This window comes from Girardinichthys multiradiatus, chromosome 20 (genome assembly GCF_021462225.1).
Source record: "Girardinichthys multiradiatus isolate DD_20200921_A chromosome 20, DD_fGirMul_XY1, whole genome shotgun sequence".
NCBI lineage: Eukaryota > Metazoa > Chordata > Actinopteri > Cyprinodontiformes > Goodeidae > Girardinichthys > Girardinichthys multiradiatus.
In genome coordinates, this window is record NC_061812.1 from 50,229,705 (window position 1) to 50,370,422 (window position 140,718).

The 140,718-nt window shown below is 41.1% G+C and overlaps 5 protein-coding genes and 2 long non-coding RNA genes across 11 annotated transcripts; 4 read left to right on the forward strand and 3 right to left on the reverse strand.

The window, feature by feature from the left end:
- Nucleotides 1–891: 891 nt before the first annotated feature.
- efcc1 (EF-hand and coiled-coil domain containing 1) lies at nt 892–29,560 on the forward strand. 2 transcript variants are annotated; one of them, XM_047346483.1, is made up of 9 exons: nt 892–1,842; nt 8,780–9,219; nt 19,481–19,629; nt 20,440–20,575; nt 21,686–21,842; nt 23,962–24,120; nt 27,781–27,966; nt 28,731–28,800; nt 28,954–29,560. In XM_047346483.1, exons 1-9 carry the CDS (start codon nt 1,042–1,044, stop codon nt 29,085–29,087), a joined length of 2,232 nt encoding a protein of 743 aa, XP_047202439.1. In that variant the 5' UTR covers nt 892–1,041; the 3' UTR covers nt 29,088–29,560. The 2 variants fall into 2 exon arrangements, with proteins under 2 accessions (XP_047202439.1, XP_047202440.1); XM_047346484.1 differs by lacking the exon at nt 27,781–27,966 and having other exon boundaries at nt 895–1,842.
- A 1,680-nt stretch (nt 29,561–31,240) lies between these two features.
- Nucleotides 31,241–53,863, forward strand: cfap57 (cilia and flagella associated protein 57). 3 transcript variants are annotated; one of them, XM_047348074.1, is made up of 21 exons: nt 31,241–31,559; nt 33,608–33,921; nt 33,994–34,253; nt 36,661–36,835; nt 36,916–37,068; nt 37,425–37,564; nt 39,073–39,238; nt 39,318–39,431; nt 39,514–39,726; nt 39,838–40,011; nt 42,436–42,597; nt 46,322–46,477; nt 46,884–46,977; nt 47,078–47,268; nt 47,360–47,533; nt 47,627–47,785; nt 47,988–48,131; nt 51,916–52,032; nt 52,212–52,346; nt 52,427–52,564; nt 53,680–53,863. In XM_047348074.1, exons 1-21 carry the CDS (start codon nt 31,403–31,405, stop codon nt 53,848–53,850), a joined length of 3,507 nt encoding a protein of 1,168 aa, XP_047204030.1. In that variant the 5' UTR covers nt 31,241–31,402; the 3' UTR covers nt 53,851–53,863. The 3 variants fall into 3 exon arrangements, 2 of the variants coding, with proteins under 2 accessions (XP_047204030.1, XP_047204031.1); XR_007035478.1 differs by lacking the exons at nt 47,078–47,268; nt 47,360–47,533; nt 47,627–47,785; ... (1 more) ...; nt 52,427–52,564; nt 53,680–53,863; XM_047348075.1 differs by lacking the exons at nt 47,360–47,533; nt 47,627–47,785; nt 47,988–48,131; ... (2 more) ...; nt 52,427–52,564; nt 53,680–53,863 and having other exon boundaries at nt 47,098–47,258.
- Nucleotides 53,864–53,871: 8 nt separating this feature from the next.
- nuf2 (UF2 component of NDC80 kinetochore complex) lies at nt 53,872–67,614 on the reverse strand. Its single transcript, XM_047348076.1, has 13 exons — nt 67,399–67,614; nt 63,988–64,062; nt 63,778–63,854; nt 62,476–62,537; nt 58,004–58,101; nt 56,732–56,805; nt 56,330–56,423; nt 56,185–56,247; nt 55,971–56,108; nt 55,741–55,881; nt 54,621–54,796; nt 54,416–54,551; nt 53,872–54,315 (listed from the first exon to the last, which is right to left on the reverse strand). The coding sequence occupies exons 1-13, from the start codon at nt 67,519–67,521 to the stop codon at nt 54,208–54,210; spliced, it is 1,365 nt and encodes a 454-aa protein (XP_047204032.1). The 5' UTR covers nt 67,522–67,614; the 3' UTR covers nt 53,872–54,207.
- Nucleotides 67,615–68,756: 1,142 nt separating this feature from the next.
- On the reverse strand, nt 68,757–84,315 carry c20h1orf50 (chromosome 20 C1orf50 homolog). 2 transcript variants are annotated; one of them, XM_047347802.1, is made up of 5 exons: nt 84,163–84,315; nt 83,382–83,497; nt 83,220–83,306; nt 82,996–83,127; nt 68,757–68,951 (listed from the first exon to the last, which is right to left on the reverse strand). In XM_047347802.1, the coding sequence occupies exons 1-5, from the start codon at nt 84,209–84,211 to the stop codon at nt 68,856–68,858; spliced, it is 480 nt and encodes a 159-aa protein (XP_047203758.1). In that variant the 5' UTR covers nt 84,212–84,315; the 3' UTR covers nt 68,757–68,855. The 2 variants fall into 2 exon arrangements, with proteins under 2 accessions (XP_047203758.1, XP_047203757.1); XM_047347801.1 differs by lacking the exon at nt 68,757–68,951 and adding an exon at nt 79,862–81,026.
- On the forward strand, nt 74,683–79,922 carry ap5b1 (adaptor related protein complex 5 subunit beta 1). Its single transcript, XM_047347799.1, has 3 exons — nt 74,683–75,055; nt 75,633–76,427; nt 77,912–79,922. The coding sequence occupies exons 1-3, from the start codon at nt 74,918–74,920 to the stop codon at nt 79,799–79,801; spliced, it is 2,823 nt and encodes a 940-aa protein (XP_047203755.1). The 5' UTR covers nt 74,683–74,917; the 3' UTR covers nt 79,802–79,922.
- LOC124856875 lies at nt 80,906–81,508 on the forward strand. Its single transcript, XR_007035438.1, has 2 exons — nt 80,906–81,046; nt 81,244–81,508. It is a non-coding gene; the product is annotated as an uncharacterized LOC124856875 (long non-coding RNA).
- A 9,951-nt stretch (nt 84,316–94,266) lies between the features above and the next one.
- On the reverse strand, nt 94,267–97,074 carry LOC124857120. Its single transcript, XR_007035510.1, has 3 exons — nt 96,858–97,074; nt 94,808–95,046; nt 94,267–94,706 (listed from the first exon to the last, which is right to left on the reverse strand). It is a non-coding gene; the product is annotated as an uncharacterized LOC124857120 (long non-coding RNA).
- Nucleotides 97,075–140,718: the final 43,644 nt, after the last annotated feature.

Sequence of the window (140,718 nt, forward strand, 5' to 3'; positions counted from 1 at the left end):
TGCATCTGCTTATCAGCTCCCATACAACAGTGGACCTTAATGCATCCAGCTCTCTACTAGACTCAGGTGATGACATTTCCTATTTCTAACCCTCCAAATGACTGAGTGGGTCATATGTTTATGGGAATTGGTGGTTCTAAAGCTTGAAATATGTTTCACGATTTGATAGAAATTAAAACATAGTGAACATTTCAGAAGTATATGTTGTGTGGCAGAGCCATGTGAATGGTTCATAAAGTGCTGCATGTCATGGTTCAAATCATCATAGTTCAGAGGTCCATTAAAACATTTAAGTGGAATTTTGCTACAACAAATCTGTAACTGCAACAGTAGCATTTAAAAAGGAAATTTGAAGATTGGATTAATTCAGACAATGGATACCAGAGAGAGGTTCCTCTCCTAAGGGCATCTAGCTCAATCTCTGCAATATGCAGAAGGCTCTAAAAATCTCAGAGACATATTATTTTTGGTCTATGATGCAATCTTTAGTTGTAACTCTTTGTAGCTGATTGCAGTTTTAAAACATTACATGAGATTAAACTCAATCATTAACAACTTCCTTGTGGGTGACCCACGTTCCCCAATGTTGGGGCCCCAAATGCTGCTTCAGACTTTCAGATCAAATTTTTTAAAAGCAGTGCTTTGTATTTGTTTTTCTGAATAAAGTGTAGAGCATGAAATGCATTTTCATTCTATGGCTGTAAATAAAATAAATGTATAATTGTTTACTAGAACAAGATTTGCTTAGTTAATTTAATCTAAAAAGTCTAATTCATGTTGTATTTCTAATTAGCAGGATATAAATTCAGGGTTGGCCTTGTCTGTGAAAAACTAAAGTTAAAGTAAATAAGGTTGTGGTGGAAGTGACGTGTATTTGAAATCGCTGTAATTGTTAACAGAAGTGAATTCAACTTGATTATGACTGACCAGAGTGAATCACTTTGTGTCAAGCAGGACGTTTTAAATCTAGAAACTTGGTGCCATTTGTTTCGAGGCGGTTTTTAATTAAAGGTTGATCGCTCTTTTTCAGCGTGTCTGTGGATGTTGGGGGCAGTGCTTCATTCAGATCTGGCTTCGGTTCGGCTCCGGGCTGCTGCGCAGAGCAGAAGGAATCATAGTGAGCTGCTTCGTTTGTGGACATGCTGTTCGGTCCAAACAATGGATTCCTCAGACTCCTCTGACCCGTACAGCCGCCCGGCGCGCAGAACACAGTGGATCGTGAGCACTCTGGCTTACCATTACGGACTGGACCGGGGAGTAGAAAACGAAATCATCGTCCTGGCCACCGGATTGGATCAGTATCTGCAGGAGATCTTCCACCACCTGGACTATCAAGGACTCGGGAAAATCCCCGTGGAGGACTTCAACGTCTTGTGCGAAGTTCTGGGACTAAGCCAGGACTCCGAATCGGAGGAGTCTGCAGGAGTGTTGGACAACCTACCCAGCGAGCTCAGCTTCAGGCACTTCCACGCGAAGCTGTGCGGTTACTTCAGCACCAAGGCGGGGTCCCAGTATGAAAACGGCCGCCTGCTGGTCGGGAAGGACAGCGAACACATCGAGACTCAGATCCGTCTGAGGAGCCCCCTGAAGCGGCGAGAGACGCTGCTTTCAGTTGGGGCGAGCGGCTGCTCCTCTCCCTCCCAGGTGGAGCGCCACGCCTTCGGCTGCAGGCTCGGCTCTCCCGGCTCCTGCAGCAGGGAGTGCTACGAGGAGATCGTGGCTCTGGAGGAGGCGGAGGACCGGATAGGCAAACTGGAGGATGAGAATGCAAGTCTTAGGGAACTGGTTGAGGACATGAGAGCCGCGCTGCAGAGCAGTGATGCGCGCTGTTTAGCTCTGCAGGTGAGAGGCTTGGACGTTACTCTGGGATCATTTTAATGGATGGTTTTAAAAAAAAAACATTAGCTAATGCACCTCGATAGGACCCTACATCTCTAAAACTTTAGGGAAGATTAGTCGTCTTGCAATCGGAAAGCTGCGGGGTCGGTGTACCTCTAGGCAAGGCACTTAACCTCAAGTTGCCAGGGGTGGATACATTACACGCTCCTCCAACCCCCACCCGCAAAGCAGGACGTTTTCTTTTATGTTTATGTGTATAAATCTTACTTATTCTTGAACATAGAATATACAAGGTTACAATTAAAGGCTTTTATTTTATGTTACAAATAACCAGTTACCACGCCCCCTAGTAGGGGGGGACCAACGGGTCAATTGTCCCGAGCCCAGAACAGTGGGGAAGCCCAAAACTGAGATTCTGACCCCTAAATTATAGGCAGAAGTAATTTAAAATATATATATATTTTATGTTTTATAATTTGTGTGAAAACTATTTAATATTAGAGTAAATAAAAAAAACTCTATATCTATATTTAGATATACAGTACAGACCAAACGTTTGGACCCACCTTCTCATTCAAAGAGTTTTCTTTATTTTCATGACTATGAATATTGTAGCTTCACACTGAAGGCATCAAAACTATGAATGAACACGTGGAATTATATACTGAACAAAAAAGTGTGAAACAACTGAAAATATGTCTTATATTCTAGGTTCTTCAAAGTAGCCACCTTTTGCTTTGATTACTGCTCTCTTGGCATTCTGTTGATGACCTTCAAGAGGTAGTCACCTGAAATGGTTTTCACTTCACAGGTGTACCCTGTCAGGTTTAATAAGTGGGATTTCAAGCCTTATAAATGGGGTTGGGACCATCAGTTATGTTGTGCAGGAGGTGGATACAGTACACAGCTGATAGTCCTACTGAAAAGACTGTTAGAATTTATATTATGGCAAGAAAAAAGCAGCTAAGTAAAGAAAAACAAGTGGTCATCATTACTTTAAGAGATGAAGGTCAGTCAGTCCGAACAATTGGGAAGACTTTGAAAGTGTCCCCAAGTGCAGTCGCAAAAACCATCAAGCGCTACAAAAAAACTGGCTCACATGAGGACCGCCCCAGGAAAGGAAGACCAAGAGTCACCTCTGCTGCGGACGATAAGTTCATCCGAGTCACCAGCCTCAGAAATTGCAGGTTAACAGCAGCTCAGATTAGAGAACAGGTCAATGCCACACAGAGTTCTAGCAGCAGACACATCTCTAGAACAACTGTTAAGAGGAGACTGTGTGAATCAGGCCTTCATGGTAAAATAGCTGCTAGGAAACCACTGCTGAGGACAGGCAACGAGCAGAAGAGACTTGTTTGGGCTAAATAACACAATGAATGGACATTAGACCAGTGGAAATCTGTGCTTTGGTCTGATGAGTCCAAGTTTGAGATCTTTGGTTCCAACCACCGTGTCTTTGTGCGGTGCAGAAGAAGTGAACGGATGGACTCTACATGCCTGGTTCCCACCGTGAAACATGGAGGAGGAGGTGTGATGTTGTGGGGGTGCTTTGCTGGTGACACTGTTGGGGATTTATTCAAAATTGAAGGCATACTGAACCAGCATGGCTACCACAGCATCCTGCAGCAGCATGCTATTCCATCCGGTTTGCCTTTAGTTGGATCATCATTTATTTTTCAACAGGACAATGACCCCAAACACACCTCCAGGCTGTGTAATGGCTATTTGACCAAGAAGGAGAGTGATGGGGTGCTGCGCCAGATGATCTGGCCTCCACAGTCACTGGACCTGAACCCAATCGAAATGGTTTGGGGTGAGCTGGACCACAGAGTGAAGGCAAAAGGGCCAACAAGTGCTAAGCATCTCTGAGAACTCCTTCAAGACTGTTGGAAAACCATTTCAGGTGACTACCTCTTGAAGCTCATCAACAGAATGCCAAGAGTGTGTGGAGCAGTAATCAAAGCAAAAGGTGGCTACTTTGAAGAACCTAGAATATAAGACATATTTTCAGTTGTTTCACACTTTTTTGTTCAGTATATAATTCCACATGTGTTAATTCATAGTTTTGATGCCTTCGGTGTGAAGCTACAATATTCATAGTCATGAAAATAAAGACCACTCTTTGAATGAGAAGGTGTGTCCAAACTTTTGGTCTGTACTGTATGTAGTATGTTTTCTTTTGAAGTTCGTTTCGCTGCTCAAGCTAATTTACAGAATGTCGGGTTTTCAGAAGTCCGGCACACAGAAAAGAAAAGAGGGAGAAAAAGAGAAGATGACCAGAGGCTTGAGGGATTTTATGTGTAAATATAAAAAGAAATCTGAGGATGAGGCTGGAACAAGTTCAGGAAGGGAATCGCAGACAAAAGGACAGGGCCCTGGCAAAGCTGTCAGCTGGCCTGCCAGTTACAGTTAATTTGAATAAAAGTGACAGAGCCCTAAAACAGCTCATTCTGACAGGAGCTCAAAAAAAGGGCAACTGAGGAGGTGAAATCTCATTATCTGAGAGTAATTTTGTGTGAAAAATGTAATTAACATGTTTTGTATAGCCCATAGGCCTATCCCAAAATTTGAAAAGAAAGTAGGCTATAAAGGTCACCTTTTAAAGGATCTCTGAGCAGATGCAACCATCAGAGGCATGGTAGGAATGCTTCACCCCTTGCCTGTGTTCTTCTCTGCTAAGTCATGTGGTCAAACAAGCATTATTTAATAGCTTTACATTTTTTTTACACATCTTACTAATGTACTTTTTCAACATAGAAATTATTTTAAAATTAATCACTTGCTTCCTACACTTAGACCAACATCTCGCCTTCCCCTGCCTGGCCTGATTCTTTCTCTCTCTTCGTCTTTTCTTTCTCTCCATCCTGACAGCTGAATTACATGAAAAATACTGCAGTCAAACCACATATAAAAACATGGAATTTTAATTTTAATGATATCACAGATACATCACAACAGCACTGTAGTGTTATATCCCAGTGAAGACGTATAAACTCAAGTGTGTCACTCCTAGGTTCTATAATTTATCTGTTTTATGATTCATAATCTAGTTAAACAAATGATTACTGTCTAACCAACCAAATAACCACAAACACATTCTTTTATTTTTCTTGTCATGATCTGTTTTATTGTACTGATCAGTATAGAGTTGCCAGACAACAGTAACCTGTCATTTTACTAGTAGTAGTTTTAGCTAACCTGAATATTTACCATCCTCCTCTTAATACATTGACATAACTTACCAACTGTCTTTCAACCACATTGAAAAGCTTTGTCTTCATCCGTACATCTTTATCCTTCTTCCTCTTCCGTTTTATGTTTTTTGCCCCCAAGACCTTTCTTTTCTGCCTCTCCATCTTTTCCTCCCTGTCCTTAGATGACAACGCGATTCAAATTAAAACAATCGCGCTCCAGCTGGTTCTCGAGGGGGCGCACATTGGAGAGCCTACATTGTGTGGGGGGCAGGAGGGAATGAAAGGGGGAGAGAGGGGCACAGGAGGGGAGGTGAAGGAGCGGATGGGCGCATCTTCAGTGGTGTGCCTCTGTTATTGATCATATCATTTACACATGCATTAACAGCTGGTAAATACAGAAAATGTCAACTAAAAAATAATTTCTCCACCATCGCTTCGGCAGCTCATCTAGCTCAGCCCCCCTAGGGGCAGCATATAGCGCATACCCACTTTTTGCACCACTGTGCCTACCGATCTGCATAAAGGTGTGAATGTGAGTCCGCCTAGGTGAATGTGGTTCTAATATAAAGCGGTTTGAGTTGAGTTGTCAGTTTGAGTAGAAAATCGCTACAAATTCAGCCCCATTGGGGCCCCATCCCACAGTGGTAAAAAGACTAACTTGTATAGCGGCTTTCTACTCATACTGACCACTCAAAGTGCTTTACATTAGAGCCATATTTCCCAGCCCCACTCATAATCCACACCTATTCATACATCTATACACAGGTAGGTAGGCATGTAACTTTAAAAACCCACAAACACAGAACACAACCTGAACACGTATGCTGAGCAGATAGCCTGCTAGTACTAAGATAGCTGAGTTCAACACAAACAAAACCAAACTTCATAAAATGAAAAACGTTCAGATCATTTCATCCTAAATATCTCTCTATTACTCTCTGCCCAAAACCTAACCTCATGAACCATGCTGAGGAGTTGTCCGGGAGACGACGAAGTTTGAAGAGAGCTCTGTGAACAATGGGTTAGCTTCCAGCTGACCTCTGGAGCAGTGGCTGGCGGCCGCTCTGTCGGGCCGACCAAACTGCACGTTACCATGGTGATGCAGCTCCTGTTGTCCTTCTCTCAGGCAGGGAAAACCGCTTCACTCGGCTTGTAGAGACAGCTTCTCTATTGGGACTCCTCTGGGACAGTTTGCTTCTGCTGGCGTCAGAGAGAAAGTAAGCAATGCTTATACCTTAATTGACCCCTTTTTATGAATGAATACCGGATTCTTTCAACAGTAAGTCATCAGTACTTAACTTAGTGCATATGATCGATGATCGTGTGACACCCTTGGATCCAGTTTGAAGAGTTTAAGTCTGTTTGCCAGCAAAGAGACATTAGCGCGCTGCCTCTCTGGCCAGTCTCTCAGCGGTGTCCGGGAGGTAGAGATCGGACCATTGGAAAGGGGGGTGCTTTTATACAGTGACATCATGGGAAGAACACCCATGAAGTTGCTGGAAGTCGGTTAAATGCAATTTATTTTGAAAATTCCTAAAAAGTTTGTACCGGAGATTTAATGTTGCTTCCATGGCTGTGGGTCTCAACATGGCCATTCTAGAAATGTCAACTGCTTTTAAATGGGTTTATCTACAATATATAACCCTTTAAAAATAAATTGTCTCTCCTCTCCCCTGCTGCTCTCTCTAGTTTATTCTTAGAGACCCAAAGGTGTTCCCTGGCCAGAAGGGGCATATAGTCCTATTAAGTTCTGGGTCTCTCCCAGGAAGTCCTTGCAGTGTGACTGACATCCCCAAAAACCTCTAAAAGGAGGCACATAGGAGGCATCTTGATCAGATACCCTAACTTCCTCAAATGAGTCTTCTGGTGTGGTGGAGCAGCAGTTCCCCTCCAAGTCCGTCCCCAGATGATGGAATTCCTCATCCTGTCTTTAAGACTGAGCCCAGCCACCCCACATAAGAAAAGAACAAAAGAACAAGATCCCAAATACAAGCAGCTGAACTGAGGTCAGTTCAGCTGCTTGTATTTGGGATCTTGTCACTTATGGTCATGATCCATATCTCATGACCATAAGTGAGGGTCTGAACATCATAGACAGATTGGTAAATCAAGATCTGTGCTTCTTGGCTCCACTCTTTGTTCAGCACAACAGACCAGAGCAATGCCCACATTAGGCTATCCATCTCCTGCTCCATTCTAGCCCCACTCATGAACAAAACACCAAGAACCTAAACCCAACTGCTTAAAGCACAGGCTGACCCAGATGGAGAACCTGTGGCTTCAGGCTAGCTGTAGTTCTACACAGGCACATGGAGCATCTACTGAGAGGCCTCAGCTAAGTGAGGAGAAACATCTTACCTGGTTTACTGTATCTTGGAATATAGAAATGTACCACTTATTGTGTTGTGTGTAGCTCGGACCTGTACTGATTGAACTCTAAGATTCAATTCAGTTCAGTTTATGTTGTGCCAATTCACAACACATGTCGTCTCAAGGCACCTTCAGAGCTGTTTCAATCGAATTAAACAGATTCCAAGTTGGGTACATACATTCCAATTAATCCTAACTATCAAATAGTGCAGTCAGATTCAGTTTATTATTCAAACTAGTTAAGGTTTTTCTAAGGAAACCCAGCAGATTGCATCCAGTCAGTGACTTGCAGCATTCACTCCTCCTGGAAGAGCATGTAGAGACAGCAGGGTGTCGTTCAGATTGTTGGTCATATACAGTTTTATTAAGGCTAGAATGACCGTTACCCTGGTGATGAGTATTGAAATGATTGGACCGGTTAGGAGCTGGCATGTCGACAACAGGCAGCAGAGATCCTGAATGGTGACATATGTAAATATTCTGTGGAGGCAGATTTGTTTTAAGGCCATCAGCAAAAGATGCTTAAACCAAATGGTTGTGTTTGTGTCTTTTATTAAGCTATCTTAGGTTACAGATTCCACAGAGGTCTGCCCTCTGTAAGATGTGGAACAATCAGATGGTTATAGAAACACAGGGAGTTACTGCTCATTCTATCACACACAGTCACAACGTCCCCCATTTCTAATCTGCACATGTAGATGTCAAACACAGCTGCAACCAGGAGGTCATAGGCCAGATGGAAGACAAACGTCTGGTAGAACTCTTATAATATGCTTATAAAATATCATACAATCTTGCAAAAGGCCCAAAAATAGTAAGCAGAAACTAGTGTGCTCCAGACAGACTAAGAGGACTAATTTACAAAATAAATTTCAGCTTTCAGCTGGATCTCTGCAGCACTGTGCAGGATGACTGCCCACACGAACCCACTGATCTTATCACTGGGCTGCTGTGACGTCAGTCCACCCCACATGCTGGCTAGTTGCCCGTTACGATAACCTGTTCTTCTGCAAACCCTCGTTGTGAACACTATGGAACTTTTAGCAAGTCTTGAGGTATTCCTGTGTTCCCTGACCTTCTCTCACTGCTTTGACTGACTATTGGATGCTCAAGCAACTACTGTACCTGTAACACTATCACTCCAGTTGTAGCCACCATTTAGGCCCATTGAAGCCCATTCCTGATGTTCTATTTACATACCCACGACTGTCCTGCATGTTTAGAGTTAAGTTTAATTTGAACCATTAAGTGAGCAAACTTTTTATGAGGCTATTTCCATATCAGCAGGCAACCAAAAAAATCACGTTTTAGTTCAGTATTACTCAGTTTAGGGGGATTATCTTAATCCTGTCTCTTCATATCTTCCTTCCCTTTAGGTTGGATTCTGGAAAAGTCACTTCAAACACAAACCAGAAGAAGGGTCTTTTGTTTCCCAGCAGAAACTGGCTGCCCAGAAGAATATGGTCAACACCAAGCTAAATAACAGCTCTAACAGCAATCTTAAGAGCTTGCAGAACATCATGCATGAGATTGAGTATCTGCGTAGCTCCAGAGAACAGCAGATGGAGGAGACCATGTTGTGTAACCACAGACTGGAGCAGGAACTGTGGAGCTGTAAAGAGACCATTGCTGCTTTGGAAGAGAGCAACAGAGCTCTGAACAGGGAGCAGGTGAGCATGAGGAGGAAGGTGGAGGAGGCCAGGCAGGCTCTGCTTAGCGGACTGGGGAAAGTTAAGGAACTGGAATCAAAGGCCAATCATGTTCCAGCGCTGCAGAGGCACGTTCTTCAACTGGAATCTGAGCTCCTATACTACAGGTAAAAACACCCAATGTTGTTTAACTCTAAAAACCATTAATCTGAGAGGTATTGACATGAATGTTGGGTACCAGCACTAGACATGATTTTTCCACGGGACTGGGACCCTTGCCATCTGTAGGCTGGAGTGCAAGAGCCTCCAAAGCGGCTCAACCAGTTGGTCAGCACAGGCCTTCAACAATCTGTGATATGCATCATCAGGGCCAGCAGCCTTACCTGGTCGCAGTCTCTTCAGCTCTGCCCTCACCTCTTCCAATGTGAGGGACAGGGGGTGGCAGGTGAGGGGGGGCAGTTACAGTAATGGATCTGCTGTAAGGAGAAGGTGGTAAAAAAAAGAAAAATGGGGGAAAGGTTGAAAAACATCAGCAGGAAGGGGTGAAGGGGATGGTGTGGCAGTAGCAGTGGGTGCTGAAACATCCCAGTCGACTGCAAGTCGAACCTATTAAAGAACATGTTAAACTCATTGACCTTGTCCAGGCCACCCACAGCCCAGCTGTTATTCTGCTTATAGCCAGTGATGATGTTCATTCCTTCCACACTTCTCCAATGTTGATAAGCTGTAGCTTCCTCTCCACCCTTCTCTTATAGTCCAGGTTGGCCCATATCAGGCTCCTATTTAGCTCTTGCTGCACCTTTTTGCGAAGTCCCCTGTCACCAACCATGAAGGCTGCCTTTTTCTGTTTAGGGAGTTTCTTGATGTCCCAGGTGAACCAAGGTTTGTTGTTGGGAAAGCAGTTCACAGTCCTTGCAGGTACAACATTTATGCAAAAGGTCAGACAGATGGTAAAGCAATCCACTGTCCTATTGATGTCTGTGTCCCCCCAATTTTCCTCTGTGTCCTGCAGCACTTCCAAGTCTGTGCACCCATAGCAAGACTTAAGGGTCTCAGAGCTCTGGTGTCCACCTCCGAAATGTACAGGTGGTCACCGGCTGCCTCAGTACACAAGACGTATAGATGGGTTGAAGAAAAACCAGGTTGTGGTCTAATCTGCCAATTGGTGGAAGGGCTGAAACAAAGTATGCCTCCTTGGCATTTGCATACAGTAAGTCCAGAGGCTTATTTCCTTAGTGGGGCAGTTGACAAACTGCACAAAGCCCAAGAGATGGAAAGTCCCCAGATCTCAGAATAATTTCATCAGGATGCTGGGTCTGTACCCTAGCGACAGCATCGTGGCCAGCTCTCTGGAAAGGTAAAGGGGTGGCCTAGTGGTTAGAGAGCAGGGCATTTATGTCCTGGAGAGGCCACAGGTACCCTGGTTCGAATTCCACAGCCTGCCACTCTGGCTCCCAGGGAGCCGCATAATGGCAGCCCAACCGGGATCGAGTGTTTGTCGCCTTGCTTAATCCATCAGAAGGCAATTAGGGCTTGCCTCGAGTATACAACTCTGTCTAAAGTTGTCATCATTGCTAGTTGCAAAACAAATAATGAAATAAAACACACAACCTTGGGAGCTAGAGAGACGTGCTGCCATTCAAGACGTCTTGGTCTCATGATGATAAAATATGAACATACTGTACACATTTTGTTAGAGAACAGCAAGTTGTGTTAAAAGTACTGAAACATTGAATAGTTCGACATATCCATTCAAGAGTTTAGAGAAGGTCACATTAAGTTCCCCTGTAGCGGTTAGAGTGCATTTCAGTTCCATCCTGAAATGTCACCCAAAAGCCCAATGTTCCTAACTTTTTGGGAGTCATGTACGTTCAGAGTTATTTCTGTGCATTTCGTCATGCTGCACCACTCTTCCATAATGGCCAGTTTCGTGGAGTATAAGATTAAAAGTTATTGCTCTGTCATTCAGTCTACCACCTGAGCTGAGGATCTCTGCAGTTCATCCAGAGTTACCTTGGGCCTATTGGCTGTCTCTGATTAATGCTCTCCTTGCCCAGCCTCTCAGTTTAGGTGGACCTCCATGTCTTTGTAGATCTGCAGTTGGTCCATCCTCTCCATGTTCAGATGACAGATTGAACAGAACTCCATGCGAGGTTCAGAGCTGTAGAACCTAACCCTGCTATAAACTTCTCTACAACTTTCTCCCTGACCTGTCTGCTATGTTCCTTGTTCTTCATGTTGTCTAATGTTCTACTAACAAACCTCTGAACGGCTGGATTTATATTTAAATTACATTACACACAGCTGGACTTTAATTATGGGGTAGGTGACCTGATAAGGAAAATGATTGTACTGGAATTTATTTAGGGGTACCAAGTACCTTTACTTGGTACCCCTAAATAAATTCCAGACTGAATACAAATGCATGACACACTTTTCAGATTGTCTTTGTAAAAATTTTCCCTTCCTAATTCTGCACTTCTTCTGTTGTAAAATCCGAATTAATCACACTGAGGTTTGTGATTTTAACATGAATACTTTTGCACGCTGCTGTATGACCATCTCCTTTACATTTGGGCTGTAAGCTTGTACATGTAAGCACCCAAACCTAATATTTCAGCTATTACATATTGTATAATGCAGTAATGGCCTCAGGAAGCTGTCTTTATAGACAAGCAGACATGTAATGGATGCATTTCCTTAGCGGAACAGCTGCTGATTTCTTTAAGCCAAGAGTTCTTTAGGTGAGGAAAAGTGTTGTGTTGTATACATGCATGCCATTTTCATTTAGGTTGAAACAGAGAATTTAGTTTGAAGGTTCTTCATAAGGATGATGGCTTGTTAAATTTACTAAAGGTATAGACACTGTATATGGTCAGTTTAAGGATTTGCAAACGTTAAATTTAATGAACAAAAATAGAAATTAGTACATTTGTAATTATTGAAATTGTTATTCACCAAAAACACCAATGCAAAAATATCCAAACAAAAAAATAAGGCAATTTCTCAGAAGGAAAGCAGAGTTAGCAGTGTGGGTTGTTCTGGTTCTGGGAGGTATAAGGATACACCTGTGGGGCATAATGCTGTTCATCAGGTCCAGTCACTTTTGGCCGATTACTACATCTTAAATCCTCCCCTGATTAACTGTAAGTCTTCCTAAAGCAGAATAAAATGACTGTGTTTACCTCGGGCTTAATGCCTGAGACGCTCCTGCCTTGCTGTTTAGAAGCTCTGATGTGGTACACTTTTCCTGTTTTCAGCCCTGCTTTGTTGAACTTTATTGAATGAGCTACGTGTGTGGCCAGTCCTGCTCGAACTCTGCTACTGTCTTGGAACTGTTCATTTTGCTGGGAGTCGAGGTGTAATTGAACTTTTAAAGTTCAAAGCTTTTGGTTCAGTGTTTATCTCTCAGTCTGTTGCTCCTGCTTCAACCATATAATCATGTCTGCAGCTCTGGCCTTTTGGCTTGCAGATGTCCCAAAATACTTGTAATGTTTACATTGTGCTGCGGTTATGGAGTCTAATACAGGCATGAGCAGACAGATATGACTAAAGTTCATGCTACAGCCTGCTTTTAGGATATTTCAAATAACAAATGTAGCAACCACAGGTTCAATCCTATGACCCGAACTCTGCTAATCTATGCAGATGTGGTTCCAAAGTTTTTTCACTGCCTTTTCATTGATGCTGTGATGGCAAATAATTCAACTCCACAAAAGCAACACAGAAGCCTATTGAGTGAGACCCTGAACAACTGGCGGTTCTCATCAATCTCAGCTCACTTCTTTCATTCTGCCTCTAAAGGAACAATACCACACAGGCACCCGTATTCCATGGATCTTAGCAACCAGTCCTCCATGTCCATCTGAACTGAAAGCCTAACATTTCCTTGTTCTCAACTCACCCAAATACTCCTTAAGACGATATAATGTTAAGTGTTATTATGAGGTACTTGAAGTAGATTATTGGTGTTTATAGAAAATATGCTTGGTTTTATTATCCATGGATGATTCAATTTCTGTCAACGTTCTACAGATTCACATCTCACAAGCATTCTCTTAAAGTTCAGGTTCACAAAAACAAATACATTCATGTTCAACAACAGTTCATCAGTTTGAACTAAATTCATTGAACAGGGTTCCATTTGTTTTTGTTTCATCATTTTTGTTTGAGATAAACCTCCATAACTGGTGCTACATTCCTGTATAGGCTATCTACAGTCATTTTACACCCAGTCTTGGACATATCTGCCATTTCCACACAAATCAGTTCATCATTTTACATTAGCAAAGACATTTGTTGATGTAAACACTCTTATTTTAAAGAAACAAATTCAGGTGTCATCCACATGGAAATCACAAACACCTGCCCACAATGTAAAGCATAATGTTGGAAGGCTAATGATACGGGATTGTTTTGCATGAACAGGACCAGCACACCTTGCAGTCATTGAGTTAATCATAAATTCTGTATATTACAGCATTTGGATAGTGGAAAAACACTGGATGAGCTCATCCATCCGCAGTGAATACACCTGCCAAAGGTAGCTTTGAAGAAGTTCACCACCCCAGCTTTCTGACAAAGATTTCTGGTTGTCCTGGCGGTTCTGCCTCTTGGGGTCGGTCTAACCCGGCTCTTAATAAAAAAGGACCAGCCTAGAAACCCAATAAGCCAAAACAGGCACACTTCAGAATCACAAAGGAAATTCAATGGTGTCTAACAGTGCGTCACTAGACAATAAAGAGATACAGCACAGCCTACAGACAAATAAATGTTTAGATTGTCTACTAAATAGACTGTCCAGAGTGTCCAGGTCCTGGACTCATTTGGATCATTGCTTGCTTGAAAGGAATCTTGGTTCTTTCTTTCTGCAGTTCCATCCCATACTCAGAAAAATAAACCTTTTCATTAGACAAACTCAGCCAATCAGGAGCAGATTTTTAGACTTGTTATCCAGCCAATGAAAGCCAAAGGAATTATGAGACTAGCCAATCACAGATGGGCGAATTTGTTGAAATTATTTCTGTTTTAGCTAAAATGTTCTCTGCCAAGAGATAATAAGGTGAATGTCCTGTTTTCCTCTTTCCATCAACATCCAAGCTGAAGTAATGTTTAGAGAAATATACTTGAAATGTTTGACCATCATGTCTGTTACTGGTGTGGATAAAATCTGAGAAGAGTTCCCTATTCAGAGTTACTTATTCAGCAAAGGAGTGTCTTTGTCTTGCTGGGATTGACTGAAACTCTTGCGTTTAGCTGTCTTTATGCTGTTCGCATCAGAAGGTAAAGAAGCTTAAATTAGTCACTGGAGTCTGCACAGCTCTGTGGGCCAGATGGATCCAACAATAAGAAGCACAGAAAGAGGAACACAAACCGATGAGGGGGAGGAAAGCCTACCATCTGGAGGCAGAGGCAAACATTCATCTCTTAAAATGTTCTACAAGGAGGAATAGCTTCATTTTATTTCCACCTTCTTCTTATTGCCCCACAGAAATATGTAGTCTGACTGTCCATCTTCAGTTATTAACGTCATGTAGCCCACCTCATGCACAACTTTAAAACTCCCCTGCATGCCCATTACCCCTGGGCCTCTGAAGGCAGGCCCCAAGGGAGGTGTAATCTCCCAAGCTTTGTATGCTCCCTGCATGATGCCTGAGAGCATAAGAAAGTGTCTGGAGACCATCTATCTGCTTTAGCACAAGATATGCTGCATTTTGTGGAGCAGGTGCTACCAGGGCATAGCTGCCCTTTATATAATGCAGAAATGACACATACACTATATTACCAAAAGTATTTGTCTGTCTACTTTTACATGTACATGAACTGTGATGACATCTTATTCTTAATATATTAGGCCCAGTTTGTAATGGAGCCACCATTGCCAGCAATAGCAACTATACCTATTCTGTAAACATGTTCCAAGGGGAGGGAGGGAGGGAGGGAGGGAGGGAGGGCAGGTTTTTGTTCTGGGTTCTTTAGTTAACTCCTGGATGAGCTAATTTTGGGAGGTCTCCTGGGGAGGTCCTGCTCCATGTTTTTTTTCAGTTTGTGGATAATGGTTTTCACTATGGTTCTCTGACCTGCCAAAGCCATAGTAATGCCTTTTTAACCCTTTCCAGACTGATAGATGTCACCGACCTTGCTTCTCATCTTTTCTTGAGTTCTTTTAGATTGTGGCTTGATGGGTTGCTTTTAGTCCTACTTGATGTTGTCAGACAGGTTCTGTGTCTTGATTCTACAGCTCAGGCAATAATTAGGCCAGGGTATTGCTAGTGAAAATGAATTTTACAAAGTTAATTCCAGTGAAATCATAATCTAAAAGGTGGGGAATTGTATTTTCCCAGAAGACCAGATTAGTTTGGATTACATTTTCTGCCTAAATAATAAAATTATTATATAAGAACTACTCAAAGTACAAACTACACTCACCGGCCACTTTATTAGGTACACCTGTCCAACTGCTTGTTAACGCAAATTTCCAATCAGCCAATCACATGGCGCCCTGCGACGGACTGGCGACCTATCCAGGGTGTACCCTGCCTCTCGCCCATAGACTGCTGGAGATAGGCACCAGCTTCCCTGCGACCCACTATGGAATAAGTGGTAGAAGATGACTGACTGACAATCACATGGCAGCAACTCAATGCATGTAGGCATGTAGACAAGACGATCTGCTGCAGTTCAAACCGAGCATCAGAATGGGGAAGGAAGGGGATTTAAGTGACTTTGAACGTGGCATGGCTGTTGGTGCCAGAGGGGCTGGTCTGAGTATTTCAGAAACTGCTGATCTACTGGGATTTTTATGCACTACCATCTCTAGGGTTTACAGAGAATGGTCTGAAAAAGAGAAAATATCCAGTGAGCGGCAGTTCTGTGGGCCTTGTTGATGACAGAGGTCAGAGGAGAATGGCCAGACTGGTTCGAGCTGATAGAAAGGCAACAGTAACTCAAATAACAACCAAGGCATGCAGAAGAGCATCTCTGAACGCACAACACATCAAACCTTGAGGCGGATGGGCTACAGCAGCAGAAGACCACACCGGGTGCCACTCCTGTCAGTTAAGAACAGGAAACTGAGGCTAATATTCACACAGGCTCACCAAAATTGGACAATAGAAGATTGAAAATTTTTGCCTGGTCTGATGAGTCTTGATTTCTGCTGCGACATTCGGATGGTAGGGTCAGAATTTGGCATCAACATCATGAAGCATGGATCCATCCTGCCTTGTATCAACGGTTCAGGCTGGTGGTGGTGGTGTAATGGTGTGGGGGATATTTTCTTGGCACTTAGTACCAACTGAGCATCGTGTCAATGCCACAGCCTACCTGTGTATTGTTGCTGACCATATCCATCCCTTTATGACCACAGTGTACCCATCTTCTGATGGTTACTTCCAGCAGGATAACACGCCATGTCATAAAGCATGAATCATCTCAGACTGGTTTCTTGAACATGACAATGAGTTCACTGGACTCAAATGGCCTCCACAGTCACCAGATCTCAATCCAATAGAGCATCTTTGGGATGTGGTGGAACAGGAAATTCGCATCATGGATGCATCTGTGTGATGCTATCATGTCAATATGGACCAAACTCTCTGAGGAATGTTTCCAGTACCTTGTTGAATCTATGCCATGAAGGATTAAGGCAGTTCTGAAGCCAAAAGGGGGTCCAACCCGGTACTAGCAAGGTGTACCTAATAAAGTGGCCGGTGAGTGTAGAGTTTATGTTTACTCAGATTATCTTTGTCTGACATTAACATTTGTTTGATGATCTGAAGCAAAAACAGAAGCAATCTGTGGAACGGCAAACACTATTTCATGGTACTGTATCATATACAATCACATCAGGAACATTCTAATGTTTTATGAAGTGTGTTTTAGGAGGTGCAGCAGTGGAGAACTGTAGGTGCTGCGGATGCATAAAGCTCACAGCCAAACAAGGAGACGAAAAGTGATTAGTGAGCAGTATTAGAGAACCAGCATTAAAGATGTGATGTTTTCTCTAAGAACCTTGACTGGAAGTATAGAGAAGGTCAGGAAGCTGCACTGTCTTTATGGATCTAAAGAAACAGTATTGCATGGACCAAGAGGAACAATGCTGCTCTACCAGAGATTCAGGAGGGGTTGAGACAAATTGAATGTCAGGGTAGTCCAGAAGGGTTAGGTTCTAAAACAACATCCCAAGCTTTAAACATCTGACAGAGCTCTGTTCAATCCATAATCTGAAGAATAAAAATATATAAAAACAGTCATTTTAGAAAAACAGCCAGAAGAAGTTGTGTTTGCAATTTGCCACTAGTCCTGTAGACGATACAGCAAAGATTTGGATGTAGGTGCTCTGATCAGATAAAACCAAATCTGGTTTTTAGCCTGCCATGAAATCTTATGCAAACTGACATTGCACATCACCCTGAGCAGAACCTTTTCAGAGTGAAACATGGTAGTGGCAGCATTATGCTGTGTGGATGTTTGTGTTCAGCAAGAACAAGGATGCAAGTCAGAGTGGGAAGATGGAAGGAGCTAAATTCAGGACAATCCTGGAAGGGAACCCGTTAAAAGATTTAAAAAGCTTGAGGCTGGGGTGGAGGCTCAGGTATTGCACTGCTTTTTATTGGTCCATCACATAAAATCACAATATAATACATAAAAATATGTGTGTTTGTATTGTAGCCAAATGTGAAGAAATTTAAGCAGTATAAATACTTTTGGATGACTCTGTATATGAAGCAGGCAGGGAGAAGTAGAGGAAGGGTTAGGGTAGGTCAGAAAACTGCCAGCCAGTTTTCTGTGTGTGTCTACCACACACCACCACATTTTGTTCAGCATTCAGGGGATTTGACTACTTTCAAGTGTGTTTGCGCTTCCAGCTGAACTCTGAGTGTCCAAAAAATCCACCAAAACCCTTCAGAAGGCTCCATCTCTCTCTAAAGGTTTTCAAGAGCAAAACACAGTTTTCATGTGACGTTTAAAATATCATTTTATTATCAGCGGTGCTTGAGAAACAAGGTCTTGGAAGTGCAGCTTTGTTCTGACCAACATCAATTAAAGAGCGAATCAGTCACACCAGAGCCTGCATGTGAAGCAGCCTTGTTCTAGAATGTGAGCGTCTCCAGAGCAACCAGGAAGCCTTGTGTTTGTCTGACTATAGCTGCTGGCCCTCCTCCCCCACTGTGACTTAAACACAACTCTGTCTGATTGCCTGCAAGCCCAACACACTTACTGCTGCACAAAGAAAACTAAAGTAAAATGTTGCCTTACAGAATTGTCTGCCTCGCACCAACAGGATGTAAGCATGAGTGCTCCATGATTTTAGAGGCAGGCTGCTGAAGATCTGTTGATTTTCTCCATTTTAGTTTTTCTGCTGCAAGATATCGTCATCTGGAAACACTTATGCACTGATTTATGAAAGCCCCCTATCGGATTTCTCCCTCAACAAAAAGGGCAGCCAAAAAAGAAAGTTTAGAAAATTCAAAGGTTTCTAGAAGCACTGATCCACCCTAACTGCATCCTCAGGCTTTTCTTTTAGAAGGAAAGGTATTACTCTGATCATGAAATCAGGAACATGGTAAATGTACATGAAGACAACTGGATCTGGATCTGGACCTGAGCAGATAGAGGTGTGTTTTCTAAAGTTTGCTGCCACTTAAAATGCTGCACACTAGCAACACTGTTCTACCACTGACCCACTTTACTGTAAAAATGTCTCAAACATCCAGAGTCTGGCTCCAATTACCCCTCCCAGATCTGGCATTCAGCATCACACGGCTCTATAAAATGATCACGGCAGCTGCAGATGTGCAGTATTACACACTTCTTTTGGTTATGTGACATGTTCTCTTTCATGTTTGCGATTGGTTGGAACTGAACTGCTCACAGGTGTGTACATGTGAAGTGCAGTTTCAGTGCAGCATTTGCACAGATGACAGACCTGCTAAGAACGTAGAGATAGGTAGTTATCATATCCACATGATTCAAACTTTACAAACTCTTGGATATTTTGATATTAACTATTTTCTTCAACTTTTTAATGAAACAGTCAGGTAATATCCATATTCATAATAATAGTGTGCTGCTCAGCAGACCATTATACTTTTTAATGATTTAATGTAGCTGCTGTACTTTATTTGATAAGGCTGTGTAAGGTTTAGACTTACGGCAGTGTTTGTTAAATTGGCCTCTAACTACATACTATGGCAGCCTATAGAGTCATATTGAATAAATGAGAATATTAGTCAACAGGTAATTTACTTCAGTACCCCAATTCACTAACTGAAAAACATATATATATATATTATATTATATATAGATTAATTCCACCCATACTGATGTTTCCAAGCCTTTATTTTTGTTAATTTTGATGATTTTCTGCTGACAGCCAATGAAAACATTTGAATATTACATCAAACCAAACCTGATCTCTTTCAGGTCTGAGGTGTCCAAATTCCAACTTCCAAGCAGCACCAGGGCAGAGCAGCAGCCTTGTGTCAGCAGGGGGCAGGGCCAGAGATGCTGCCAGGACCTCCATCATGATCGCTGCTCCCCAACAGGCCGAGCTGTGACCACCCCCGACAAGAGTGAGGCATCTCTGTCTTAAACATGCATCTAATGAAGACTCTGTTTGGGCTATGTGAAACTAAGCATCTGACTTTTACACAAATACGTACAGCACCTTGCAAATGTATTGAGACCCTTTGAACGTTTCCACGTTTTTTTGTGTTTTTAATTAGGATTTCATTTGATAGAACACCACAAAGGTAGTTCACAGTTGTAGTTTGGTCTGGACTTTGACTAGGACATTCAACACATACATCTGCTTTGATCTAAACCATCCCATTGTAGTTCTGGCCGTTTAGGGTGGTTGTCCTGCTGGAAGGTGAACCTCCACCTCTGTCTCAGGTCTTCTGGAGCCCCTAACAGGGTTTTTTTCCAGGATTGTTCTGGATTTAGCTCCATCCATCTTCCCATCAGCTCTCACCAGCTTCTCTGTTACCACATTTTAACCCCACTGAGAAACGGTGCTCAGTGGATCAACTGAAACCAACAAACTGTAATGGGACTGGAATGGGTCACCAACAATCAGGAACTGGTCCAGAAGTCAGAGAGAATTACAGAAGTTAGAAGGAACATGCTTTAATTATTGACTCTTTATATAAACATTGTGTCCTTACAAATGAAAGCTGATAAAATGATAAAATGTTTCTAATGAGTCATTAGATTTCCCACAGAAACATTTCAAGACAGAACTAAAAACGTGTCACTGCAAAAATATGAAATCATGACTATAGAACTTCTAGTCCTTCAGTTAAACCTAAAACACACAGGACTCCACAAGCTCTTAGATAATTGTACTATATCAGTAACATCATGCTTGTGTTGTGTGCCAGTGGAGGAGCAGCTGTTCCGGTCAGTGGAGGGCCAGGCAGCCTCAGATGAAGAAGAGGACAGGAGGACCGAAGAGCAACAGAGGCAGATGGAGGAGGTGAAGAGGATCTTAACCAAACTGTCATGCTGTGGTCAAAGGTAATCTACATCGAAAATCATCTAAAACACTCAGTTACAGCGAGCCAGTGGAATATTGGGCTCGAGAACCCAGGAAAGAACCACTGGCAGTTTGTATAGCAGAGACACAGTCTGCACACAGGTACAATGTCATCATGTCAGACAGAACCTTGCCAGACCTCTCATTTTGTTATATTACAGTCACATGGGACAGACTAACACCAAGTAGAGTATAACTGAGAAGACGAAGGTAAATGACAATGTGGTGCATTTGTCATCCTCCTTTGAGTCAGTACCTTCTAGAAGTTGCAAGTATTTTGGGGCATGTTTCTTCCAGCTTCAGCATCTGTGAACATCAGTTTTCAATTGGATTTAGATCTGGACTTTGATTAGGCCATGCTAACACATGAATATGCTCTGATCTAAACCATCCCATTGTAGCTCCATCTGTATGTTTGGGTTGGTTGTCCTGCTTGAAGGTGAACCTCCACCTCAGTCTCAAGCATTTTAAATTTCTACAGCTCCTCCAGAGTCACCATGGGCCCTCTGGGCTGCTTCTTGAATTAATGATCTCCTCATCCAGCCATCAGTTTAGGTGGACCTCCATGTCTTGGTAGATCTGCAGTTGGTCCATCCTCTCCATGTTCAGATGATGGATCGAACAGAATATGATTTTCCATGCTTGGGATGTTGTTTTAGAACCTAACCTTGTTGTAAACTTCTCCAGAACTCTCTCCATGACCTGTCTGCTGTGTTCCTTTGTCTTCATGATGCTGTTTGTTCTCTAATGTTCTCTAAAGACCCTTTGAGGTCAGAAACAGAGCAGCTGCTTTAATACTCAGATTACATTACACATAGCTAGACTTTGGTTATTGATCAAATTCTTTCTGAAGGCAGGTGGGTTCCTGGATTTTATTTTGGAGTATCAGAGTAAGGGGGGATGCACCCCACACATTAATCATTTACTGTATTCCTTTCACTTCACAGTTCTGCTCTACTCTATGGTATTCTGTCACATAAATTTCAGTGAGGTTTGTGTTTGGAATGGGTGAGGGGGTATGAATACTTTTGCACTGTGGCTGCTACTAGAGCCTGACAGACATATCTGTGTTTGATTATGTTCTTAACCAGATGTGGTGACAAGGCAATGAAGAAGCTGACGTTTAATCTTGGCAGCTTGAGGAATGAAGAAAGTCACAGTGCTGTGGTGGAGCTCGTGGAGAGGGTCACCAGGCTGCACAAAGAGCTGGAGCTGAAGGAAAGCCAAGCAGAGATGAACATGGACCAGGTACAAACCACCAATATCCTCTGACCAAACCAGGATGGGCTTCTGCACATTGCTCATCTCTGCAGCTGAACCCAATAAGTGCAAACCTCCACTCGGACCACGTTCTGCCTTTCTTCACCGTTCTCCAGTCTTAAACTGGATTAGAGAGGACTGGTGAATGTTATGAAAATGTATTGTAAGCTTCAAAGGCCGAACCACAGCTAATGGTACGAGTCGGCAGCTGCCACCTCACCAAACCACTGTGTGTGTGTGTGTGTGTGTGTGTGTGTGTGTGTGTGCGTGCGTGTGTGGGTGGGTGTGTGTGTGCGTGCGTGCGTGTGTGTGGGTGCGTGCGTGCGTGCGTGCGTGTGTGGGTGTGTGTGTGCGTGTGGGTGTGTGTGTGTGTGTGTCCCAACCACAGAAACAAACACTCCCTCGTTTTGCCACACACATAGAGCTGGTGTGAATTAAAGTTGCCTTGGCTTAGGTACAACACAACAAGACAGGCAGGCAGAAGGTGAAAGGTGACGCGATGGGTTCCCTGAACATCTCAGTGATGAGAGGAAAAGTCTAACTTAAACAAAGGTCTGCCTGTGAGGCTCTGTTTAGCTGCAGGATGTGTGGGGTCAGACCTTTGTCCTTCAATAGGCCATGACGTGGAGGTGCACAGCAGGGATTTCTAACAGTTCTGGCAGGGACACCTCCAAACTGTGGACTGGAACTAACGGATGGCCAACAGTCAAACCTAAGCAGAAACCCATCAAGCAACCAAACTGTTTACCATCAACACACTCAGCAGTTCATCTGGACTCGCTCCCTGACCAGATGTTCTGCTGCTGGAGATCCCAGACACCAAAGGTGTAATAATGTAGGATTGACCGTAGGTCCCAACAGATGGAACCAGAGGACAGAAAATTACTCTTCTGTAATAAAGTGCTCAACAATCTCATCATTCAAGAAGCAATAGCATTTCTTTTTACAGAACCCTTTCAGAACCTTCAATGTTTGTATTGGTGATATGATTAACCAGCACAAGATATGAAGCAGAAACAATACAGCACATGGTTTTTAAAATTCTTTAAAAAGAAAACTCTGAAAGGTGTGGTGTACATTTGGATTCATCATCTGTTACGCTGATACCCCCAAATAAAATCCAGTGGAACCATCTCCCTTCAGAAATCACCTGATCAACAGAATCTAGTTATGACTGTAAACTGTTCTGTTTCTGGCCTTAGATGTTTGTTGGAGAACATTAGAGAACAAACAGCATCATGAGGACTGAGGAACACAGCAGACAGGTTAGGGAGGAAGTTGTGGAGCAGAGTAGCTTTGAAGCTGTGTGTAAATATGTCCTTTAAGCCTGGGGCTATTCATCTGAATGAATTTTGAATCCTTGATCTGTGTCAGGAGTAAACCTCTGTCGTAACCTTTGTGGGGGTATGTTAAATGTGTCACTGCTCTAAGACACCTAATTAAAATGGATGAATGTTCCCCTGAGCCTGTCACAAAGGCCTGCAAGAGCCTTCTAAAACCCCTACAATGATTGCCAGGTTTTTGAACAAAAGAAACGTCTAAAACATACAGGATGCCAGTCCTGCTGGACCGAAACAACACTCCTCTGACCTAAACTATTCTCGTGTCTTGTTGAGAGCAGTGATGGAAGAGTAGAACTAGAGATGGTAAGACAGATCCGGGCTATTGCAGTAGTTAGGGCGTTGACATGGTTTGCCATGAAGGACATGGAGCTGCATGTCAGGTAAAGGCACTGTGAAGATGAAAGCTTGTTTGGGGATGATGAAATCATTTTTCAAGATGATAATGCATCTTGCCATAGAGTAAAAACTATGAAAACATTCCATGAAGAAAGACACATAAGGTCAATCTCATGGCCTGCAAAAAGTCCATATCTCAATCCAATTGAAAATCTGTGGTGGAAGTTGAAGAAAATGGTCCATGACAAGGCTCCAACCTGCAAAGCTGATCTGGCAAAAGCAATCAGAGAATGTTGGAGCCAGTTTGATGAAGACTACTGTTCCCTAACCTGACAAGCAGAAGATAATAGATGGATGGATCTTAAAAAATAAGAACCTTTATGTTCAAATACATAGCACTGATGGTGTAAGCTTTGATCTTCTTCCAGATGAAGGACTCTCTGACGCAGGAGCTGCAGCAGAAGGCTGAGGAGACAGTGCTGCTTGATGTGGAGCTGCAGTCACTGGAAAGAGAGAGAGTCCATCTTTCACTGGTGGAGGAGAAGCTGGTGGATATCTTGCAGCTCCTGCAGCAGCTCGAAGACCTGGTTAGTGACAGTTTCTGGGTAATTGTTCTGCAATGCTGCATGTAAAATTTGCCTAAGCCCTTAGGCAAAGCTGCTGCTTGCCAGGGTTTTTTGTAGTCATATCCACCCATTTTAGGACAGTATCAATAGGAAAACACCTATTCATCTTGATAATATAATTCCAATCCTGGTTTCAGGCTGGCAAAATAGACTAAAAATTGTAGGGTTAGGGCAGTTTAGAGCAGTTCATGTCCTAAATAAATATATAAATAAATTATATCAAACATGTGGACCCTCATGTACAAAGATTTGGATTTTCCAACTTAAACTTTAAATCAAGAAAATGCATTAAAAAACTGCATAAAACAAAATCCAGATATATGAAAAAGTGCATATACATGGATCTAAGCACCTTCCTTGGTGCATCCCACACTCACAAGTTCCAGACTCCTCCCTTGACACGCCTTCTTTTTACATAGTACATGTATGTAAATTAGCCCTGCACATGCTATTCTCTGCTTTGTCGATCAGAAATAAAGAAGCATAAATAAAAACTAAAGTGTAAAACAGTGTTGCATATACATATGTATAAATTTCACCCAGTAACGTTGTGCACCACTAACAAGTACTGGTCCTTCTCAAAATATTAGCATATTGTGATAAAGTTAATTATTTTCCATAATGTCATGATGAAAATTTAACATTCATATATTTTAGATTCATTGCACACTAACTGAAATATTTCAGGTCTTTTATTGTCTTAATACGGATGATTTTGGCATACAGCTCATGAAAACCCAAAATTCCTATCTCACAAAATTAGCATATCATTAAAAGGGTCTCTAAATGAGCTATGAACCTAATCATCTGAATCAACGAGTTAACTCTAAACACCTGCAAAAGATTCCTGAGGCCTTTAAAACTCCCAGCCTGGTTCATCACTCAAAACCCCAATCATGGGTAAGACTGCCGACCTGACTGCTGTCCAGAAGGCCACTATTGACACCCTCAAGCAAGAGGGTAAGACACAGAAATAAATTTCTGAACGAATAGGCTGTTCCCAGAGTGCTGTATCAAGGCACCTCAGTGGGAAGTCTGTGGGAAGGAAAAAGTGTGGCAGAAAACGCTGCACAACGAGAAGAGGTGACCGGACCCTGAGGAAGATTGTGGAGAAGGGCCGATTCCAGACCTTGGGGGACCTGCGGAAGCAGTGGACTGAGTCTGGAGTAGAAACATCCAGAGCCACCGTGCACAGGCGTGTGCAGGAAATGGACTACAGGTGCCGCATTCCCCAGGTCAAGCCACTTTTGAACCAGAAACAGCGGCAGAAGCGCCTGACCTGGGCTACAGAGAAGCAGCACTGGACTGTTGCTCAGTGGTCCAAAGTACTTTTTTCGGATGAAAGCAAATTCTGCATGTCATTCGGAAATCAAGGTGCCAGAGTCTGGAGGAAGACTGGGGAGAAGGAAATGCCAAAATGCCAGAAGTCCAGTGTCAAGTACCCACAGTCAGTGATGGTCTGGGGTGCCGTGTCAGCTGCTGGTGTTGGTCCACTGTGTTTTATCAAGGGCAGGGTCAATGCAGCTAGCTATCAGGAGATTTTGGAGCACTTCATGCTTCCATCTGCTGAAAAGCTTTATGGAGATGAAGATTTCATTTTTCAGCACGACCTGGCACCTGCTCACAGTGCCAAAACCACAGGTAAATGGTTTACTGACCATGGTATCACTGTGCTCAATTGGCCTGCCAACTCTCCTGACCTGAACCCCATAGAGAATCTGTGGGATATTGTGAAGAGAACGTTGAGAGACTCAAGACCCAACACTCTGGATGAGCTAAAGGCTGCTATCGAAGCATCCTGGGCCTCCATAAGACCTCAGCAGTGCCACAGGCTGATTGCCTCCATGCCACGCCGCATTGAAGCAGTCATTTCTGCCAAATGATTCCCAACCAAGTATTGAGTGCATAACTGTACATGATTATTTGAAGGTTGACGTTTTTTGTATTAAAAACACTTTTCTTTTATTGGTTGGATGAAATATGCTAATTTTGTGAGATAGGAATTTTGGGTTTTCATGAGCTGTATGCCAAAATCATCTGTATTAAGACAATAAAAGACCTGAAATATTTCAGTTAGTGTGCAATGAATCTAAAATATATGAATGTTAAATTTTCATCATGACATTATGGAAAATAATGAACTTTATCACAATATGCTAATATTTTGAGAAGGACCTGTACAGCTTTAAAAAATGAGAATATCATTAAAAACCTTCAGACTCCTTTCAGAAAGTGAACTTCTTATATTATATAGATTCATTACACATAGAGGAAAATATTTCAAGCCTTTATTTCTCATAATTTAGATGATTATCTGAAAAGAGGACTGTGGATCACTGAGCAACTTTTTCCCCTCAGTTCAGGTAAGATGCTTCTGACTTTGTCTCTGGCTCAGGAGTGGCTTAACCTGAGGAATGTGACATTTGTAGCCCATGTGTAGGATTTGTCTGTGTCTAGTAGCTTTTGATGTGCTGACTCCAGCCTCAGTCCCCTCCTTGTGAAGCTCGCCCAAAGGGTGAATGGATTTTGCTTGACAATCCTCTCAAGGCTGCGGTTCTTCCTTTTCCTTGTGCACCTTTTCCTACCATACTTTTTCCTTCCACTCAACTTTCCATGAATAAGCTTGGATACAGCACACTGTAAAAATGAGTTTCCTTAGCAATGCCCTATAATCTGAGGTGATCCACAGTTGAGACTGTTTTGTTGAAGATGTTGAGGAGGAGTGTGGGGTTGTGTCTTTTGGAAGTCTACCCTAAACTTGACAGTCTTGAGCCGTGGATTCTTGGACCAGTGGACCAGCCGAACTACCTCCTGTCTGTACATAGTGTAATCCCATATGGACTGCATCATCTGCTGACCTGTTGTCCACTGTTGTTTAATCAGATGGTTCAGCATTAGTCGCTCGAAGGATTTCTTGGCCAAAGAAGAGGCCCTTAGTCATTTAAACCCAGGATGGTGCATTTTTTGGGACCGGGAAGAATGAGGAAACCTCAGACAGCTCCAGAGACTTGTTAAAGATCTTTGTGAAGATGGGAGCCAGTTGTTCAGCATAGCCTCTCAACCAGGAGGGGGACACACCCTCCTGCCTGCCTCCACAGTAGGCTCCTGATCTCTGAAGTTCCTCCTCACAGATCTTTAGTTCAGGCAGGGTGTCAGAGGGGAGGGGGGAGGTATAGATGAACGTTTTCACCATCCAGCTTAAACAATATGCTTTTGAAACATATATATCCTTGTGAAAACCTAAAGTTTTAGATATGTGTAAATTGTATTTGTTCCTGTAAATTTATATTTATGGCCTGGTGAAAGAAAGTAGCTGGGAATGAACCAATAACCTCCCCCACCTGTCCAAACTGAACCCCCTTGTCTTCATTTATCTTGAGCCAATAAAGCTGGATTAAGAACATGAGGTTGCACAAAATTATTCATGCCACTAAAATAGTATATTCAATCTGATTTATACCCTTCTCAATATTCAATGTAAAAATCTTTAACGGCATTACAATAATCAAACCCTTCTTCTAATTACTGGGTAACTTGCTGCATGTTTCCACTGGGCTTTAAAATATTTATCTTTTTTTTAGTTTTATTGGGCACTGGTGGCCTTTTTTTCTTTCAACGTAGGCAGACGGGAAGTGGGGTGGAGAGAGGGGGAAGGACGTGCAGCACAGGTCTGGAGGGTTGAGACTTGAACCCGGGACATCTACGTCGAGGACTGAGACCTCTGTATGTGAGTTGCGTGTTCTACCGCTACGCCACGCACTGCGCCCTAGATGGTTTATCTTCAGTGATCAACTCCAAGTCTCTGAGGTTTGGAAGGCCTCCTTACCATTGTCCTAAACTTTAGCTCCTTCTCTTTCAATTCCAAGTCAGGACTCTGACTGGCTGCTCCAAAATACCCATATGACTTCTAGTTAGATGACAGGTGGTCAAATTAAAATGACTTTAATCCTAAATCTGCCGGGGGTATGAATACATTTAGGCCTAACTGTAGCCCAGATAACATAAGCCACTGAAACTACACATTTTATTAAAAAGGAGGGTTTTATTAGACTTACAGGATCATACAGGATTATTGATTACTCAATAGTAATAGTAGACAGCTTTATAAATAGTAATGCGTTGCAGCTCTGAAAGAAAGCAATGGATATACAGTGGAGAAAATAATTATTTCAACTTTTGACAAATATATACGTTTTCTCACAAAGGAATGAACAGTCCCTAATAGTGCAAGGGCTAGCAGGTACTCAAATAATTTCTCTCCAACAATCCAATCACAAAGTGAGGCTGATGAGGCTAAAAGTGAATAATGTTGGGCTTGTTCAGTGACAAAAGTAACCTAAATGTCAAAACTGCTGCTTTTTCTCTTTAGGTTGTCATTATTTTTTCTGCTCTTTCCCAACATTTCTGATTAGGCTTGTATCTTGTAATCCTAATTGTGTGGGAATGAGAAACTCCATACTACTTGTTGCACATGTGCGAGAGTTTGTGTGGTTTGAAGACTCTGATGTTCTTTCAGTGCAGCCTTTTAATGACATAACATCCAGCTGAGAATAGTTGTTTTCTCCTTTCAGAACGTCTCCCGAAGGTCTCTAGGGAAAATGTTGCTCAGCAGTTTGGAGTCAGGCAGCAACCCACAACATGGTTAGTGGAGCATGCACAGCCAATAAAATATTGTATTAATTCTGTCAAATGAGACAGTAAACTTTAACTGTTACCCAGTACACAGGATTAAATTAAGTTCTATTGGTTGGTTTGTAACTTGACTCTGTCTCTGTTCACATTTACTCTCTACAGGCAAAGCACACATCCTGGAGGTGCTTAACGCCCTTTACCATGAACTGGCTGCATGTGAGATTCTATCTTCTGATGGACCTCTGCAGAAAACACAGAGTCAGCAGTCGCTCCACGACATCATCTTCTACTGCTGAAAAAGACTGCCACCCTCTGGGCCCAATGTGCTAAAGCAAGGAGACCAGAAAGTAGTCAAATGTTAAGCTGATTGATGTGTGTATCGCAAGCCTTTATACCTAGATATCCTAGAGATGGAAAACACAATTTCATAAAGATCTTGGATGGCACTACAAAATATTCATACCTATGTAATTGTGGCAGTACTGGAATGTCTCTACTAGCTTTGAACATCTACAGACTAACATTTTTGCCCATGTAGCTTGAGCTCAGTGAGATTAGACGGAGAGCGTCTGGGAGGATCAATTTTAAATCGCCACTGATTCTCAGTTGGATTTATGTTTTTGTAGCCTCTAGCAGGTTTTCTTCCAGGATTGTCAAATATTCTGTATCTAAATTTGTTCATGTGTTCATTTATCTTTGGCAAAAAATGTCAACTTACTTGGAACACAAATCTAAAGCAAAACTGTTAATAAAGTTCATTTGAATTTTCTGATTGAAAACAATTTGCTTTGCTAAATGTGCAACTTAATTTGTTTCTGATTATTTTCCCATTTATTTTAGATTTTGCAGAGTGATCAGATGCATATTTAGAAAGACAGTTAACTTAAATAACTTATATTGTTACAAAAATTTTATTTTAAATGTGCTGTTTCACAAAACGATCAGCTAACTCCATAACGAGCACAGAAGTTTTAAAACAGTCCTGCTAAAATTACTATGTATATAAGCAGATTGATTGCTGGGCTGATGTGCTTGAAGTTGTCTTCTGTAGCAGCTGAGGTTACTTCCAATGAAAAGCTTGCAGCCATCATCTCTTTTATATATTAGCAAACTGCTGCTGAGAATATGGCAGCTCAAATAATGTTTTCTATATCATCAAGAACTTCAGTGTCAGAGTTTCAGCTACAGAGATGAACATACAGAAGAAACAGAATCATGTTCCCACCAGTGCAGAGCTTGCTCCACGTATACAGTACTTGTGTTTGAGTGCTTCTCCACCATAAAAACCTTTAGACAACACACTTAAGAAGACGGATGGCAAAAAGCCATTTGTGCTCAAGAAGAACATTAGGAACAGACTGAACATCTTTGGAGAAGTAAAGATGAATGCTGCCATTCTGATACAATCCATATGGGAATGTTGCTCATTTATGTCTATTTTTATTCAGTAGTTTTATGGTGACTGTATGTCTTTAGTTTTCTTAATGTTGGCAGAGTTGCTTTTAGTTGTTGCTCGTAATGTAGTATGAGCAATTTGGTGAGGATCTGTGTATTTTCCACCACAGGGCATCACCTTGTCAAAAAGCAAAACTGATAATGAAATGGTTCAAAGATCATGAACCTGTAGTCAGTAAAACACAAACTGACTCCAATTACTAATAATAAGAGGGCAATAAGCTCATCAGAGTTGAATTAAAGCAACTATCAAAAAGAAACATTACTATAAATATTGAATCTTTGCATGAACTGAAGGTATTGACAATTGAAAACCCCCAAACTTTGAAAAATTGTATTTCTATAGCGCCAATTCACAACACATGTCTCAAGGCACTTTACAAAGTCAATTCAGTTGAATCATACAGATTTCCAGCCAGGTACATACATTCCAATTCATTCTAACTATCGGACAGTGCAGTCAGATTCAGTTAGTTATTCAAAAAGGTTTTTCTATCAAAGGAAACCCAGCAGATTGCATCGAGTCATTTCGAAAACATTTGAACTGTTCTTCACTATACCAAAGGAACATTATAGCTAAATAAACGGATTTACACTTTTATGTCACTGCTAAAAAAAAACCTTTGACCCTGAATGGATGCTCCCATCTTCAAACCACCTTTGACAATCAGCTTTGTTTAATTTGACATAAGCAGGGTTACTTGCTCATTTCATGAAATCCCTGAATAATGTAAGGCACTACTCCACACTGTTTGAAAAGAACACGTATTTATTGTTTTGTAATCGTGAAAAATCTCGCGAGATATAATTATATAGTTAAAAAAAAATAAACATACTTTTACATTTCTGGGTTTTGAAATAGATGAACACGAGACGATATTTAAAGATTCCAACTAAAAAAGAAAGATGGTGGTAATTAGAACAAGCAGGGGATATATTTTATAGTTGTTTTTAAGTTATCGCGGGATCTAACGCGTCGCCTAGCAACATAACTCCAACCACAGAAGGAAACCTGCCTCTCCAGCTCGTGCGCTTCTTATAATAGTTTTTGTTCAAACATTATTAGCCAGGGCAGAAGGTAGCTTTCATTTAACTATTTCCTTCTCCGTTTGTTGGTTTTAATATTTTTTAAAGCTTGTCCGCAGTTTCAACCAGAATGACCGCCGTTTTATCGCAGTCTCATTTTATTTTCGGACTCCGGAAAGGCGTGACTAACAATTTGTGTTTTGTTGATGAGCAAACGGTGGTGTTCCCCAGCGGAAACAGCTGTGTGATCCATAACACCACCCAAAGATGGCAGCGCTTCATTCCAGGTACACCATGACTGGCTGGAGCCTGGCTCTTTTAACTAGTTCTGCCTTTGTTGTTTTATGTGCAGAAAATCATTTCATCTGTAAGTTACTGATAGAAGAGGCGACTTTATGGCAACCAGGTGATGGTCGGCAAAAATGATAGAAAAGCAAAAAACAGTCTATTTTGTTTTTATGACAAGCTCTCAATTTACCGGTCGGTCTACGTTCCTCCCCTCACCTATGACCATGAACTTTGGGTCATGACTGAAAGAACGAGATCCCGGATACAAGCGGCTGAAATGAGCTTCCTCCGTAGGGTGGCCGGGCACTCCCTTAGAGATAGGGGGAGGAGCTCGGCCATCCGGGAGGGGCTCGGAGTAGAGCCGCTACTCCTCCACATCGAGAGGAGCCAGTTGAGGTGGCTCGGGCATCTATACCGGATGCCTCCTGGACGCCTTCCTCTGGAGGTGTTCCAGGAACGTCCCACCGGGAGGAGGCCCAGGGGACGGCCCAGGACACGCTGGAGGGACTATGTCTCTCAGCTGGCCTGGGAACGCCTTGGGATCCACCCGGAGGAACTGGAGGAGGTGTCTGGAGAGAGGGACGTCTGGGTGTCTCTGCTGAGTCTGCTGCCCCCGCGACCCAGTCCCGGATAAGCGGAAGACGACGAGTACGACATGCTATTAATGTATATGTCAGAATCTGTATGGTTTGGAGTTTAGTTTGCTAACTGTGGTCTCTTCAGAGCATCTTATTCTTCAGTGTATTCCTCTGTGTTGTCTTTTTATCTACTACTTTTGTTTCTTTCCATTGCTGCCTCAGCTTCCTGCTCTATCACAGCCTGTCTGCCTCTGCAGATTCTCAGTCATCCGAGTCATCCTGCCATAATGAAGAATAAATAGAAAAATAAATAAATGACTCAACAAAATAATTACTGGGCCAAAACATAGCTAGACATGCAAATTAATGCACCATTAAATGCAACAAATAATAAATGAAGAGATCTATTCAATGCTTGATAAAATTATAATATATTTATATACCTAGAACAGGGGTCTTCAACATTTTTCAGGCCAGGATCCCCAAACTGATGGAGGGACAGCAAGAGCCCCCTATTATAATATCGATATAGATACATATCTATATCTATATCTGGTAGATCACCATGCAGAGCAGCGACCCTTTGGGATTCACATGGCCATACACCACCAGGGTTAAGATGTTAGTGAGAGGCTTGTGGGATAAGAATCAAGGCTGGAACACCTGCCCTCCAGGGTAGTCAGCTGCTCTGCTGGAAACAAATGAGCATTTTGCACTAGCACAACCGTCCCTTTCTGTATCGTTTTGTTCAGAGTCAGCCATGTCTGATGGACCTTTAAATGTCATTGTGTGTGTTTAAGTTGCTGTAAAACTAAAAGTAGTTGTGCAAAACTCATTTGGGGAATTGTTGATGAACAATAAAGCCGTCTCTTGTAAGGCATTTAAGGAAAACAAATCTGGCAGCATTGATCTAGTTTTAGATATGTGGAAAATGTCCGTTGCTCTTTTCATACCTGTACCTCAACAGGTTAAAAGAGGGATCTTTTTATACATCTAATGAGCCACTGTTCATGACTGCTTGTCTGAAACCCACTGAATCTTTGTGTTCTTCTGTTTAGGTCTTCATGATGGTTCTTGTTTGGATTTTCTGGATATAAAAATCATTTCTTTCATCTGATTTCTTTCAGTTCAGTCCCAAACATTGACTCCTGTTTCTGCCAGTTTGTTTTTCAGTTTAGCTGTTGTCCATTTTCTCTTTTCAGGAAATGTCCTGATGCCTTCATATCTTTCTTGGGTTACCTGGATCCCATTTTATTTGAGCTTGCTCCAAACTTTAGTCAGAGCTGACTAAACTTTCCTCTACATGAAAACAAATATATCATTTACTAAAACGTATGTGATCATTTTTTTGGAGCTACGTTTCATACTGTTAGAATGATCAGTCACGGAAATAAAACAGTTTTGTGTCGTATCTATTATTTATTGATTTCTTTTTATTGCTATAAGGTTTCTGTGTGCTCTTCACTCAGGTTCAGAGAATAGTCTAGGTCTTCGTGCTCTGGCCCTAGGTCCAAACCGACGTTACCTGGCAGTGTCAGAGAAGGCTGAGAAGGCCTCCATCACCGTGTTTGACCTGCATCATGAGCAGGGCAGGAAGAGAAGAGTTTTAACTGCAGGAGACTTATTAGTTCAAGAGTTTTTATGCATGGCTTTCTCACCTGATTCCAAGTACCTTATTGGTCAAACTGGAGCTCCAGAGTGGATGTTGATCTTCTGGTTTTGGGAAAAAAACAAAGTCTTGGCAACATTGAAGACAACCACCTCTAATAATCCCATTTCACAGGTGAGTCATTTACACCTTCATCCATTCAGCTAAAGCTGGGATACTATGTGTAGGTACTTTTTGTCTCACCAGATCAGCTTCAGTCCTCACAACAACATGCAGGTCTGTGTAAGTGGCAACGGTGTGTTCAAGATGTTTCGCTACTCAGAAGGGGTCCTAAAACAGAGCAGCACTGCAAAGGTGGAGATGATTAACTTCCTGTGTCACACCTGGTTGTCAGAGGACAGGGTCGTTGCAGGAACTGACACGGGGAGGCTGCTGGTGTCTGAGTCTGGGGACCTCAGGAAAGAGATCAAGATGTCCTCTAAAGCTGTGCAGGGCCAAGATGACAGGTCAGATTTTAGATTTGAAAATAATATTTATTTTTTATTACTTTCTGCATTGTAGATTCATAGTGAAGGCATTAAAACTATGAAGCAAATGTAAATAGATGTATGGAGCAAACCAAAAAATTGCAAAATAACTCAAATGAGCTTTTATATATATATATATATATATATATAGAGAGAGAGAGAGCTCCAAAATGTGAAAACTCCTTTCCCTTATTGTGTTGTTCAACAAGGAACAAAACAATGTATGGTACTGATGTCTCCGCAACACACAAGATGTACAGGAGTTGGACAATGAAACTGAAACACCTGTCATTTTAGTGTGGGAGGTTTCATGGCTAAATTGGACCAGTCTGGTAGCCAGTCTTCATTGATTGCACATTGCACCAGTAAGAGCAGAGTGTGAAGGTTCAATTAGCAGGGTAAGAGCACAGTTTTGCTCAAAATATTGAAATGCACACAACATTATGGGTGACATACCAGAGTTCAAAAGAGGACAAATTGTTGGTGGACGTCTTGCTGGCGCATCTGTGACCAAGACACCAAGTCTTTGTGATGTATCAAGAGCCACGGTATCCAGGGTAATGTCAGCATACCACCAAGAAGGATGAACCACATCCAACAGGATTAACTGTGGACGCAAGAGGAAGCTGTCTGAAAGGGATGTTCGGGTGCTAACCCGGATTGTATCCAAAAAACATAAAACCACGACTGCCCAAATCACGGCAGAATTAAATGTGCACCTCAACTCTCCTGTTTCCACCAGAACTGTCCGTCAGGAACTCCACAGGGTCAATATACACGGCCGGGCTGCTATAGTCAAACCTTTGGTCATTCATACCAATGCCAAACGTCGGTTTCAATGGTGCAAGGATCGCAAATCTTGGGTTGTGGACAATGTGAAACATGTATTGTTCTCTGATGAGTCCATCTTTACTGTTTTCCCCACATCCAGGAGAGTTACGGTGTGGAGAAGCCCCAAAGAAGCGTACCACCCAGACTGTTGCATGCCCAGAGTGAAGCATGGGGGTGGATCAGTGATGGTTTGGGCTGCCATATCATGGCATTCCCTTGGCCCAATACTTGTGCTAGATGGGCGCGTCACTGCCAAGGACCACCGAACCATTCTTGAGGACCATGTGCATCCAATGGTTCAAACATTGTATCCTGAAGGTGGTGCCGTGTATCAGGATGACAATGCACCAATACACACAGCAAGACTGGTGAAAGATTGGTTTGATGAACATGGAAGTGAAGTTGAACATCTCCCATGGCCTGCACAGTCACCAGATCTAAATATTATTGAGCCACTTTGGGGTGTTTTGGAGGAGCGAGTCAGAAAACGTTTTCCTCCACCAGTATCACATAGTGACCTGGCCACTATCCTGCAAGAAGAATGGCTTAAAATCCCTCTGACCACTGTGCAGGACTTGTATATATCATTCCTAAGATGAATTGATGCTGTATTGGTGGCAAAAGGAGGCCCTACACCATACTAATAAATTATTGTGGTCTAAAACCAGGTGTTTCAGTTTCATTCTCCAACCCCTGTATTTGGGAGCCTATGGGCCAACAATTATTTTAATATATATTTAATACATTTAATATTTTCCCAACTGACTGCTACCTCCTAATCAAATGTGGTTGTGGTCTTCTAAATAATGCAGTTTCAGTGGAAAGATGCTCCCTGAACAAACATCATGTTAAATGATGTAATTTAAAAGGAATAGTATTCAAGTCTGGAGTTCTATGTTAATACATTTCTGTTTCATTCTACTGGAAGAATAATTTTGAGTCTGTATTAGTGCCTTGCGAAAATAATCCTGACTGTGGAAGTTTTTCACATTTTGTTCTGTTCCAGTCATGAGCTGTGATTTATTTTATTGGGATTTTATGTGACAGACCAACACAAGGATTAAGGTTAGGGCAGAATTATGAAGTGGAGGGACAATGATACTAATCTAATAAATCTAAATAAATCAAATCTAGTGCAACCAATTTCCTTGAGAATTCACTTAATTTGTGACGTAACGTTCTTTGGGTGTAAATACTTAGACACTATTTACTGTATTTCTTTTGCCATTGAATCTGTTATTTCTCAAAATACAAAACAGAGCAGTCACTTTTTAGAGATCACCAGCATGTCTACGTAGTAGACTGTTCTGAGCCAGGCTTTAAGCAGAACTGACAGACAAAACAATCCAGTTACTTTGTTCAAGTCCAGCTCTACTGGATCAAGCAACGTATTCTGTCAGAGAACTAAAAAAAAAAAAAAGAAACTGCATTTTTAATTGAAATTCCTTCTATTACCACCCAGCAGGATAAGTGACTGGGAAACAGTCAGGTTTCTGCTGCTATTAAAGCCAACCATACCAGAACCTGCTCCTAACATGTATGCTTCACTGTGCAGGCACCTGGAAGTGAGGCGAATTAAAGACACTGATGCTAACGAAGGTGTGTCCTTCAGTCGCATCACCGCCATCCTTTCCTACTCCAAGGGCTTTGTGTGCTCCACTGGTCTGGGCACAGTCTGCCTGTTTGAAAAGCTAGAGGAGGACGTCTATAGGAAAAGCAGAGAGATACAGGTAAAAGTTCCAGTTCTGAATTGAAACACAACAGGGACTGGGACTGTGAACACAGCATTTTATGAGTCTTTTTGTTCCAGATCCTCCCAGATCCAGCCAGCAGTGACTTCCCTCCTGCCCAGTGTCAGGAGATAGACACCATATGCATCAGTCCTGCAGAGGAGACGCTGGCTATCAGCACAGACCGAGGGCAGCTGTACAGCATGAATCTGTCATCTGCTGACACAAAGAGGGTGCTGTAGCATCATATTTACCATTACTAGCAGTGATCAAACTGTTAATAGCATCCTGAAAAACAGTTCAGACTGTGGTTCCTTTGTTGGCTTTTAGAGATGACAGTTTATTATTTCTGTCTGGTTGTGTTTGGAACAATCCCTTCTGTTTAAAGGAGATAGTGCAGTTTTGTAAAAACCCAGATGTTTTAGTACCAGCATCCATGACATCATCTCTGATCTCATCAGATCCATCCTTGTAGTGCTGCATTGTGCATCTGGCTGCTGCCTTTTCTTTCTACCTCTTTAAGGTATAACAGCAGTTTGATCTTGATTTAAAATTGTTAGGTTGATATAATCTCTGCTCCGTTCATCAGGACGGACCGCTCCATTTTGAGTTTTTGTCCCAGCCCTTCCACTCCAACTCCATTACTGGTTTATCCATCTGCATCCGTAAGCCCTTCATGGCCACCAGCTCTTTAGACCGCTCTGTACGCATCTGGAATTACGAAACGAAGTAGGACTTCCCACATATGCATCGATCCCTTGTGTCTTTTCTTCTTGTGACCTGTTTACCTCCTTTTCTTGGAAAAGTTCAGGGTATCAACCAATTTCTAAAGCTCATGGTAAAAGAAAGTCTAACCTTTGTCAAATTTAGGCTTTCATCATATACAGAGGCTTGCAAACTGTTGACATCCCTCAAACTTCCACATTTTGTCACGTTCACAAACTTCCATGTATTTTATTGTGATTTAATGTGACAGAAAAACACAACGTAGTGCACAGTGAAGTATGAGGAAAATGAGTTTTCACATTTTGGAGCTGAGCATAGTGGGCCATGCATTCAACCCCCATTACTCTGATATCCCTAAATAAAAATCAGGGCAACCAAATGAAAATCTTAAAAGTGTGGTGTGCATTTCTTTTCCACCCCTCTGATTTAAAACTTTGTAGAACCACATTTTTCTGCAGTTACATCTGCAAGTCTTTTGGGTAATGTTTCTGCCAGCTTTGCTCATCTAGAGAACCTTAGCCCGTTCATCTTTGCCAAACGGCTCAAGCTCAGTCAGGCTGGATGGAGAACGTCTATAAACATCAGTTTTCAAGGCCTGACCTACATTCTTGGTTGGATTTAGGTTTTTGCTGGGCCAATGTAACATATCCATATATCTTCTCATTGTTCATGTCCTTGTGAAGAAAACATCCATACAGCATGATGCTGCCACCACCGTGTTTTACTTTAGATAGTGTGTTCAGGGTGAGATGCAATGTCAGTTTTCTGCCACATGGAGATTTGCATGTAGGGCAAAAACAGTGTAATTTTAGTCACATCTGACCAGGGGTGTTTTTCAACATGTTTGCCAGGTCTCCTAAATCACTTATGGCAAACAAAAATAATTTTATACAACACTGGATTTCTTCTTGCCACTCTTCCATAAAGTCCAGATTTGTGGATGGCATGACTAATGCCCTGGCAACGGACTTTCTCAACAGAGCTGTGGATCTCTGCCACGTTCTCAGTGTTCCTTGGTCTTCAAGATGCTGTTTGTTCACCGATGATTAAATTACAGACATCTCGACTCTGTTTACCAACCGGATGACTTCAGGAGGCAGAACAAATGCAAGACAAACTTATCAGATGTTTGTTTTTAAAAGAAAATCTTGAAAACCCATAAATTATTTTCCTTCCTTTTCACAATTCTGCACTAATTTGTGCTGGTCTCTCCCAGAAAGTCCCAATGAAACACACAGAAGTTTGCGGTTGTAACAAAATGTGGAAAAAGTTCACATAAAGACTTCATTCCAAGGCACTGTAAATGGTCTTTCCTTTAATATCAGGTGTAACACTACATGTACAAATACAGACCACAGATTCTACCATTTGACTCTTCATTAAATAAAGATGAAGCAGACAGGGAAAAATCACATGCACCCCAACGTTTCTTCTAGATGACTGATTTAGGTCCATACATGATGTGCTACCAGAGCAGCTAATCCCTGCTGTTTTCTCTAAATGGTCACCAGAGAGTTGGAGCTGAACAAAGAGTTCCAGGAGGAGGCATTCAGCGTGGCTCTGCACCCCACAGGTCTCTTCATCTTAGTGGGCTTTTCAGACAAACTCAGGCTGATGAACCTGTTTATTGACGACATCCGTACCTTCAAGGAGTTCACACTGCGTGGCTGCAGAGAGGTGATGGTATTCATTGTATGAACAGTAACCATTGGATTCTGCGGACATCTGTTTCAACCCACTTCCTCCTCATCTCCAGTGTGCTTTTAGCCATGGTGGCCACATGTTTGCAGCTGTTAATGGAAACGTCATTCACATCTACTCTTTCACCTCTTTTGAGAATATTCTCAATCTAAAGGGCCACAATGGAAAGGTGAGTAGGTCAGAAGAACACAACTATCAGAGCTAAAGTCAAAGGTGTGATGAATCCACTTGTCCGTTTTTCTGTTGATCAGGTACGGACTATTGAATGGAGCCTTGATGACAACCGGTTGGCGTCTTGTGGGACGGATGGTGCTGTATATGAGTGGAACACACAGACTGGGAAGCGGGAGTCTGAGAGTGTCCTCAAGACCTGCAGCTACACAGGTGTAGCTTTCTCCTCAGACTTCAAGACCATCCTGGCTGTAGGAACAGACCTCACCCTGAGGGAGATACAGGACTTTCAGGCCAGTAGAAGAACTATTAGAACGAGATTTCTTTTTTCTTAAGTAAAAACTTTGGAATCCAACAGAAAACACTGAAATAAAAGTGATTGAAATTGGAAACTGGTTCCACAGGTACTGAGGGAGGTCCCTGCTGACGAGATAGCTCACACTGTACTTGCGGTGTCTCATTCTGGTAGGGTTGTCTTTACTGGTACCTCCGCTGGGACCATTAGAGCCATTAAATACCCCTTACCTATTCAGAAGGAGTGGATCACACAACAGGCTCACTGTGGCCTTGTCACCAGGGTGAGTGCCTATAAATACTATTCACCCTCTATGGATGTGTCATCCTTTTAATGGTTTTATAAACAGAATGAAAAATGCATAAAAACAGTGACTGACCTCATTCAGTAGAGGTCCAGCTAACTGATGTGTCACAGCTAGTTGATTTGTGTCAGGTAACTATTGAAACCAGCGGAGTCTGGTGGGTCCAGTCTCTGGTACTTCAGGATTCCTGCTGCAGTTAAAACATAAGGATAAAAGAACACTCCGATGTCAGTCAGAAGACGGCTATACAGGTCCTTCTCAAAATATTAGCATATTGTGATGAAGTTCATTATTTTCCATAATGTAATGATGAAAATTTAGCATTCATATATTTTAGATTCATTGCACACTAACTGAAATATTTCAGGTCTTTTATTGTTTTAATACGGATGATTTTGGCATACAGCTCATGAAAACCCAAAATTCCTATCTCACAAAATTAGCATATTTCATTCGACCAATAAAAGAAAAGTGTTTTTAATACAAAAACGTCAACCTTCAAATAATCATGTACAGTTATGCACTCAATACTTGGTCGGGAATCCTTTGGCAGAAATGACTGCTTCAATGCGGCGTGGCATGGAGGCAATCAGCCTGTGGCACTGCTGAGGTCTTATGGAGGCCCAGGATGCTTCAATAGCGGCCTTTAGCTCATCCAGAGTGTTGGGTCTTGAGTCTCTCAACGTTCTCTTCACAATATCCCACAGATTCTCTATGGGGTTCAGGTCAGGAGAGTTGGCAGGCCAATTGAGCACAGTGATACCATGGTCAGTAAACCATTTACCAGTGGTTTTGGCACTGTGAGCAGGTGCCAGGTCATGATGAAAAATGAAATCTTCATCTCCATAAAGCTTTTCAGCAGATGGAAGCATGAAGTGCTCCAAAATCTCCTGATAGCTAGCTGCATTGACCCTGCCCTTGATAAAACACAGAGGACCAACACCAGCAGCTGACACGGCACCCCAGACCATCACTGACTGTGGGTACTTGACACTGGACGTCCGGCATTTTGACATTTCCTTCTCCCCAGTCTTCCTCCAGACTCTGGCACCTTGATTTCTGAATGACATGCAGAATTTACTTTCATTCGAAAAAAGTACTTTGGACCATTGAGCAACAGTCCAGTGCTGCTTTTCTGTAGCCCAGGTCTGGGGAATGCGGCACCTGTAGCCCATTTCCTGCACACGCCTGTGCACGGTGGCTCTGGATGTTTCTACTCCAGACTCAGTCCACTGCTTCCGCAGGTCCCCCAAGGTCTGGAATCGGCCCTTCTCCACAATCTTCCTCAGGGTCCGGTCACCTCTTCTCGTTGTGCAGCGTTTTCTGCCACACTTTTTCCTTCCCACAGACTTCCCACTGAGGTGCCTTGATACAGCACTCTGGGAACAGCCTATTCATTCAGAAATTTCTTTCTGTGTCTTACCCTCTTGCTTGAGGGTGTCAATAGTGGCCTTCTGGACAGCAGTCAGGTCGGCAGTCTTACCCATGATTGGGGTTTTGAGTGATGAACCAGGCTGGGAGTTTTAAAGGCCTCAGGAATCTTTTGCAGGTGTTTAGAGTTAACTCGTTGATTCAGATGATTAGGTTCATAGCTCGTTTAGAGACCCTTTTAATGATATGCTAATTTTGTGAGATAGGAATTTTGGGTTTTCATGATCTGTATGCCAAAATCATCCGTATTAAGACAATAAAAGACCTGAAATATTTCAGTTAGTGTGCAATGAATCTAAAATATATGAATGTTAAATTTTCATCATGACATTATGGAAAATAATGAACTTTATCACAATATGCTAATATTTTGAGAAGGACCTGTAAAAGATCTTATTGTAAACATTTTACAATGTTAGTTATAGGTTCACCTCTAGTCATCATAGGCATGAATGTCATATTAAATCTGGGCTTTTAATGATGCATTTGAACCAATGATGATTCTAAATACAACTTGAGTATTTTTTTAAACAAGAGTCCGGTGTACAAGTCTGAAGTTCTTATGGATTTTCTCTAAAACAGCAAAAAAAAATCTAAATTCTACATGCATCTTAGAATATATTCCAATATCACTAATATTACCTGATTGCACATCAACCACACACTTGTTGCTGCCACCAACAAGCTACCAGCACAATTCCAGTTGCATTTTTGATCAATCTTCTTGGCAGAATTGGTGAAGTTCAATAAAATCTATTGTTTTAGGCATAGCCCATTAATCTTCTATAGTCTAAGAAAATCTGCATATAATTTAGACTTGTTCATCATATTCTTGTTCTTAAGATTCATTAAATTTGTTTTGTTGTTATTCCTCCTTGGAAAAGAATCCATCTTTAAACTGAAATAATTGAAGATTTTAACCACCATGTGATGTGCAGCAAATGCCGCCGACTAAACGGTGTGTGTCCTTAGATGGTGATAACATACGATGATCAGTTCCTGCTGACGGTGTCTGAAGATGGCTGTCTGCTGATATCAAAGATCATTGATAAAGAGGGTCGAGGACTGAAGAGTAACAGACAGATTGTCCACACCGAAGAGATTCTTGTTACCAAGACAGATCTGGATGAGAAGGTCTGTTGTCCTTGAAGTTTAATGTGAAACACTCATATAAACATTATCCCACAAAACCTCCTACTGCACTTTCTATTCTACATTTGTTCCTTATTTATGATATGCCAGCATCCATTTATTCATGGTAACATTTTCCCACTGCACACTTTCAAAAAAGCTGCTACAATCAGCTGAACTGGTTGTAGTCTCCCAGCATACAGGCCCAACGAATGTAACGTACCACAGCTCAGTCCAAAGCAAATACAGGAACCAGACAGGCTAGATTTATAATGGGGAGCAAAACTGCAGCATTGCTGTGAAAAGGAGAAATTCATTATACAGGTCCTTCTCAAAATATTAGCATATTGTGATAAAGTTCATTATTTTCCATAATGTCATGATGAAAATTTAACATTCATATACAGGTCCTTCTCAAAATATTAGCATATTGTGATAAAGTTCATTATTTTCCTTAATGTCATGATGAAAATTTAACATTCATATATTTTAGATTCATTGCACACTAACTGAAATATTTCAGGTCTTTTATTGTCTTAATACGGATGATTTTGGCATACAGCTCATGAAAACCCAAAATTCCTATCTCACAAGATTAGCATATCATTAAAAGGGTCTCTAAACGAGCTATGAACCTAATCATCTGAATCAACGAGTTAACTCTAAACACCTGCAAAAGATTCCTGAGGCCTTTAAAACTCCCAACCTGGTTCATCACTCAAAACCCCAATCATGGGTAAGACTGCCGACCTGACTGCTGTCCAGAAGGCCACTATTGACACCCTCAAGCAAGAGGGTAAGACACAGAAAGAAATTTCTGAACGAATAGGCTGTTCCCAGAGTGCTGTATCAAGGCACCTCAGTGGGAAGTCTGTGGGAAGGAAAAAGTGTGGCAGAAAACGCTGCACAGCGAGAAGAGGTGACCGGACCCTGAGGAAGATTGTGGAGAAGGGCCGATTCCAGACCTTGGGGGACCTGCGGAAGCAGTGGACTGAGTCTGGAGTAGAAACATCCAGAGCCACCGTGCACAGGCGTGTGCAGGAAATGGGCTACAGGTGCCGCATTCCCCAGGTCAAGCCCCTTTTGAGCCAGAAACAGCGGCAGAAGCGCCTGACCTGGGCTACAGAGAAGCAGCACTGGACTGTTGCTCAGTGGTCCAAAGTACTTTTTTCGGATGAAAGCAAATTCTGCATGTCATTCGGAAATCAAGGTGCCAGAGTCTGGAGGAAGACTGGGGAGAAGGAAATGCCAAAATGCCAGAAGTCCAGTGTCAAGTACCCACAGTCAGTGATGGTCTGGGGTGCCGTGTCAGCTGCTGGTGTTGGTCCACTGTGTTTTATCAAGGGCAGGGTCAATGCAGCTAGCTATCAGGGGATTTTGGAGCACTTCATGCTTCCATCTGCTGAAAAGCTTTATGAAGATGAAGATTTCATTTTTCAGCACGACCCGGCACCTGCTCACAGTGCCAAAACCACTGGTAAATGGTTTACTGACCATGGTATCACTGTGCTCAATTGGCCTGCCAACTCTCCTGACCTGAACCCCATAGAGAATCTGTGGGATATTGTGAAGAGAACGTTGAGAGACTCAAGACCCAACACTCTGGATGAGCTAAAGGCCGCTATCGAAGCATCCTGGGCCTCCATAAGACCTCAGCAGTGCCACAGGCTGATTGCCTCCATGCCACGCCGCATTGAAGCAGTCATTTCTGCCAAAGGATTCCCGACCAAGTATTGAGTGCATAACTGTACATGATTATTTGAAGGTTGACGTTTTTTGTATTAAAAACACTTTTCTTTTATTGGTCGGATGAAATATGCTAATTTTGTGAGATATGAATTTTGGGTTTTCATGAGCTGTATGCCAAAATCATCCGTATTAAGACAATAAAAGACTTGAAATATTTCAGTTAATGTGCAATGAATCTAAAATATATGAATGTTAAATTTTCATCATGACATTATGGAAAATAATGAACTTCATCACAATATGCTAATATTTTGAGAAGGACCTGTAATCTTGTTTTTGTTTTTTTTTTGCTGGAGGAAAATAATTCAAAACAGTATTAGGTATATTAATCATGATTATTTCAAAGAATGATTGAGAGCAAAATGTATTTGATGTACACAGACATGCCTACAACCATTTATCATACACATCAGGTACAGAACCAAAACAACAACCCGAGGAGATCTGTTCAGAATATATAGGATGTGTTCAACACAATCAAATGAGAAAATACATTTTCAGACAGAAATGAATTCGCTCATAATGGGATGAATATCACGTTCACATTCCTTTGGGGCCTTTAAACATGCACTGAACTGTTCTTTAGTCAGGGTGAAATAATTACACAACAAACAACTTCAGTCAATTTTCATATGCAACAACTGGTTGCGAAAGTTTCAATTTCTTGTGGAGTTTTCTATGATCCCGCAGTGATTATCCTGGAGTGGGGAAGTTCAGGTGTGGCAGCAGCAATGTAAAAGGCAGCATGTCCAGATTAAATGAAATGTGTAGGTAGGGTGAATTAAAATTGTACATATGCATGTATAGTTGTGCATAAAAACAATAACAGACTATTGTAATAACTTATTTAGTTTATAGGGAGCAGTGATACTTATAAGGTCTAACAGCTGCTGTGAGGAAGGACCTGTGATAAGGCTCCTCCTGCATCTAGGATGCAGCAGTCTGTCACTAAAGGAGCTCTCCGGTTCTGTAACAGCTTCATGCATCCAGTGGGTGTCATTGTCCAACAGTGATGTTATTTTTTGCTAAAATCCTTCTGTCACCCACCACCTGAACTGGATCGAGGGGACAACCTAGGACAGAGCTGGCCTTCCTGATGAGCTTATCTAACCACTTCCTCTCAGCTGTAAATAAGCTGCTGCTCCAAAATACTACACCACAGAAGATAGCTGATGCCACCACAGAGTGAAAAGAGGTTATCTGGAGCCCCCCTGCGGATATCCAAAGATCCGTCTCCCCAGCAGGTGGCTTCCTGAAAACAGCATAAGTGTTCAGGTGAACACCCAGGTACGAGTCATTATCTCTACATCAGTTCCCTGGATGCTCCTTGGTGTCAGTGTGGTGCGCCTGCCCAAACCCACAACCATCTCCTTGATTGTCTCCCGTTGATCAGGAGGTGTTTTTCCACAGTGACAGCAGAACACATCTTTTGAACATAATGTTTCCCCTCGACTCAACGTATTAACATAAACACATAAAATATATTAAAAAGCAGTGGTGACTTTATGATTAGATTTTTCTGTGGGTAACCAAAGGAAAATAATCAACTGATCACAGGTATAATCCAGTTTCCCTTTGTGTGCATGTCAAACACGCCACAGCTGAAGCCACAGGTTAAGCTTCATCTGATTGAAGATGTGACAACAAATAGCAGAACAAGTAACCATGTCCTGACATGTCCACGCTTCCAAAGGAGGTAGATGTCTGTAGTTGTGCGATTACCTTTACAGACAGAAAAAACTGACATTTTGCAAACCTGCAAAGCAATCCTCTAGCAGCACCACCAGGAATAAGGTGGATAGAAGGAAGTCAGAATGGTGACAGATTTATAGGTAACCATGTACCTTTAACAACCAGGGGTCGTAGATCCAAAACCCTAATATCTGTATCTGTATATACTAAGTCAAAGAAAAGCAGAAGAGAATTCAATCTGTATGAGATGCAGTAAAAATATTTCAAAAAAACTTGTTTGTTTCAGGCTCACAATATGTTGGAGCTGAAGATGCATCTGGAGGAGCAGCACATGGAGAATGAGTACCAGCTCCGTCTGAAAGAGATGAACTACAGCGAGAAGCTCAAAGAACAATCAGACAAGTTCATCCAGGAAATCACGTCTCTGAAAACAACACAGAAGGTCAGCTGCTGTCAGTCAAACACATCAGCATCTGCAAGGCTCACAATGAAAGACTACATGTTGCTTTGCTTTCAGCAGCACACAATATCAATCAATCAAACATCATTTATAGAGCACTTTTCATACAGTTAGGTGTAGCACAAAGTGCTTTACTGAGGTTAAGAACAGAAGACAGACATAAAACCACTAGAAACACACAGATTAAAAATAATAAAACTAAGTAAACAGACAAAACAAATAGTTGTATTGATGATAAAACAATTAAGGATTAAAAGAGAGGGAACTCAGTCACCTATGAAGGATGGAAACACAATCATGTAATTAGTAAAGCTACATTAGTCTGGACAGATGGATGGATTCAAAATATCATTTAATTTTTCTCATTCTTATATAACTACATTTGTAGATGCTGGAAACAGAAATAGAGAGGCGTGAACGTGAGACTCAGCAGAACTCTACAGAAGCTGCAGTGAAACACTCCAAAAACCTGAAGGATTTAGGTAAGATGAGGGCAACATCAGTGCCCATCCAAGCAAAAGCCCTACATCTTTCATTCCTTTTGAGATCACAGAGGAGTGTGTCATTTTTAATCTGACACAGAGCAATTCTACTCCTCCAAGCTGATTCTGGAGCACAACAAATATGAAGACCTTCTGCAGAAGCATGCACAAATGCAGGAGAACTATGAAAGGCAGCTGAAGTGTGCAGAGGAGAACAGAACCCAGGCTCTGGTTGACCTCACACAGACGTATGAAGCCAAGCTGCAAGATAAGACTCAACTCCTGGCTCAGGTCAGAAAGAATGCGGAAGAAAAGGGACAGAAATCTGGGACCGCTCGGTTTAATGGGACATCTTTGAATTTTACTGCTTTTATTTCCAAAGTGTCAGGAGGAGGCTGAGCAGACGTTTCATAAGTTTGAAGAAATCATAAAGCAGGCAGAGGAGGAGAAGGGAAAGATGATCCTAACCATCCAAAGCAAGTATGAGAAGCAGCTTCTCTCAGAGAAAGAGGCCAACATAAAGCTGAAGGGAAATAGTGGTATTATGACTCAAAAGGTGACTAAAGATTTTAAAGCCAGATTTTACTGGACTTAGTGTCATTTACCCCTAAAATATAAAAGCTTCCTCTTTTTATTTGTGGTCCCAAAGATCTACAGTCTTCAGAAGCAGATTGATGACCGCTTTGAGGACATAAACAAGATGAAGAAGGAGCGCCAGAGTCTGTTGGGGTTCATCCGCTCCCTGGAGAGCGACATTTATGTCCTGAAGACACAGATCTCTGGACATGAAAAGACCAACCAGGACAAGGTGGCTGAGGAGCTTTTTATTTTACAGATAGGCCATGATTGTATCCAGATCCACAGAAGACATCAGAAAATGAGTTCAATACACCCATAAGACAGAATTCCTCTTTAAATTAGCATGAAACTCTGAATGTGTGTAAACGGTGAGCTTAAAGCCGTCTGAACGTGAGCATACACACTAATCACCTTCATCCATTCTCACACAGGACAAAATCATATTTGGCCTGAAGACTATGAACCAGGAGCTGGAGAAGTTCAAGTTCATCCTGGAATTCCAGTTGAGTGAAATGAAGAAGCAGACTGAGCCCCAGCAGGATGAGATAACAGAGAAAGCAGAGAGGATCCATAAGGTGTGTGAGGGCTCTTTAAATACAGTGGGAAGGAAAACTTCTCAGGGTTGTGAAGATGTTAGGGTCGCAGTGGCCTTTACATGTAGAGCTGAACATCCTTCCTGAAGTATTTAAAACCTTCTTCTCATGGTTCTTAGGACCATTCTGATTTTGTTTCGAGTCCAATTATTTAAGTGAGAAATTTGCACCAAACTAAACTTTAGATATGTTTAATTGGCACTTGTTATCTTTTATTTAACATGAAATTATATTTGGTAAAGCTGTCTTGGCAAATGTTCACAGTCCAGTCTTTCAACAAAAACTTAAATCTGTGTTGAGTTTCTCTAGACCTTTGAAAATGTTTGCTATATTGTCAAAATGATTGCCTTCACACACATATAAACTTGAGTAAGAACTTGTTCTTAATTCATTGGATTTAATCTAGTGTCAGTCCACCTTTTGCTGCTACAGGAACTTCAGTGCTTTCCTTTAAGGTTTTCCATAAGCTTTAGGAGTGGTTATGGGAATTTCTGACCTTTCTTCTAGAAGTGCCTTTGTGAGGTCACACTGATATTGAATGAGAGGTCCTGGTTTAAAGTCTCTGCTCTAATTCATCCCAAAGATGTTCTAAAAGGTTGAGGTCAGGACTCTATTCAGGCCAGTCAGGTTCTTCCGCTCCAAACCCTCTCATCCATGTCTTTTTGGACCTTGCCTTGTGGACTGCTGTTTAGCGATGGAACCAGAAGAGACCATCTGGAAACACATTGAGACTTCCTCACTGGAATGACTGAGCAGAACTCTTGTAAAACAGCCCCAGACCATAATACTCCCTCCACCAAACATTATACTGGACATAATGCAGTCAGGGAAGTGCTGTTCCCCTAGCAGCTTCCAGACTCAGACTGGTCTGTTGGATTGCCAGACAGAGAGACGCATGATTTACCTCTCCAGGGAACATGTGTCCACTGCTCTAGAGTCCAGTGGTGGGATGCTTTACTCCACTGCATCTGAACCTTTGGATTGTTCTTAGTGATGGAAGTCCTGGATGCTGTTGCTGGGCCTTGGAAACCTATTTCATGAAGCCCTCTAGGCACTATTCTTGAGCTAATGTTAGTAGCAGCAGACTGCATGCCTGGGTGTCTCTATTTATATAACATGAACAGAACTACGGTGATTAAACATACAGATTCATGCAGAACACTTACTTAATTTTCTGTGTTTTTAAACACCACAGTATGAGGAACATCCCCATATCATAATACCTGAGCTGCCGTGCTTCACACTCAGACTTGAATTCAGAGTTTATCTGATAGACCCAAAAACATAATCAGTCCATAAATGTTGCTCCATTCTCTGGCAAACTGTAACCTCTTCAGCTCACCTCGGCATCTTCTAACTGTTCCACTACTCACAGATAACTGTAGACCAGTGGCCACCCTGAAGCTGATCAGATGCGTCTGTTCTTGGATCCAGTGGAATGGTGGTTCCTGTTTTCATCTCAATGTTTCTAGTTTTGGTTTCTGTTTTAAAGCATCCAAGATCATTTTAACTGAGCCTCATTTTCTGTACTTCTTTATACAATGCGGTGAAGAAGTGTTTACCCCCTCACGTTTTCCCACTTAAATATTTCAGCTCAAACAAATGTTAGTATTGCATAAAGTAAATACAAAAAGCCCTTTTCAAATGATTTCATTTATTACAAGAACAGCTGTCCAACCCAACCAGGACCTATTTGAAAACCTAATTGCCCCCAAAACCCATATAACCTGTTGTGCCACCCTTAGCAGCAACAACTGACACCATGATGACTGGTAATCAGGGCTGCAGCTACCACTGAGGACACTGAGGCCCGGACCTCATTATTTTTTAAAGTCTGGCTACGGCCCTGCTGGTAATGAATCTTTCACATCACCACTGAGGGATTTTGGCCCACTCTCCATTTAGAAATATTTTCCAGTATGAATGCCATGTTTAAGGTCATACTACAATATCTGAATTGGTATAAGGTCACAACTTTGGCTAGACTCCAGAACTTATTTTTTTAAGTCATTCAGAGGTGGCCGTGCTACTTTTCTTTGATCGTTGTCCTGCTGCAGAACCAAAGTGTGACTGGGTTTAAGGTTGTGTACTGATGGCAGGACATTCTCCTGCAGGATTTTCTGCTAGAGTAGAATCCATGACTCCATCTATTGCAGCAAGGATCCAGGTCCTGAAGCAGTAAAGCAGCCCCAGACCATCACACTGTCTCCACCTTGTTTGACTGTAGGTATGGTGTTTCTAAAATACTGCGTTGGTTTTTGTACCAAATGTGACAGGACACACACTTTCCAAAATCACTAATTCAGATACACACTGCTGGTATGTTGAACATCTGTCTTTCAATTATTGATTTAATCAAACAAAATCAGCAGCATGCAGGTTGTGGCTGGTTTTTTTTTTTTTTTTTATCTGTCCTGTCCAGCAAAGTAGAACATTGGACGCTGTACACTCAATCACACCCCCTAAACACACTATAGTCCCAGGTCCATGTACCGTTACCTCAGGGGTAACGAACCCCTGGACCCAGGATGTGTCCCCCCTTCATTCTGGGGTGGACAGTCAAACTAGCTTTGTGGGTATTCTATTACTCTACTAAACCTACTAGATGTTGGACTGCTAGTATTGTGAGCACAACTGTAATATACATATAAATGCTGCCTCGGTTAGTTGACCCCAGCTACCCAAAGTAACTTAAGGGACATACACTATATTGCCAAAAATATTGGGTCATGGCAACAAATCATTAAATTCTGGTGATCCAATCACTTCCATGGCTTTGGGGTGGAGAAACTTTCTGGCCTGCACAGAGTCCTGACCTCAACCTTCTTGAACACCTGGGAAATGAATTGGAGCAGAGGCTGCAGTTCTGGTTTTCTCATCTAACAATGAACACATTCCTAAACCTTGTGGAAGATGTTTACAGAGAAGTTAAATGTGCTGTTGCTGGCAACGGTGGATCCATCAACAAACTGGACCCTATAGACTATAGGATGTCATCAAAGGTCATGTACATGTAGAAGTAGACAGACAAATACTCATGGCAATATAGTGTATATCTATTCTCGATAAATATAATTCAGTTTTTTTTATATAGCGCCATTTCACAACACATGTCGTCTCAAGGCTCTTCACAAAGGGTTAGGAATGGTGCGGGTTGTTGGGGAGGTAAGAATAAACTACTGAGTGTTAGAGTTTAGACATTTTAGAATGGGCTTTGTGTAGGGGTACTAAGTAAAATAATAAACTGATAAAGTTTATCCATCTAGAGCCCACTGATGGTCATTGTTATACTAAAAACCACAAGGATTGGGATACCTCCCTCTGTCAGACTGATTATAACCATTGGAAAAGAGAAGGGGTCATACAGGTAGCAGAAATGGAGGGTGTGTTTGCACCTCAACCATAACTGAGTCGGTTTAGGCTAAACCTGACTCCTCCTTACTCCAACCAACAGGGAGGGAAGAAGACGGAAGTAAAAAATAATTGGGGTGATGAATTGAACTGACTTTGTGAAGTGTCTTGAGACATGTTGTGAATTGGTACTATATAAATAAAACTGAATGGAATTGAAATAACGTTGAGTGTTGGATCTTCTCAAGTTGTCCATGTGGAGTGTCCACAATAGCTGTCAATTGCTATCCAAACGTTTGACCTAATGAAGATCCAAGCAAGATGGAGAGCCTGTGATCAAGAGTACAGGCTTCTAACTATCCTCGTATGAACAGAATATATCAAAAAGTGATGATTAATAATTCCTGTTCAACAGTTGGAGGAGGAGTTGTTGGAGATTACCAAGAGTAACACTCAGCTGAAGCTCAGCATCTCTGACCTGAGGCTCAAACTGAGGACCAAAGACAAAGAAATGCGCAGGGAGATTCAAAAGGTCAGCACATGGACACAAAGAGCACATTTATCAGTGTTAAAAGGAATTCCTCCAATCCAGTCTGACTTCAAGACATTAACATAAAACAGAAAGATTTATTTCTACCTAATGCTGCTGAAGCTGAAAGAGTCAGGCTCACACTGATGTGAAGTTTGTTTTTCACAACTTTCTGTGTACAGGTGAAGGATTTGGAGACCCTTCTTGAACGGCTCAGGTCAGACCTTCATGTTTGTGTCGGCCTCATCCAGGAGCCCAGGAAGCTGAAAGACAGCGTTCTGATGATATACGGCCGATACGCCCCAAACGCTGACACCGTGAGTTCTGGCTGGACGCTTATGCTTTAGAACGTTAGTGAGGTTGGACTGATCAGTGGGACAATCTGATGGTTTTCAAGGTGGAGAGGAGCAGTGCAGATGGATCTCAGCCTTTGTGCCACCAACATGATCATCTGGAGAAGACCATTAACAGTCTTCAGATGAAGCTGGTCAAATCTGCTAAGGAACATGAAAGAATCTACGTCAAGATCATGAAGGTGAAGATTTTTAGCAGAGTTCAGTGTTTCCTCTACCTTTACAGCGACACCATGGTCTGCTTTCCTCTCACATCTACTTCTGCTGTCTACATAAGATGTTTTTGTCCCTTATTTCACAAACTGAAACACATAGATTCATCAGTGAAATATTTCAAGCCTTTATTTCTTCTCATTTAGATGATTATGACTTACAGAATGAAAACATTTTGTCTCCTAAAACTAGAATATTGTGAAAGACTGAAAACTCCTGGTTTTCCACCCTAACCAGCTGATTAATTCCAAACACCTGCAAAGGTTTCCTTTTATTTTTAAAGAGCTTTTCAAGTTATTCTGGTCCTTCATAATAATCAGTATTTTATTAATATTACTGTAATAAACCCTTCTTCTAACTGAGCAGCTTTTTCCACGTCTCTTCTGGTATTATGATTTATCTTTGGTGATGAGCTCAAAGTCTTTGAAGTTGGAAGGCCTCCCTGCCATCACCCTAATCTTTACCTTCCTCCATTGTATTCAGGTTGAGATTGTGGGCCGCTCAAAAACATTACTGCCAATCAGGAGAAACATGTTGGTGAAATTGAAAGATTTGTTAAACGTTAATCTGCCAGGGGTATGAATACTTTGGGCTCGACTATAGCTGATAATGGAAATCAGGCTTCCTGTTCAGAGTTAGATTGTGGATGGTGTAATACTACAGTCCCAGTCTAAAATGTTTTTCTAGGATTAGACTTTTATTCATCCACTGAGGAGGACATTGAATTGTTACAAGACAGAACAAAAATGTTCACATCCAGGAAGATCACTGATAGAAAACGATTCATAAAAACAAATAGTGCAAGCAAAGCAACAAAGAAATAACCACCATATCTATAATAAAGTTACAACAAACATCCAGGTACTTACATTGTGTTCAGAGGGAAGCAGCATTCCCTGCAGCAAGCCATGCTTGTTCCATCTGTTTCTAATTGTGTGGTGATGAACTTTAACATTTCGTTTTCCAAACAGAGGCGTTTTGATTCTGCTGTACACCCATGATGTTTAGACAAAGTGAATGAGACTGAACAGAAACCATCTTCACCATATAAAGCAGATGCTAACGGCAGCTGTGTTCTCTGCAGGAAAATGTGACTCTCATTACTGAAATCAACGAACTACGCAAAGAGCTGCATTCTGTGAGGACCAAGGCTAAAGAGGACAAAGTTCAGCTGGAACTCCTGAAGAAGTCCAGGTCACGTCCCAGGTCAGAGGAAGGGCCTAAAGAGGAGCCTTCACATGAAGGAACCAATTGATCTCCTCGTCTCCGCACATCCATATGCAAAGACAAATGGACATCATAGATACAAACACACATTGTTCCAGAAAACGTCTGCTTTGACGAGTTCATTGAAACACATCCAGAGTTTCTGTATGAAGTACAGCCAGGTAGGTAGTTATTTAGCAGTGAGGGTTCAGTGAAGTGATTTTACTGCGGGGGTCGGCTCAGACTGAAGAATAAAATGTGTCTTACAGGACGCTATGGTTCTGTATAGCCGTCATTCAGGTCAGAAATATTTACGGCTCCTCCCTGAACATTAGATGGAAGAATTCACTTTGTTTATTCATTCTAAAAGTAACTATTGAACAGAAAAAAAGAGAGGGTTAAAACATTAGAAATTTGCAGCATTCTCGGTTATGTTTAATTTCAGGTCTGCAATGTGCATCTCGATCCTCCTGTGCAGCTCATCCATTGAGGTTGACAGAGTGTCATACAGCGCCTGGACACACACACACACACACACACACAGATATGAAACATTTTCCACCATGAAGGAGTCACCATTAAGCCATCTCAGATGCTCCTGATCATCAGTGTACCTGGGCCTTCTCTGTCTCTTTGCTGCAGACATCTCGCAGGCTCTTGATCTTGGCCTTCAGCTGCTGAGTCTCTCCAGTAATCTGCTGGATTTTATCTGCCATCTCCTCGCGTTTCTGATGGATCTGCTCACACTGCCTGGAGAAAAGCTCATGTTCAAATGTTTGCTCATGTAAATTCTATTTGTGATTCTTTTTACGCTGATACCTCAACTCTTCTTGGACATGCTGCTCCTTCATCTCTCTTTTCTTCTGTCTGCGGATGTTCTGTTTGCACTCCTTGCCCAGCTTCATGTCCAGACCTCGCTTCAGCTGACCCTCCTCGTTGAGGAGACTTTTCAGCTCCTTTTGCATCTTCTCGTTTTGAACCACCAGCTCCTGGTACTGTGGTCAACATTAATCAACGCGTAAACAAGAAATCCATCCAGCAGCTATCCTATACAACAAAGCAACTAACTAGAATACAGCAGGCCCAGATACACAGCCTTGCAGAACTATTCATTCCCCTTGAACTTTTCCACACTTCTTAAAGCCACAACCACAAACTAATCTGTTTTATTGGGATTTCATTTAACAGAGCAACACAATATAATGAAGAATCGTGAATATATACCTGTATAATATGAGCCACAACAATATTTAATTTCCCTTTGGGATGAATAAAATATTTTTGAATTTGAAGTGAATGGAAAATCCTCCACAGCTTTGTCATTTCTTCATAAATAATAGACTTATTTAGTGGTATCAGAAAGCTGTGGAGGATGTAATATGTATCATCTTCTTCCTCCTTCACAGTGACACACCACTTTGTGTTGGTACATGTGGAAAAGTTCTTGGGGTGTGAATACTTTTTCAAGGCACTGCATCTGTGCAAAGGCAGCAGATGAGGAGTTTAAAGCCTGACTGACTTAAAACAACCGAATGTGAAAAATACCAAATCAACTTTATTTAAAGCAGCTGGAACAAAGTGCTGCATTTAGGATTTTAGCTTATAGTTTTTAAATGTCTAAATGGTCTGGCACCTCCTTATCTCAACAGGCTTCTGCATCCAAACATCTTCAGTAGAACTTTAAGATCTAAAGACCAGGAGCTCCTGGTTGTTTCCAGAACCAGGAGAGCCTCTGGAACATTCTTGCTCTTTTTGTGAAGTCTGTTGGAACTTTAAATGGTTTAAATATCTTTTTAAAAACTCCATTAGTCCCCTCCTTGCTTATGCCATGCCTTTTATTGCATATTGCTTTTTTATTATATTATATAGCCCTTTCCTTTCCTTTTGTAAAGCGCTTTATAAATAGATAAAATGATAACTGCAAACAAAATGAGTAAACCTCTTCCTGGCGCTGCTTGGCATTGTTCATGCTGCTCTCCAGGTCCTGCAGGAGGACGTACATCTGATGGATCTCAGCCTCACTGTGGGTCGCGTTCTGCACCCTGTTCTGCATCTCCACCGTACACTCATCTGTTTCTGTCTGAAAACAGAAGTCACACAGGTGTGTGAGAAATCCCTGCATTCCACCACATCTGGCTCTGCTTGCAGACCAATCTCTTCCCTACTCACTATGGACTTCTTGATGTTCTTGACAGTCTCCCTCATCTTCTCCATCTGGCTCTTCAGCTCCTCTGGAGACTCCACGATCTGAGACTTGAGTTTGCTGATGTCCTCCTTCAGGTTGCTGACATCCACCTTCATTTGAGCCTGAGCCACACATGTATGTGTTTAATAACACGCCAGAAACATGAGAAGCTTTCAGATATGAGTCTGAGTCACGTACCAACTTCTGTGTCTTCTCTGCCATTTTGGTCTTCAACTCTGCAATGCTCTGCTTTGTAGTGTTCTGGAAGGAGAACAGGATCAGTCTTTAATTGGGCACACACCAGAACCTTCTAGAACTCCAACCATGCTCCATCAGCACCTACCACTTCCTGGTATTCATGCACGGTGGTGGCCTGCAGCTCAGAGAGAGCAGCTGCCAGCTCATCTGCCTCGGCCTGCTGCTCTGGTGGGATGGTCCTGGATCAGGATCAGACGGATCAGGACATAGCACACCGATTCTGTTCTTTTTTTTTATTAAAATCTTTGATACGGTTTTAAATGTAATAATTAGCAGCTTGTTTATGTCAGAACTTTTCTTATGTCATTTTTACTATATTTACTGATTTTCTGTATTAATGATGAATTATTCAAAAGTCCTGAAATGTTCACTTAATGATAGGAAGCACATAAAGTAGTCCATATCTGCCTGGTTACTCATGGCTGGAACCCACAGCCTTCCGGGTCCGAGCAGAAAACCATCGGACCATGTTCAGGAGAAGACTTACGTTAGCAGCTCAATCTTCTTCTCTGCTTCTCGGATGCCTTTGGTGTATGCCCGCAGCTTGTCCGTGTCTGCCCTCTGAGAACAGGTGAAGGAGCATTTACTTTTAACTTCTAGCACTATTGGTGACTAAGGCTGTCTGTGCTGCACCCAATAGGTTAGATCACTATTTTATTCACTCTGCAGAGGTTTGCACATGTATTAATAAGCCTGAACCTTTTTCACATTTTCTCATGGTACAAACTCCAGTGTGTGGTTCTGACATTTGGATTGGAACGTGATAGACCAACATAATGTAGAGTAGAACTGTAAAGTGAATAGAAAATGATTTGGAGTTTTCTGCATTTTTCATAAAGAAAAACCAGACAAGTGTGGCAAATATAATTTTCTGCCCCCATGAAAAATTATATTTGTGGAAGAAAATTACTACATCACCCTATGTTGAAGCATGGCGGGGGCAGTATCATGCTGTGAGGATGCTTTTCTTCAGCAGGTACAGGGAAGATGGTTAGAGTTGGTGGGAAGATGGATGGAGCTAAATCCAGGACCATCCTGGAAGAAAACCTGACAACATTTGGCTGCTTTGCAGGAATGATGGGGAACTATTTGTTTCTGGATGGGTGAAGCTGCTAGAGCTATCCCACAGCACCCAGAAGCTGCATTTGCACTAAAGAGTGTTTTTTCTAAAGTACGGACTGGGGATGGGAAATTATTTGGACTTATTGTGGCAACTATAACCTCTAAATCAGGAAAATTAAACACCACAAAAACTACAAGTATTGTTGATTGGCCAATTTTAAAAATATGATTAAAGGCAGTAATTGTGAGCTGTTTAGCTATATAACTGCGGTGCGTAATGTAACCAAAGAAGTCGACTATTAGTGTTTGTTGGAGTTTGACAGCATCGACCTGTAGTACCAGTCACACAGCCTACTGGTAAAAAACAGTGGAAGAAATGTTTTAATACTTTCTTATCACTGCTATCATCATCGCTAGAAATACCACTAAATTTCAGGATCTCACGTCACCCATCCCTAATACTGACCCAACAGAACTGAATCGAAAATGAAAGCCACAGTTTTTAGATTAGCATTTGTAAAATAGCAAAAACAAACTAAAAAGCATATTTCTCCTTCCTAACACCTCCCAGCTCTGTACTACTTCCTGTTGTTCTATCACAATAAATATCAAGACGTTGCACTGAAGATTGTTTCCAGACAGATCCTGGCTCTGTTCAGAAGAAATCGTTTGTCTGTGTGGATCAGCTGGAACATACAAATTTGGCCTGCTTCTCCAGCATCTTCTCCATCCTCTCCTTCCTGAAGTGAAGAAAGTTCATGATGGCACTCAGAATGACCAGAGTCCTCTGTTTTTCTGGAGAAATAAAAACAGATCTTTGATCACTTAAGGTTAAGACCAATGTCAAACATCAGCACCAGTTTAATCATGAAAACAAAACCTTACAAAATTATTTATTCCCTTTGAAACTTTTTTTTCCCATTCTGGAGAGTTCCAGCTACAATCTGCAGTGGATCTTATTGAAATTTGATGTGAAGATTTTCCTGCTGAGGAAAAACATTCCCACAGCATGAGGCTGCCTCCACCATGTTTCACTTCCTTCTGATGGGCAGATGTATCTTTCTGACGCATTTTAAGCCTGCCTTAAACTTCTTTCTCCCTGACCTGTGTCCGTCTGTCTCCATGGTGCTGTTTGTTCTCTGAAGAACCTCTGAGGTCAGCTGTAGTTAGACCCAGGTTACATTACATTACTTACAGATGGACTCTGGTTATTGATTTCTGAAGGCAGGTGGTTGCCCTGGATTTTATTTATGCATATTTATCTTCCCTTCTTCTACTGTTGACTTATCTCTCAGCTAAACTACAGAAAAGTTGGACTAAACTACTTTAAATCAAAGACTCCAGGAATTTCTTTGAAGCAATTTTTATTTTAATCGTTTCTGACAGAAGGACCAGGCGACGCTAAGAGCAACGGCACCTATCATGGCAGCACAAGCTAATCAGCACAAGATGCCTCCTTTCTCCACAGGTGACTGGGACAAACGTCTCCAGAAAATAACAGTGATGGGAATGAAAATACTTCAGCTTGAAGTGAATGTGGAGGTAGATGCTGGGTATGGAAAATAAACAACCTGACCAATGATGCTAACCAGTGATAAGACTGACAGACAACTAGCTAGCTAGCGCTACCAAGAAACAGAATGGTGACATAAATCAGAGTAAACCAACCAGCAGTCCTCCCTGAAACAGGAAGAAGCCTGCACCTGGATGAAACAGCATGGCCACCAATACAGAGAAACATCTCCTCCACCCCAACACCAAGCAGTGGACTGTGCTCACAACACATGATAGGAGCAAACCAGCTGAAAACACAGAATTCCACTAGAAAACAGGATTGTTACATTTCTGCAAGACTCTCCGAAAGAAAGCCCATCTTTCACCAGCGAGAGGCATGAGAGCGAATTGAGCTCCAAACGGTTTCCTCCAAAACAGCTTCAGAAAGAGCAGAAAGGAAGAAATCTCATTGAAGAAATGCTTCACTGGTGTCGAAAAGACAAACAAGGAGTCGAAAGACTGGACTCCAGGTTAACTCTGACATCTTCTGACATCTGACAGAAAAACTTTGCAGATATAAATTACAACTGAAGAATATAAGAAAAATCTTCCTTTTCTGAAATCATCAAGAAAAGCATTATTAATGCTCGTGCCTTGCTTGCTACGGTCGACAGGCCAACAAACCCTCCTGTGTCTGGAGCATCTGATCTACCAGGGCCTGCAATGAATTTGCTAACTCTCTTACTCTGTTCAGAAGATTAGAGGAGTAGTCTCTACATCAATATCAGGTCCAGAACCAATGCTGTGTGCAATAAAAACTCATTTGGACAAAATGACACAATTCTACCCAATCAACTACAAAAGCTTAGAAGAAGAAGTTGCTATTGCAGAATTACAGGTCCATCTAAAATCTCCCATTCATCAGTAAAGTTAATGTAAAAGCTGTGTTTCAACAGGTAAACACCTTCTTAACAATGACCGGCCGCTTTGACGTCTTCCAGTCATGTTTCCGTGTTCACCACATTACCCAGAATGCTCTTGTCAAGGTGTTCAGTGACATCCTCATAAATGCAGACTGTGGAAGAACCACAGTGCTGGTACTGGACCTCAGTGCAGCATTCAACACTGTTGATCATGGTATATTACTGGAGAGACTATAGAACTGGGTCAGTCTTTCTGGTTCAGCACTGGGCTGGTTTGAGTCTTACCTGAAGAACAGGGTCTTCTTTGTGTCAATAGTTTACATCAGAGTTGACTAAGATCATATGCGAGGTTCCAAGGAGGAGCGATCAAGAGTCAGCGCATTGCTTCAGTTATTACAGCTAGAAACCACAGATCATACATGAAATCTGGGCGTAGGGATGGACTGAACGTGAGCCTTCAGAGGCACATAAAGTCAGTCAATAAGTTGGCCTTCTATCACCTGAAGAACATTTCCAGGATAAAAGGACTAATGTCCCAGCAGGTTCTTGAAAAACTCATCTGTTTATCTTTAGTCTAATGGATTACTGCAACAGTGTCTTCACAGGTCGGCCTAAAAGGTCAATCAGACAGCTGCAGCTGATCTGGAACGTTGCTGTCCGTGTTCTCACTAGAACTAACAAAGTGGAGCTTCTAAAGTCCTTACACTGGCTCCCTCTATCTCAGAGAACAGACTTTAAAATACTTCTGTTAGTTTTTAAGTCACTGAATGGCTTAGAACCAAAATACATTAAAGAACTGTTGTCATATGAACCTTCAAGGCCCGTCAGGATCTTTCCTGTTCTATTTAAACTGTTAACTGAAACATCATTACTAGCAGTCTGTAGTCCAACTTTTCTTTACTTTCCGTTTTTTATGCCACTGCAGTACCACTTATTTTTTCATTTCTTAAGTAATGTTGAGCACTATGAATTGTCTTGTTGCTGAAACGTGTTAAACAATAAACTTGCCATGTCTCTTTAGATGTACAGGAGTTGGACAATGAAACTGAAACACCTGTCATTTTAGTGTGGGAGGTTTCATGGTTAAATTGGACCAGCCTGGTAACCAGTCTTCATTGATTGCACATTGCACCAGTAAGAGCAGAGTGTGAAGGTTCAATTAGCAGGGTAAGAGCACAGTTTTGCTCAAAAATATTGAAATGCACACAACATTATGGGTGACATACCAGAGTTCAAAAGAGGACAAATTGTTGGTGCACGTCTTGCTGGCACATCTGTGACCAAGACAGCAAGTCTTTGTGATGTATCAAGAGCCACGGTATCCATGGTAATGTCAGCATACCACCAAGAAGGACGAACCACATCCAACAGGATTAACTGTGGACGCAAGAGGAAGCTGTCTGAAAGGGATGTTCAGGTGCTAACCTGGATTGTATCTAAAAAACATAAAACCACGGCTGCCCAAATCACGGCAGAATTAAATGTGCACCTCAACTCTCCTGTTTCCACCAGAACTGTCCGTCAGGAGCTCCACAGGATCAATATACACGGCCGGGCTGCTATAGCCAAACCTTTGGTCACTCATGCCAATGCCAAACGTCGGTTTCAATGGTGCAAGGAGCACAAATCTTGGGCTGTGGACAATGTGAAACATGTATTGTTCTTTGATGAGTCCACCTTTACTGTTTTCCCCACATCTGGGAGAGTTACGGTGTGGAGAAGCCCCAAAGAAGCGTACCACCCAGACTGTTGCATGCCCAGAGTGAAGCATGGGGGTGGATCAGTGATGGTTTGGGCTGCCATATCATGGCATTCCCTTGGCCCAATACTTGTGCTAGATGGGCGCATCACTGCCAAGGACTACCGAACCATTTTTGAGGACCATGTGCATCCAATGGTTCAAACATTGTATCCTGAAGGCGGTGCCGTGTATCAGGATGACAATGCACCAATACACACAGCAAGACTGGTGAAAGATTGGTTTGATGAACATGAAAGTGAAGTTGAACATCTCCCATGGCCTACACAGTCACCAGATCTAAATATTATTGAGCCACTTTGGGGTGTTTTGGAGGAGCGAGTCAGGAAACGTTTTCCTCCACCAGTATCACGTAGTGACCTGGCCACTATCCTGCAAGAAGAATGGCTTAAAATCCCTCTGACCACTGTGCAGGACTTGTATATGTCATTCCCAAGATGAATTGATGCTGTATTGGCCGCAAAAGGAGGCCCTACACCATACTAATAAATTATTGTGGTCTAAAACCAGGTGTTTCAGTTTCATTGTCCAACCCCTGTACATGTAGTGTATGAACCAGGGCTGCACAATATATAATGATGTCATCATCACTCTAAGCAGCATATTCCAAAGATCTGCCTGGACTAGAACTAATGTTAACTCATTCATTAAGCACCGAGCATCCAGGCTCCGTCTTTAATATATCTGGTGACACTTGTTGTTTAATGCAGCATAAAAACATTTTAGAAGGTTAAGAAGTGGAAAGGTCATTAATTAACTATGTTGTTTCAAAGCCTAAACATCAGACCTCAGCTGGAAGAAACTTCTCCAATCAAACCCTGTTGTTGACATGAAAATAATGAATGTTTATTATCTGAGGTTGGTGTTTGCTATGAACACAAAAAAAAACTTAAAATGATCACATATGTCATGTTTTCCTAAGATTAAGCAGCGCTAGTATGAATACTTCAAGTCAATAGGAATGTGTTGGCTGCAGCCTGCAGAGAGACTTACTTGGGGTCAGCAAGTCATTTAATGAAAAGTCGTTGACCAGGCACATCGGCAGGAACTGCTTCCTAAAAACAATCACCCATTTTAAAAATCACGTATGTGTTCTGCTCAGCTGCCTCAAACTACATTCAGACATGTTAGCAGCACATCCAGTATCTTTGTACTGACCCACAGCTGTTTAAAGGGGACATATCACGCAAAATCCACTTTTTTTTAGCATTTAAATACATTTTGTTGTGTACTTGGAGTCTGCAGGAGTGCAGAAAAGTTGAATTTAGTCTCTCCGGATGCTGCGTATATATCTTTATATTCCGTTTGGTTTATATTTTTTCAGTCCGTTCAGTTTTCTCCATCATCTGTTACGTATTTTTAACTATTACGTCACAGTATTTGCTGCGAGCTAAACAAGGTCATGGACTTCCGGCTGATCATTTTCCCGTATCCACCATTTTTATTTCTCGCTGTGATTTTGTAGTCCAAGCTCAAGTTTGCTGAAGCTGCAAGTGGATAAATCTAAATGTTCGGTTGTTGGGTGCATTAACCCACACCATTTATTACACCGTCCCCCAGCATCAGAACCTCTTGGAAGTGCCTGGTTATCGTTTATTTTTCATGGAAATGTTTCACATCAGTGAGGAAATTCCCAGTTCCCCAAGTCAAGGACGAGTTCTTCATCAACCTAAGTATCGAGAAGGATTTTCATCTGATTAAGGGTTTATTTCCTTCTGTCTGTGGAAACGATGGACACAGCAAAGCTGTAAGCTGCAAATAACACTAAAATGACTAGAAACTTTATTTTAGACATGAATTTATTGTGTGTTAACATGATGTCCTGGCCATTGTTCTGATAGCAGCAGCATCGTCCCTTCTGCTTTTATTAGTCCTGTGTGCTGCTTTCAGCTCCTTGAAGACAGAACCGTACTGTGTGTTTTCAATATTAATATTATATAAACATTGTTTTTGCTCTTTTTGTCTTGTCTTTGCGCTGCTAGGTAATTGTATCGCTGTTATCAAACTACAAATATGACCAAACAGGTTCAAGTGGAACGCTCTTTGACCTGAAGGGGGTGAGATGTGAAATGCCTCAACAACATTTAAAGAGACGGCACCAAAACGAGTTGCTCCCAGACGCAACTCGGGGTAATAGAGGAGCCTGTGAAGCTACAATAACAAGGAGTTCAGACCAAAGCGTTGCAGTTCCACTTTATTTACACCACAACTGAATGATTTAAGAGGGAAAAGGAAGGATTTAAAAGCATGATATGTCCCCTTTAAATGTTATCAGATAAAGAAAACTATTCTCACATGCGTGTGTAGACACTCAGTATAGTAGTAGCACCCTCATGATAGGCTGGATACTGGATGCCATCCAAAAGGGGAACCTGTTGGAAAACAAAGCAAACAAGTAGCCATAATTTAATGCAAAGCTGTAAGGGGTGAAATATTAAAGACTAACATATATAAAAGTAGAAGCAGCAGATAATAAAATGTTTCTGAGTGCAATGCAGAACTCACCATGGAGTGGCACTCAGGCTTGAAGCGGAACAGGAGATGCAGGACTCTCATGTACAGAGTCTGAACTGATTCTGGCTGTAGAGAAGAAGAAACACTGAGGGAGGAGCTGAGACCTGAAATGGTAACATATTGAACCAAGCCCACCCATATCTATGCTGATGACACCATGGTCCCTCTTCTTCCTGCAGCTCATCCTGGCTTTACGGAGCAAATCAAACAGACTACTGGGAGGCTGGCTCTGTTGTCCAGAGGGTGACAGCAGGCCGACACCATCCAGACGTGTACTTCAGAGAACAGACTTTAAAATACTTCTGTTAGTCTATAAATCACTGAATGGCTTAGCACCAAAATACATTACAGACTTGTTGTCAGTGTATCAACCACCCAGACCTCTCAGGTCATCTCGCTCAAATCTACTCTGCACAACCAGAACCAGAACCAAACATGGAGAAGCAGCTTTTAGTTCTTAAACTCCACTAATCTGGAATAAACTGCCAGAAAACTATAAAAGCGCAGAAACCCTAAGTTGCTTTAAATCAAGATTAAAAACTTATTTGTTTAGAGTGGCCTTTGACTGGGCCATCTAGGCATGATTAGTTGCGTTTTCAGTCCAATTTTCCTTTCATTTTCTTGTCCATTATTCTATTCTCTTTATTTTATTTAACTTTTTTAAATGACCTCTGTTTGATTTTATCATTTGATTTGTTTTTCTGTTTCTGTGTTTATTTGCTTTGTGATTGTATGTACAGCGCTTTGAGTGTCTCGTTGCTGAGGGGCGCTATATAACTAAACTTACCTTCAGTAAACTGACAGGCACTAATCTGGTTTCCTTCTTTTAACATTATGTCTGCATAGATTATGATAGACGGGGTACAGATCACACACAATGAAGCACACATCGCTGTCAATAACACAATGTAAGTGACTGTCCACTGTCTCTACATGCTCATCCAGGAGGAGTGAATGCTGCAAGTCACTGACTGGATGCAATCTGCTGGGTTTCCTTAGATAGAAAACTATTTAACCAATCGACTGATTGTTTGATAACTAGGATCAATCTTGAAAGCATGTATGCCTGTTTGACCAGACTGAACTGACTTTTTTTGTCAAGCACGTTGAGTCTGGCACTATATAAATGAACTGAATGGTTTGTAGTCAGACATTACAAAATCTACTGTGGAAAACAACCTGAGAGCAACACTCCACCAATGATGTGACCAGCCTCATCATTAAAAGCAAGGTCCAATAAGTTCATCTGTCTGATATTTACTGGAGAATATTTGAAAAGGCAAGAAAAAAACTGAATTTTTACAGTTTGACCTTTGGAGCGTCCCCTAATTAGAAAAACATGACATCACAATATTTTTACTATTCAATATTCTAATGATCATGAATGGGGATTCACCCACATTTGTCTCATTCTTCTGTTTGCCATTATCTCAATGTCTCTACCATCTCCCTGAGCTTTAGCATCACCAAGATCTACAACATGTTGCTTCATTGCTCCTGGCCCCTCTCTAGCTGTTAGTTTCAGCCTGCTGGACCAATAGATCTGGATTTCTGCGAAGACTCTTAAGAGAGTCATCTACCTCAGGTAAGAGAATGACTGCTTTTAGCAGAACCTCAATTCAATCATCCTCAACGGTCCCTTTAGCAAGCATGGGTCTAGATAGGTTCTCTGTTAGTAACCCAAAAGCCAAACCAATCAGTATGTTTGAAAGGAAAAAGACAAAACATTGTGGTTTTGCAATACTACGATTTACGACATAATTTAAATATTAAATTTTCCTTCGGGATTATTAAAGTGTTTTTAATTTTGAAATATGAAGATCAAGTCTGAAAACTTTTCAGTTCACCCAGACCTGGAAAATGATCAAAGCTAATTTAAAACTTTTCAAGGTTGAGCAGAAACTCTGTGAAATGACCCTTCAACATCTGCACCATGCTCCAAATCACATACCAACTTAGCTGTTTGCTAATGGGACCCCAACTTTAGGTGAAAGTTACAGAACCTTCACACCAAACCCTTGGAGCGCTTTGTACCACACTAGAGTCCAGTTTCTAGAGCAGATCACGCTGGTGTGAACCCAATAAGGACCCTGAAACGGGCCAGACAACCGTACTCTGGCACATTTACAACTGATCGCCCCAATCCTTTCTCATCCTCTTCACACACTTACACATCTACACTAAGGATACAGAAAAACAAACACACATACACACTACCATGGTCAATCTCCAGTCAGTTTTGTGCAGTATATAGATTATATATATATATATATATTTTTGGCTTTTAATAATTTTTCTTGCAAGAATATGACAATGAAACACATTATTATAACTGTGTTTCTGTTCCAGGAATTAATGATGTTGAATAATGGATGCAGGTTAGAGATGAATGTTGGACTGGTAGGCTACAAATGAATTATCCATTGGGATTAATAAAGTATTCTGAACCTTAGTCCCCTGTCTACCTGTATTCATGCTGAGCATATCTGTTGACCATAGTGTTCTGCTAATAAACCTCCTACATCTGGGCCTACCATAACGAACTGAGTGACATCTTGTAAACTGGCGGTTTTGATGGGAAATGAAGTTTTACAAGAGTAGGTCTAAAGCTGATGGTGAAGCCAGTTAACACATTAGTTAACACATTAGTTAACACATTAGTTAACACATTAGTTAACACATTAGTTAACACATTGGTGAATGCAGCTGTATGAACAAATATATTGATATCTTTAACTTTTACAGATCCAGTGTGATGCTTTTAAAGGATAGTTCTGTGCGCAGTGTCCGGAAATCAAACATGGCGTAAAACTGCAAAAAAAGGCATCTGAAAATACCCATTGTTGTAAAAATAAAAACCGTACAATGTCATGAACTGTGTTAAAGTAGTGTGGGAAATGAAATAGTTTGAGTACACAATTAAAATGCAAATGTAGCACAAATCTTTATGTTATATATGAAGTTGTAACTGAATTCAGCAAATTATTTGTCCTGGGGTCACAGGATCTGGAAGCTACTGAAGAAAAAATCCAGAATTGTCCTTAAAAGATTTCAATAAAATAGGACTTACATTAAAATTTAACACAAACTGATAGGCCCCATTAGGCCAGCATAGTAACACAACTAAGCAATCATTTGAAGTCTTAAAGTCACATGACCCGAATGCCATTTATTTTTTTTTTGTCTACATGTTTCTAGCTACTGGTCATTTGTTGATTGTCCCTAAGTGAACCACTGTTCAGGAAAGAGTCGAGCTAAGCGCCGTTTCTGTGACAGCTGTCCGTAGTGAACCACAGAGTCACTATCTGTCGAATGTCTAACCCAAAACTACCTTGACCGCGGTCCATTACCCTCAGCCCGACCCACAACTCGATCTCTGCTCTGAAGCAGCTTCCAGCTTACCTTGGGAACGGGGGTCAGGTCTCCTTTGGTGAAGTGTTTGGCCTCCTGGCCGGTGAGAACCTCACTGCGGTAGAAGTTAACTATGGTGTCCGCATTATGGACGGGGAAGGTGTTTTCAGCCATCGCTGTAAAACTTAGACACAGCCCAGATTAGCAAAATCGACGTTGACTCCACAGGCAATACAAGATTGGCGCCTTAACCGTTTCCTCTGATCTGATTGGTCCTTTTTTTCTTGTTTTCTTCGCACTAGTTAATAAACTTGTTGGCGCTTTAGCGCCGCCAACTGGGCAGGAGGACAAAATATGAACAATCCCGTCCTCTTCCTTTGTAAATGAATCCTAAAATAAAGGCAAACATGCATTTAATAATCAGAGGTATAGGTTTGGTCTCCGCATTATAATTTTTATGAAACAGTAAATAATCCTTTATGTTCCCTCTTGATCACACAATTCATAAGTGTTTCGAACAATGTCAATTAGTACTGTTACTAAACCAGATCCTAGATCATTTTGTTCATCTCTCCCTTTGAAATTAAATTAAACCACTTCTTCCTATTGTCTGTTTTATTTGGCTGTATTATAATGAATGAATAAACCAATGCAATCTTTATTTAAAAATTCTAAGTAATAAATGTCAACTGAAAAACCAATCATAAAATAAAACTCCAAAGTTACTGTGACAAAGGGCCATGTCATTCAAGCTTCATAACAGAATTCCAATATAATCAAAGTTATACAATTTTTTTACATAAATTTATTAAAAGTAATCAAATTTACAAATTTGCAGTAAAAAAAAAATTAGGAGACGTATTTTGTGTGGAGCATTGACTTTTTATTGTTTAAAACATGCTGTGAAAGTTAAATACATGTGAAAGCTCGGTAAATTAATACTTGTTAGTTAAGCTCCTAATCTATGTCTCTTCCAAGTGCCTCCTGTAGAGCTTGAAGGAATACACCGTTCCAATCAGAATCAGTTTTATTGCCAAGTTTGTGCACACAAACAAGGAATTTGACTGTGGTACACTTTGCTCTCAGTGAAGATTTTTTTTTCAATAAAAATAGAAATAAAAAATACAAAATATCTTTAAAATGTACATATATACACAATTGACTTAACAAGACAAGATAATGTGAGATCACTCCAAGTTTTCAACTGTATTCAATTCAGTTCAATGAAGTTTTATTTATCAAGCGTCAATTCACAACCCATGTCGTCTCAAGGCTTTTTACAAAGTGAGTTCAATCAAATCATACAGATTTCAAGTCAAGTATATCCATTCCAATAAATCCTAACTATCAAAAAGTGCAGTCAGATTCAGTTTATTATTTAAATTGGTTAATAGTTTTTCTATCTAAGGAAACCCAGCAGATTGCATCGAGTCAGTGATTTAGCAGTCACTTGGATGAGCATGTAGAGACATGTGGACAGCCGCTTCCATTGACTTTGCAGCAATCCCTCATCCTGAGCATGCAGTGGACATGGGCCACACACATTCAGAAGGCAATGGACAAATGCAAGTGTAGAACATCATGGGATGTTTAACTGGAAGTGACTGGGGAGCAGATAGGATAACGGTTAGGGTTTTATATACAAGGTTAATCAAGTCAGTACTAGACTATGGATGTCTAGTTCATAATTCAGCATCAAACACAACTTTACAAACGTTAGACAATATTCAGTACCAAATGTTGAGGCTTTGTACAGGTGCAATTTGAACAAACCAGACAGCATGTTACAGCTTGAAATGGGACTTAACATTAAAAGAGAACAACTAACACTAAATTACTGGGCAAATTTATGAGGTCATGGAGCGGATCATCCAACTAAAGAAATGGTTAAACCTTGCTGGGAAAGGTTTTGGGTGGACTGCATGTGAGAAAATAAACATCTCAGGTCAATATAAGTCAAACAGTACCATTATCAGTAATACAAGAATGGATTCTTCCAGAAGCTGTTGTAGATTTACTTTGTTTGAAAGATCAAATGAGGACAAGGAATTCATTTTAAACTCACTTACTGTACAGAAATATATGAGTCAATATTAAAATTACATAAACATTTATACAGATGCATCCAAGAATATTTTCAGGTTGGAGTGGTTTTCATTACACCAGAATGTGAAAGTAGGGAAAAAAAGTAAAATGATGGACTTTCAGTATACGCAGGAGAAATGCTTGCGATATTATTAGCCGTCCAGTGGGTCGAAAACACAAGACCATTAAGATCAGTAATTTGTTCCCATTTCAGTTCATCATTAGTAATTTTACAACGCAACCATTTGGAAAGCAGACCAGACATTAGAAATACAACAAACACTATGCTCAGTAAACATGATGGGGCTAATGATGGACATTTTATGGGTACCAGCACATTTTGGGGTTAGGAAATTTAAATGGAAGATAAGGCTGCAAAGGAGGCTGGAAACGGATTAGTGGAATTAATTTTCAGCTTTTGTAAAACAAATAAAAAATCTATTTTGGGAGAAAATAAGGTGAGATTGGATGTGCAATGGTAGAAAGAAAGGAAAGAATAGTGGTTTTATAAAATCCAAAGGAAAACCGAAGAAATTAGATGTACTGGAGAATGTGAGTACTGTGAAGATGAAGAAACAATAGAACATTCTATATTACAGTGTCAAACATATGAGAAAGGTATTCAATTCAATTCAATACAATTCAGGTTTACAATTCACAACATGTTGTCTCAAGGCTCTTCACAAAGGGTTAGGAATGGTGCGGGGTTGTTGCGGAGGTTAAATTAAACTACCGAGGGTTAGAGTTTGGCCATTTTAGAATGGACTATGTGTAGAGGTACTAAGTAAAATAATAAACTGATAAAGTGTGTCCATATAGAGCCCACTGGTGGCCATTGTTATACTAAAAACCACAAGGGTTGAGGGTACCTCTCTATGTTAGACTGATTATAACCATTGGAAAAGAGAAGGGGTCGAACAGGTAGCAGAAATGGAGGGCGTGTTTGCACCTAAACCATAACTGAGCCGGTTTAGGCTAAACCTGACTCCCCCTTACTCCATCCAACCGAGAGGGAAGAAGGCAGAGGTAAAAATAATTAGACAGTATTGTATCCTGTTGCATTGTGTGAAAGGTGGGTAACTTTAAAATGGGCTAAGTTAATTCAATTGAATCATACAGATTTCAAGTCAGGTACATACATTCCAATTAATCCTAATCATTGAACAGTGCAGTCAGATTCAGTTATTTATTCAAATTGGCTAAAATGTTTTTCTATCTAATGAAACCCAGCAGATTGCATCGAGTCATTGACTTGTAGAAGTCACTCCTCCTGGATGAGCATGTAGAGACAGTGGACAGTCACTGGCATTGACTTTGCAGCAATCCCTCATACTGAGCATGCATGTAGCGACAGTAGAGAGGGAAAACTCCCTTTTAACAGGAAGAAACCTCCAGCAGAACCAGGCTCAGTGTGAGCGGCCATCTGCCACGACTGACTTTGAGTTCGAGAGAACAGATCAGAGACAGAAAAAGAGCACAGAAGCACTGATCCAGGAGTACTTTGTATGAAAGGAAAAGTAAATGTTAATGGATGTAGCTCCTTTAGTGGTTTCATCTAGGAAGAAAAAACATAAACTCTCAGCCAGTTTTCAAGTTTAGAAAAAGCACATACAGTTAGTTACAGTTAAAGCTCAGTCAGTAGCCATGTCTAGGAGAGAGAAAGGGTTAAACACTAAAAGACAGGGCTATGTGGATCATCTGTAGAAGGTGAGCATTAAGTTGTTGCCAGCAGAAGCTTGGACGATTCCCCTCTCCAGAAAGTTGTCACAGGTAGACACAGAGTCAGGCCAGGTGTAGCTTCTAGGAAGAGAAAAGAGAGAACATGAAGTTAAAAGCTGAAATAACAGCAAATAATGCAAAATAGGAGAGTAGTATGAGAATGTAGAGAAGAGGGTGAAAGTGGTCATTATGTCCTCCAGCAGCCTAAGCCTATAGCAGCATAACTACAGAGATAGTTCAGGATAAACTAAGCCACTCTAACTATAAGCTTTATCAAAAAGGAAAGTTTTAAGCCTAGCCTTAAAAGTAGACAGGGTGTCTGCCTCACGGACTAAAACTGGGAGCTGGTTCCACAGGAGAGGAGCCTGATAACTAAATGATCTGCCTCCCATTCTACTTCTAGAGACTCTAGGAACCAACAGTAAACCTGCAGTCTGAGAACGAAGTGCTCTGTTAGTAACATATGGACCAATCAGATCTCTGATGTATGATGGAGCTAGATCATTAAGGGCTTTATATGTGAGGAGGAGAATTTTAAATTCTATTCTGGATTTCACAGGGAGCCAATGAAGGGAAGCTAAAATAGGAGAAATATGATCTCTCTTTTTAATTTTCATCAGAACTCTTGCTGCAGCATTTTGAATCAGCTGAAGGCTTTTAACTGCATTTTGTGGACATCCTGATAGTAAAGAATTACAATAGTCCAGCCTTGAAGTAACAAATGCATGGACTAGTTTTTCCAGCATCACTCCTGGACAGGATATTTCTACTTCTGGCAATGTTTCGGAGGTGAAAGAAGGAAATACTAGAAACTTGTTTAATATAGGATTTAAATGACATGTCCTGGTCAAAAATAACCAAATTTTTTTACTTTATTACCGGAGGTCAATTTAATGCCATCCAGGTTAAGTGATTGACTAAGCAGTTTCTTTTTTAAAGACTCCGGTCCAAAGATGACAACTTCTGTCTTGTCTGAATTTAGAAGAAGAAAATTTGAAGTCATCCAAGTGTTTATGTCTTCAAGACATGCTTGTAATCTATCTAACTGGTTGGGCTCATCAGTTATGGATAAGTAAAGCTGAGTATCATCAGCGTAACAGTGAAAATGTATCTCATGCTGCCTAATAATTTTACCTATTGAAAGCATATATATAGTAAAGAGAATTGGCCCAAGTACTGAACCCTGTGGTACTCCACAATTAACCCTGGAGTTTAAAGATGATTTATCATTTACATGAACAAACTGGAATCTGTAAGACAAGTAAGATTTAAACCAGCCTAGCACTGTTCCCCTGATCCCTACAGCATATTCCAGCCTTTCTAAGAGAATATTATGGTCGACTGGATCAAATGCAGCACTGAGATCTAACAGAACCAGAACAGACACAAGTCCATTATCTGAGGCCATAAGAATATCATTAGTGACTTTCAGCAGAGCTGTTTCAATGCTATGATGAGCTCTGAAACCTGACTGAAACTCTTCAAACAGGTCATTGCTGTGTAAATGTTCACACATTTGATTAGCAACTATTTTCTCAAGAATTTTAGATAAGAATGGAAGATTGGATATAGGTCTGTAATTTTTCAAGTCATCTCAATCAAGCGAAGGTTTCTTAAGCAAAGGTTTAATTACAGCCACCTTAAAAGCCTGTGGTACATATCCATTTAGATTAATCATATCTAAAATGGGGCTGGTAATCAGAGGGAACACTTCCTCAAATAATTTGGTTGGGATTGGGTCTAACATACAAGTTGAAGGTTTAGATGAAGCTAATATTTCTGATAACTCAGGAAGCTCCACAGGATCAAAACAGTCCAAACACAGATCAGGTTCTACAGTTATTTCCAATGTTGTCTCACCTGCTAAGGATGAAGTAATCATCTTTGGGAGTATGTCAAAGATTTTATTTTAAATAGAATCAATTTTCTTTAAAAATAATTCCATAAAGTCATGGCTGCTGAGAGCTAAGGGAATGGATGACTCAACAGAGCTATGACTTTGTGTAAGTTTACTGTACTAAAGAGAAACCTAGGATTATTCTTGTTCTCTTCTATTAATGATGAGAAATAAGCTGTTCTGGCTTGGTGAAGTGTCTTTTTATACAACAATAGACTATTTTTCCAGATTAAGTAGGAATCCTCTAGGTGTGTAGAGCGCCATTTTCTCTCCAATTTTCTAACATTGTGCTTTAAAGTACACAGCTCTGAATTAAACCAGGGAGCTAGCCTCCTATGAATTAGATAGAAGACAACTGATTCAAAACCTACATATAATTAAAGAGAAACTAGAGTTTGAGTCAGGTTGAGGTGAAAACACACCCTCCATTTCTGCTACCTGTATGACCCCTTCTCTTTTCCAATGGTTATAATCAGTCTGACAGAGAGAGGTATCCCAATCATTGTGGTTTTTAGAATAACAATGACCATCAGTGGGACCCTTTGTGGGGTTCCTTGAGACGACATTGTTGTAAATAAGCGCCGTTTAACTAAATAATCTGAACTGAAACTTTCTGTGTAGTTATGCTGCTATAGGCTTAGGCTGCTGGAGGACATAATGACCACTTTCACCCTCTTCTCTACATTCTCATACTACTCTCCTATTTTGCATTATTTGCTGTTATTTCAGCTTTTAACTTCATGTTCTCTCTTTTCTCTTCCTAGAAGCTACACCTAGCCTGACTCTGTCTACCTGTGACACCTTTCTGGAGAGGGGCATTGTCCGAGCTTCTGCTGGCAACAACGTAATGCTCACCTTCTACCGATGATCCACATGGCCCTGTCTTTTAGTGTTTAATCCTTTCTCTCTCCTAGACATGGCAACTGACTGAGCTTCTACTGTGACTAACTCTATGTGCTCTCTTTCAGACTCTAACCTTGAAAACTGGCTCAGAGTTTATCTGTTCTTTCTTTCTAGATGAAACGACTAAAGGAGCTACATCCATTAACATTTACTTTTCCTTCCCATAGAAAGTACTCCTGGATCAGTGCTTCTTTGTTCTCTTTGTGTCTCTGCACTGTTCTCTCAAACCCCCAGTCGGTCGTGGCAGATGGCCACTCACACTGAGCCTGGTTCTGCTGGAGGTTTCTTCCTGTTAAAAGGGAGTTTTTCCTCTCCGCTGTCGCTACATGCATGCTCAGTATGAGGGATTGCTGCAAAGTCAACACCATTTACTGTCCACTGTCTCTACATGCTCATCCAGGAGGAGTGAATGCTGCAAGTCACTGACTGGATGCAATCTGCTGGGTTTCCTTAGATAGAAAAACTTTTTATCCAATTTGAATAAATAACTGAATCTGACTGCACTGTTCAATGATTAGGACTAATTGGAATGTGAAGTGCCTTGAGACATGTGTTGTGAATTGGCGCTATATAAATAAAACTGAATTGAATAGATTTATTAATTTACTGAGAAATAACCCAAGATATAAAAGTTCTCAGGCAATATTTAATTGTGTTAGACAAACGCATGTATGAAAGGATTTAATCCTAAAGTGACATTCTGGTCCGCACTCCCTACCAGTTGGTGGCGGTTGTTCACCAAGCAATAGAAGAAGATGATTTGTTATTATTATTTAGCTGAACTGCAGTTCCTCCTCCATAACAGCAGGGGGAGATCTGGACAGGCACGTGACCCAACACGGGCGGTGTGGTTAAAAGTGGTGGACTGTATTCGGGGTTGTGTTTAAAGTAAAGAAATTCCTGGCTGCAAAAACGTTGAAGGGTTTTCTGACATGAACACCGTTAGAGTTTGGGTCTTATAACAATATGGCGTCTAAGTGGACGGAGAGGATTAGTGCTTTCTGCTGCAGTCCAAGCAGCTTCCTGTCAGGGACAAACCCGGACGCCTTCCTGGCAGAGCTGCTCCGGGAGCTGCGGGATGACAGGGCCAGCTATGGAGTCAAGGTTGGGACGGAACAAACATTCACCTTACAGTCTGTCTCCTACTTGGTTGAAGCACGCTCTGAGTTCCAGTATTCAGTCTGGGTTGGTAGGTCTTGTCTGCCAGGGTCCCTCATCTTGACTTGGCCACTGTGTCTTGCAAAAGATCTCTAAATGGGTCAGATTATGAGGACATCTCAGTCCTCTTCAGAGGAGTCTACAGCTGATTTCAAAGCTGAAGGATTTAGTTTTCTCTCTCAAACATGAAACCTAAGGACACCGAATGCTGAAACTGATCTAAGAGGAGCTTCAACACAGTATTTCTTTAGGGAACACTAGGATTATGCAACCAGGATATTGAGCTGTTCATTTTTCTATATAACAACTTTAACTGGATAAATTGGAACATTATAGAAAAAGCCAGGAATCACTTCTCCTGGTCTTGCTAGTGATTGAATCCGGCATTATGCTTTTAAGGTTTACTGGATGTTTCCCAAAGCTTCAAAATGAGCCCAGGAGACATCTGGGAACACAAATGTGCCTTGCACTGTCTGCACTTCCCCTGTAGTTGCTCATGTGTCTCTGTGTTTATCCCACCCAGGTCCTCCTGTTGTCTCCTCTCTGTGAGTATCCGACCCTGCTGTGTTCCTCAGAATCTGTTGGCGAGGAAACAGCCTTGGATCTTATGTCGGTGTTCACCCAGTGTCCTCCCAGGTCCAGTCAGTTTCGCTGCCACCTTATTGTGGCCCTCACCAGCGTCCTTGTCTGCTCCTCTTGTGTGAGTAACCGCTCCCGTGCTTCCCTGGACTTTATTGACTTGCTCCTTCAGATATGCCAGGACACCAGCGACCTTGATGGCGATGGCACACAGCGCTGCAACCGGGCCACGGCCTGTGACTGCCTGTTTGAGATAGAGGCCAGCTGCCCCGGACTTCTCTCTCAACACCTCGAGCTCTTGGCTGGGCTACGGCAGCAGGAGACCTCCTGGCTCCATCAGGCCTATGCAGGCCTGCAGATTCTGGTGTTGAGAAATGCTGTTTATCAGCTCACTAAGCAAACAGGAGCAGGTGCTGCACATCTTAAAGCTCTGTTAGATGGAAATACCTCTGTTGCATGGGAGGCAGACCAGGAAGCCTTCCACATGGTCACCAAGGACTCAGCCATACAGTCGTCCCTCATCCTGGGACCAATGGGCCGAGTGCCGACCCTTCACACCGGACCTGACTGTAAGGAGTTGCGATCCGTCCTCTCCTCCCTGCTAGAGGAGTCCTACCTCCTCACCCCTCTGTGTCAGGCTGCACTTTTCCGCAGACTGACCGAAGTGGTTGCCATGGTGCCCGGGATCCCTCCAACTATATTCAGAGCTCAGCTGCTGCGACTGCTGGGAACCAATGAGGTTTGTGTTCAACAGGATTAGAGCTTCAAAAACTTCAGAAAACATTGAAATTCAGATCTGTTTCCACATTCCTTCAGGCAGTCACAGTAGGTTCTAGCATCAGTACCTGCAGAGGTTACAGATTGCTGCAGTTGGTTCTGTGGACGGCGTTAGGATGATCCTGATTACCTGAGACATTCTGCTAAGGTTCTGTTGAGATGCAGTGGTCTTGAAAAACAATCAACTTTTTAACATTTTGTCACGACCCTCAGTAATTTTATGTGACAGAGCAACACGAAGTTGTAGTTTAGTCTGGTTTTCACAAATAAATATCTGAAAAGTGCGGTGTGCATCTGTATTTATTCTTTTCAGTGAATACTTTGTACACACAGCAGGTCTGTTGGTGTGTGTATGTATGATCTAGAGGCTGAAAGTTTTGTCAATTCTTCTGTGCAAAACAGCTGAAGCTCAGTCCGATTTAATGGAGAACATCTGTGAACATTAGTTTTCAAATGTTGTCAAAGATTCTCAGTTGGACTTAGGTCTTTGGACTTTGACTAGGCCGTTCTAACCCATGAATGGTAGACAGCAAACCTTTTTGTCTTAGTATAGTAGAATCGTCTTCCAGGATTACCCTGTTTTTTTTTTTTGCTCCATACATTTTAATATCAGCTCTGACCAGCTGAAGAAAATAATCCACCGAGCATGATGCTGCCTCCACCATGTTTCACCATTATCCTGAAGGGAAATTAGTACAGTTGTGCTTGGCTAGTGGTAAACTTTAAATGGCATTAATTGTGACTTTTTTTTTTCAATAGTGTCTTACTTCCTGCTACTCTTCCATAAAGCCCAGATTTGTGGAGTTTACAAATAATAGTTGTCTTGTGAACAGATACCTGAGCTGAGGATTTCTGCAGCTCCTCCTGGAGGCCCAGCTACCATGGGCCGGTTTGCTGCTCTTCTGATTAATGCTCTCCTTGCCAAGCCTGTCAGTTTAGGTAGATGTTCATGTGTTGGTAGGTCTGCGGTTGGTGATTGAACAGAGCTCTGGGAGATGTTTAGGGCTTGGGATATTGGTTGTTCTCTAAAGAACCTCCGTGGCCAGAAACAGAACAGCTGCAGTTGGACTCAGATTAAATTACACACACCTGGACTCTAGTTATTGATCAGGTGACTTCTGAAGGCAGGTGGCTGTCCTGGATATGTTTAGGGGTATGAAAGTAAAGGGGGCTGAATGTCGAACATTTCACATTTTTCTTTGTAATGTTAAAGCATGTATTATTTGCTTCCACCTTATAATTCTGCACTACTTTGTGTTGGCATGTGACTTAAAATCCCTCTAAAATATGCTGAAGGTTGTGGCGTTAATGGAACAGAAGGTGATTGGGTTGTATGTTCACAGGAACTGTAAATGAGTTTAGATTTCAGCCATCACCATTTTATTTGACAGTCCAGTGGCAGCTCCTGAGCTTTTGACCAGGTTTCCGTCTTGTTCACTCCTTTAGATTTGCCTTCTCCATGTCACCCTGCTGATGAAGTGTGCCTTCACCGACAGCCTCTTTAGTGCAGAAGACGAAGCTTTCCTCCTGAAGCGGCTGGTAGTTCTCTCCCAGCACCCACTCCTCAGCACACCTGAGAAGCTCTTCTACATGGACTGCATCCTGCACTTTCCAGAGAACCGTCCAATCAACTGCGGTGACAGTGATGAGGCCCTTCCTGTGCTGCTGACCCCCCAGCTGGCCTCGGCCTTGCTGCCTACAGTGTTTAACGACAGCGCCACCCTGCTGGCTCGACTCCACCTGCAGGCTCTGGGCTTCCTGGAGGAGGGGGAGGAGGAGGGCCGGGGGCTTGCCTACATCTATGACCACCTCACTGCACTGCTGCATATTGTGGAAAGGGGAGGCAGCAGAGATATTGTGGTGACCTTTTTCAGAGCTGCCTTCCTCTTCCTGTTTTATTTTCAACAGGTGGAGGGGTACTCTGCTCGCCTGAGTGAGCAGCTCTGTCAGCTTTACCTCCAACACACCAAGCTGGCTCCGCACATCCTCAACCTGGTCGACAAGACTCTGGAGAGGTTACCAGAGTGTAACTGGGCCTTGGGGCTCCTGCAGGGCCTCCAGAGAGTGATAAGCACGGCCCCATTGGGCCAGCTCACCCTACGAGACCTTAGCTGCCACCTTAAGGTGCTGGCTCGGGTGGCGGAGGAAGGAAAAATCTCTCAGTGCAGCACCCTCGGCTTTCTGTCCGCCATCATCACCCAATCCTCCTCCTTGCTGTGCACCAGCGGCGACTGGCGGTTGGGAAACGGTGTGCTGGGAGTTTGCCGCCGTGTGCTCCTGCATCCCAGTCTGGACTCTCTGCTTATTCCTTTGGCGGACATTCTGCAGCACCTTACTTGTTACTATGGTGACACGGATATCCAGGACCACGCCCGCCTCTACTACACCCTCCTCACGACGTTGTCCCGGGAGAAGCTGTCTGTGATGCTGGCGCATAGTGCAGCAGAGGGCGGGGGTCAGGTCAAGAAGCGAACACTGTCCTGCGTCATGGCGGAGAGCGAAGGGCTGACAAACATACTGACCGTCCACCAGACAGAGCAACCCGTATTCCAGCTGACCGAGGCTCTGTCAGGGCTACAGCAAGAGATGGAAAACCTGCAGCTGAGTCAGGATGAGGGAGACAAAGCTCTGGAAAGTTACAGAGCTCAGTTCAGTGAGTCCGGCTTTGCTTCACAGATCATGTTGAAGTACCACCTGACTCACACGGAGCCCCATGACTCTCGCTTTGAGCAGATCTTCAGCATCTGCCTCCACTTCAGCCTCACCGACGATCACTACGAACAGCTGCAGGACATCAGTGTCCCCTGCCTCTTCAGACAGAGACCACCGCCTGTGGTGCAGCTGACACTGAAGCCCAGACGGCCTTACCCAACCACCATCCATGTCAGCGCCATCTTCACCTCCAAAGATGGGCTTACCTGGCACACTACTATGCCGGATGTCCATGTGGAATTCCAGCAGGCCTTCCTGCCTCTGCCTGTACCCCTAAGCTGGAGCAGATCCAGTAGACAGGATGTGTTTGAGGGACTGTGGGATGAGTTCTGCTCTGAGATGAGTGACTGTATAATCAGTCTGTTCTGCTGCCAGCTGAGGGAAGCTGCCCTGAAAGCTCTGGTGGAAAAACACTTCCTTCCCTTCCTCGTGTCCGACCTGTCCCAGGAGGACGAGCTCAGGGTGCTCCTCTTTCTCCCGCCACGGTCTCACGTACTGCTGAAGATCAGCTCTGTGGAGGACGCCACGCAGTTCAACATGGCCACTGATACCCGTCAGCTGCTGCCTCACATGAACTCTTACCTGCTGACAGTCACTTCTTCACAGGACGAGTCTGTCAGATGATCCCGCCTTGAGTTTTATACTGAAAATAATCCTTTTAGCAATAAAAAAGCAGATGACTGATTTAAAATGAAATAATTATTGCAGTTTAATGATTTTGACATTAAAAGAGGAAGAAGTTAAATACTTTGTCATCTTTGACTTTCAGCAAAAAGATCCAAATAGTGAGAGATTTACAGTGTTTATTTCTGTTCTTTTTGGTGATTCTGGCCTACATCTGGTGAAAACCCAAAATTCAGTTTCTGAAAAACTTCCATTAATCAAGGTGTTTATGTTCTGTTCTGCTGACAAGCTTTGTGGAGATGCTGATTTCATTTTCCAGCAGGACTTGGTACCAGCCAACACTGCCAAAGGTACCAGTACCTGCTTTAATCACCATGGTAACACCAGCTTTATGACCTGACCTGAACCCCACAGAGAACCTATGGGCTGTTGTCTGGAGGAAGATGAGACACCAGAACCAACAATGCAGATGAGCTGTTTGGTAGGTTCATGTATCTGTATTTAAATCCTGTTTTATTGGTCTGATGTCATTTTTTTGATCTCTTGAGAAACTGAATTTTTGGATTTGTTCAACTTAAAGCCAGAATCATCTAAATGGCCAGAAATAAACGCTTGAAATACATCACTCTGTGTAATGAATGTCTACAAGTTTTACTTTTTGGACTTCATTCCTGACAGCATTCCAGAAAGAAGTGGTGAGCTGCAGCTGTAGATGTGGACGTGTAGCAGCCTGTCAGAAATCTAAACATTACGCTTTAAAGTAGTTATTCTGGTCCAGTTCAGCATGTAGTCTGATAGCTGCAGAGGGATGATGTTCTGATATGAATTATCAGTTTGTGTTAATATTTTTACCTTACATGCATCTTTAACAGAGGCTTTCATGGGTCCCCGTTTGATATTTCCAACAAAACGACTTTAACTAAGCCATTATGCACTTGTTGCAGGTTAAGACACACTGTGACTCAGATATCAGTTTCTAAGCCCAGTATGGACTCTCTGATCCTTTTTTGGCCCGGTTTGGTCCAGATTCAGCGGGCCTTCATTCGGTGAGACCTTTGAAGTTGGGTTCTGTGTACGGAGGTAAGGCCGTTTGCTGGCTGAGCACTTTGGCCATGATGGCGATCTCTGCGTCTCTCTTCTCCACCTCGTCTGCAGGGGTCCAGGACATGTCATGCTGAAGCTTGAATGCACCAAGAAATGGATGAGGGCGGCTCGGTCCCCACTCCTTTAGAGAGCAGAAAAGAGGTCAGCCATCATGATGCTTGTAGCAAAGACTTTACTTCTTAGACAAAGGTTATAGTTAGTGAGAAGATAAAAAAAAAAAAAGGAAGTCTGTCCTGCTTGTACACAGATACACTCTACACCACTGTAGATCTGGTTCACAAGTATCCTCCATCCTAGTGTGAACTGCTGCACACACCATTTGGTTTTCTTTCTTTCAGGTTACTGTGGAGCTAACCACAGCCAGTGGGATGTGGGGTTAGATGCTGATCAAGCTTACAGATGTCCTGGCTCTCTTATTCCTGCACAGCGCCTCTTATGCATTTACCTTTCTTCTCGGACCTCTGGATGTTGATGCATAGCACTGCAGAAACCCGAGTTCCTGTTGCAATCAGCAAAGAGGATTCTGCAGATACACGTCTTGCAAATGTAGTTCTACATCTTGAAGTTCTCATCCTATTGTCATTAAACAGCCATAAACTTGAATGTGTTTTACTGGGATTTTATGTGAAAGACCAACACAAAGTGAGGAGTGGAAGTAAAAAAACTCATGTTGTTGAACAGTAGTTACAAATACAAATCTGAAAAGTGTGGCAGGGGTTTTTCTTCTACCAGCTTTGAACATCTACAGACTGAAATTTTCACCAATTCTTCTTCGTGAAACTGCTCAAATTCATTAAGATGGGATGGAGAACATCTGTTTTCAAGTCTTGCCACAGGTCTGGTCTTTGACTAGGCCTTTCTAACACATGAAAATGCTTTGATCTAAACCATCCTATTGTATCTCTGCATGTTTAGGGTGGTTGTCCCGCTGAAAGGTGAACTTCGACCCCTGCCTTAGGGGCACCCTCCAGCAGGTTTTCTTCCAGGATTGTCCTAAATTTAGCTCCATCCAATTTCCCACTAACTCTGAGTAGCTTCCCTGTTCCTACTGAAAACAGCATTCCCCCTGCATGATACTGCCACCACCATGTTTCATCATGTTGATGGTAAGTTCATGGTAGTGTGCAGTGTCCTCACACTGGGTTGCATGCATCGGGCTGAGCTAAACCTGGTATTAAAGAAGCCGTTTAAATGGTTATCAGCTGACTCTGGATCTGCTTTAAAATCCTCTTTCCACGAAAGGAATATTGTTAAAACTGCTGGGGACCTTAAACCGTCTTTGAAAACATATCCTAGTGATGTGACTTTAAAAAGAAATATGCAGACAACGTGGAGCACAAGATGGTTCACTAAATGAAGGCAACATCTTTTCTAAAGGAGGCATTTCAACTGAGAAACAATCATTGTCAAAACATCTTAAATAATGAGTCTCAGAGGTTGAATCATTTCTGCTCAGGTATCTTTAACAAAGATGCTTTCTTGGACTTAATCTCTCTGCTCTGGAGCAGGTCACCACGGTGACAGAAATAATTGGACCAGCTTCAGGATCCTGAACATTTTAGACTGAACCTGAAGTTAGCTCGATAGTCCAGTCTGATCCTGCTGAGAGGAATAGGACCCAGAGCAGGTTCTGTCCTGACCTGTCCGAACAGTCCCATGTACAGCTGAGCTCTGCTGTTTTCCTACGGTTATCATAGTTCAATAAAACACACTGGAGTTTGTGGCTGAAACGTGAATAAGCTCAGGGGTATGAACATTTTAGCCAGGAACATCGTCAGCCTCACAACATAACCGCCTACTGTGGGTCAGATTTGATGTAAACCTGGATTAACAAACTGTCTACAGAACCCAGTCAGCTCCGACCCAAACTGCCTGTGTCAGCCACCTGCTAATCTGTAACTTCCTGTTTCTGTTACATAAACTTTGACCTTCAACGCTTACATTTCATACACAGGCCTGCTGAGTCACGTTAGGCATTCACTTGAGCGCTCCACAGAATCTCCCCCTGCGAGCGCATTGGGTAAAACGTTTGATGATGGGAGGGGACATAACTCAGAGCAGCCGCTCAGGCTGGTTTTTACAGGACCAACCTTAGGGGAGATGATGGAGAAGTATTTCTGTCCAGAAGGTCGCTCGTACAGGTAATACATGCTGCCTGGCCTTTTCACAATGTTGCAGGCAGCATGGTGGAGGTCGGCGTCTCTTTTTGCTTCTTCTAAAACCTGCAACAGTGGAGCAGCAATCAAAGCCATCAGATAATAGATGTGACCCATCTGATCATGAATACAGCTGTTTTATTAATTGATGGTGATACCTTTCTGGCCTGCTCTTGCAAGTACCTGATCTGGTCAGCAATCACGGTCAGTTTGTTGCAAGCATTGGCTTTGATGAAATCATCCGCCTGAGAAATATGCCCATTATTTCAGGAGTAAAACCATTAATGTGAGCTAGACAATAACTAAAGAAAAACCCTCACCTTCTGTACTTGCTCGGCCAGGGTCACCAGGGTCATGGGGTCGCCAACTCTGTTGGTCTGGTAGAGGTTGACCAGTTCCACTCCGCTGGGGGCCGTGCTGCTCTCAACCAGCTTCACTACAACACACACAGTGAGGTGACATCATGGTTATTTCACAGAGTCCTGCTAACTACTGATGTTAGTAGTTATTCTTACATAACCTCACAGTTCATGTAGAACAAAAGCAACACGTGAAAAAACATCAGGGCTCATATTCACAAAGAAGCAGCTCCTAGTGAGGTTGTTCTCCAATTCTAAGATTTTTCTTGTACAAGATGATCTCCATTTATGCATGGAAGCAGATCCTCTAACCTTATATCTGATTTTTAGTTCATTAACAGAAAACATTGATCAGTGATTATATAATTGTTAATATAAACTGTTTGTCTTGTTAAGTGCCTCCAGAAAACATGTGCTGTGAATGAGCACTAGATAAACCAACTGAATCCAACAAATAAAAACAATCTTATACTGTGGTATTTAATGAATAATAAATCATAGTAATTATTGTGAATGTATTGTCATATTTGCACAGAATCAGAGTGAAACAGTCAGAGCTCCTAGCAGATGGCAGTCAGTGGTGATCGGGCTTGTATAACCAACCACTACGACAGTCATATAATGCCTCCAAATAACTACTGACTACAATAAGAGTAACTCTGCTCACCGCCAGCCTCACAACCAATACGTAGCTTCGAAAGAAATGGAATAAAAACGATAACATGAATATTTTTGAGCTTACCTGTAGTGACCTTTTCTGGTTGGTTGGGGAGACTGACCGTTCTGTCCATTTTCTCGTGTTTCGCTTTAAACTCCACTCTTCTGTCAGCTAACCTGCTGCCACAGACGGACTCTTCTTCTTCTTTGGTGTTTTAGAGCAGATTGTCTCCACTCCGTTGCATCACCGCCTCCTAGAGACTGAAACCCGAGACTACATGTTAAATTCTGTTAAATAAGCCAGTCATCTTTTTCTACTTTTGACCTTTATTTACATATGTAGAAATATAAAAATATCTGTTGTCACTGGGCAGAAGTAAGTCTTACATACAGAAATATCTTATCACTGGGCAGAAGTTATCTAAGTCAAACACACACAGGAGCCTGTTAGCAGACCTCCTCTAAATTACACAATACGTTTTATTTCACACATTATTAAACATACTTAAGCATAGCCATACCAATCCTATAAGCATAGCATGAATATTTTCCAACACCCACACACTGGGTGCATTATCTCCCCTCCTTAAAAGATAATGTCTGTATAACAGCTAATATTGTCTACTGTTTCTGACCATCCAATTTCATGAGAACAGAGTCCCTAGGACACAATGGTGGCAAGCTTCGTACTCCATTACGCTTGTTATAACATTATGCCTGCTTTTGTTTGACCAAAACATTGGTTTGCTGAATTTATTCATGTCAGGTCATCCTGGTTTCAGGTTGGTCTGCAGAGTGGGAAAGATTGTCCTGATTTTCCAGCCCATTAACAGTTCAGCTGGACTGACTCCTGTAGAAGAGTTAGGTGTGGCTCGTAATGGTAGGTAAATGTAAAACCTCCTGAAACCTTGAAAGTAATCAGATATTACCAGGTAGTTCTGCTTCTTAACCTCACATAGGTCTACTGCTACTCTCTGCCGAGGCATGGATGGCAGCTCAGTTAGAAATAAAGGGTCTTTCCTGTGTGTCTATGCAAAATGAACACTGTTGCACTTTAGTAATGATGTCATGTCTCATTTTGGGCCACCAAATTGACTGAAGTGCTCTCTCTCTACACTCTCTAGAATTGCTTTTCTCATATTGCAGGGATAACTATATGGCTCCCTCTTATAACCAGGTCGTCTTGCTCAGAGTTTTTCTCTGACCTGATAAAAATCCCTTACTGACCCTGGGACTTTGCCCATTTACTCCAGCCACCGTGTCCTAATAAAGCTGAGCACAGTCTTGAGCTGCAGGTCGTTAGCTGTGCTCAGCTTTAGCTCACTGATCCTTTTCAGTGTGGCTGTCGTTTGACTTATGACAGTGTGTGTGTGTGTGTGTGTGTGAGTGCAGCCACATTGTCCTGAAAAGCTCTGTCACCACAACATTGCTCTGGGCCCCTGGACAAAGCGTCTCCTACAGTTAAGGTTTCGCCTGGTGCATAACTCAACTATACCACTAAACCACACAAGCCTCCTCAGCAGTCTCTGAAACCTAATAGGAACATTGTCTAAGTCCTTAGTGTTAATAAGGGGCACTAAAGGCTTGTGGTCAGTAATCAGTCTGACGTTGTTAAGTCCAAACAGACTTTGTTTGGCCCGGCCACTGTGGACAGCTATGGAACATATTTAACCAAATAGTTAACCATCCCTAGGAATCTTTTGAGTTCCACGATGTTATGTGGCTGGGGAAAGATCTCGATCCCTGCTACTTTCCATAGGTCGGGTTGGACCCTGCCTTGTCAATAACATGACCCAGAAATCTAACCTGCTCTTGCCAAAACTTGCATTTGTGTTTGTTCAATTTGAGACCTGCTGCCTCAGTGACTTTCAGGGCCTTTGCTAAGTGCTGGTCGTGGATCTTCTCGTTTTCCCCATGAATGAGAATATCGTACATGTACACCTCAGTCCCTTCCAGCCCTGCTAGAGTCTCTGCCATTTTTCTTTGGAAAATCTCCTGTGCGCTCATGATCCCGAATGGGAGGCATTAGAAGGCATATTTTCTAAACAGGGTGATGAAGATGGTGATCTTTTTTACTGTCGTTATGCAAAGGAATCTGGTAAAAGCCACTAGCTGCGACCAGTGAATACCTGTGATCCTACCAGTCCAGGTAGTATTTCCTCAACATCAGGCAGCCTTTATGTTTCCTATTTCACTGCCCAGTTAAACCTCCGGAGAACTGCTCAGCAGCAAACCTCCTGTTGTTGGGTTTGAGAACCAGCAACATGGCTGTGCACCATCAAGTTGGCTGAGTCACCGTTTCTATAATGCCTTCTTTTTCCATTTGGTAGAGCTGTTTCTTTACTAAAAGGACAAGTGGCAGCATTATCCACATCGCTGTGTGTACTGCATATGGTTGTGCATCATTCTGTAGGACTATTTTAACTGGCTCTGTATTTAGTGTTCCCACTGACCTAATTACACCGCTGACCTCTTCCACCCTTTCACAAGACCCATGCTCACAGCTTCATGAAGGCCTAGAAGACAGCTGACTCTTCATCTAATGACATAGACTTTAAAGGAATACTCCTTTTGTTTATACTTTGTTTTTAGCCTGAAATAGCCCCACAGAGCTGAGGTCTCCGCCCGGGCTAACAAAGCTGGTGTTGGGTGTATCAAGGTTAATTTTGAGCTTCATCATTTTAAACGTCTTTAGGTTTATGACGAGACACAATAAAAAGGCAACTTTGTGTGGTAACTTGAACACCTCTTGATTTAATTCACACAACTGCTAGCTCTTTTCCATGTACAGTACCCAGCTTGCTTTGGGCGCACGTCTCTCTTAAAGTGACAGTACGCCATACACCCTGTGCCCTACATTACACTCACTAGTGCCATTATTCAATATACTCAGATACTATAATCATGGTGACTGATTCATGGCGGAACACAAGCATGCAGCGTTTAGGCACTCTGTGTTTGTTAGGTATTATTTAGTCAACTCAGAGGTAAGAACGATACAGTCATAGTTACTTGTGACAAGGGTAGCCCACTTTGCAGTGAAACTACAAAGTTTTGACACCCTATCTCTTTATTTATATACACAGTTCAACAGACAGTTCAGACAGGGTGTGTGTGAGACGGAAAGGAGGCTGGTTCACACAGAGATAACAATGATCTCACACACACAGGGAGGAAGGCATAGTGCAGGTGCCTTGCAACCCAAGGTTTTTACATGAGTGATAACAAGTCCTCACACCCATCCAACAGTCCCTCCTTTTATCACAAGTAAAAACATTTAATATAAAAACGAGTAAGAAAAATACTTTGTATGAGCGAAAACCCACGGACGGTAAACAGATTATATTTTGTGGGAAATACTCATACGGCCCCGCCGCCCTCGGCGACCATTAAAAGTTAAATGTTGATTAATACTTGAAATCATAAAAATAAAATAATGATACTTGAAATCATAAAAATAAAATAATGATACTTGAAATCATAAAAATAAAAGAATGATACTTGAAATCATAAAAATAAAAGAATAATACTTGAAATCATAAAAATAAAAGAATAATACTTGAAATCATAAAAATAAAAGAATAATACTTAATTAATGAAAACAGTGAAACATAATAAAGGAATTTCAAAATCTGCCCTGTTTATGTCATCATTGTACTTTTTCTCATTTCACTTAAGCAACAACTTCTTTCGATTTTCTGCTGTAAGGTCATTTTATGAAATACAATGTATGAGTACACTCAGGCTTTTGATGTGATTTATTTACAACATGTCATCATAATCGTCCCCTTCATTTTCGTGCATTTCTACCTAGTTCAGTGTTGCATTTGCCACCATGAACAATACCAGAAATTCTGTAGGAATGGATGTGCGTCATGTTCTTCCGTCAGTGTTCTGAGATGGGTCCCGTCTGATGTCCATCTCTTCTGGTTCGGTATCACCTCCTGTGGATCCTGCTTTAGATAGAGAAAGAGTCCTGCTACCAGAATTAAGCTCAGGCTTATCAGTCCTGTCCACAAGTTACAGAGAGCCATTTTATAATTGGGCGCAGATCAGCTGTTTTCTTCACCGGTTTGAGACGCTGGGCCATCTTTGAACCCGGACTTCCTCTGCTACCCCGTCGGTTGGTTTGGCTCCTGTAACGGCAAAACTGGCTTACAGTGGCTTTTATGGATCCAGGAAGGCCTCTCTGCTATTTTCAGAGATGTGGGCGTTGTCAGGAGTATTTGAAACGGCCCTTTCCACCAAGGAGTGCTCCAATCCTTCCGGTGGAGTGTCTTAATCAGGACCAGGTCTCCAGGCCTCATTCTGTGGGATAGGAGCAGAGATTATCGGCAGACCACTGGACATTTGTTCTTCTTTTGTCTGCAACATTTTATTCATCCACTCAGCTAATGAAGGTTCCTGTTGTGCTTTCTCTATTTCATTCATGTCAGAGGGCAGAGAAAACGGTCTGCCATGTACCATTTCTTTGAGAATACAAATTCACATCAGCAACTTGGTGTCATGTGATCTCAGGCTCAGAACACAGTGGGTGGAGTTATACAATGATGTACAGTAGGTGGCAAATGGAGTAAGACCAGTTTGATTTGGAGTTATTCTCATCCATAATTAACCAGGGATAGGCATCCGGGCCATGGCCTCCCTGTTTCTTCCATTGTTTTCCTTAATCTTTAACTGAAACCCTAATGCTTTAGAACTTAGTTCTATTAATTTATTTACAAAATGAGTTCCATTATCTGACCTTATAATCTGTGGGATACCATATGTGGGGAAGAAATGTGTCGCTAGGTTCATCTATTACAACTAGGCAATATTTCTTCCCCCGTGTTTGCAACAACTTATGCATGATCTGCAAAAATGATTTGCATAGTCAGAAATATTTATAGTGTAGCATTAATGCTTTACCAGATGTGACATATTCCCCCCTTGACACGTGGGTCTTCCCAATGTGTCACTGTAGCCGCTGTGTTGTTAAATGTTTTTGGGAGGATTGGTTTATCTTCTATCTGATAGATGTCATCTTTTTTCTGTGCTCCTCTCTTTAGCCAGGCCTTTATTTCTGTCTTGGTTGCTGACTGTTGGGCGTCTTTCAGCACGTCTGTGTCTATAAATAGCAGATCTGACATTTTCTCTTTAATAGGTTGAAATGAGTTAGTTCTGTCCCTGATGATGTTTTAAAACCTCTATTTTGCCAAATCTTAGCATGGTGATGTACTGATCCGAAAACGTATTGGCTGTCTGTGTATATAGTAAGTATTTGTCCCTCATGTAATTCACATGCTCTTACTACAGCATATAATTCTGCTGTTTGGGCTGAGCATGTATTGGGTAGAGATTTAGCTTCTATTATCCTATCGATGGTTGTTACTGCATAACCAACTCTATTCTTTCCATATTCATCTTTAGATGCTGAGCCCTCTACAAACACAACACATGAATCTGGTATAAGGGTTTGAGAAATGTCTTGTCTGGGTTTTGTGTCTTCTTCAACTTTTGCTTTATAAGAATGTGGTTTTCCATCTTCTGCAGTAGGTATTAGAGTACTTGGATTTAAAGGGCACATCTTTTTAGAGTTATGTTTGGCTGTGATAATAATAGCGATGTCAGTGTGATATGTCTTGCATGTAGCGTCAGGTGCTTCTCTTAATATTCCTGACTTCAACATATCTTGTATTACTGGCTTAGTACCTTCTTCAGCTTCTGGCTTTAAGGGGTATTGGCGGACTAATGGCCTTTTTTCAGATATTAGTTTAACCTTGTATGGTGGGAACCCCTTTATTAATCCTACATCAGTTGATGATTGGGACCACAGTTCAGGTGGGACAGCAGCTAGGACAGGATGCATGTTGCTCTCAGCTAAGCCCTGTATTTGTCCCTCTGCCTCATCTAAATGTATCCTTGGATGGACTTTGACTGTCCACGCCAGAATGAGCTTCCAGATTCCTGTATTAGGATCCACTTTTGACAGTGTCAGTGCTGTTCCTGCAGAGGTTTAAAGCCTCTGTTTTTCCAAATTCTTATTATTCTTTTTTATCATATATTATAAAGTAAGTCCTTATTACATTTAAAAATGAGATCACTATTTTTGGTAATTGCTATTATTATAAATAATGCTTGGTTTAGTTCTTATTAAAAATAAAAATAAAAACTCACTCACTGATGAACACAAAAAATGAAGGGCATATTATATCTTATAATCTTAGTTTGTTTTACCCTGTTTTATAGATACAACATACAGTTTCAGTCAGCTTTGTATTTAGTTCAAGTAACTAAAGTTTGTTTCAATTAACTCAAGTTTTCTCTATTTCAGTCCAGTCCAGTAATTCTGTTAAGGTTCATTTCATCTTATGTTAAGTTTGAGTCTAATTCAATCATTTTGAACCTGACTGGAAAAAGTCTAAACGTCTGTTAAAATCTTTTTGTTTTACCATAGAGAACTGACCTAATATTATTATGGTAATGTTGAGGACTCTAATTTTTACATAACATGAAACAGACATTTATTTCACAAAAACAGAAAGTCAAACACAGACATTTGGCCACATGAAAGTTTAAATAACCTGTTTGTAAAAGAATTAGGAAAAATTGAAGACAGATCTATGAACTTTCCTATGGTTATCAGTATTTTTAATACAGATAGAACCTTTGCCATCTTTAAATGATTTTTTGAAAAAGATTCTGGAAACCTTATTAAGATATAAATTTGGCAAAGATCATCAGAACATCAGACCTTTATTAGCGCTTTTAATGTCCCTCAAAGATGCATTACAATGAAATCAGTCATTCCCATTCACACACATTCACACACTACTTACTTACTTCTCTGTCAGAGTAATTTTATTTGCAAAAAGTTGAACATAATTTGACTTCTATTATTCTTAAAATGCACATTGTTTCCTCATAACCCCTTTTGTTTCCACAAGGTCTGTTTTGAACGCTTCAATTCTTTTTTTTATTCACCAAGAATCAATAAGGTGGTCTTAGTGGGTCCACCTTAAAGGTGTTATCTGTTGGGTGTCATGTTATCATTGTCAGGTCAGTGAGGTTCATAAGTCAATCAGAACCTTGGTCATTTGGTCTGTGCACATAATGTTTCATAGATCCAGCCTATGATTAATCAGCAAAACGTCCACCTATAGGAGAAAAAATGATTGTTAATGAATGAGCTGCATTTCCTAGGAACACTGTCTTCCTCCTGGATGAGCATCACCTGTTGAAAAACTTTCATCATTGTTTGTTTCACATATTCAATCACATCTTTATATTATACCAGTAGGTGAAGTTGTTAGTATCTCATGTAGACTGACATATACTGTTGCATTTGGAGAAGATCTCAGATTAAATAAACATAGTTAGAGCTTCAATCCAGGTTCATTTTGTGTCTGCAGACTTTAGCCAATTTTTCTTTTCTTTCTTTTTTTTTTTTATACATAAAGAGCAAGATTCAAAACATTTTCAAAAGGCAGATTCAAGCACACAATCACCATATTAAAAGGCTCTACTTCTAGAGAATCACTAAACTTCTGGGGTCCGGTTTTGGCCCGCGGACCTTGAGTTTGACACATGCAGGGTAGAGTTACAATTTTTTTTTTTTTTCAGACCTTTCAGCAGAGACAGGCTTCTGCTGTTTGCAGAAGTTTTATCTTTGTTTTCAGGCAGCTGCATCTCTTTGTCAAGGTCGTTTCACAGAGCTGAAATTTAACTTCTCTCAAAGAGGAAAAATGAAGAATGCACACAATCTGAGCCAAATATGGAATTATTTCCCTGTAAAATGAATCTTTTGCATTTTATCATGATATTGTTAGTAGTATAACACCATAGAATGATTTTTAAAGCACCTGTTTCTCACTAATGCTTGCCTACAAAATCTTTTACTCTCAGATTACTTCTTTAACAACATTCTGTTCTCTCTTCTCTAGTCATTGTTCACTGGGTTGTCCAGTTGGACAGTTTCCATGTTGTCCACATTGTCACCTCCTCTTTTAACTTCTTTTACCACGTCCTCTAAAACCATCTCTTAGTCTTTATAATCTAACCTGGGATGGGTGGCGGTCCGCCCCCCTTTATTTGTTTTCAGTTAAGCTGAAAGTTTTTTCCTGTGCTTTTCTTAAGGCCTCAGTATTATGGCTATGTCAGTTAAAAGCTGCTCTTATTGTTGTTTTTTTAATTTTAATTCATCTTTTTGTTTTAATCTGTTTATCAACTGTGAGCACTCAGGGACTGAAAAGTCCCCTTTGAAATTATAATCTGGCAAGGTTTTTTATTGTCTCTTGAATCTTTTGAATGCATAATCTCCAGTTTAAGATCCCCGTGTAGTTTTAGGATTTCAGTGATAATTAAGTTACCTGAAAATCCGTATTTTTATGCCATCGTGCACATATTTCTGTTAAATCAGAGCTTTTTCTCTGTTCTTCCCCCATTGTTCTTTGTTATTTTTCTCTTTTTAGTTTTCATTATTGCTAATTTTAGATCCCCTTGTAATTTTAAGACATCCTTTGTATCTAATTTGCCCAAAAACCCATGTTTTTTATTTTTTATTCCATCTATGACAGATCATACCTGCTCCTTTTACATAGTTCTCCATAAACTTTACCTCCCCTTCTAAGTCAATTAGTTTACTTTGTTTCTTCCCCATTATGTTTTATGTTAGTTTAATTATAGTATAAATGTCCCAGATAAAAGGTCACTGGCATGAGACTTTAAGGAGAGGACATTAACACGCCCTTCTACTGCGACTAATTCGCAGCGGTGTTAATTTTCTGGAATGAAATCCGACCTGAATCTCCAAAGTCACCAGTACGTAGTTTTAATCTGGGCAAAAGAAAACACAGGACTAGCAGAATCCTGCTATGATTCTATTAAAATGCTTAGTCCTCCATACACACACAACACAGTCACACAGTTAGTTTCAGGTACCTTGTAATTGTTCTAAGTTAACTTGGTGTTATTTTATGAGCTCAATTTACTCCGTTCTTTTTACTTGTATAGCGCTTATTCTATTCCCTCGCAGGGGAATAACCCTTAGTCGTTTTATTTGGCCCCCTTCTTGGCGGGGCCCTACCTTAATTTGTCACTATTCCTTTCACGGTGGAATAAAACCATCCCAATGCAGCGTCCTTACCGGCGACGCACTACCAACGACTTTTAAGTACTTTTCTTCTTTTATTTATATAGCGCTTACTCTATTCCCTCCCAGGAGAATAATCCTCAGTCGTTTTCTTTAATCCCCTTCACGGCGGGATTGTACCAAATTTGTCACTATCCCTTTCACGGTGGAATAAAACCATTCGAATGCAGCGTCCTTACCGGCGACGCACTACCAACGACTGTTAAGTACTTTTCCTATGAACTGTATTTTAAAACTGTCTCACCTCGGAGTTGACTTCTTGGTGACTCTTTGGACCCTGTGACAGTCACCCCGCGCAGAGGAAGGCAATAACCCACTGGCCAGGTGTGAATTCACACACACCGGGACTTTCAGCCACTCCGGCTAAAGGAGGCTGTGCAGCGGTGCTTCGCTCGACGTCAGGCTTCCCCCACGGATCCCAGAGTCACTGTTAAAGCAAAGAGAAATAAGGTTATTGAATGAATCCGGCTTCGAAGGACCAATAAATGTTAGGTATTATTTAGTCAACTCAGAGGTAAGAACGATACAGTCATAGTTACTTGTGACAAGGGTAGCCCACTTTGCAGTGAAACTACAAAGTTTTGACACCCTATCTCTTTATTTATATACACAGTTCAACAGACAGTTCAGACAGGGTGTATGTGTGTGAGACGGAAAGGAGGCTGGTTCACACAGAGATAACAATGATCTCACACACACAGGGAGGAAGGCATAGTGCAGGTGCCTTGCAACCCAAGGTTTTTACATGAGTGATAACAAGTCCTCACACCCATCCAACAGTGTTTTTGTTTCGTTTAGCTCGTTTTATGTGCCCTATGTCGTGGAACCTAGGCTCACATTCAGTATAAGCAAACCATGTCGTTGTATCAGGGTAAAGATTTGAAACTGAAAAAAAAAAAAAATCAACCTTGAACGTGTAAAAACAAATCTGAAACGGAAAAAAAAAGATTTGATTCTGAAAAAAACAAAATCGGAAACTGTAACAAACCAATGAAATGTTTAAAACATTAAAACATGTAATAAAAAGGTACTGAATTAAATCTTTAGCCCAAAAAAACATTTGTTTAACTTCTTTTTATTTTAGATCTCAAAATCAAAATTTGACATAAGTTTCAACATTTATTTTTTCAATTTCAACAAGTTTTTTTTTCAAATACTGCATACAATAATTTTGACCATTTTCTGGCTCCATACGCTCCAGAGTTTTTGGAGCAGCAGAACTCCACTGACATGCCACAGTGGCTGCAAGTTCAGCAGGCGGTTGGAGACGTTTTTTTCCAATCACTATAGGATTTTCTGCTACATGTTATCTGTTTGTGGCCACTGAAACTTTCTGCCTCTTCAACAGTCTGTTGACTTCCTTCTCTGACATGGAGAGGGTAGTGGGTGGAGTGAACTGCAGCTGAGGACGAGCATGTGAGCAGAAACAGGATGTGATTGGTCTTTGTACACTCTGTGACATCCAGCCTCTTCTGCTGCTGTACAGTTCTGGCCAAATTCTGTAAAAAATAAATAAATAATAGGAAGAAGACAACAGTAAAGTTAGCGTTGAATAGGGGTGGGTAAGGGGGTAGAAGATGTTACACAATATAAGTCTCACATCAGCTGCTCAGAAGATGCTGCTGCTCGTAGACTGAGAGGTTGCCAGTTCTGTTAGGATCCTCTTATGGTTGCTTATTGGACTGAAGACAATGCGTGGTGTTGGCAACAAACATCGTCAATGACTTTACTTTCCTTATCTGTACCTGGTTCAGGAGTCAACGTGGCTTCAGCCAGAGGTACGGATGCTTCAGCAGCTACGCAACAGAGCTCCTGTCTCTGGGGTTTCCTACCAAGCACCTGGGATAAAAACAGAGAATAAAAATGACCATTAAGATGCATCCCACGAGTGTCCCAGTTTTATCTCAAGAGGCATGTCAACTACAGACCTGGCATGTTACCTATTATTCTCTTCATGAAAAACACACAATCTGAACGAGATGACAGAGAAAGTGCACCGACGATTTTTGCATTTTTACTTCTCAGGAAACAAAATGACACAGTGTGGAAGCTAAAGGAGTCTCAGCTATGACTCTTATAAAGGCAAACGTGTTTTAAAGCCACGTGGAACTGCTACACATCTATATGTAGCTGCAATTTATGGGAATTCAAGTATTACAAGTGTAAAGTTCCACACATGACATTATTTTAGCAGCAGTAACTATGGTTACGGCATTTGTGTCCTGAAAAATCTCCACTTCCAGTTCTTGTTTAAACCCTCTGATAATGTGCTATTTTTCCTCAAGGTTATGAGAGCTTGAGAATGAGATAGCGACTTATGCATAGAAATGATTGTAAGTGGGGGGGATAGAACAGGCTTTGATGTGGCTGTTTCCACAGCACAATATAGCAGGTGTTTGCTTGTGGACAAAAACAACGGATCCCACAACAGCCGTCCAATGAGCATTTTTGGAGTAATATTGGTGTATATTTTGTAGATAAGTAAGGGTTTTGCAGGCATGTTTGAGAATTGCGAGTGTAAATATGCTTAAGATGACAGGGGAAAACAAAGAAATGAAAGAAAGCAAAATGGCGGCAAAGTAAAAACAAAAACTGGAAGATGCTGAAATTAAACCAGGGAGCACACGCTTGCCGGCCAGCGACTCCACCCAGTACGCCACCAATTCCAGCGGACATCTGAAGGGCCAAAACATGAACCCACTCAAGACTGTGGAAATGGTGGTGGACTTTCGGAGAACACCTCCCCCATACACCCCCCTCAACAACATTGTTTCGGCCATGGACCACTTCAGGTTCTTAGGAACCACCATCTCTGAGGACCTGAGATGATCTTCACACATAGACACTGTTCAGAAGAAGGTCCAGCAGAGACTGTACTTCCTGAGGCAACTCAGGAAGTCCAACCTTCCACAGGAGCTGCTGGTCATCTTCTACACTGCCATCATTCAGTCTGTCCTGTCTTCATCCATCTCAGTGTGGTTTGGTTCATCCACAAAACAGGACAGGTCCAGACTGCAACGAATAATCAGGACTACAGAGAGAATAATCAGAGCTGACCTTCCCTCCATCCAGGACTTATACAGGTCAAGGGTCAGGAAAAGAGCTGCTAAAATCTCTGCAGACCCCACACACCCTGCAATGTAACTGTTCAGAGTTTTACCTTCAGGTGGCGCTACAGAGCACTGTTCACTAAAACCAGCCGCCACAGAGACAGTTTCTTCCCCCAGGCTGTTTCTCTGATGAACATTTAATAGAGTAGAGAACAACAGCATACAGATGTTGCAAATGCACCTTTTTATTATTATATGTGTATATTGTAAATTGTAAATTTGTATATTCTGTAATGCAAAAACAAAACCAAAGAGCAAAGTGTACCGGAGTCAAATTCCTTGTTTGTATGTACGAACTTGGCAATAAAGCTGATTCTGATATATTTCACATGTACAACGGTCACGGAATATTCCGCGCATGCGCAATGTCCTTCTCCTTGCTGCAGCAACAGCAGCTCCACTTTTGTAGTCTTTAATACTACTTGTGTGTTTTAGGCTTTTTAAAAAACAAAATACCTATTTTCATTTCATTTACTTTTTTTCTTTTATTGCAAACCAACACTTTTCTCAGCCCTTACAACCACTCAACCCGCAACTCACCATGTTATGTCGGACCGGAAGCCAAAGCTGCTGCATGTCTTCGTCTCGTTATTAAACGGGAGCTGCAGCCCACAGACAGCTGCAGTAAAGCGGCTCTAACACCGGAGATGGGGAGCTTCTTCTTCTTCTTGTAGTTTTTTGGCGGTTGGCAAATAACTTTGAGATGTGCATTACCGCCACCGACTGGTATGGAGTGTGGTTCTTCATGGTTTTAAATCTTATTTACTATTACAACAATCAAATTCTATTTATTAATTTAGTTTTCTTGAAAAATCTAATTATAATTTGAATGTGTTTGCTACCTAAACTTCTTTGCAAAGTATCTCTCAAAATAAAATTTTCTTTAATACCTACAAATTCTCTCCTTAAAATTGTTCTTTCTTGTTCATATTTCTGACACTTCAATATGACATGTTCTATTGTTTCCTCCTCTCCACAATAATCACATTTTCCTGTATTATGTTTCTTTATCTTGAACAATGTAGAATTAAGTCCTGTATGTCCTATTCTTAATCTTGTAATTAATCTTTCCTCTTTTCTACTCCTTCTTCCAGTTCTTACTTCTCCTACTATCTTGTTGATTCTGTAAAACCATCTTCCTTTCTTTTCTTCATCCCACCTTTTTTGCCACTCTTTCCTGATTCTCTGTTTAATTATATTTCTTGCCTCTGACCTACTAATATTTATTATAAAACTAATGTTCTTTTGTGTTGCCTTCTTTGCTATCCTGTCCACCATCTCATTCCCTCCAACTCCTACATGTGCTGGTACCCATAAAAACACTAATATTAATCCCATTCTTTGTATTCTAAATAAAGTAAGTTTTATTTCCAACAAAATGTCTGGTCTACCCTCTGAATGATTATGTTTTAAACTTAATAATGCTGAACTTGAGTCTAAACAAATGATTGTTTTTAATGGTTTTATATCCTCCACCCACTGCACTGCTAATAATATTGCTAATAATTCTCCTGAATATACTGATAATCCATCTGTAATTATTTTTCCTACTTTTATTTTAAATTCTGGTATTACAAATGCTACTCCTATTTTCTCATCTGTTTTTGATGCGTCTGTGTAAATCTGGACATAATGATAGTAATTGTTTATATATTCCTGTATTATACTTGAATCTAATCTACATTTTGGATCCTTTTTCTTTTCCATCAACACCATATCCACCACTGCTTCTGGTAACAGCCACGGTGGCACTACTGGCAAAGGCAACATTAAACTTATTTCTTTTTCATATATTTGAAATTCTTCTGCTATATTATTGATAATCCAACCAAAACTCTTAACTTGTTTTTTTTCTTTTTCCCAGCATGGTTTTAAAATATCACGTGTGGGATGATCCGGATTATTGCTTTGTAAGTTTATCCAGTAATTTATTGCTAACTGTTTCCTTCATAGATCTAATGGCATCTCTCCCATCTCTACCTGAAGTGCTGCTATTGGACTGGTTCTGATTGCTCCTGTACTAATTCTTAAAGCTTGATGTTGTATATTGTCTAATTTTATAAGATGAGTGTTTGCTGCTGATCCATAAATTATACTTCCATAATCAATATCTGATCTAATTAATCCTGTATAAATTCTTTTTAATGATGTTCGATCTGCTCCCCAATCAGCACCAGCCATACATCTCATAATGTTTAATATTTCTTTGCATTTATCTATGATTCTTTCTATATGTACTTTCCATATAATTTTTTCATCAAACCATATACCTAAAAATGTTATATTTTTTACTTGTTCTAAAACTTGATTGTATAATTTTAGTTTGATATTTTCTCTTTTCCTTTTCTGTGTAAACACCATTACTTTTGTTTTTTCCACTGAGAATTTAAATCCCCATTGTTCTATTCTAATAATCTCATCCTGTATTTTCTTTTCAATAAGTTTAATATTACGACCCCTTTTCCATATATCTCCGTCATCTGCAAATAGTGAGCAACCGACTTCCATACCAATATTTTTAAATACATCATTTATCATTATAGAAAACAATAACGGACTTATACTTCCTTGAGGAGTACCATTATCTATTATATATTTACCTGACAATTCTTGACCAATTCTTACTTGTATTTTTCTATTTGATAAAAAATCTTTAATCCAGTTAAACATTTTTCCAGTAATACCCATTTAATTTAATTTAATTAATAATCCTAATAAGCTTATTATAATAATAATAAGCTTTTTCTATATCATAAAATACAGCTGCTACATTTTCTTTGTTTATTTGTGCTCTCCTAATTTCATATTCTAAACATAATGCAGTCATTTGTGCTTCTCCCTTTTCTAAACCCATTTTGATTTCTAGATATATATCCATTAATATTTAAATAATATGTTAATCTATTATTAATCATTTTTTCCATTATTTTACAAATATTTGATGTTAATGCGATCGGTCTATAATTTTCTGGTTTTGTGTTATCTTTTCCTAGTTTAACTATTGGAATAATTATTGCTTCCTTCCAGCTCTGTGGCAGCTCTCCCTCCTCCCAGACTTTATTGTATAATTCTAATATTTTTTATTTTTCTTTGTCATTAAGATGTTCTATCATTGTATTTTTTTTTCCCTGGTTACAAAGTTCATTTCTCCTTGTGTAAATGGTTCATTTATTAATTTATTTGTATCTACATTATTTTGCATTAATTCTTTATATTTCATCTTTGTGATTTCCCTACCTTTCTTTCCCTCTTCACTAATATTATTTGAACTATGAATTTTACTAAATGTTTTAGCTAATATTTCTGCTTTTTCTTTATCTTCCGTTATAGTTATATTATCTATTTTTAATAAAGGATATCCATATTCTTTTCTAATACCATTCATTCTTTTAATCGTTTTCCAAATTTGATCAATTTTTGTTTCTCTCCCTACGGTATTACAAAAGTTTCTCCAATATTCTCTTTTTGCATGTTTAATAATCTTTCTTACCTTTGCCTGCTTTCTTTTGTACTCAATTAGATTCTGATAAATTGAGTTACTTTTTAACGTTTTAAATGCTTTATTTCTTAATTTTATTACTTCACTACAATCTTTTTTCCACCATGGCACAATTTTTTTATCGTTCTTTCTTCCTCCTTTTTTTATTGATTCTTCTGCAGCCTGTAAGATTTTTTTTACAGATATTTATATTTAAACTATTTATATCAATTGACTCATCTATTTCTTCCAATTTCTTTTGACTTAAATATTTAAATTTTTCCCAATCAGCCTTATTAAAGTTCCATCTTTTATATAATCCTGTATTTCTGTTATTTATTAATATTCCTGTTATGATTTTAATGGGGTAATGATCACTGCCTACTGTTGTATCTTTGTCAATGTCCCACTCACAGTTATTGGCTAAACAATTTGATACTATTGTTAAATCAATCACAGATTCTGTACCTGTTTTTACATTAATTCTTGTTCCTCTTCCATTATTTATACATACCAAATTTTTTATTTCCATTATTTCTTCAATAACTTGTCCATTTTTATCATTACATTTTCCCCATAATGTGCTGTTAGCATTAAAATCTCCACACCAGATTACTTTTCCTTCTAAGTATCCCATTAATTCATCCATCAACTCAAATGATAATATTTTACATGGATTATAAAAATTTATTATCTTACATTTTTCTTTTTTATTGTAAATTTCAACTACTATGTATTCTAAATTTTTACCTTTTCCTAATATCTGATATTGTATCCCTTCTTTTATAAATATTCCACATCCTCCTCCACTTCCTTCTTGTCTATCCCTTCTGATACTATTATACCCTTTAAACAGAAAATCTAGGTTTGGTTTTATCCATGTCTCCTGTATACATATAATTTCTGGTTTTTCTTCAATTCCATCTATATACCCTTTAAATTCCTGTCCATTAGCTATAAAGCTTCTTGCATTCCACTGTAATATTATCATATATTTCTATCAGCTGGGTTCCTCCTTGCCTTCCATCTGTTTCCAACTTTTTATTAATGTTTTCCCAAGATCCTTCTTTAAACCCTAAGAACTTTTCTGCTCCTCTGACTATTATTTTTAATCTTTTCTGTTTTGTGTTTAGCCTGTTCAGTGCAGTTAATGACATATGCTATGAATAATATCAGTTTTTCCACAGACATTGTAACATTTTCCTCTGATTCTCCTTTTTTTTGTTGATAATCTTGAATCCTAATTTGACCTTCATCCCTTGATCTTTCATTCTGGACATTTTTGACTGCTTCAGCATAGCTTATGTTTTTAGTCATTTTAATTTGTTGGATTTCTTTTGCTTTCTTCCTTACCTCACATCCTCTGAATGTAACTCTATGTTGCCCTCCACAATTGCAACATTTTTCCTGCACTTCTTCCCCACAATCTTCAATTCTGTGATCTTCTCCACACTTTGGACATCTTTGTTTTCCTTTGCAGACAGCTGCTATATGACCATATCTCTGACATTTAAAACATCTTAGTGGTGGAGGAATGAAAGGCCTCACAGAAAAACTCAGATATCCTATTTTAACATTTTGTGGCAACACCTTTTCTTCAAAATCTATTAAAATTGACTGGCTTCCTACTCTTTCTCCATTTACATTTTTTGTCAGTCTTTTGAGATTTTTTATCTTTGCACCAACAATGCTTTTTTTTTAACTTGTCTATATCTTCCTCCAGAGGAATGCCATAAATTACCCCCCGAATGATTTTATCTTCTCCTATAATCTTCCTCTCTGTCACCGTTTTCTTGCAAATGTTTTCAACTTGTAAAGCCTTTCTTCTTTGTTCTTCGGTTTTACACACCACCAGTATATTTCCATCTCTCAAGACCTTCACCATTTCAACATCTATCTTTTTTTTTATTTCTCTAGATAGTGAAATAGGACTCAGGTTCTCTTTTTCTTCTTCATTTTTAATCTTTAATAATATTTTACATTCTTCCCTTCCGATTTTCCTCCTAACTTCTCTTTCTTCTTCAGAACTGTTTTCTTCCAGCTCTCTTTTACTCCTTTGGCTGTCTAACATCTTTCCTTCTTCCTCGTCCTCTCCCTCTACTTACTGGCGTCCATTCATCAAAGTCCATATTATCCTCCTGTGTATCCATTCTGAACCAGTCACATACCAGTTTATGCCTTTTACCGCCACTTCCAAAAGTAAATAATTTCTACCACTGTGGGGTTCTAAGTAAACCAGCGTTTTCAGATCGAAGTTTCGCGCTCCGCCGACCGGTTCGAGCAGCCTCAGCCTCCTCCCTTCTTCTTCCGGAGATGGGGAGCTTCCAGTGGGCACCTGGGATAAACAGGCGTCCAACCAGCCACCATCTTTGCTTTTGTTGTTCTTCTTCTTCTGTCCATCGGCGGCAGGCAGACTAGTTTAAGGGTGCAATACTGCCATCAAGTGAGCTTGGACTGCAGGACAGAAGTTTAGGCAGCCAAATAAAGTCTTTTAAAAAACATTTCATTCTCAGCAAAAAGGGAAAACATGCTTTACTGTTTCAAATCGATTGATTACATTTTCTTGTTACATACCTATTTATCATATTTAAGGAGTCGCTGAGAGCAGTAGGTTCAGTTCTTAAACAAGGGATTACTGAACCTTCGTGTCCTGTTCACTGCCGCCCCGCCTATAAGCAGCTCTTCTTTGAATGTTATCTAGATGTCTTTCACTATCACTGACATCCCAGGGTTCTTGTCATCCTGTGTGTTCATAAACACTAACGAGTGACTTGATTTCTGAATGGCCTACTCATCCCCTTCTCTTCTATCAGCTGTAAAGCAAATGAATTGCTAGCAGTTCAACAGAGTGAATGGATAAACAATCAGTGTATTTTAAATTATATACTCTTCTTGTGTAGATGGAATATGCAGCCACGCTATGTGGATCCTTAGAACTGTCCAGTCAACACCAACACTGAATATGGGTAGTATTTATCAAAGTAATTGTGAACAAGGCAACACCATGCTCCACGTGTCTACTTGCCCTTTAGTTCTTTCTGGATATTAAATTCTACACGTAAGTAGTGGAAAAACTCAGGGAACGATGGAGGAGCGTGGAGCTCGAGGGCTATATTGTGAATGATCTACTCCTAGGCTGCCAGCAGTCATTTAAGATGGTGGCTACAAGATGTATTGCAACATGCCACTGGAGACTGGCTGAATCTGTCAGCACTATTTCAGATCTTCTTGGTGGCACATCACCCATTTCCACCTGCCTTGCCGATACTGACCATGTTCTGAATGTTCCACCACATGTTTTTTGGGCCTAAGATTGCAAGGCATCTAGACTTTTGCAAAATTAAGAATCAGCAGCTGACATATGAGCAACACATCCATAATCCAGCATGGACCTCAGGAGTACCAAACCTATTATGGAGAGAGAACCTGCTGGCACACCACTTCTGTCCTGCCAACCAGCCAAATACATGAATAATTTTTTTTACATTGATTAGAAAGTGCTTCAACGTGTATGGTCAAGTGATCATTGCTGTTGTTATCAAAGAGCAGAGAAGAGAAGTGTCAGTGGGGCACCGGGGCCTTGTTAATGAGGCGAGCTGCAGAAGGAAAGAAGGTGTTTTTGTTGCGAGAGGTTTTGGTCCTGATGGACCGCAGCCTCTTGCCAGAGGGGAGAGTCTTTAAACAGTTTGTGTCCAGCGTGCCGAAGATGTGCATGTTCAACTGGGAGAGGCTGTCCTGCGTTAGGGCCGGATCGATGGTGTTGAAAGCAGAGCTGAAGTCCACAAAAATAACCCCTAGTAGCTTCCTGGGGAGAACAGGTGCTGCAGGGTGTAGTGAAGGGCCATGTTTATTACATCATCCACAGACCTGTTGGCTCTGTAGGCAAACTGCAAGGGATCCAGACATTTTTTGGGGACAGGGATGATGGTGGATGCTTTGAGGGAGGTTGGCACATGGCATGTCTCCAGTGAGGTGTTAAAAATGTCTGTGAACACTGGAGATAGCTGATCAGCACAGTGCTTCAGGGTAGAAGTGGAGTCAGTCCGGCCCAGCTGCTTTACAGGTTTTCTGGCTCCCAAACAGTCTATTGACTTCCTTCACCGACACAGACCCCGGGTGCGCCAGCTCAAGATTTTCCCCCTCTCTTTCGTGGTCTTCCCACATGGCGGGCTGCAACGAGCCCTCCGCATCACATTTCTGACATTACCCTAAATTATTTGAAGGGGACGGGTGGACATACCACTCTCACACACAGCTCTTTCCCCCGAAGGTGGGCGTTTGTCTCACCACCTTCCACAAAGGGAGAGTGGAGTGGAGTGGGGGGTTCACAGGGACCCCTGGGGCCTCCATCTCACACCCTGTGCCTTCCCAAATAGGGGAGGGTGGGGTCGCAAGGACCTCACGTACATCGGTTTCACTTGCCCGCGTCTTCCCAAAGAGGGTCACAAGGACCCCTTGTGTGTTCTTATTACACCTGATGCCGTCCGTGGGAGTGGTGTGTGTGCTGTGTTCACGTACAACCCCTTCAGCACCCTCATCACACTCGGGGTGATGTGGACCCCGCTAAGGTTGGAGGGGGAGATCGGTTGTCTATATCTTGTGTTTATTTAGGGATCTCCTGCCCTCCTTTTCTCTCTTATTATCGTTTTATTCTCATATTCCCTCACCGCTGCGCGTTCATGCGTCCTACAGCCTGTAAGGCCTCGAATCTCTCGGAACTCGTACGCTCATAACCCATCTCCTTTGGTGAAAGAGAAGGAGAACGTGGCAAACGAGATCTAAGGGGTTAAACAGAACCAAGGTGTTAGGGTTTGAAAAATCAAGACACATGAACCCTAACCTTTCTGACCCCACGCACACACACACACACACACACCCCCTGAATGATTGTTGACCTGTGTGTGAACCAGCATGTATAAATAAAGAGAGAGGGGTGCCAACACTTTGTAGTCTGCACTGCAAAGTGAGCTACCCTTGCCGCAAGTAAAACTGACTCTGTATCGTTCTTGCCTCTGAGTTGACTAATTAATACCTAACATTAACTTGGTCCTTTGAGCGGAGAGATTTCAATAACCTTATTTTCTTTTCTTTAACAGTAACTCAGTGAGGATCCAGGGAGTCACCAAGAGGTCAACTCAGAGGTGAGACAGTTTTAAAATAGAAAAAGTCGTTGGTAGTGTCGCGCCGTAAGGAGACAGCAATTGGCTAGGTATTATTTCGCCGGAAGGAAATAACGATAAATTAGGTAGGATCTCGCCGCAAGGAGATCAGAAACGACTAGGTAATTCCGCCGTAAGAGAACTGGATAATTTGGTTGGTAGCAATTCACCAGAAGGAAATGAAATGAAATGTTGCATAATAAGGGAGCTCATAAACTAAGCTAGGTCGACCATACATATTGCTGAAGGGACATAAATATGTTAAAATACTAACTGTGTGAGTGTTGTTGTGTGTGTGTTTGGAGAACTAAGCATTTTGGAAGAATCATAGCAAGATTCTGCTGGTCCTGTGTTTTCTTTTGCCCAGATTAAAACTACGTACTGGTGACTTTGGGGATTCAGGTTGGATTTCATTCCAGAAAATTAACACCGCTGCGAACTAGTTGCAGTAGAAGGGCGTGTTAATGTCCTCCCCATAAGTCTCATGCCAGTGACCTTTTATCTGGGACATTCATACTATAATTGATCTATCGTGCCAGAGGAAACCGCAGGAGGGGACACGGACGCCTGGTCAGCCTGGAGACTTAGTTGTCCTCAGTCCACCTCCATTTTACGGAGGGGTGCCCGCCTGCGGCTTCTGGCCGATTGGATCCGAACTATTTGTCTACAAATATATCTGGGTGAGAAGTTGCTCTGTATGATATAATGTATATTATTATTATTATTTGTTTTATTACACATTAACCATCATCTCCTAAAAAATGAAAGGAAAAAGTGGGGATGATTGTGTTAAATGTGCTTTAATTTGGGAAGATAAGTTTGGTTTTTCACAGAGTGGAAGTTTGAGTGTAAATAAGTTAAAATAGTTTCAATAATTTCAAGTAAAAGTGTTGACGGATGGAGATGAGAAAAATAAAAAACATAAGAAAAAGATAAAAAGCACAGAGTGCATCAATTAAGGTGTTATTAATTAATTAAGGTGTTAAAGAGTTAAAACATTCCTGCAGGAAGTTCCGTTTGTCTTAAATATTGCAATCAGTCGGAAAAGAAAGGAGTATAGTGCATGTTATGGTGGACAACTGACTGACTGACTGATAATATTTCTGTGTGCAAAATCTGAACTATACTAAACGTTTTCTTCTGCCTCTCTCACACACACACACATATATGGGATTTGAGTGCAACATCTGCATTTTTGAGTCTGGACTTTAGAAACCTGCCCTTTCCATGGCTACTCGACCAGAGACGCTTCTTCAGCACGGCCTGAAAGAGAGAGGACCTGCCTGCCTGTCTGCCTGCTTGCTGTAAATCACAGTGTGAGTTTCCACCAGAACGAAACTCAGAAGAAGTCTGGCCCAAACTGTCAGGTTTAAACAACCTAACAATACGTATAACAACACAGAAAAGAAGAGAGAGACAAAGTATTAGTTATTTTACTCGTACAAGGAGAACGGTGAAAGATGTGTTCAGTTACAAGTCTCCCAACTGCTCTGAAACCCATCCAACCGCTTCCTCTTTTATTGTCTTTTGGGGGTCCCTAGTTTACAAAAACATTAATCTCTAAAGGATGGGAAAACAACAGCTGCATCGTAAACAGGTCATAAACAGCTTTATCCATTAACAACACATTTCCACAGTCCCCTCCATCTTCCAGGGTAAGTTCTGCCCTTTTGTTCAGTGCAATCAGCCCCTCTTTATGACCTCCTCAACTGGACTGCTTCCTTTCCCGCAAGCTCAGCTCCATTTATGATCTTTGCCTGCAGACAACTCATCAGATCATTACTCACACACATCTTGAATGATTATAAGATAAAATAGTTAAAATAACACAAAAGGAACACAATATAAGATATTAGAAAAAACTATATACAATTTTTCCAACACAAACTCACTGAGATGGACAACGATCCATGCTGCTGCAGAGCCAGAAGAGCGATCCACTGGATTTATATTGAAAACACATCTTATGCGGACAGAAAAGAAACAGGCTGGAGCAAAGTTCTTTCTCCCTCCTGAAAGAAGTTAAAGTGGACAAAGAATGATTCAATTTCTCACCAACAGACCTGGGAAGGGCCTGGGTTGTTTTTTGGACTGATAGAGGACTGTGTGCCATGACAGTCTGATTCTGGAGGGATTTAGAAACTGATGGGGGTAACGTACAAACACACACACATTTGCATAAATCTTTTCCTATTTTCTGCAATGAAGAACGCTAATTAACCGCTGCTCATGTGACACGCTTGCTTGACGTTGACAGATATAGTGGGTTAAAATATTATTTTAGGGTTAGAAAAGTATCTTCAAAAGGGTGATAACTTAACTCATTTGATACTTTCCAGTTAATTCTTTTAGAGAAACAAGTTCTCTTTCGTCGTGGAATATTCAGGGTCAATAATTCTAGTTATTAAAAGTTATTAAAAGCAGAGGAAGTTACAACATCTCTAAAGCTCAGCAGTAACCAAGTGTTTCTATGTTATTTTCAGGACAGATCTCATGAAGGAGCACTTTTAAAACCCATCACATGTGTAACACCTGATGGTTCTGAAATAACGTTGCACTGCCCAAGACAAAGGAGACATAGTAGCCACCAAATGTTAAGAAATTAAGGAGAATAAACATCATGGCGCATGTTTGACTGTCTCTCTGTTGCAGACGTTGCCAGTCCATCATCCAGATAAAGGTTATGTGCAAATGTGTAGAGGTCTTCCCTGTATGTTTCCTATGTGTCCCACTGTGGTGTGTGTGCAGTGAGGCAAATGACCTTATGATTTCCAACTTTCAGGCAATGCGATGGCCTTAAGTAGATTCTGAAATAACGTGGCACTGCCCAAGAGATTATTATGCCCTTGTAAGAACAGTGTTCTTCAACCACCTCTTCAATCACTCGCCAGTGATCAGCATACAGGTCTTTGTCTTGTGGTGGTCCGCTGTCCTCACACCTTTCAGGCTGTGGATGATCCAGTTGGAAGATGACTTGTGTCCTGGAAGCCAGATGAAGCTGGAGGAGCTGGAGCTTTCCTGCAGCTTTCCTGGGTGTCTAGTAGGATCTGATATGAGCCATTCTAGCGCCTGGACTTCCAGTGTTTTCTCCTAGATTCTCTGACCAGACTCCAGTCGCCAGGAATAAAGGACTGGAGGGTGGAAGCGGCTGTTTCTGGTAATGCAGCCTTCACCATCTGTGAAACTTGAGAAAACACAGTGGACAGGTTTTGACAGTAAAACAACATCCTATCTTCACACAAAGATGTGGAAAACAATTGATCTTGGCAATAACTCCATGTTACTTTATTCTGACACTCCCCCTCCTTTTGGCACAGGGTCCAACCCATGCGACAATCCAGCAAAAGGTTTAAACAAGAATGTTCTAGTAACCAAGATCACATTACATAGAACCAAAGAAATGAATTCAGACATAACTATGTGTCTCTTTGAATTTAATGAAAGCAACATAAATAAAATCCAGATGTTTTTAACTGCAATTCAGTTCCATTAACAACTAAACACAAACTTTAGTTATTCAGTTCATCAATATTTCACTTAGAAATAAGTCACATATCATCCTGATTTGTCTTGTATGAAGATGAGTATTAGATTAATTAAAATCTAATGTAATTTTGATCCATAAACTCTACAAATTTAATCTAATAAATAATTCTCACCATGTATGAAGTCATAATTCTGATTCTTTATCAAAAATATATTCCTTACTTTTGACATATCTTGAACTGTCAGCTAGCCTACTGGCACCAGGGAAAACTTTCAATCTAATAAATCACCATTGATTCTGCATGCAAAACTAATTCTTCAAATTAGTTTAAACTATTTCATTAACCTTTTAGTAATAAAACACATAAATCTAAAAGTCATGCTACATCCTTAATTATTATACAAAAAAACATGTCTTTAAGGCAACAATCACTACAAGCATTTTGATTCTATTGTCTCTTAAACAGTGTTAAAACTCAGGAAGGGAGGTGCTGAGCGTTACCATGACAGCAAAGGCGTGAACCAACCTGGTAGGTGGGCGGAGTCAGGCAGAACTAACCTATGATTGGCAGCCTATGGGCGGACCCACAGTTTCTTCATTCCAACCCATCTTAGTGAACCTTAAACTACAAAACTGTTAACATGCACCTACCTCAGAAACAAGCTGCTTCTTAACTCTCCTGAAAACTCAAAGTTTAATCAATCTGGGATTTAGAAACATTATTCTAAACATGGATTATTGTTTCATGCAACATATAAACAAACATTCATTCCAACAAACACAAAGACAAAACATCAAAGACAAACAAATTACCAAATTTGAAACTTCAAGAATTCAAAGAAATTTTTAACAATCTCTTTTCAGAATATGTTTTCTCAGTCATATCTTTTAATGCTGTAATTGATCAATTTTGTTATGACAATCTTCAGGATCCTTTTTAAGATGAGTGCACATAGTCCAAAGATATCTTAAACTATTTAGAAGCACAGCAACAGTTTTCTTTAACATGAATCCAAATTCTCTGATGCTGAAACCTTTTGCCAATTCTTTGTAATGTAACTCTGTAATAATAATAACTACAATCCTGAGAGTTATTGTTATAATTCTCTTTTTGTTTGGCTCAATTTGATTGCAGCTGTATTCAAGAATTTCTCTGCTCAGGTTAAATGCAAAGAAGTATTTTAAGTCGGCGTTGACATTTTTATGGTATACCCAAACAAAACAAAAACTGCAGTGTTTGACTTAATCAGAAATTAAGATAAGAAACTTGACTCCAAACTGGACCTTTTTCCACATAGTGTGTCAAAGGGAAGACATAATTTTCCTTAATTTGGCTATTCAAATTTTGAGAGTTGGGGAGAAAATTATTACTAGAACCCCTCTTTAATAATCCAAATGCTGATAAATGTTCCAATATTTTATGATTTAGTAATCTGAAATTACCTTGTGTACTTTCTACTCCTATGTATTCTTTTAATCTTTAAACCCTAAGAAATCAAACAAGGAGACTGGAGTTTAAGCTGACCATCCTTTTTAGCATTGAGAGGACCTTTATTTCTTTTCTTTTCCTAAAATGAAGGATTTTACTTGTCTTTATTCCGTTATAAAGAATCCTAGCCTTGGTTCCAAAACAAAACTCTTCAACCCCAATCTGTGTTCCCCAAAGTAGAAATTTTGAGTATTATTGCATTTCAAAGCCACCAAATGACTGGAACTCATCATTGGCTTAGATCTGTTTTAATTTTTTGTGTGGTACCACTGTCCAATCAGATTTTTTCTTACCTTCAAAAATAACCCAATGTTTCATTTTAATGGTTTGTTTTACCAAGGAAAATGTGTTTAACAAAACCAGTTACTCTCAAAAGTTTAAAACGTTTTAGCTGGTGATATCTTAGAAAACAACAAGTGTTTTAATATTCCTATGCAACACAGAACTGATTAGGTTTCCTTTCCTAAAAAGAAAAAAGAACCCGCAGAACCAAGCCTTTCATAGTTTTTGTCAGGACCTGATATAAGGTACAGTGTAAATAAAGACGCTGCATGAATCAGAAGAGGGAAGCAAAAAAAAACCTAATATAACCTCTTCCCAGCAGCTGCTGTGAAAAACAATGAATTTGTACTTTCCATAAGCGTCAGTTAGCACTTGTGGACAAAAACTGCACCAAACTGTAAGTACTGTGTCAGAGACTGTATGAAGACCATCTGCAGTAAAACTAAGCCTGTTTTAATGTGGTCTCTAACCATTAGATTTATGGGATACAAACTCTGACAACAGAAAACAATGCCTGAAGGAGAAACCCATCAGGTGTTACACATGTGATGGGTTTTAAAAATGCTCCTTCATGAGATCTGTCCTGAGAATAACATAGAAACACATGGTTACTGCTGAGTTTTGGAAATGTTGTAACTTCCTCTGCTTTTTAATAACTTTTAATAACTAGAATAATTGACCCTGAATATTCCACGACGAGAGAGAGAACTTGTTTCTCTAAAAGAATTAACTGGAAAGTATCAAATGAGCTAAATTATCACCCTTTTCAAGATACTTTTTTAACCCTGAAATATTATTTTAACCCACTATATCTGTCCACATCAAGCAAGCGTGTCACATGAGCAGCGGTTAATAAGCGTTCTTCATTGCAGAAAATAGGAAAAGATTTATGCAAATGTGTGTGTGTTTGTACGTTACCCCCATCAGTTTCTTGATCGATCTGTCAATCGCTGACTGTCATGGCACACAGTCCTCTATCAGTCCAAAAAAACAAAAACAGGCCCTTCCCAGGTGTGTAGGTGAGGCATTCTCTCCTTCCTTGTCCACTTTAACTTCTCCAGAGAAAGAACTTTGCTCTGGTCTGTTTCTCTTCTGCCCACATAAGATGTGCTTTCAATATAAATCCAGTGTATCGCTCTTCTGGCTCTGCAGCAGCATGGATCGTTGTCCATCTCAGTGAGTTTGGGGCCAGACTTCTTCTGAGTTTCGTTCTGGTGGAAACTCACACTGTCTTTATAATTTTGGTGGATATATATTTTAAAATACTAGTGTTATGTTTAAACTGCAAAGACAAACCAAATATTTCCAATCAGTGTTGGTGTTTTTTCAATATCAACCTTTTTGTTTCAAAAGCATTCCTCACAATTTCTGTCTTTTTTTGCCAGTCCTCTCATTTTAGGATATTTGCTGTTTTTGGATTTGCTTCACTGTTATCTTTATTGTTTGAGAGGTGGTCTCTGTAGGGTTCATTCATTTGTATATTCTATAGATTTTTATTTGGCAAACTGAGATGGAGATGCTGTTGACACATGAAAATGAAAGGTGACAGTTAAGTGATTCCAAAAAAAGCAAACATTGTTTGAAAATGAAAGACTGGTATCGATAAATAGATCAACCGAAAATGAGAGGATTGTTACCAAATCAGAAGTCACTGATCAAAAACTGGATCATCATTGCAATAAAAACACCACTAGCATCCAACCAAAATCATGAAGGCTGTAGTGTCTACTATCTACTAGTGTGTTTTGTCTATATAGAAATTTTCCTAAATGTTTCAATGCCAATATTGTTTTTTGTAATTACCAAGTTTTTCCAATGGAAAACATCTGCATCTGCATCTACGGTGCCAGAATGTAAGTCATAGGAAAATGGAGACTTGCATGTAGCTCTAGGGGGCGTGCTCTGTGCCTATAATATACAGATAGCCAGCTCCTACAACAAACTATTTTTATGTTGCTTATATTACGTTCAGGCTTAAATATTGCGGCTGTTTATGATAAACTCCGAACTCATCAAATAAATACTCTTCAAAAAAAAAAAGAACAGGTGAATCACCAAAAAGAATTAAAAGTTCAAACATGCAAACCTAATTAAGAGACGTATATATTTTTTTATTGTTAGTATTTATTGGCCAATTTGTTGCAAGTTACGTCGAGCAACACAGTTAAGCTGTACACACATGTGGTGTTGTCAGCTGAGACGCAGCACTGAACTGCCCCGTGTGCGCACCAGTGGCGTCCAGCTCTGCCCTCTTGCGCAGTAGGCTGTAATCCAATATTTTAATAAAAGGCGAAGCAGGGTGTAGTCTTTGCTTCACTGGGTTTGTCCTGACCACAAACATAAAGTATCTGCTCACAGAACAACTTCAAACTCAGCCTTCTGCTTGAGCAATAACACACTCAGAACCGCCCAGCGCACATGAACAGAGAGGGCAGATAATCTCGTCAGGACAGAGGCTGAGATGACAAACCTGCTGCTGTGAATAGCAAGAAAAAGGTTGACAAACTAACAATTCAGAAAAGCAAAAGCAGAATGTAACAGAAGGAAAAAATCAGCGCAATCTTTGAAAATCACATGCAACACTGCCACTTATAGATGTGCAATTTTATTTTGCTCAAGCAATTTCACGCTCCTTATTTGGGATCTTTGAAGATCTGGGCCTATATGTACAAAATATCATGTCTGATTCACCACTAAATGATATTTGCACTTTTCAAGTGTACCCTGCCTCTCGCCCGTAGACTGGATGAGACAGGTGCCAGCTCCCCCAAGACCCGGTACGGAAGAAGCAGGTAAAGAAAATGGATGGATGGATGAACATACCTACCCCGTCATGTTGTAATGTATTAAGCAAAAACGTATTAGTCTAAAAGTCATGACACAGCAATCTACGAAATTCTCTGGCTATGCCTTAATACTACTTTAAAGCAACACCGCAAAAGTTTTGACCCAACTATACAATGAAGACGAGTTATTCTAGCTGCTCTTTGTGGTAATATACATGGCTAGACACACTCCTATGTTCTGGGCTCCATTCTTTAGATACTGCTTGTAGGATTTGGTTGCATGCCTGCAAAAAGTGATCAAAAAGAGCTAGAAAATCTGTTGAAATAACTGTATTTGCCCCTAATTTGAGCAGGTAGGTAAAATGATTGCTGGTTACGTATTGTAACCCCGGGTTTTATGAGTATAGGCACAGTTTAAATGGCTATCGCAGATGGCTTTGCACTTCCGCCTCTCTGCCTGCTCAGACGCTTTTCTCCTAAGCTCTCTGCTTGCTTGCATTCTTTTACTCTTAACTTTTTATCTCTTAGCCAAAATTACGGAAATATTGGACTAAAACAACTTCTTACCAGCGACTCCCAAGGAGTATTATTATTATTTTATTTTTACATTTTTTTTAAAGGACTTTGATGTTTTTATAATCGAACTCGAAAGCAGGACAAGTAATCAGCACAAAATGCCTCCCTTCACCACAGAGGACTTCGACAAACTTTTATAGAAATTGGCTGTTTTGGAGATGAAAATCCATGGACTAGAAGTGAATGTGGAGGTGAATATGGGGTACAGCGATGATTCAACTCTTCCTGTGATCCTAAGCAGTGACAGCCAGCTCAACAACTCAGCCGGCAATCAGAACGCTGAGAATAAACCTACCGGCAGACCCCCCTGGCATGTTTTAGGGGCATGCCCAAAGAATCAAGGTGGACGACTCACTGGAAGATCTCAGCAATTAAATAAATTAGATTGGCCAGAATTACAGAGAAATGCCCCCATTTCCCCTGGGAAAAGGAGACTTCGACAGCGAGCTGCTGTCACAACAACTGATAGGAGCGAGACTGCTGGAAATAATGGAGTTCTCCTCCAAAACAGATTTGCTTCACTACAGAATGAAAACCAGGAAAATGATCCATCTTCTAAGAACAATAAAAGGTTTGAGAACAACCTTCATTCTAAATAGTCTTCTCCTAAATTGCCAGAGAAAAAGCGCCTCACCAGACCAAGAACCCTAATAGAGGGCAACACAGCTGTGGATGGGATTAAAAACTTCCGCAACAAAAAAAACACAGAAGTTATGATTGGTACCAGTAACATGGTCTCTGATATCTCAGAGAGTATTCTTGCAATCACAGAAAAGCGCCCGTCTCTAGAAAACCTTATTATACACTGTGGAGCCATGGATGACGTAGCTAAGAAAAAATTTGAAGGACTGAAGGAGGATTTCACTCGTCTTCTGAATATTGTTGGAGGTCTCAATATCAACGTGTTTCTCAGCGGACCCTTTGCACCGATCTTCTGTGGAGATGAAGTTTTTTCCAGACTTGATTAATAAATGGTTGAAAAAAACATGTGCCACCACACCTGTGAACTTCATCGATAACTCCCATCTCCCCACTGAGCCCGCTTTTTGCTTTACTGGATTCTGATAACATGAAAGGAGCTCTTAAAATCGGGGCCCAAATGGTTCTGACATCTTCTCCATTCAACACCCCCCGTGGCCGAGGCCCTGCTACTAAACCAACATCTTCCAAATGCCGCAGACCTCCACCACCTCCTAATCTATCTCCTCCTAGTCAGGACCTTCAAATCACTTCTCTGTGATACAGTCTGGGCCCCAGTGGTAACTCTATCAGAAATGAGCATGTCCAGGAAAAACTTGGGCCCCTAATAGGAGATAGTTGCAAAATCTCTGTGCTTATACGTGACACAAAGAACGAAGCCAAAAGGATAAGAGACAGTAATAAACAATCAACGAAAGCCATAAACTGTCAGGTGTAACCAGACACAGAGTTAATATCAGCAACTAAATCATATAAACTGGGTTTACTGAACATTAGATCTCTGTCAGGAAAATCATTTTTAATCAATGACTTCATTACTGACCACAATCTTGATGTTATGTTTTGAACAGAAACATGGTTACATGAATTTAATGAAGCTCCCATCCTGATAGAGGCGACGCCTCCGAACTACAATTTTCTTTGTGAGAGCAGACAGCAAAGAAAAGGTGGAGGGGCGGCCACTTTGTTTAAAGATTTATTAGAGGGTAAAAAAAGTATTTCTGGGCAAATTTGACTCTTTTGAATATTTGGCTCTCCAGGTAAAGAGCCTGATCCGAACCATGTTCTTGAATATTTACAGGCCTCCTAATTCCAAAACAAATTTTATCAGTGATTTTAATGAGCTTTTATCTGTGATATGTGTTTATTATGACTGTTTAATTATTGTGGGAGACTTCAACATTCACATGGACAATCCTGAAGACAGACGTCCAATAGATCTATGTGACACTCTTAGAAATGTTGGTTTGACTCAACATCTTAAACAGCAAACGCACAAACAGGGACATATTTTGGACTTGATCATCACTAAGGGTCTAAACATTTCCAAGGTGTCTGTAACTGATGTTGCTCTATCTGATCACTTTTCTGTTATTTTTGAAAGCATCATCTGCAATGACTCAGTTTGCCAAAGAGACATGATAAGAAAACGCATCTTTAAGGACGGTGCTGCTGAAACCTTTAACCAGATTTACTCTTCTACCTCCACTTTGCCCTGTAACACTGTAGATGAGCTGGTAGAAAACTTTCATTATAAAATCTCAGACATCATTGATTCAATTGCTCCAATTAAAGTGAAAGTCGTTTCTGGGAAGAAAATGTCTCCATGGAGAAGTGCTCCACCAGTCAGAAGTGAAAAAAAGGAGTGTCGAAAAGCTGAACACAGGTGGCAAAAGACTGGACTCCAGGTTCACTATATTATCTATAAAGAGAGACTATACAGATATAACCTACAACTGAAAAATGCAAGGGAATCCTTCTTCTCTGAGATCATCAGTAAAAACATTAACAATGCTCGTGCATTATTGGCCACGGTCGACAGGTTAACAAATCCTTCTGTAACTGTAGCATCTGAACTCCACTCTACCAGGGCCTGCAATGAATTTGTTAACTTCTTTACTGAAAAAACCCAAAAGATCAGAGGGGCAGTCAGCACATCCACATAAACTCCAGTACCAATGTTGTCTCCAACTAGAACTGATTTTGACAAACTTTCCCAATTTCACCAAATAAACTGCAAAATCTTAGAAGAAATCGTACAGCAACTAAGCTCTTCTTCCTGCTGTCTCGATCTTTTACCCACAGCTTTCCTTCAGAAAGCTTCGCCTGTAATAACATCTCATTTAACTAAAATAATAAACACGTCCCTTTTGTCAAGGGTTTTGCCCCAGGCCCTGAAAACAGCAATTATCAAACCTCTATTGAAAAAGAGCAACTTGGACAAGCTGCTACTACAGAACTACAGGCCTATATCAAACCTCCCCTTCATCAGTAAGATTATTGAAAAAGCTGTGTTTCAGCAGTTAAACAACTTTCTAACAACGACCAACCGGTTTGATGTCTTCCAGTCAGGCTTCCTGCTCACCACAGTACAGAGACTGCTCTTGTCAAGGTGTTAAATGACATCCGTATAAATGCAGACTGTGGAAGAACCACAGTGCTGGTATTATTGGACCTTAGTGCAGCATTCGACACTGTTGATCACTCCATTTTATTAGAGCACCTGGAAAACTGGGTCGGCCTTTCTGGTACAGCACTCAACTGGTTTAAATCCTACTTGAAGGACAGGGACTTTTTTGTGTCAGTTGGTAACTTTACATTAGAGAGCACAAAAATCACATGTGGCGTTCCCCAAGGGTCCATCTTAGGGCCCCTCCTATTCAATATCTACATGCTCCCCCTAACTCAGATTTTAATAAACAACAACGTAAGTTATCATAACTATGCAGACGACACACAGCTATACGTTACGATGTCACCAGGTGACCATGAACCCATTCAAGCGCTGGGTAAATGCTTAGAAGAAATCAATGCATGGATGGGCCTAAATTTTCTTCAGCTGAATCAAAACAAAACTGAAGTAATAATCTTTGGACCACAGGAAGAGCGTTTAAAAGTTAGCACACAGCTTCAGTTAATACAGCTAGAAACCACCAGTCAGGCTGGAAACCTGGGTGTAGTGATGGACTCTTCAGATGAACATAAAGACAGTAACAAGGTCGGCCTTCTATCACCTAAAGAACATCTCCAGGATTAAAGGACTAATGTCTCAGCAGGACCTTGAAAAACTAATTCATGCGTTCATCTTTAGTAGAATTGATTACTGCAACGGTGTCTTCACAGGTCTGCCTAAAAAGTGGATCAGACAGCTGCAGTTGATCCAGAACGCTGCTGCCCGCGTCCTCACTAGAACTAAGAAAGTGGAGCACATCGGCCCGGTTCTAAAGTCCCTACACTGGCTCCCTGTAGCTCAGACTTTAAAATACTTCTGTTAGTCTATAAATCACTGAATGGCTTAGCACCAAAATACATTACAGACTTGTTGTCAGTGTATCAACCAGCCAGACCTCTCAGGTCTTCTGGCTCAAATCTACTCTGCACAACCAGAACCAGAACCAGAACCAAACATGGAGAAGCAGCTTTTAGTTCTTAAGCTCCACTAATCTGGAATAAACTGCCAGAAAACTGTAAAAGCGCCGAAACCCTAAGTTGCTTTAAATCAAGATTAAAAACTTATTTGTTTAGAGTGGCCTTTGACTGGGCCATTTAAGCATGATTAGTTGCGTTTTCAGTCCAATTTTCCTTTCATTTTCTTGTCCATCATTCAATTCTCTTTATTTTATTTTATTTTACTTTTTTAAATTACCTCTGTTGTTTGATTTTTATCATTTGATTTGTTTTTCTGTGTCTGTATCTGTGTTTATTTGCTTTGTGATTGTATGTACAGCGCTTTGAGTGTCTTGTTGCTGAAAAGCGCTATATAAAAAAACTTACCTTACCTTACCATACCTTTGCGTGGGTGAGCAAAGAAAACTTTAGTCCTTGCCCACCTGCTGGGTGGGCCTCACCCAGTTTGCATAAATTGCCCTATAAATTATCAGCTCTCAAATAGCATTTTTTTCCTCAGCAATTCACGGACAGGTAAGGCCCAAAGCTTAAAGAGCTGCGCCTATACTCATAGAATCTGAGGTTACAGAACATAACCAACGTTCTATTTCGTATAGGTTTTGCCTTTTAAGGCTATCTCTAGTGGGTTAAAGACAAATCAAGATATGGTCTTTGCCCCACTGGGTCCATCTGAACCACAAGCACAAACATCTACTTGGCCAGAATAGCTCCAAAAACCCAGCTTTTCGCATGCATGGGCACAGAAGTGACATAGAGGAAAATAATCTCCGTATAATACGGAGGCTGTGATGACACACCTGCAAATGTCCTCTACTGTCTTTCCTCCATGCAGAGCTGCGGAGGATGGAATCCCCCTGGTGGAATGAGCTCTGAGGATCTCTGGAGGATTCAATCCAGAAAAGTATAAGTACAGGTCCTTCTCAAAATATTAGCATATTGTGATAAAGTTCATTATTTTCCATAATGTAATGATGAAAATTTAACATTCATATATTTTAGATTCATTGCACACTAACTGAAATATTTCAGGTCTTTTATTGTCTTAATACGGATGATTTTGGCATACAGCTCATGAAAACCCAAAATTCCTATCTCACAAAATTAGCATATCATTAAAAGGGTCTCTAAACGAGCTATGAACCTAATCATCTGAATCAACGAGTTAACTCTAAACACTTGTAAAAGATTCCTGGGGCCTTTAAAACTCCCAGCCCGGTTCATCACTCAAAACCCCAATCATGGGTAAGACTGCCGACCTGACTGCTGTCCAGAAGGCCACTATTGACACCCTCAAGCAAGAGGGTAAGACACAGAAAGAAATTTCTGAACGAATAGGCTGTTCCCAGAGTGCTGTATCAAGGCACCTCAGTGGGAAGTCTGTGGGAAGGAAAAAGTGTGGCAGAAAACGCTGCACAACGAGAAGAGGTCACCGGACCCTGAGGAAGATTGTGGAGAAGGGCTGATTCCAGACCTTGGGGGACCTGCGGAAGCAGTGGACTGAGTCTGGAGTAGAAACATCCAGAGCCACCGTGCACAGGCGTGTGCAGGAAATGGGCTACAGGTGCCACATTCCCCAGTCCTGGGCTACAGAGAAGCAGCACTGGACTGTTGCTCAGTGGTCCAAAGTACTTTTTTCGGATGAAAACAAATTCTGCATGTCATTCGGAAATCAAGGTGCCAGAGTCTGGAGGAAGACTGGGGAGAAGGAAATGCCAAAATGCCAGAAGTCCAGTGTCAAGTACCCACAGTCAGTGATGGTCTGGGGTGCCGTGTCAGCTGCTGGTGTTGGTCCACTGTGTTTTATCAAGGGCAGGGTCAATGCAGCTAGCTATCAGGAGATTTTGGAGCACTTCATGCTTCCATCTGCTGAAAAGCTTTATGGAGATGAAGATTTCATTTTTCAGCACGACCTGGCACCTGCTCACAGTGCCAAAACCACTGGTAAATGGTTTACTGACCATGGTATCACTGTGCTCAATTGGCCTGCCAACTCTCCTGACCTGAACCCCATAGAGAATCTGTGGGATATTGTGAAGAGAACGTTGAGAGACTCAAGACCCAACACTCTGGATGAGCTAAAGGCCGCTATCGAAGCATCCTGGGCCTCCATAAGACCTCAGCAGTGCCACAGGCTGATTGCCTCCATGCCACGCCGCATTGAAGCAGTCATTTCTGCCAAAGGATTCCCGACCAAGTATTGAGTGCATAACTGTACATGATTATTTGAAGGTTGACGTTTTTTGTATTAAAAACACTTTTCTTTTATTGGTCGGATGAAATATGCTAATTCTCTGAGATAGGAATTTTGGGTTTTCATGAGCTGTATGCCAAAATCATCCGTATTAAGACAATAAAAGACCTGAAATATTTCAGTTAGTGTGCAATGAATCTAAAATATATGAATGTTAAACTTTCCTCATTACATTATAGAAAATAATGAACTTTATCACAATATGCTAATTTTTTGAGAAGGACCTGTATGTGAAGTAGCCTCATATAAACAGTGTGAAAGGTGCTGAGCAGACAGCGGCCACCCTGCAGAGTTCTCTCTGTAATTGTCATGTTTTTTCCAAGAGATCTGACCCACATGCAGATAACACTCAGAAGGCAAGGCAAAGGTTTTGAGATTTATTTACGTCGATGAATGAAAATGTTTTTCCGGAACTGGAACACGTCAAGGATAGGACAGCGGCAGATCTATAGAAAGTCACACAGTTAGATCTGAATCCAGGAACTTGCAATGTAGTAACCTTGAGCTGACTTACAGGTTTGATGAGTGGATTCCGCCGGGGAGGAATGAGTGGGGCCTTCACAGGAGGACATGTTCAGACCAGTAAGTCTGGAACAGGTACATGTTTGATCACACAGGTCAGTTTTACCAGAATCTCTAGAAGCAGGAGCGGTGGAGGGTGAACAAGGTTTGACTGAGGAGGATTACTGGAAGTGGAGTTGAGTTCTGCCAGCTGGGTCTGAGAACCAGGTAGTGATGTTACCCCTAACACCGGGGTTTCAAAGCATGCTTCAAACTCGACAGGGTAGTTATGGTGGAGCAGTGGGTATAATAATAATACGTCATCAATGCTGAGGCATTATAGAGCCAAACACGAGAACACCAATCAAGGTCAGCATAACATAGATATACATGCAGAATTAGAAAGAATGATAGTTAAATGTTTGAAAGTTAAATTGAAGTTACTTTTCTTAATTTTTTTTTGTTATTTATTTAAAATGGGACAGTGGAATTTCATAAAACATATGACAATTGAAGTTTAAGAAGCCAGAATTAGCCCAATGGCTATTTGTCATCTGTAATCTCCTACAGTTCACATTGTTTTTAAATTATTATTTTTTCATGAGTTAATTACTCAGAATCTTTAATGAGTTACTAAAAACACATTTGTACAACACGCATATATACATACATACGTGCTATTTACACAAGAGGTGCATCACATTCGCGGGACTTCATTTGGTGCAACAATCACTACTGCCAGTAGATGTCACCCAAGGGAATTGAATGAAGCTTCTGGTAGTGAACCACTTTATGACACAATGGTTCAAAATGATTCTATGCTTCAAAAAGCCTCATTTTGACATCACTAGAACCAGGTAATATTCTTGAACACTTGAACTCCAGATAAAGAATCCAGGCGGTGGACGAGAACAGGATCCAAGGAGCAGATCTTCTGAAAAAGACACAGATATTGTAAGCTAGGTTCTTTCACTAAACAGAGAACTTAAACTATGAGGCTAGATGGTATCACAGATCGACATTACTCTGGCGCTGAAGTGCTGGCAGCAGACTCCTCTTGAGCCTCCAGTAACAAGGTCTGATTGGCACCACCCGGGCATCACATCCAGCCAGCTCACCCCTGCTCCCATCTAGAGGTTGAGTATGGACATGACGGGAACACAAAAGAAGAACAAGATCGCTGGTTTTGTAGCTCATGCTGCACAACATGAGAGCACACACACAGGACATAGAAGATGCCTCCACAGAATTATAAGGAGGGGGGTAGAAGCCATTAAGAGTTGTCATTCTGGACCTGAATGAACTTGTGCTTTAATTATAAAATCAGGATTACGATGCAGTTCAGTTGAGCTGCCGTCGCCCCGTATGCTGAGACAGAAGGAGCAACAGAGACAATCACTTTCTCTCTTTGCAGATGTCAGAGTTAACAGCAGAGTTTTTTTTTAAATAACAGAAATGTAAATGAAGCTGTAGTAGAAGCAGCCCGTGCGCCCTGAATTGGATGCACGACATCCCGCTGGAGGCCAAGCTTCTCTAAGCGCTCCCGTTTAGCGGCCCAGAGATGCTGGCCTATCTCTGGGTAGCTTCCGATCGCCTTACCGCTTGGAGGAGAGCATCTTTGGTATCTGCCACGGGCGACCTAACAGCAGCAACTGCAGATTCGGGAACCACGGAGCGACTGTGTTTGGGGGCTATAAGATATTATTGAAAAACTGTTCCTCTCACAGCTGTTCCAGGATCAGCTGATCCAGGAAGAATGCGTAAAGGAGCATCTGTGGCCACAGACTGTGAACAAAGGTGCCCACTCCTAATGGTGAATCCTCCGGTGGGCTCAGTAAGATCAACCGTTGAAACTGTGTGTTCTCCAGTGTCACGAGCAGATCCACTGCTGGTCTGTCAATCTGCTCCAATGTGGGAGATCCTGTCTCCATGTCAGGGACCCCCCTGGACATGATGTCAGATTTTCTGTTCAGGACCCCGAGGATGTAAACTGCTCTGATGGAGAGCAGGTTCATGCATCCCAGCATAGAAGCTGTCTGTCTTATGCCTCCTTGCTGGTTTATGTTAACTGCTGCAAAGTCCAAGTGCCAGGGAGCTTCCTCGCTCCCTGGCCGCCAATCCACCACCAGTGTCGGATCAGGGGGAAGACATATTTAAGCCTTACAAATGATCATCTTAGCTCATGTCATTCTCGGCATTCATGTCTTCCTCCCAGGTCCGAGCGCCAAAGAAACAACCATGTAATTTCTCATCATTAAAACTTTTCTAATTGCCATCCCTCTCTTTGTGAGTCTTTTCAGATTGAATTTCTGTTTCACTTGAAGACCTTGTTCTTTGTCTCAGCCGTCAAACTGAAGCTTTTTTTTTTCTGTTAAGTAATTCAGCAGTGAAACTATGAGGAAATTGAATGTCCTTACCTTTCATCAGAAGTGATCTGGACTGGATCCAACAGAACCAGTTAAACAGCATCGGAAGCTGCCAAAGAGCAGCGAGTTTCACTCAGTTTCCACTCCATAGCAGCTGATCCCAGTTAAATGCTCTGTTCACACAAATAGGCCAGAAGGTTCTGGACCTCATGTTCGAAGAAGTTCTGCTACCAGATCCAGTGTACAGAGGCTGTTACAAGTGATCTGAGAGTTGTGTTGTGTTCAGAGCCACACAGCTCCCCCTCCAAATCACTACACCTCCAGGGTGGGTGTGTCTTTGAGATCTGGTGGCTAGTGTAGAGGAAGAGACAGTGAAGTGTTGTCAGAGAGTCAGGAGATGATCAGCTGCTGATGTCCTCCAGGGCTTTGAAGGTGTCAGAGTTTGTTCTTGTTGCTCTCTGACAGAAGGATGAAGATGTTGGTGGTGTTTGGGATCCTCCTGCAAAGTAAGATCAGCTTCCTCGCTCTAATCATCTTCACTTCAGTCTCTGCATTTTCTCTCTGGAGGCTGCTCAACTCAACCCAACGATGTTCTGGGGATATATGCTGCAGATTGTAGCATCGCTGGGTTCCTTCATATGAACTGCAGCTTGATTCTGTTGCTGTGTGCTGTTGTTTAGCTGAAGTTCTGACACAGGTTGATCTAGGACCAAACTAAAGGAACTGAGGTTCTGCATTGTGTTCTAGTCTCACTTTAGATTCTCAAACTGGGGAGATTCCAGTTTAGTTGGTAACATCTTTTAGTGGGTTTATTCAGATTGTGGTTCCTTGTCATTATGCTCAGGCTCTAGGTCTTGGTTCTGGTCTGTTCCTACTTTAATGTTCTACATAATTGGCTCCTGGTGACTGGAGTTGCCTTTATGTTGTTTCTGGATCAGCACATTGTGTTCTGGTTCAAATTACTCATCCTTAACCAGTCCTTCCAACAGATCCACTCTGTGGGTTTTACTGTTCATGGTTTGATTATTGTCTCTGTGATCCAACTAGTTCATCCAGTTTTTCTAATCTGTTTGGATTTAGATTTCCTGCTTCAGTTGATTCATTAGTGTCGCTACCTTTAAATAAAGTTTATAGTTATGTAGAGTTTATGTATGGGGCCTGCTGAGACCCATTTGGACCATCTTCTTTCAGAAACACTTGAGTCCAGACTCTCAGCCTGCAGTGAACTCTATTCTGACTAATCCAATCTTAGTTAGCCTCAGTTTTCTATAAGCAGCAAACATCAGCAGGTCTCCTCATGTTTCTATAGAACCACTGATGCATTCAGAGAACACCTGATAAATCCTGATTCAAGTAAAAATCACTGAACTGCATCAGTTATAGTTGGAACTTAATAACGTGACCTAGGGAACATGATGTGAGAAAAGTAAAACAGAACAAATAATGTGACCTAATTGGGCTTCAAAGATTCCAGTGTTGTGGAAGACCTCCTGTCTTGTTGCGGTACCAAAGAAAACTCACCCATCAGTCCTCAATGACTAAAGACCTGTTGCCCTGACATCCCACATCATGAAGGTCCTCGAGAGGCTCCTGTTGGCCCACCTGAGTAAGCAAACAGTAAACCATCAGGACCCCCTTCAGTTTGCTTATCGCTGTGGAGTTGGAGCAGAAGATGCCATCATACACCTGCTTCAACAAACCCACTGTCATTTGGACAAAGCCAGCAGCACTGTGAGGATCATGTTCTTTGATTTCTCCAGTGCATTTAATACAATCCAACCTGATTTGCTTTGTCAGAAACTCCAGAAGACTCAGGTGGAGGCCTCAACAATCTCCTGGATCAAAGACTACCTGACAAACAGACCACAGCAGGCGCATAGTTAGACCTGGGCTTCCGGGGAGGAAGCCCCGCATGTTTTCTGAATAGCCCCTGACTTCTTGATAGAAGAAATTTAGAAATATTAAAAAGCCACAAAATGGTATTGGACTTCACATTTTTATTTAAAAACAATCAGATTTTTTCAATTGTGTTCCATATAATCACGTCCTGCTCCACCTAACTTGACAATGAGTTAAAAGGAGAAGACAAAAAAATACTTATTTGCGCACTCGCGGCACCGCGAATGTGCAACGACGCGCACAGCCAGGGATGGACCAGAACAATAGTTCACTCCAGGTCGACCTGCCTCCTTCATTACCTGAAAAGTTACACTGAGCGGCTCAAACAGGGCTCATTTCAGAGCAACCATGGAGCCAACCAGAGAGTGGGAGCCTGGTGGGCGTGTGTTCAGGAACAGGTGGAAGCCGAGTGGTATAACCCAGATGAAGATAGCGGTAACACCTGAATGCTGACTTGGAATGGGCTAATTGTAAGTTACAGCTAATCACTGATTCACCCAGCAAGACATGAGGTGGAGGTTCACTCTAATGAGCATCTTACGGTCATGATGAGGGACTTTCACCTGAGCTACAGGTGAAGTTAAATAATCTGACTGTGATAGAGAACAGCAGCAACCTTCTCTGTGAGCTTCTAGCTGGATTGGCATCATAATGTGAAAATATCTGGTCCTTTGCTTCATTCAAAATAAAAGCATTTAATCCTAACGTAGCTGAACACATTAAAAGGTCCTTCAGATCATCACATTGATCTCATTGCTGCAGCCAGTCCTATAGTCCAGTTCTACATGTAGACAGAACCAGGTGTTGCTCAATAAACCAGGAAAATATCTCCTGGTTCCAGAAAGACGTAGTAGAAAGTGTAAAAGTAAGTCTCCCTCTTCTCTTTCATATCTTCTGTGCTGATTCTAAACATACAGTTCTGGCTTTAAAGATGCAGGATAATTAAGAAATAAATCATAGCAATTAATCACAGGTGGACCATTAATTAGCTAACTATTTTATTTTTATGAATTACCCATGTAATATTATATAAACTAAACTAATCAAACAAGGATACAGATTTACTGAAATTGAGACATACATACCATATGTATACAGTTATTAATATTTTAAACACCACAACTTAACACCCTTTCCTCTTAAAGTGTTTAATAGTAAGAACTGCACTAATGTCTCACATGCAGAACAAAAGACTGTGTTGAAAAATGTTTCTTTTATTATTTTTGGCAGGACACATTTCTTCAGAAGTGGAATGAAGGGCTGAAAAGATGGTGATAAAAGAGAACAGGTTCATAAAAGAAGGAACAATTATTGCAAACCTTTTTTGTTTGATTCACAATAGTTTATATTCAGTCTAAAACCAGCCGAGACAGAGAACTGGTACAATATGTCCTATATTATTTTAATTTTAAATTACCTATAAATTGTCTTATGGAAATCTAAGCATTTTGGATTTGGGCTAAAGCCCCCAATGTTTTGAGACCCTAAAAACGTGCCTGGACCACAGTATGTAAGACAGACTGCTACAGGAGATCCTTCCTGCTCACAGAAACAAGGATAAGATGGATGGATGGATGGATGGATGGGTGGGTGTGTGCCTGTTTTGTGCCCGTTATCGCCCGATCCTCTGCCTATGTCTGTCTTTCTAAGGTACCAGTGCAATTACCATTAAACGTTTCTACTAACCAATCCGGCCAAGTTTCCAGAGATCCTATGTGGGTTCCCACAGTGTTTCGGCCAAGTCTCCAGAGTTCAGCCTTGGGTTCCAGTCACTGAAGCTCCATCCTGGGTTTCAGCGATCTCTGGACCAGCTTCCTGAACTTCTTTGTGAGCTTCAGTGCTCTGTGAACCATTTTTCAGAACTCCATCGTGGCTTCTAGGCTCCAAAGCTCTGCCATGGACTCTACATGCCTCCTGGTCAACAAGGATTTCTGTGGGTTCCTTATGCTCTTCCATCGACCTCCAAGGTCTGTGCCACAGATCTCCATAACTGTGCCTCCTTGGGAGGACTTCCCTGTCACCCACCTGAACTCTGTTTCTAGTCCTCCTTCTGAGCCCCCTTTGGCCCACCCTGTTTGGGTTGTTTTTGATTATTTTCATGGACTCATTGAGGGCATCTTGGATCCACTTTTGAGGAGGGGGAAATTCCATGATCTGTAGGTCTTTGATTTTTTTATTTGATCTATGTTTATTCCGTGTTGTTTATGTTCTCTAGTGACTTAATTATTTGTTAGTTTATTCTTGTATTCCTATACATTTATATTTCTGTTAGATTCCTTTCAGTGTTTTTGTGATCCTCTCAGTCTGCTTCTGCCCATTTCTCTCCTCCCTCAGCTCTCTCTCTCTTTATTGGTCTCAGCTGTATAATTCTCTCTTGATAACTCTCAAAGGCTTGCCATGCCTTTGTTGGGTCATTCATTTTGGTCTGATGGACCAACTGGGCTGCGCAGTTCGACATGCGCAGCTCAGCATTCGTCGTAACGATGGGCATCGAAGCTGACATCATCAGAGCTATGAAAGCAGAGGAAACAAACTTTTAAGCACCATTTCCCAGCTGTAGTGAACCGCTACGCTCGGGGGCAAACTCTGGAGAATAGAAGCTCGCGGGTTCTTTTATATTAAATCAGACAGGTGTATTTAGAGGTCTGGGCAGGGTGAGGCATATTTAAGATGAAATAGGATCACCAATAGTTAATCCAAGGTATTAACTTGTTGGATGCAATGTTGATTGAAGTGTTTTACGCTGAACTGTTTTGACTTACTGTTTGAATACTGTGGACGCGCAATGAGTGGTTGCACTCAAGTTTGGATGCGTTCAATTCCTGGCTGATTGCCAATCAGCCAGGAATTAAAGCTTACCTTTGGAAGTTTTTCATTCAAAACAGACTGCAGTCTGAACCTTGTGGCCTGGCCACTACATTGTTTGTTCCACCATTTTATTACCCTTGGGGTTTTTCTCCCACCTTAGAGTTTTATGACCCTTTGTCATGTCCTGCCAGTTAGTGGAGTTTTGTGTTGTTTTTTTTTGTTTTAGATTTTTTTAGATTCCTTCTGTGTAGCTTTGTTTTTTCCTGGATTCTGGTGTTTCTTGTGTTCGGTCATATTTTCCTGTAGATCTGTTTTTCACTGGGTTTTGTTATTAAGTTTAGTTTCTTTATTTTTCTGTTCAGTTCCTCATGTCATTAGGCTAATCAGATACAATTCCCTCAGTTTCCCTGCAGCCTGTTTCCACACCTGTGCCATGTTTCACCTGATAACTTGTCTCCCTGCACGTTGGTTCATGCTCCACTTCCCCCAGTACTTAAGCTTTCTGGTTTTCATTCTTCCCCACTGGTTCCGCCTGAATTCCTCTGCCATCAACCCTGGTTGTAACCTATTCTTGTATCCTGGCTCCATGTTTAACTTCCATGTTCTGGCTTACCCATGTAAGCTGTTATTATTATTATTAAAAGAAGAAACCTTATTACTCACCATGCGACTCACGAGCGTCAGTCTGCCATTGGTCCAAACAAACCACAACAATTCATGACACCCTTCGTTCGAGATTTGGGGCGATCAGCTGCTAGTGGCTAAGGGGCGTGTCCCTACCGTTCTACCAGCTGATAGCCGTGGTTGAGAAACACACACACAGCGTAATGGTGTTTGATCATCTTTCCAAGTTAATCCGAATTGTTGTGTTATTCTCATTTGTCCGTAAACTGCTGGTTTGATTTCCATCTACCCTCCAACACATTTCCTTATTTTTGATTATTAGTGTACACCTTTTTGTAGAATAGTGTATGCTTAGTATTCTGAACGTTGTTAGGACAGAATAGTTTGATTGTAAGAGGGACTATTGGTTTAATAGATTTTCTGTCATGCCCAGCCAGTGTCTGAGCATGTGTTTGTGTTTTGCTCTGTCTCCCTGCAATCTGTGTCACACCTGTTCCTTGTTGTCCCTCATTGTCTGGTCTCGTCGTTCATTGGTTCCCCCTGCTGTTCTTTCTGTATAGAAGTTGCCTTTGTTCCCCGCTGGTTCCTTGACGGTGTCTTTCTATGTCATTCTGTCGTGTCTGGTCTGGTGTCCTGATCGTTGTAAACCTGCTGTCTGGATTCCGTGTGGACAAGAATTAAAACCTGACTTACCTTCATTCCACTGGCTCCTGGTATCTTCTCTGCACTTTAGTCCTACCTCAAACTCACATCATGACATTTTCACATGGATAAAGAGACAGTGTTTATGTTTATTTTTTATAGAAGTGATTATCTGTCGAGATAAGGTTAAAATCCCACCATTCGGTGAAACGGCTGATAACACAGTGACATTTGGCTTGGTTTTGGTCAATAATTATTAATCATTAATGAGAATTATCTAATTGTAATTATTAAGTGCTGTGAGCCCCATAATCACACCACCAGAGCATATCTCTGATCTTTATTCATAAGAAATTATTTCTGGTTACAATTTTTTTCTTTTAAATTATACTTTTTAATTATAATTTTTGATTAAATATTTATAGTCAGTAAGCATAAATCGAACACCTTTCTCCTCACTTTTCCTTGTGTAGATAATAAACTTGTCATTTAAAAATGTCTACTTTTGTTTTGTACATATTAGAAAGACTTTCTGACAAATTGATTGCTTAAAAGAAAAAAGCTAAGAATAACCCAATAGTTGGATAAATGACTTTTGGTTTGGTATGATTTGGTCAACAGAATTAGAACCATGAAGTAGCTGTTTAAATACATTTAATTCCATTAAACAATAGCTCAGTATCAGGAAATCCAAACGCTGGTATTTAGTTAGGTGACTTTTTCTCAAAAACTAGATGTTAAGTGCGCGGTGGTGGTGCAGGAATTCAGTGCGCGACCCATGTACAGAAGCTTTGGTCCTTGATGCAGTTTCACGGGTTTTAGTCCACTGCCGTTTGCTGCATGTCTTACCCCATGGCAAATAGGCCCTCATCCTCAAACAGTGACTCTTCTGCAAAAGGCTAGTTATGGGAAGGTAGGGCAATCAGGTTAATCTACCCTACCCATAGCTTTTAGCAAGGTGCGGTAAACCTGTCAAACCTTAGTCTGCTCATCAAGTGGTACTATAGTGTAAACAGAGCCACCTCCCTTGGGTGCCCTCAACATTCCATATTATAGATCTCAAGTCTTATGAAACCCCTAGTAGTGCAGTCACACAAAAATACCAACTGCCCTTCGATTAATAGCGGATCTTTCCCATGGTGGTCGCAGGCTTGCTTTCGGCGTTTCGCAGCCTGATCCAAGTGTTCCCTGGCACCTTCAAATTCTACATGCAGTCAAGTTTGTTGCTCTTACACCCACTCACAAACAGACCCACCAACGAGGATCTTAACTACCCAACAGAAAAACAATGGGCAGTCTAGGTTCCAGACCGAACATTAGAAAAAACAGGAGACTCTCTAGTAGCCTGATGAGGAGTTGTGTTATAACAATAGAGAACCAAGGGATTGGCATGTTAGTCCCCTTACGCACAGGCAGCATCCATGACAAATTGTGGAGAGTCCAATTAAACCACTTTCCAAACATCAGAACCTTAGTCACAGTGGCCGCATGTTGATCCTGATTCTCCATGCCATTTTGGGTGGGCTCTAGAGTGGTGTAATCAATTGCAAGAACCTCATGAAGGCATGATGCCAGTAGATGCCACATGTAGCTATGAGCCTTTGGGTGGACATCTTTGGCAACTTGGCATCTCTCACAGGCCTGGCACCATCGGGCCTCATTAGAGGCCATATTAGGCCAGTAACAGTGGAACCGTAGCACACTTGGCATCAACAACTGGAACATAGCTTCATTACCACTTCATCGAAACATCTTTGATACAGAACTCCATCTCTCTTAGTGAAGGGGTCCCTTTGGTGAAGCAAAGCCAGTGTGGGCTACGACAGCTCCTCTCAGCTGAGAAGCTGCCCCCAGCATCCCAGCAGCTTTTGTAAAACAGGATCACCCTGCTGAGAAGCACAAAGATCAATGGTGTTATGCTGTGGGATAACGGCAACAAAGGCTTGAGTTGCCTCAACCTTCCTCAACTCTAAAGCTTGCTGTGGAAAATTTGGCAGGGCAGTACCTGGAAGCATAGCTTCCACATCTGGTGATTACACATGCATGGCATTTCTGCCTGTTGTACCTCCGACAGTGCCACTGTGAGGGCTGCAAGGTCATCAGCCAGGGACCACCCTTCATCAATGTTTCTCTCTATTCACCCTGGAACATCTCGAGGTGTTGGAGCCAGAGCCAGATGTTTCCTTGCTTGGCCTCCTCATCAAGATCATGAAGAGCTCGCTTCCTTATGAGGCCTCAGACTCCAAAGGTTTTCAGGAGCCACTGTACAGATGCCCAGGTGAAGCCTCTACATCCAACCTCCACTGCAAATGTGAATGCTCTCCACCCAGCCTGTAAGCCCATTGCTGACAGGTCTGCATACTTGTGCTTTTTGTGCTCGTATGTGGCCTCCATTTATTCTTCCCATGGGATGGTCAGTCCTACTATGAAAACTGCTATGGCAGTTGCTGAGCAGAGCACAATGTCTGGGTGCAGAGCTGTCATGGTGATCTCTGTGGGAACTTCAGCTGTCAAGATCGACTGCCATTTGCTGTTTGCCTGCTAATGACAAGAGGAACCGTAGTGTTTTTTTCCATGTATACTGTATACTTATTACCCAGCAAGTACTCTCTAAACGCATCTGTCAGACCCCACTTAAGGGCCAGAAACTTGAGCTTCATGGAACTAAAGTTGGCCATATTCCACTATGCCTCGGATGGCATAGGGTATAGAAAGCCCTGCCCCCAAGCCACCATGACTGGCATCAATCTCCAAAATAAATTGGAGGGCGAAATCTAGGTAATCCAACACTAGTGTAGTGATTAAGGCTTCTTGCTAGTCTTAGCACTACCACACTGAGCTACAGATCTATGTAGAGGGGTTGCCTACTTGGCACCTGCTGGAACCTCAGTAATTCCTGAAGGAAGACTGAAAACATTTACAGTGTCCAATGTGCCAACTGCAGCACGGGGATACAACACCCCATAAAACATACAAGATTTATAGAAATATAAATGTCAATACTGCTACAGTTGCAAAGTGAGAAAGTGCTTTGCTGTATATGTCAGACCAATTTTATGGATTGGTGCTTCACTTTGGGTTTTTTTTTTCACTTTTGTTGGTTTTACTCAAGCTGCTTCAGGCTTGAATTTTTTTAGTTAGCTGTGGCCTTAAGTCAGAATGAATAAATAGGGACTGAGTTTGCTGAATGAAAAGTACTTTTGATTCTATGTTTGCAGTACATTTAAAAGTGCTATCACATTTATAATAAATAAATTGTAATAATTTGAGTGCATTCTTGGTACTTTCTCTGTATTTTACCTAAAGTACAGTAATTCAGCAGCTTCACCATGGGTAAAAACATTGATGTGAAATGTGCTCATTGTTTCTTACCAAGGACAGCACGTTGCTGTGTTATGCTGGGATGTGGCGGAGCTGGTGCCAGTGTTGAAGCCGTAGATGGTGTGGGGCAGAGGCAGGGAAGCTTGAAGGGGCAAAAGAGTACAAATTAAGTTAGGTGAAAGTATATCCCTCACATGCCATAAAGACATTCTGGAATGAAATAAAACACTTAACTTAAGCACATGCGTGACATAAAAGTGCAACTGACTTAAGAGACAGCAAGTGAAAAGTACAAACAGAGGTAGCATTGTTGCTGACTAGCCATCGTATTGACTTCATGCAGAAGACAACGGCGTCAGAATATCTTTGTTCGTACAAAGTAAGCTTACCGCCAATAGGAAGAGTAACATAAAATATGCTTAAAGTCACAAAACACTCACCATCATCAATCATGGAATCCACTACTGCAGTGGCTGAGACATGGCCAATATCCTTCTCATTGGTTGGTGGTCGGTTCCCGTAGATTTTTCTGGTTCGAACCACTCCAGCCGTTGTAGTCTGGATGATACAGTAATCATTTTTCAACTTTTTGAGCCTCTCCAGGGCTACCAGCTTTGGTGTTTTTGGTAGCCCTTAGTGGTCATCAACTGGAACACTACTTTGAATACTTGTTCGTATCAGGTGGCTCCATCCGGCTCACTCTGCATCTTCTCTTCAGCCACAAAGCATCTACATGACTGCACCTTGGGTCGATTTTCCATTCTTCAATTTTCCATTTCCTATCCAATCAGTGATCGACAGTCTTCAGATGGAACAGTTGGAACCTCAAGCAAGCAATACGGTTATTGTTCCACATAACCCTTACTAATCAAAAAGCTGAAAAAGCATGTCAACCCATAGCGAAATGCTCTGATTTGGTACTAGTGGAAAAGGGGCATAGGTTCCAAGTTATTCTGTCTTTATTTCTTCTTTAGGAGATGATGACTGTCCTCATTGGACTCCAGAGTGAGTTGGGTCCCCCTCATTTGATACAGGAAGTACAGAAGGCTTCCTGAGCCTTCTGGAATCTGTGCAGTATTAGGTCAGTGATGCAGACAGCACAAGGGATTATGGTGATAATGACAATGCTGGAATTACTGCAAGAGAGAATGATAAAGATAGCTTTATCGACTTCACTGAAGTTTTTTAAGGGAGCAGCACATAGCCTCAGAAGTCTTGGAAGACTGTATAGAAAAAGCCTCTAGGGGCTAGGCTGATGCAGCAGAGGAAACTTTGGAATAGCATATACAGTGTCTACATCATCAAGCAGGTAACGTGGATTGTGCTGCTGTAGGTAACAATGGTCCTGCTTCTGCTGCTGTGTGAGCCAAGGAAGGTTCTTGCTGATGCATTTTGCTGGAGGGTGCTACAGATAGTGCTGAAGGGCGGTCTTGGTCCAGAAGCACAGAGGAAAGGCCTTAGGTGAGCCCTGAACCATGAATGAGGCGTGGCCTGACAAGAGAAGCAAGCCATGAGGCCTGAGACTCTAGAGGTGGAGTGGAGGCATCATGCAAATTGCAACATACGCAGCAACATGAACTCAGTAGGGCAGAGCTCTAGTAAGGCACTAGTGGCATTAAATGAGCTAGTTTCAGCAGTTTGTATCCCTGTGTCTGGAAATGGGGCATACCCGATAAGTCCCTGTTGTGGAAAAAAATCATATTCACCAAAGAAGGAGATCGATGATCATCACTCAATCAGCTTTATTAATTTATTAATTTAAGGGAGATAGTTTCTAGCATCAGCCATGTGTTTCTAAGCTGAGCCAAACTGTTCTGACCAGCACAAAGAATGACCCTTACGTATATCAGCATAGCAAAAACCCCATGTGGCCTGGCACCCATCTAGGAAGGGCAGAAGTGAGAAAGTCACTATAAAATTTCCATTATGGTTGTTGGGCCATCTTACTGGAAGCAAGACTGCTCAAACTATACCTCACAGCATTGATTTGCAGATGCAGCTGACATCACAGAATCTTTATAAAAAAAGTCAAACACGCATCTCCAAAAACCTTCAAAGAAGAAACTTGCCAAAGCTTTAAAATCTAGCCATTCATGCATCCAGGAGCCCTTTTTTAATGCTGGTTAAAGAACTGGGTTGTACCAGCTTGCAATCCTTCATTGTTGTGTCATGGTCGGTGTTGCGGATGACACCTTGTAATGAGAATCCGGACATAGATTCTTCGGTGTTCTGGTTAGCTCTCATCATCATCATAGCACCTCATCATCACCCCATTTACTCATAAATTTCTGGTATTGACTGACATAATTATTCATGCTAAAGTGTCATTACTGCATTAATGCTCATCATTGTTTTGCATATCATCACTTGATCCAAAGGATTTAATTATTTCTCATATTTATGTTTGTTAATTACTCATCAATTGATTGATCTTTCAACATACTGTTGTTTATTATTATTTTTTCTTTGTTCAATAGCATTGTGAATGTTGCTAGGTAAGGTTCTAGAGTTTATTGGCTGACGTATTTGGATTGTGAGGTTGAACTATTTTAGCTAATAAATTTACACATTTAAGAGAGAAGAGGTTTGTGCTTATTTTTGTGTAAAATTGCACTGAATGCTTCCTGAAGATCCATGCATGGTCCACCCCCTTTGGTTAATTGTCCGATAATACACTTATGTTTATGGTGAGTTTAGTTGTTAATAATTCATTACAGTTATTAATTTTTTTAATGTGCTAACAGCTAAACAATCCCACTTCCAAAGCAAGGTTTGAATATCTAAAGGTTTTTGGTGATTTTGGAAAATTATTTTTTATTAGTAATTACGATTGTTAATTATAATTATTAAGCTGTTTCCTCTATAAACTGTAAGACGTAATACAGGTTTGCAGAACAAGTGTGGTGTAGTAATTTTACACTATAAAGCCAGTAGCTGTAGAACAGGTCTGCAGAGTGCATCTAATCTGAGAAACATACTGCAAAATCTGAATAAAACACTTTGTGTTCAAAGCACTAAATGACAACTGCATGGACACCACAACACACCACTCAGTCAGATACACATATGCATATTGCTCAGGAGAATGCTGCGTTGCTAGCTATTACCACTGGACCTGCGATCTCAGGTTTATGTTCCTAAAATGTTTTTGGCCTGTATTCTCAGTGGATAAACAAGTCTGAATTCAATTCAATTCAATTCAAAAATACTTTATTAATCCCAAAGGGAAATTAAATGTTGTTGTAGCTCATTATGAAGGTTTCTTCAGAGAGCCGTTGTAGATGCTGATGGCTGTGGGCAGGAAGGATCTCCTGTAGCGCTCCGTCTTACAGCAGATCTGAAGAAGCCTCTGACTGAAGACACTCTGTTGTTGTAGGACAGTCTCATGAAGAGGAGACTGAAGTGAAAGAACAGTAACTCGTAAAGAGGGTGGGAGGCGTAGGGGATATGGGACCGCAAAGGGGTTTGTTTTGACCTATCATGGAATAGTGACCATTATTCAACTAACTTTTAAGAGACCAGTTTTCATATTAAATGCTAGTGATCAATACTTTGCAAATAGTAGAATTTAGTATAAATGAGCTTTTTAGTAGACTGAATATAAAAATGGGAGCTGAACTCTTATGTCATCAGTTAAAAATTGAACAGTATCTCCATGCAATTAAATTTTTGCTCACTAACTAAACCCCACAGCTCAGAGCTTTTTTTGTTTGTGTGTTTCTTCAGTTTCCCAGCATGCCCTAGCTGGAGTGGTGGAGGTTCATGAGGGGGTGGAGGCAGTCATCCTGCCCTGCATTTATTCTGGTCATATACCTGAAGAGCCCCTACTTATATGGACTCGCAGTGATCCAACTCCAAAATCTGTTCACCTAAGAAGAGAAGAAGAGGATGATCTTAAAAACCAAGACCAGCATTTCCATGGACGAACCTCAATGAAACTTGATGCTCTTCATACTGGCAACTTTAGCCTAACTTTGAGTAAACCACAACTGTCAGACTGGGGAACCTACACCTGCAGCATGTCCGATGGAAGAGAAGAACGGAAGCTGACAAACATTCATCTGAAGGTCAAAGGTTAGATTAACAAGTAACACATCAGATTTTAAAGTTCAATGTTGTGAATGAACATGTTAGAATGAGAAATTTTGTTATTATTAGTCATAGTTTCTGTAATACTGGGGATCAGACACCAGTCCCTGCAGGCTCCTGCAAGAGTAATTTCACTGTAGGTATGTGTGATGAGCAGTGCCTGGTTTTCTTCAAACATAACACCTGTAATAGACCGGTAGTAATTATCTGCTTTTTTTGCATTGTTTTCCTGACTGTTATCTATTATGTTTACTGTAAACCCTATGTTTCCAGTAAGGTAATCTCCTGTAACAATTCTTCTATTATTGTTTGCAAATCCTCTGCAGAGAAGGATGGCATCATGCTTGTACTTCACTCTGACCATGGCATCTGAGCTGGGAGAAAAAATATAAGTAAAAGTCAAAATATAGGAAACAGAAAAATGTGCAGTTTAAAAGGATGGAGTTGGCAGAGAAGCAGAAAGCAAGCAGAGTCGGTGGATGGAGAAGTTTGAGGTGCCCAAACCTCTCCATAACTACACCTCACAGTGCCTCATCTTTGCTTTTAGAAAATGACATGGATCTTTTGCTGTCTGTGGGCAATGACCACAATATGCCAATATGCCACAATATTTAACATCTATTCCAGCTCTTTGTTTGATGGAGCCTGTACTCTCCAGGAACTGTCCCCAAACTTAAGATGTACCTTCCAGAACACTTTCACCCACTTTAAGGGAACTCCCACAGAATTTATAAAGTACTTCCTTGAAACAAAAAACTCTCACTGAACTTTTGTGGATCTTTAACAGAACTTGTCAGTTACTTTTTAGAATTGACCTGGTGCTCTCCAGAACTTTCATGGACTTTTAATGGACCTTTCACAGAACTTTAACCAGGAACTGAGCTTATATACTTTTTGGAAATATCATGGACTTTTTGAGTTACTTTGAAAGATTTTCCAGGTCCTTTGCTGTGTATAGAGACAGAAATAAATAAATAAGCTAATTAAATTAGATATATACATTTATGTCTCATTGAATAATTTTATTACATTCATTTATTTGCTGTATTTTTTGTGTATTTAATCGTAGCTTATTTATTGAGCATTTATTCATTTATTTATTTCTGTATATATTCTTAATTATGGCAGGATTGGTTCTCCATACTTTCATGCACATTAGCAGCACATTAGATACGTCAACTGAACGTTTATAGAATTTCCCCACATCTACTTTAATTTAACTTATCAAATACATTCCAGGAGTTACATGGTATTTCTTAGAATTTTCATCAAATGTACCAGATACTTTACCAAACTTTCACAGGACTTTTTTTTTGGAATTTCCTTGGACTTACAGAATGTTTTTACAAAATTTAACTGGCAGAGTACTTTTATTAGAGTGCCGCAAAGCTTTAATGTAACTTACCAGGTACTTCCCAGAACTTTTATTAAATATTTATTTACCCCACTAGAGACTTTACAAACCTATTACAAACTTTTTAAAGAACTTTCGCAGAACTATCAGAACCTTCTAGGAACTTACATGGTACTCTCACATTGATTTTTTTTTTTTTTTTACCTTAACAGGCATTTCCAAGACCTTTTAGAAAACATTTCAAGGAATAACTTTCAAGGAACATTCATAAAACATTCCATAAAAGGTTTATACTGATTTTCTCTCTTCTCTCAGACTCTGTTGGCCTCAAATGAAAGGGTGTTTATACACACACGCAGAAACCTATTTTTTATATCATACTAGAATAATAATGGAGGTTATGAATTAAGTATTTCGCATAGCAACATCAGAATTTCTGCTTGAAGAATAATGAGCATGACTCCTACTCCCCTACTGTTTGTATTGGGCTTTGATGTCCTTTCAGGTGATCAGGTGGAGGTGAAGGTAAATGAAGGAGCAGAGTCTGTCATCCTGCCCTGCAGAACATCAGCTGACCTGCATGACGTGTCAGTGGAGTGGACTCGTTCAGAACCAGAATTTATGATGGTTCATATGTATCCAAACAAAACGGGATTCCAAAATAAGCAGGATGACCTTTACTGTAGCCGCACTAAGATGAATGAAGACCTGCTGAGAACTGGAGACCTCAGTCTGACCCTGAGCTACCCCACAGGTAGAGACAGTGGAAGCTACACCTGTACCATCTACAGAGATGAGGACGTCCTGAGACAGAGAGTGGTTCTGAAACATGTCGAAGGTCAGTGCTGGGCATCAGGTTAAAGGTCAGAGCTACTAATAAAGATCAAAGGTCAGAGTAAGGCCAATTGTTCTTTGTTTTTCCACAGAAAGATTTCCATCCTGGGCCACAGCTATCCTGGTTGTGCTGGTTCTGCTTTTTACAGTCTCTGCAGGTCTTTTATATCATTTTCGGCACTGTTTCATGTCACGTAAGTGTTATAACTGTTTTACTCATACTGCAGATGGATAACATGTGACTTCTTATTAGGGGTGTAACAGTACATGTTTTCATGTTTTCAGGGCAGCCCTTACCGATCACCACATACATGTACTGAACAAATGCAGCGCTGTTGTAAACATTAACGTTCTGTTCCCTTGTGCAACTTTGAAAAGCAGAACCGAAACAAAATATTTGTTTTCCCAACTATCACTTCTGAGATACCATGGTTTTTGGATACTGCTATACCTCAGAGGGTTGTACTACAAACTGATAACAGCAGCTTTGTAGAGCTGAAAGCTGAAGTTCCTGGTACCATGAAGGTGTTCAGTCCAGTTAAATCACCATGGTAACACACACTTAATTCCTGGACTGCTATGCAGCAGTTCAATCTAAAATGAATATCTTAATAACCAAATGGACTCACAGAATATTTAGTGAAGGGCTGTTTTTACCTAAGTTGGTTAACTAATATTTTTTGTTGCATCAAGTAAATATTTTTTTATATTTTTTAAAATTTTCTTTAGAAGTAATTTGACAGAACATTTAATCTGCTCACTACTGGTTGGATCCCATTTAAATATATTTTAATTTTTAAATATTAAAGTGTAAATGAGCCCCAGTTCAAGTTATGGCCGATCTCTGTTTAAACCACTCATTCAAATAAAGTTTATCTTAGTTTTAAAACACAACGCCGATCAAATAGAATCGCCTTAAGGCCTGTTCACATTAGCTGAAAAGATAGCCTGCAAGCACTCAAATAGTTTAACTTTTTAGATTGTTTCATCCTAAACTAATTTTCTCTGCCCAGACACCACCTTTTATGTGAACTGTTTTGATGAACAGGAATGAAGAAGGTCCAAAGGGCGTTAGGTTGTGTGACAGAAGGCGTACAAAGAAGCTGTGGCGGCTGCTGGGAAGGGGAAAACTTTTTGCTCGGACTGTATGCCCCAGGGGTCCAGAGCTGCAGTTTTGATGCTTCAGGCAGTGGGGAAACCTGCTTTGTTGTCTTTTCCGGGGGATTATCGGGTTCAGATGCTGTTCTGCAGACGTTTAGAAAAAAGGTTGCTGGATGCACAAACATCAGATCATGACTTGTTCTTCGATCATCAGAACGTCAGATCGTAGTGAACGCTGGATCCAAGAATTCTTAATTGTTTTAGTTTTTAAATAAATATGTAAAACACAAGTTGGACTTAGCATGACTCGTTGGAGATGTGTCACAGAAGAAAATTGATATTTCCATTATATTCTGTTGTATTCTATTCTATTCAGAATAATTTTTATTGCCAGGTTTGTACAGACAAACAAGAAATTTGACTCCTGTACACTTTGCTCTCAGTGAAGATTTTATTTTATTTTTTTCAATATAAATGGAGATAAAAAATATCAAATATATTTTAAATATACATATACACAGAAGTGACTTTACAAGATAATATAATGTGGAATCAGTCCAAGTATGCATGGTGTTGTTCTGGAACTCTGACTGTCCAGAGTTCATCAGAGAAACTTGGGGAAAGAAACTGTCTCTGTGGCAGCTGGTTTTAGCAGACAGCGCTCTGTAGCGCCACCTGAAGGTAAAAGCCTAAACAGTTTCTGTGCAGGGTGTCTGTGGTCTGCAGAGATTTAAGCTGCCCTTTTCCTGACCCTAGACCTGTATAAGTCCTGATAGAGGGAAGGTCAACCCTAATGATTCTCTCTGCAAACCTGATTGTTCGTTGCAGTCTGGACCTGTCCTGTTTTGTGGATGAGTCAAACCACAGTGAGATGGATGAAGACAGGACAGATTGAATGATGGCAGTGTAGAAGATGACCAACAGCTCCTGTGGACGGAGTTGCCTCGGGAAGTACAGTCTCTGTTGGGCGTTCTCGTCTATGCGTGAGGTCCATCTCAGGTTGAGAAATGGTGGTTCTGGAAGTGTTCCACAGCAGACGATGTGGCGGTTGTGGATATTGGGGGGGTGGCATGATTCATCACTGTTCTAGATCTGACCAATGACAGTGATATTCTTGATATTCTTGGAAAGTATGTAATTTCATCAGACATCTTATAATATTCAAATAAAGTAACAATTTAATGACAAACTACAGCAGCTTAACGCAGCCGCATCCTGAAGCTGCTTCAGGCTCTGTAGGAGATAAA

What these genes read in the sequence shown, in the direction of transcription:
- efcc1 (XM_047346483.1), top strand. Translation starts at nt 1,042, where the DNA reads ATGTTGGGGGCAGTGCTTCATTCAGATCTGGCTTCGGTTCGGCTCCGG. An exon ending in TCTGAGCTCCTATACTACAG is followed by an intron (nt 9,220 to 19,480) that starts GTAAAAACACCC and finishes GATCTCTTTCAG; the next exon opens with GTCTGAGGTGTCCAAATTCC. An exon ending in TGTGACCACCCCCGACAAGA is followed by an intron (nt 19,630 to 20,439) that starts GTGAGGCATCTC and finishes GTTGTGTGCCAG; the next exon opens with TGGAGGAGCAGCTGTTCCGG.
- cfap57 (XM_047348074.1), top strand. Translation starts at nt 31,403, where the DNA reads ATGACCGCCGTTTTATCGCAGTCTCATTTTATTTTCGGACTCCGGAAA. An exon ending in CACTGCGTGGCTGCAGAGAG is followed by an intron (nt 39,239 to 39,317) that starts GTGATGGTATTC and finishes CCTCATCTCCAG; the next exon opens with TGTGCTTTTAGCCATGGTGG. An exon ending in ACTGTGGCCTTGTCACCAGG is followed by an intron (nt 40,012 to 42,435) that starts GTGAGTGCCTAT and finishes GTGTGTCCTTAG; the next exon opens with ATGGTGATAACATACGATGA.
- nuf2 (XM_047348076.1), bottom strand. Translation starts at nt 67,521, where the DNA reads ATGGCTGAAAACACCTTCCCCGTCCATAATGCGGACACCATAGTTAAC. An exon ending in ACCTGACCCCCGTTCCCAAG is followed by an intron (nt 64,063 to 67,398) that starts GTAAGCTGGAAG and finishes TCTTCTCTACAG; the next exon opens with CCAGAATCAGTTCAGACTCT. An exon ending in AAATGACTTGCTGACCCCAA is followed by an intron (nt 58,102 to 62,475) that starts GTAAGTCTCTCT and finishes TTATTTCTCCAG; the next exon opens with AAAAACAGAGGACTCTGGTC.
- ap5b1 (XM_047347799.1), top strand. Translation starts at nt 74,918, where the DNA reads ATGGCGTCTAAGTGGACGGAGAGGATTAGTGCTTTCTGCTGCAGTCCA. An exon ending in GGGCCAGCTATGGAGTCAAG is followed by an intron (nt 75,056 to 75,632) that starts GTTGGGACGGAA and finishes TATCCCACCCAG; the next exon opens with GTCCTCCTGTTGTCTCCTCT. An exon ending in GACTGCTGGGAACCAATGAG is followed by an intron (nt 76,428 to 77,911) that starts GTTTGTGTTCAA and finishes TCACTCCTTTAG; the next exon opens with ATTTGCCTTCTCCATGTCAC.
- c20h1orf50 (XM_047347801.1), bottom strand. Translation starts at nt 84,211, where the DNA reads ATGGACAGAACGGTCAGTCTCCCCAACCAACCAGAAAAGGTCACTACA. An exon ending in ACCAGAAAAGGTCACTACAG is followed by an intron (nt 83,498 to 84,162) that starts GTAAGCTCAAAA and finishes TGTGTGTTGTAG; the next exon opens with TGAAGCTGGTTGAGAGCAGC. An exon ending in TGCAAGAGCAGGCCAGAAAG is followed by an intron (nt 83,128 to 83,219) that starts GTATCACCATCA and finishes CCACTGTTGCAG; the next exon opens with GTTTTAGAAGAAGCAAAAAG.